This window comes from Schistocerca piceifrons, chromosome X (genome assembly GCF_021461385.2).
Source record: "Schistocerca piceifrons isolate TAMUIC-IGC-003096 chromosome X, iqSchPice1.1, whole genome shotgun sequence".
Classification (NCBI taxonomy): domain Eukaryota; kingdom Metazoa; phylum Arthropoda; class Insecta; order Orthoptera; family Acrididae; genus Schistocerca; species Schistocerca piceifrons.
Genome location: NC_060149.1, coordinates 255,370,870 through 255,474,542, shown reverse-complemented (window position 1 = coordinate 255,474,542; position 103,673 = coordinate 255,370,870). Strand labels below are relative to the sequence as shown.

Below are 103,673 nucleotides of genomic sequence, written 5' to 3'. Positions count from 1 at the left end.
AGCAGGCCTCAAGTGATGCAAAGACAAGTGTTCTTTTTTCCAGCTGGAAATAGAATATCTGGGATATGTCATTAATGTGCAGAGTATTCACTCCATACAGACTCATTTGTGAGCTATCAGAGATTTTCCGGCTCTCAAAAATTTGAAGGAGCTGCAAGCAGTGTTAGACAAACTGATACTACTTCAAATTCAATCCCCATGTCTCTCAGATTGCAGCTCCCCTTAACAGGTACACTGTAAGGATGTTCTGTTTCCATGGACCAGGGAATGTCAGTTGGCTTTAGATCAATTGAAACATATGCTACTTAGTAAAATGCGCGACATACAGTTTGCTCTAGCTAAACCAGTGGTGTTAGTGGTTGATGATGATGATTCTTCTGTTGGCCTAGGCACCATTCTGTCACATTATGTCAGATCAACAGATCATCCAATAGCATTGGCCTCCAAACTTTTGGCTAGGACTCAGGCAAATTACAGTCAGATTGGAAAAGAAGCATTGGCAACCAGTTATGGTGTATCCAAGTTTCATCATTACTTCTACGGAAGGAAGTTCTACTTGGTCATGGATCATAAGCCACTCACTTCAGTCTTTCACCCAAACACCTGTCCCACTGCACATGGTGCAGAAATTTCAATGATGCACTTTATGGTTGTCGAACTACAACTACAAAATCTTGTACAACCCTATGGCTCAAGATTCCAATGCCGACATGATGTTGAGGTTACCAGTGGAGAAGGATGATCAGTTCAATTCTTCTGATGCATTGTGTTGTCAGATAGGTGCTCTGGATGCTTCCACAGTTCACAATTTTCCCATGGACTTTTGTTGCATTGCACAGAAGACAGTTGCAGATGCACTGTACTGAATTACATGCACACAGGGTGGCCAAGGAGAGTGAAAGACATTGTTTGGCGGGAAGCACGTCAATACTTCGCTCACCATCTAGCCTTGTCAGTACAGCACAGTGTTTCACTGTTACACACTCAGAATGACCAGACCTGAGTCATCATCCCATGCACCCTTCAGCAGGATGTTTTTAGGTTGTTTCATCAGGGATGCTAGGGTATTGTGAGGGCAAAGCAGCTTGCTTGACGCCATTGTTCTTGGGCAGGGACAGATGCCCAGATTGAATACATGATGTCCTGCTGCACCACTTGCATGGAGCAAATGTGGTTCCGATAAACTCTAAAATGTCGCCCACTACTATCAGAACACTTATTTCAGTTTTTTGCATTGATGGCTTACCAGAAGTGTTAGTGTCTGACAATGGACCACAGTTAAAACTGACAGGAATTTGCATGGCCAACGGTACTGAACATGCGACTACAAAGCCATTCCATCTGCTATCAAATGGTGAAGCTGAACATTTTGTGTGAACAGTCAAGGTACAGATGAGTAAATTCCATGGAACTCACTCATGGGAGCAGGCCTAGCAACTGTTCATGTCCATCTACCACGCAATGCCTCAAGGTGGACCTTACCCAGTGAAACTCCTACACAGCTGCTGGCATCATATCCTACTTCATCGGCTGCACCCACCAATGAGGAATACTGCTCAGTATAAAGACCCTCATTTTCAGATCCAGGACACAGTACTCTTCAGGACCTTCTGGCCTGGACAGCTGTGGCAAGAGGGGACCATTCTGTGTGTCCTTGGAGAAGACATGTTCTTGGTTTCTTGTCCTACACAATTGCTGCTCAAAAGACACTGGAACTGGCTTCACCCTCTGAGACTCTATGATCCTGCCACTGCATTTTGTTTTACAGATTCAGCATGCAGCCATGAGCCAGGGTTGTGGCCATGTGCCATGGGCCAGATGACATCTCAGCCTGAGGTGCTTCCCATGGAAGTAGATGCAATCTCATCCCCGATGCCATCACCATACCAGTCCATGCCTCTGTGCACTGCCACTACCACTCCGCAGGGGTTCTTGAGCATTCATAATTCTGACCATGGATGTAGGCGTGCACCCTCCCTGCAGTTTTCCAGGCATTCCCCTGGGGGGCTCAGGCAAATGCTGAGACGCGGATGGTCGCCAGCTTCAGTCCTGGTTCACGTCCCATCTGCTGTACCTGCACCCAGACCTCCCCTCACTGTCAGTTGACACCACAACCATATACAACCATCACCAGGAGATTGTTGAGGAGGGCAGGAGGGGAGGGGGGGGAGGCAAGTGTGGTGTCATAAGCATAGCACGCACCACCAGGCAGCATCACAGGTGTTGACAAGTCGACAACCCACTCCAGAGATGGTGTATAGCACAGAGATTGCCATACCAAGAAGTTGCAGCAGTAGTGCTGCCAGAGAAGTGATATGTGCTGGCACCACAGCAGAGGGGCACTTCAAAGTCAGCTTGCCTGCTGAGAAGATCGCCTTCCACTTGTGTACTTCACACGGCATTGTATGCTTCTAGCAAGTCCATACCAGACTGTCTTCAGTGCACATCGTAGTGGGACAAGAACTGTTTACTATCCACTCTTAGCTTCCGGAATAGTAGTCAAACTGCAGGATCTGCTGCCCAAGCCGATTTGTACAAAGTTGAGTATTTTTCAGTAAATGTGTGCGTTCTTGTCAGTAATCATTATCAGCATTTCAGTGTTCTCCTCTTTCTCCTCAGCGCACTATAAATAGCTGAGGATGGTTACGAGTAAAATCCCCTTCTATAGTTGTATCAAGAGTATAATACATCACCCGGTATGTTCTCCTCAATGGCAAGTGTTCATCAGAGAGAACAGTATCATCAGGAGTGCCCCAGGGAAGTATGACAGGATCACTATTATTTTTTATGTACAGAAATGGTTTGGTAGGCAGGATGGGCAGCAATCTGTAGTTGTTGCCTGATGATGCTGTGTGAGTTGGTATGGCTTGCTATTTAAATTTTTGTTTGTTTTTGAAATCATCCGTCTTCTCAGTACTCAATGCGATGTCAATATCGAGATTGGATTGGAGTCTCTAGTAGCCGCATATCTTTGGCGAGTTGGCTTCCCACATGCTGTGAGATGTCAGAACGAGGAAGAAGGGGGTTGCTGTGAGTTAGCTCTGGACAGTGTGTGAGGAGCAACATTGGTGTCAGAGGGCAAGACCGTTTGTCAGTGGGCCCCATGGAAGCAGTTGGTTGGGGACGGAATGCCGTGGGCTCGAAGATCCTAGTGTGGAGATCCAGTATCATCCCGATGGTGGTCGTCATGTGGTCATTCAAGGGCTAGGAAGTGATTTCTTAGTTTTGCCCTTTGTTTCTGACAAAGAATTATGGCAAGTTTGGTGTATGAGCTGAACATAAGAACTCTATAAAGGTGCACATTGGATGCACAGATATGATTTGTGAGTGGTGTAAGCTTTGCTTCGGTACTGCAGTCTCCAGTTAGAGCACTGCTTGGGAGGAGTGTATTGATATCGGCATTGTCATCTATTTAGCTACTTTAAAGTAAATGACTTTTTTGGATCGAAGGTGGGTCCTAGTGAGGGACCGAATCATTACTTGTCTTATTAAGAAACCTAAGTTGGCCCCCAGCATGTTAAACCCTGTTATCTACAGTTATAATCAGTAATTTAACAGTCTGGTAGTGTCCACAAGTGAACTGTGGCGGTACTGTTAAGTGTTTTGTAGTAATGGAAAGATTGACTGTGGAACTTTTCAGTCAGACGCTTATTAATCGTGTTAATTGCAGTTCACTTATCATGATATTTTACGGTTCTACTTCTCGTGGCGAAATTGTCAATAGTATTTTCATAATTTGGCTTGGGACATCATTCTGTGGTTTGGTGTGGCACTCCCAAGAGTTTAAGGCCCCAAATATTTTCTTACTGCCTTTCCTGAGGTTTGTCCCTTGTCTATCCCACCATACTGCTGTTTGGTGCAGTGCGGTATAGTCGAAGTGTTCTGTAATACTGCATCTACTCCCTCACCCGTTTTAAGATTTGCGAGTCGCATCCATATCGACGTATAATCCCACTACACAATTTGTGTAAGTTGGTTGCGCCCTGTTAACATTTTGTACACAGTGGAAAATTTTTCCCATGCTGCATGTGATCCTGAAGGACAGCATCGTGCACAACAGAGCATGACCACAACGAAATCAAAAGATATTTATTTTACATTACTTTTCAATGGATATAACCACTGAGCTTAAGAGTTCATTTGTGTATTTTTTTAATTTATTTTGAAAGGAAAAGATTTACATACCTGGTTAATTACAACATCTATGCTTATTTGTGTGTCATAATTCATTGGGTGTTGTATGTATCACATGTAGGTAGGCTTATGGTGTAAAGTGTTTAAAAGGAAGGAAAATGTTTTGTGATATGGTGCACATCATAGAGGCTATGGGGTTTGAGTGTACGTTAATAGTAATCAGATTTTATTGCATTTAAGTTGTTGTTTTAATTAAAATTTTGTGATCAATATCTTATTGCCTTTAGAGATCACAGGTGATATCTAGGAAAATTTTGGTGTTGCCATGTGGTGTTAGAATCTTTTATTTAATCTTGCATTATGCAATTTGTATTTTTTTTTTCTTTGCTTGAAAAGGGATTTTGAGTTTTAAGCATTGTAAATTGATTCTGAGGTCTGTTATTATTCAAGAGACTGTTGGTTAAATAACACTTCAGGAACTTTCATTAAGGAACTATATTGAGGATCTTGCTGTTCACGATAACAAATGTTCACTTACTATTTTAAAATCAAATTAATAAGGTTTTAAAATTTTAAAGGTAAAAAAAAAAAACTTTTATTAGAGAAATGGTGCCTGCCCATACTCCCCACAACTTCCACGTATTTAAGGTATTGGCCTTCGAGTGTTGTCTGATGTTTTCCCTGGTATCTATCCCAGTTAATGCCTCCAGGGTCATGTCACTGTGGTGTATGGGGGGGGGGGGGGGGGTGCTGAAGTTCAGTGGCTATAGGATTGATGTGATGAAGGGTAGCTAGCTCTAAATATAGAAGAATGTAATTCAATGTGGATGAGTAGGAAAAACAAACCCATAAAGTTTGGATGCATTGTTTAAATATCTGAGCATAATATTGGAATGAGGATATGTGTATTATGATAGGGAAGGCCAACTTTGGTTAAATCAGAGATTGGGAAGGAGACTGTATATAGGAGGCTAGTGCAACCTGTTCTTGAATACTGCTCCAGTGTTTGGGATGTGCACCAGGTCAGAAAAAGGAAGATATTGAAGCAGTTCAGAGGTGGGCTGCTAGATTTGTTACCAGTAGGTTTGAACAACATGGAAGTATTATGGAGATGCTTCAGGGACTCAGATGGGAATCCCTGCAGAGAAAGCGACATTCATTTTGAGGAACACTATAGAGAAAATTTAGAGAACTGGCATGTGCATAAGGACCATGAAGATAAGAGATGAGAAATTAGAGCTGATACAGAGGCATATGGACGGTCTTGTTCCCCTCAGTCTATGGGTGAGTGGAACAAGAAAGGCAATGACTAGTAATGGTAAAGGGTACCCTCCACCAAACACCATACAGGGGCTTGTGGAGTATCTTTGTAGATGTAGATGAGAAAACTTCTCACATCACAAATGTGCTGAGGCGATGGAAAATCTGTGACTCTGCTCAAGATTTTTATTTATTGGGCAACGGAGAGGAACTTTTTGGATTCAGGCAGAGACCTCCAGTTTGAAAAAGAAGGGTGTCCACCATGCATTCAAAGGCAGCTAGTGTGTTACATAGTCCAAACTGCAAAACTTTAAACACACAAAAGCCTGGCCGGCATTATGAATGCAGTATTCTCCCAATAAGCCTCATCAACCTTGATCTGCCAGTAGGCCAACCTTATGTCCATAGTTTAGAAATACATTACTCCTTTCAAGCAGTCCAGGATGTCATCATCACGTGGAAATGGATAGACATTTTTATTTGTGATTTTCTTCAGTCATTGGTAGTTGATGCAGAAGTGCCATCTGCCATCCTTCTTCACAAGAAGAACTGGAAAGAATCATCGACTTTCTCAGGGTTCAGTGATGTCATCTTGCAGGATTTTCTCCACTTCCTCCTGGGTTATCCATCATTCAGCTGAAAATACTCTATATGAGCACTAGCTAATTGGTGTTTGGTCCCCTGTATTGATACAGTGTTTTGTCATGGGCTGCTTGGTCTATCTTTTCTCCAATCTGGATTGGGATGCATAAAAAAACTGATACAGAATGGCTATTACTCACTGAAACTGTTCATCAGTCAGGCCATGTCCTATTGGCAGTTCAATAGCAGCTTCCTCCCATGCACTGTTTGCGGTGATGGCAGAGCACATTTCTTTGTCAATGACACTAGCCTGCCCTTCCTTGACTGGTTCAGCTGTCCCTACACACACATACCTTTAGAGACGAGTTGTAGCTGCTCGTGACAATTTGTAAACCAAAGTTCTTCTTGACCAACCACAATGTTTATGATGCTACAGGATCGGTAATAATTGACCTAGCTTCAGCAGAAATAAAACAAACTCATTTCCAAAGATACCAAAGAAAAATGACTGTAGAATCAGCTTGGGTGAAAGCGATGAATCTATGCATCACTACTGTCAGTAAAGACTTACACCTCTTGGCAAGAACAATGAAGGACATCAATCATACAATGTGAGAGAGAGAGAGAGAGAGAGAGAGAGAGAGAGAGAGAGAGAGAGAGAGAGATGGAGTGTGTGTGTGTGTGTTGAATACAGAAAAGTCATTGGGGTAATTACTTGAGATAACTCAAAGCTTCAACAGTGAGGCCCAATGGGTAAACAAAGAACAAATGTGCAGCAAATAATTTAAAAAACTGAACTGGGAATCCCCTGCAATTGATAAAATACGAGTTTTTGGATTAAAAAACGACACATTGCATCTACATTTAACTATGGCAGTGTATCGTGTCTTGAACAAGGACAAAGACCCTCTTAAGTGCCTGACCTCTGGTGTGAGACACTTACTTCACAAAAGTGATGACAGCAGATTATGTAATGACAACAGATATGAAACTTATCCACCAGTGTTGTACAATGTGACCACAGTGGCCAAGAAGCAAAATTTACAAGCATGTGCTCCAATATGATCTTCTACCAGTCGAACAGAAAGGCTGTCATGAGGAATCATATGGGTGCAAAGGGATGGCAATCATGTATAAAATAATACTTCTGAATGCCAAGTAACATGGGTAAAATCAAGTGTGACATAGTAAGATTAGGGAAAGGCATATGGTAATGTACCAAATGACTGGATACTGAAATGTCTTAAACTCTATAATGTACATCCACAAATGTTATGGTTCTGAAGAATAGCACGGAAAGATGGAACACCAGGCTGTAAATAGATAGCGAACAAAAATGTTTACACTCATAAATAAATGCAGATAACAATGAAATATTTTGCAGCATTTTTTTTTTTTTCTATTTACATTTGCCTGATTTCACTCTTCATACGGCTAAATACACACACTTTTAGTTACAAGCTGCATCACAAGATATTATTTAGTCTTTTTTTTTTTAAATGAATGACTACCAACTATTTGTAGAAATGACATGACCCTAAATGAAACGCTAAGTATTATTAAAACATTTAATGACAACATTTTTATGCAGTCTGGAACTGACAAATGAGAGAAACTATGCACAGTTAGAGGCAATCTGTGATGGCAGAGTTCTCTTGGATGAAGATACGAGCATTAGAAATTTCGAACCTGCAGAGGATTACAAGTAACTTTGTACAGAGGAAACTAACGAAAGTCCAAAAGAAGCAGTGAAAAAAGAGTTTTTCAAGAATACTATAAGAGAATAAAACTGGTGCATAAAAACAGAATTCAACCGAGGACAAAACTACAGCAAGAGGACCACTAGCAGGTCATGTAACTGGTCTAATAGACCTCATGTGGTGTAGTGCATGTCAGATCTAAGAGCAAAGGACTACATGTAGCACATACGAAATGGCAACAAAGTCTTAGACAAATAGAGGCGGTATGTTATAAAGTCATGGACGGATTTGGCAGTTAAATGACCCATCAAATGAATGACCCACCAATGCATCAAATAATAAAGACTGAGATGCAAATAGAAACAGAAGAATTATTTTCCAAGCTCAGAAAGTTGCATGAAAGATCTCATTTGAGTGCAGAAGGTACTGTTACTAATTACTTCTGCAAAGAAATATCAAAATGGAAACTTGGAATAAGCTAAAACAAACCTAGAGAGAGAAATCTCTGTAGGATCAGTACCCAAACCACCCGTAGAACTTGAATATCGAGGAAGCAACTCTTATAGTGGATGCACAGGATAAGGCCCTGCAGACAGAACTATGGCAAAGTTATAAAGGAAACTACTCAAGACAATAGATGTTGACTTGGTTTGCACTGTGAGGTGGCCCTGTCTCGACAAAATACCTCAAGAGACGCAATGAAGTATGCTCTTGCCAAGTTTTAGGAGTACAAGATTTCTCCGACAAATGGTACAAACACATCCTAAGTAATCCTGACAGCTGTATGTAATATTATCCTGTATGATGAACAAATATGTAATGATTGAACAGTTGGAACTAAAAAGCCCAGTGTTCTTATATGTCAACCAGATGAAAGAGCATACCTCTTTTACTCAATGTCTCACTGTCACGTGATAGAAGCATCAATGAGAAGACAGCTCAGGAGGGGGATTAATAATAATAATAATAATAATAATAATAATAATAATAATAATAATAATATAATAATAATTATTATTATTACTAGGATCTGAGCATCAAGTCAGTAGAAGGTGCAATGGTGCAATGTTGAAACCAATGTCATCATTGGTGCCCTTGGAACAATACCACATAACCTGAACAGTGCTCTGTCTAGTAACAGAATATAGTAAAGACAGTAAAATATGATAACTAGTACAGTTTGCAACTGCCCTTGCCTGTCATAATGTATTATAAAACCACTTACTGATTGCTCCTTAGGAAGCTGAAAGTAACCTATTATTATCATCATCATCATCTTCTTCATCATCACCACAACCATGACATGTCCAGGTCATAAAAATGTCCAGACTGGAAGTCTTGCAAGTACTTAAAGGGCTGCTGCCATCTTCAGGTGTCATTATATCAGGAAGGGTGTTAAGAGGTGGAGTGTGGAATGTTAGAACTGTTAATTATGCAGGCAGGTTAGAAAACTTCAGAAGAAAATGGACATGATGAAGTTAGATATATTGGTATTTAATTAAGTGCGCTGATAGGAAGTCACTGGGTTACCACTGCAAAATTAAATAGGGGTAATGCACAGATGGATCTAATAATGAACAATAAAACAGAAATGCAGGCAACCCCACAGTAGTAAAAGTATACGCATCTATGACCTCTACAGATAAGGAATAAATAGAAAAAATGTATGATGATATGTAAGAACTATTCAATGCAAAATGCCAAAATTTAATTGTGATGGGGGGCCAAAACATGGTACTAATAAAAGAAAGAAAAATGGTAATAGTACATGGACTGGGTGAAAAGAGCGAAAGGGGAGGCCATCTGATATAATTTTTTACAGTACAATTTTATCATTGGAAACGTTTTGCTTAAGTTTCATCAAAGAAGGCCATGTATGTGGAAAAGTCCTGGAGATATCAGAATGCTTCTGATAGATAATATAAAGGGGAGGTAAATTTGGATATCAGATTTTAAATTATGAAAAGATTTTATAGGCTGATGTTTCCTACAGCCATAATTTATTGCAATGCAATACAAACTATCGCTGAAAACTGCACAAAAAGATAAGAAATAAGAGGTTGGAATAAGATGAAACAACCAGAGACTGTCGAGAGTCTCAAGGAGAGTGATGGGAAACAACCAGCAGAAACAGAGGAATCAAAATTTGGCTTAGGTTGCTTTAATCCATGAAGTAGTGGAGCCAACTGAAGAAAATCTATGCAAAAGACTAGTCTACCAGTAACCCTAATATAAGTCCGAAGATATTGAATTTGACTGATGAAAAGAGAAAATACAAAAATGCAGCAAATGAAAAGACAACATAGAATATAGGCATCTAAAAAATGAGACTGACAGGAAGTGCTATGTGGCAAAGCAGCCACACAAGGCTGTGGAGACATGCAACACCTGTAAGAAATTAAAGAAACCTTCAGAGAAAAAAGAAGAAGCTGTACGGACATCAAGAACTGAGATGGGAAGCCAATACTAAGCACAGACAAAAAGGCAGGAAGACTATATATAAGGTCTGCACAAAAGATACAAATTTTTAAAAAAATATTATGGAAAGAGGGGAAGAAGTAATGAAGATCAGTTGGAAGATATGATACCACAAGGAGAATTTTCCAGAGAAGTGAATCAACAAAGTCAAAACCATGAACTTGGAATAGACTATGTTACTACGTATTATAAACCTAAAAACCCTTTGCTGCATTTTTCTTTATGTATGTGAAAGCTAATGCCAGGAACTACTATAGGGCTCTTGATACTTTTTTCACTAATAGACCGATTGATTCACAAGGAATGTTTGTGTACATAATTTATTACCATTATGCTGTCCACCTGTAGATACTTCGTGCTACCTGTATGATGCTGGGGTGGGTCAATAATTCCCTAATAATTATTAAGATCCTTGGGAGAACTAACCATGAGAAAACTGTTCCACCTGGTATGCAATATTCAACAGACAGGCAAAATACTATCAGACTTCAAGGAGTATTTATAATTCCATGGCATATGCTGACATTTGTTCGTATTACCAATACATCAGTTTTATAACTAATGGTTGCAAAATACTAACACAAGTTATTTGAAGAATAACAGAAAGAATTATAGAAGCCAACCTGAGGAAAGACCATTTTGGTTTCAACACGAATGCAGACACACATATGAGATACTGACCCTAAGTTTTACCTTCGAAGATAGACTGAAAAAATGAAAAAGCTTTTTATACTGTTGAGTGGAATACACGTTTCAAAATTCTGAAGTTATAAAGCATAAAATACATGATAAAGGGGTTATCTACAAGTGGTCAGAAACCAGAATGAGTTGAAGAACATAAAATGGTGGCATTAACTGAGAAGGGAGTGAGACAGTTCAAATGGCTCTGAGCACTATGGGACTTAACTTCTAAGGTCATCAGTCCCCTAGAACTTAGAACTACTTAAACCTAACTAACCTAAGGACATCACAGACATCCATGCCCGAGGCACGATTCAAACCTGCGACCGTAGCGGTTGCGCGGTTCCAGACTGTAGCGCCTAGAACCACTTGGCCACTCCGGCCGGCAGAGAGTGAGACAGCATTGTAGCCTGTCCTGCATCTTATTCAGTTTTTAAATGGAACAAAAATTTTAAAAAAGTAAGAGAAATCTGGAAAAGGAAGAAATAAATAAAAAAGGTTTGCTGATGATATCATAATTCTGTCAGAGACAACATCTAACTTAGAAGAACATTTGAATAGAATAGACAGTCTTACAAAGATAATAAGATAAAAATCAACAAAAATTAATTCAAAGCATGCAGAAGGAATTAGATTATGAAATGTGGCACTAAAAGTAGATACGAGTTTTTAAATTTGTGTACACAAATAACTGATGATAGAGACTTACAGCAGAAAGAAATTACTTTTTGAATAAAAGAAATTTGTAAACACCTAATATAAATTTAAGTGCCTGTAAGACAATTCTGAAGGTAATTGTTTACAGAGTAGCCTTATTTGGAAGTGAAACAGTTGATAATGAGTGCAATATAAGAGAATATAAGTTTTTGAAATGTGGTGCTAAAGAGGAATGATGAAGATTAGAGGCTTAGACCCAATAACTAATATCGAGATACTGAAGCAGATTGAGGAGTGTAGAGGCATATGGTACAACTTGACTGAAAGATGGGACTGGTTGAGAAAACACATCTTAAGACACCAAGAAGTAGTTAATTTGTTACTGGGAAGAATTGTGTGTGTGTGTGTGTGTGTGTGTGTGTGTGTGTGTGTGTGTGTGTGTAAAAATGATTGAGATCGAGGCTTGAATACAGTAACATGTTCAAACAGATGAAGAGCACAGTAGTTATCAAGGTACGAAAAGACTTCTGCAAGACACACTTGGAGTTCAGAGCTGCAACAAAGCACTCTTTTAACTGATGTGCACAACAAACTTAATAGAGAGTCATTAAGTTACAAATTAGTATGAGGTACCATGCGTTTGAATAAAGATCAATGATTGTCACCATACATGACAGTATAAGCACAGTGGCAATTTATTGTACCTGACAATAGCAAACAGATTTTTACAAATGTGAGAAAGCAGTGGGAGGTGGCAGTTACACTGAATGAGTGTGCAACAGTTTATCAGCACTACGTTGCTGATCTTTATACGCAAAAAGCATGCACTATACAAGTATTCATAAGGAATGTCTTCCATATATGAAGAAATGGACTAGTTAGATCAAGCTGTTTACAACCAACAGTTATCTAAAGGGAAGCCTTGAGGAGGAACATCCTGTTGGATGATCAACAGAGACTGCATAGATGTGAATCTCTAATAGGCTGAGAACTTAATAAAAACAGGCAGGATGATCACTAAAGACAGTGAAGTTACTGCTATGGTCTTCCCACTGAATGCTCACTTCATAACGCACATCTCTGCTGTCATTGCATTGTACGTTCTGAACCATAACAAAACACATAATGGGACTGGTGTCACAGCATTTCAGTTGCTATCATGAAGGCATATTACCCATTTTATTTCTTTGAAGTGGCCATGTTCCTTTACCAAACTCCTGTTCCTCTTGAATGACAATTCACGAATACCTACTGCGAATAAATGAAACAATGCTATAAATTATCAAACAGCATCTTCTATGCAGCCTTGACTTATAACAGTACTCTATTTATTTGGTCATGTTAAATCATCATCTTTCTGGTGAACATACTCAGCATGCAACTTTAGGAAGAGAAGATATTATCTAATGCAGGTGATACTGCAAAGAATTTAATGCCAATGGTATCATGGACATGGAAAACACTGCAGCAATTGTCTCACTGTATGACAACATTACACTGAGAAGTGAAAGTATGATCTGAAACATATCTTGTTTGTTTTAGTTATACATACATTTTATAACTTATCTTTATTACTAAATGACACAGTCCCAGTTCCAGGTTACCTATCACACACCTTCCATGGGCAGCAAAAAATTTGGTTTCCAGTATTTCATGTAATTATCGAGCAAATTGAAAATTTGGAATGCTGTCATGATCTACTCATTAAGTTAAAGGTTTAACACAGTAAGCCAAGTATTAGTTAAAAACTGTGTGTGTCTTGAGGTAGCATAATTCGTGGTGTGCACATTACCCAGACTACATTTATCCAGTATTTGAGAATGAGCAGAGTCACTTCCAACAAACTTTACAAATAATTTGAACCCGGAAACTTTTTCTCACTTACCCATCACACAAAAAAACGAAAGGAAAATAAAAGTTTATCGGTTACTACATTTTTGCTGTTCATACTATTAAAAATTTCACCATCAGGTATGATGATTCAATTTATTACTCACTCTATATGCAACACATTTTCAGCCAGTATGCACATATACTACTGAATGAGCGTGCAACGTTATATCATTGTACTACACACAGTTCAGGAGATGTAACATACAAACATTGAGATGGACGAAAAACTAAATATTGCTTAAAATGGAACTCAAATCACCAAGATTATACCCATCCAGTGTTTGACAATGAAAGCCCTTAGTGACTTCCAGCAACTTTAAACATAACTTCACATCTTTTCTAAACTACTACTCATTTACAAGCTTAATGTCAAATATTTAACACATAAAATAATTTGTAACATAATCAGATGTCTGAATCTACTTTGTATATGCAAATTTGATTCTTTAGGTAATCTTTAGATTTCTTAACTCACATCTCTCTTCTGTTTGTGTACATCAGAATCAAACATATAATTACATTAACTTTACTACATTTTTTTAGTTACAAAATGCAATTTAATCTGCTCTGAAAAACCTTCCAAACTGTGATTTATATTTGAAACAAAAGTAATGTGTAGACCTAAATCATTTAAATAATTCAAGTTGTTGGGCAACAGGGGGCCTTCATTAGGAAATGAAATTCAAGTAGACAAAGTATGGATGTAAAGCAAATGCTACAGTGACTTTTTAATAACGTAAGGATATTCTCCTGCTCTAGGACTTTTAAAACTTACACACAGTGAATTATACGTGTGCACATTACATCTTCCATATAAGATGTATGATGCCTTCATTTGCATTCTACTAGTATCCTGAAATCATGAATATTAATTCGAACAAAACATATGCCATTTCTGCAAATCTCTCAACTGAAAGCACAGATTCCAACTTCAAAGGCCACATGGCCTATCCTCTGTTCAGTGCAACTTGCCTTTCCTATTATTGGTGTCAATAATTATCTCCTCTGTGGGAGTGTTAGATTTCATAATGTGAATACTAAATATGAAATGTAGCAAAAGCAGTTGATACAATTACAGCTAGTAATGTCAGAAAATGTGCCTTAAAGTAAATTCAAACAGGAAATATCTCAAGTGTTAGTGTCTTATTGTTTTTCTTCTTGTATCTCCTCTTTTCCAACACGAATAATTCTGTTTTGCAATTATGCTATTATTCAATGCACTGTTTGACAGATGTAAAGAAAGTATTAGACAAAACAGCCCTGATACTCACATGATATAATCACCTGAAATAGTGTATTTGATGAGGAATATAGAGAATTGGGGATGTAGAAAATTATTGTGTATTTTTACCTTTTGCCATTATCTGTAATACTTTCCAAAATGTAATCTTTCTCTTGCATCATTTAGCTCCTAACAAAGGAACAGACAATTACCAAAGTTCAACCTTCATTTTATCTTAAATCTTAGAGATCCATAGTCCATAATACAGCTGTCCTAATTTTTAGATATGGTAATACAGTTTTCACATGTGTTTATAATGTAGATAAGAGTATATATTATCTGTCTTTTGCAACTGACGAACAATATGCTTTCTCATCTACAGGATAAACATAACTGAAGTAGCAACTCAGAAAGAATGGCTGCAAACATTAGCAATATTTGTAGTTTTCAATCATTCGTTTCACTTTAGAAATGGTTTCTACATCAAGGACACACAGAGAGCTGTTAATAGGCCTTCATTGTGTGCACGATTGACATTATTCAATCTAGTTAACATGATTATAGGTATTACTACTGCAGGAGACGTAGGGAATGAACTTCGGAGAAAGTCCAAAATTTAGAAGATTGGTTTGGTAATACAGACTAGTCTGTATTTAGCTGTGGTATGAACATGAACACTGGCAGTCAGAGGATTAATATTATGTTTTGCATATACAGTTATTTTAATTATGACATGCCAACATCCCTTGTCTTCCACAATCCTCATACATACATTTGTGATGTGACACAATACAAAGAGCAGATGGTGCAGTTTGTACAAATCGTAAAGTTGAAGATTGTAATATTGTCTTTGTAAAACTGGTCATCTGATAAATACTTTACAAGCAATCATCACTGTTTGGATTTTACTCCAGAGTTCATCATACTACAGATCGCCCCCCCCCCCCCCCCCATTCTCGCAATGTCTGGAATACATACATGTGGGGATGATAAACAGAAAGTCATTTAGATTAGACTCATGATGAGTAGGAAGGGAAACAGCAGCATCTTGTAAAGTCTACTGTCTGGAGAAAAAAAGAAAGAGACATGTAGAGGGGGGGGGGGGGGGGGGGGGGAGAGAGAGAGAGAGAGAGAGAGAGAGAGAGAGAGAGAGAGAGAGAGAGAGGTGGGGGGGGGGAGGGGGGGGGGGAGAGAGAGAGAGAAACCTTTCTTGTGCTACACCAAGGAAAATTAATAAAATTAAACGCTATTTGGTCTCTCTCTCTCTCTCTCTCTCTCTCTCTCTCTCTCTCTCTCTCTCTCACACACACACACACACACACACACACACACACAAATGTAAAGCTAAATTCAATGTATAGAGCATATTTTCAAACATGGTCTTTGAACAAAAAAATGGTTCAAATGGCTCTGAGCACTATGGGACTGAACATCTGAGGTCATCAGTTCCCTAGAACTTAGAACCACTTAAACCTAACTAACCTAAGGACATCATACACATCCATGCCCGAGGCAGGATTCGAACCTGCAACCGTAGTAGTCGCGCGGTCCCAGACTGCAGCACCTAGAACCGCTTGGCCACACCGGCCGGCGGTCTTTGAACATCTGAAAACAAGTATGTAAAATTACCTTCAGAAAGATGTACTCAGTAAATGTCAAAATTCAAACTTTAATTCAAGAGTATAAAAAAGGATCTTTACTTTAGCAGGGTGTTATTTATGCGGTGTTCAGACAATGCCTGGAAAAGGGCCACAGTCACTAGACTAGCTACTGTGATCATCACGACATAAAAATTCAAAACTCAACATTATTTTTAGATAACAACTTAATTGTAATTTGAAGTTTTCAGACTCTCAATATTGGGCTCCTGTGACAGTTTCTTCTTAACTGCAATGAAAATGAAGTTGATACTGTGCAGGTTTGAAAGCACTGAGGAAAAGGAGGGGGAGGGGGGGGGGGAAGAGTACAGTACTGCAGAAGCTGAATTTAAACCATTTTCAGCATGTGTGTGCTTTCTTTTCTTTTTTGTTTACATTATCAAACTGTGAGACTGTTGCAGACTCTCAGTGGGAATGCAGAAGTAAAAAATTTCAAATGTAATGGAAACAATTTAGGAACTCTCAGAATTACACCTCTGAAACAGATTCACCACTGTATATAACATTACAGACTTTTTGCATACCACAATGTTCACAGTTATAATAAACAGCACAACTACTGCAAGATTCTTTATGTTTGAGAAGAGTGTAATTCCAGTCAGCTTGTACAATAAATGATCCACAGAAATGAACTTACACTGTGCATTTTGTCTTTCTATATTTTATACGCACAATTGTGAGTGTGCGTACATTGTGCAAAACCCGAAACCCCCAGCAGCTATGCACATGCGAGAGAGAGAGAGAGAGAGAGAGAGAGAGAGAGAGAGAGAGAGAGAGAGCACTAGCTTTCTGACATGACACAGCACTGAAGGGAAAGTTCCACATTTCTGCTGCATGACTAGATTCTCCAACTTTCCATACAATTCTTTCCTTACTAAAATTACAAATGCAAGCATGTCTTATGCGATGAAAACTATAATTATATGGTTATAATAGAGGGAAACATTCCACGTAGGAAAAATATATCTAAAAACAAAGATGATGTGACTTACCAAATGAAAGTGCTGGCAGGTCGACAGACACACAAACAAACACAAACATACACACAAAATTCAAGCTTTCGCAGCAAACTGTTGCCTCATCAGGAAGAAGGAAGGAGAGGGAAAGACGAAAGGATGTGGGTTTTAAGGGAGAGGGTAAGGAGTCATTCCAATCCTGGGAGCGGAAAGACTTACCTTAGGAGGAAAAAAGGACGGGTATACACTCGCACACACACACACATATCCATCCACACATATACAGACACAAGCAGACATATTTGAAGACCATATTTAAAGGTCTTTAAATATGTCTGCTTGTGTCTGTATATGTGTGGATGGATATATGTGTGTGTGTGTGTGTGTGTGTGTGTGTGTGTGTGTGTGTGTGTGTGTGTGTGTATACCTGTCCTTTTTTCCCCCTAAGGTAAGTCTTTCCGCTCCCGGGATTGGAATGACTCCTTACCCTCTTCCTTAAAACCCACATCTTTTCGTCTTTCCCTCTCCTTCCTTCTTTCCTGATGAGGCAACAGTTTGTTGCGAAAGCTTGAATTTTGTGTGTATGTTTGTGTGTCTGTCGACCTGCCAGCACTTTCATTTGGTAAGTCACATCATCTTTGTTTTTAGAAAACTATAATTAATTACATAAATATAATACATTAGAACAACAGTTGCTGAGGACACAATTTTATTGCAGATAACCAATATTTATGCCATGAAATACTTTTGAGATAAATATCTTGTAATAAATCATACTGTTGAGATTCTGAGCAAAAACGTCATTCATGTAAAACATTATGAATACATGTTCTAACATCAACAAAATTTCTAAGTTGTATATAAGGTGTGTTTAAGTGAATGAGACTGAGCTTTTAATTTACAAGACTCTAAATACTGTTGAATTGCCCCTTTGGCAGCACCAGCAGCTTGTGGCAGAGAAATATTTTATCCAGTACGCAATTACAGGTAAGTGTATTTCATGTAATTATGATGAAACACTTCACAGCATTATGAAATGGAACTCTGAACCATACTTCATAGCAATACTGTGAAAATATCCAATAGAGTGTAGTGGGATTATGAATCTTGAGTTCTACCTGGGCATGGTCAAAAGCATATAACAGAAAGCAAGACACTTGACTACTCAAGGTTTGGCACATGTTTGTAACACAAAAATAGCTTCAGTGATTGGGAAATTGCTGTTAGCTCCATCTTTGAGTCAGGAAACCACTAAGAAAGTAACAACCATCAATGCATTTCACTGCTATTAGTGCAAAATTCTTTGCAAGGATCTTGGAAGAAGCGCCCAAGATTTTATTTATGAAGCTACAATGACTAGCAAAAATATTGATGGAAAATTGCATTTTTCAAATCTCATACAAGGTTTTGATAGGGTTCCTGGAGCAAAATTCCATGCATTTCAGTGTGAATATAATTAATGGAAGGAGTAAAGGTAATAACTCTCTCTCTCTCTCTTTCTCTCTCTAGTTGAGGCACTGAGTGGCCAATAGGCACATACACAAGATTGAAAATGTTATGAGCTTTTGGACCATGTCCCCCTTTAAAGCTAACCAGTGCACAACATTCCTACACACACACACACACACACACACGCACGCACGCACGCACGCACGCACAGTGAGTGAGCAAGTGTGTTTTCTGTACTAGTGGCAACTAGCCCAAAAGCTTCACAAATTTTCAGTCTTGTTTATGTTCCTGTTAACAATGCAATGTTTGTGTTATCAGGTGAGTTGTTACCTTCACTCCTTCCATCACTTGTATACCACCAAGGATTTTCCATTATCACACTTATATCAACGGGATATGATTTCAGTCAAGCTTTGTGTCTTTCCATTAGCAGTCTATAAAGGAAACACAGGAATTATGTGGGAACAGGATACTACTAGCATACTGAGCATATTGCAAAGCAAGGAGTCAGTCATGACTAATTTCAATCTACTGGTCCCTCTCTCTCTCTCTCTCTCTCTCTCTCTCTCTCTCTCTCTCTCTCACTCACTCACTCACTCACTCGAGAATTTATAAAGCAATGTCATGGTAGAGTAAAGAAACAAATTACTCCAACTATCTATGTGGCTGGACAGCCTCATATTTGTGGCTGGTCATATGATAAAAGCTCTCAATGAATAGAATCGACAAATTTATATCAATATGTGTGTAGAAGATTGACACAGAAAGTAACAGAGATGTCAACAAAGGCCATATAATTAGAGGGGTTTGTGAAGAATGAAATGGGGACAAGCACGGAAAAAGCGAAACCATAATATTTAGAAAAGCTGACAAATAAAAGAATGAATGTGACTAACAAAAACAAAAAAAAATCACACTAATTAGAGGAGTTACTCATGAAAGAAATTGGGATGAAACTGCAAAAACAAAGACCATGATAATTAGCAAGAGCGCGGAATGGAACAATATTACAGTGAATGGTTATCCACTAGAAGAAATCACAAAATTCATGTTATGTTGTGTTATTCATGTGAAGGAGGATGATAAGATCGTGGAAATAATAAGAACAACAGGTCTTCTATTTAATGCGCCCAGTAGAACTTCTTGAACCAAACCAAAGATACTGTAAAATTTACATTCACACTTTAAATAGTATGATACGATGGCCTGAATGCTGAAGAGAGGAGAACAAGAGGATTCAGAAAGTATAAATCAGATAAAGAGGAAAAGTAAAAATAATAAAAAAACTGGACATATTCAGCAATAGATAAATCTGAAGATGGTCAGTGTTTAACATCCCGTCGACAACGAGGTCATTAGAGACGGAGCACAAGCTCGGGTTAGGGAAGGATTGGGAAGGAAATCGGCCGTGCCCTTTCAAAGGAACCATCCCGGCATTTGCCTGAAACGATTTAAGGAAATCACGGAAAACCTAAATCAGGATGGCTGGAGACGGGAGATAAATCTGAAGAACTGTGGGTATGGAGCCACTAGAGTAAACTATCCACAAACACTATCTAAATGAGGTGCAAACATACACTTGATGCCAAATAAATATTTATAGATTAAAGGTATGAGTGTAGAACAGGAAAGGATAAACTAACTAAGAAACTCATTACTTCAGTTGCTATACTAGAAAGTATATATAAAAAAAGTGTTTCAAGCAATAGTTTGCACTTCAATATGAGCTAGCATCATATTTAAAGCAAAGGCAGCTCATATAATGATAAATTTTGGCAGGAAGGTTACAGTTTCAATTCTGCATGATAGCCAATTCCCACCTATGAGCCAAAACAATAGCTTCGTGCCTCTAACTAAACTAAAAACAACCCAATTAGCAAATGCCTTGTAACTAAGGACATTTGAAGGGCTGAAAAGTAAATAACTGAGAAGCCTATTTCCAACATTCTTACAGGGAGCTGAAGCCGTGAGAGTAGAAGTACACTGAGATTCAATGGAACTGTTTTTGCTAATATTTTGTGGTCTGTTAACAACAATGTCATTATATAGAGGCAAACATTTCTACACAAAAATGTTAATTTGTAGCGTAGGTATTTCTAGGAAATCAGTCCCATTACATTTTAGGCACACCTCATACTTACAGTGTTCAAGTTTCTATGAACTCTAAAAACAAAATCACAATATAAAATTCTTTATTAAAAAAACTGTACATTATTCTTCATTTGATGAGAAGAAGTCAAGTATTAAAGCTGCAAATCAGGTCTTCTTCAGACAATAATTCTCACAAATTACAATATTCTCACTCTGCATAGTGGTGCTTTAATGAATATACAGATAATATATTTTAATTCTTTTCTTCCATATGAGTGATTCAATGTTGCTAAAACTCCTGAGGAATCAGAGGCACTCCAGTGTATCCTTTTATAATACAAAACTTTGTCATAAATATTTTGAGGAATGAAATGTATCACAAAAATTGATGTTTCTGTATCAATCGACTGTTCACTACACTTAAAATAAATGAAATTTTTATATCTATCACTCAGTTCTCCAAAATCACTACACTTCTCAAATGTTCTACAAAAGTCACACTCACAAGCACATCACTCCGAGAACAATGTTATCACTAGCTAAACTTTATACATTATATATATTTCCACAACATATAATTACAAAAAAATATTTAAATTTTGTTAAAGCTGTTCAGTTTGCTGCAGTCTTTGAGTGCTGCACACCTAAATTAATTCAAAATTCAAAACTGAGTACTAGTTACAGCATTCTGAAGTGAGGCGATAAGAGTGTACAGTTCATATAGGAAGCATGTAAACAAATATTATTTGTTAATTTTGTTTTGTGCTTTTATTATTCTGCATTTCCAACATTTGCCAGAAATTGCACATTAAACACCTATTTCAAGTAATAACAAAAACAGAAAATAGGTGAAAGCCCTAGGCGGCACACTTTCACTTGAAGTTTGTTGGAACTGCACTAAAACTAACTTTGTGCCTATAGTTCTGCAAAACACTGTTCTGCATAGTACTCCAATAACACCTGCGCAAAACAGACCATCAGTTTAATAAATCAAAACTACTAACTAATGCTAATCAGTACAAATACACATTCTATGTGAATGTGCACTGCAATTTAAGAATAAAATGCAAGAAACTTTTAAATCAGTTTTGCTTAAAATATGCTTTACATTACTCACATAACGCAGACTGAACAGGCTCACAAAACTTATTCTGAGCAGTACAATGTCTTACTGGTTTTCAGTATCAAAACCCAATATGTGCTATATGAATTGGATAAAGTTTACTTTAGAATCACGTTTGTCAACAAAGAAAAATCTTTCATCCTTGTTTTTCTCAAAATGTACAAATCATAAACACCGTAATTACTAAACATATAGGTTACATGCTGTCATTTATCCACAAATAATGTGTCAATTATTTCAGTCATGAGGAACCCTTTAAAATGACAACAGCAGTCCAAAAGTTTTCAGGTTTATGGTATAAGCTGGCTGTTGTTAAGCGATGCACTATACATGAAGCACAGTATGTTTATATATTACATTACAAAAAAATTTTATATAAAAAGTCTGAATAGCAAAGAGTAAAGGCAACATTTATTTTAATATGAAGTAATACATACAAAAGTAAAAAAAGTAATACTGTCAATCCTTATATTACACTGATGTTTCTGAATTTAGACGAAGCACAAATTTATTCGATTTTGGGTCCACAACTTCTTCAGTTATATTGAAATGTGGTAATGTTTTCACATTACAGAGAAGAGAAACATCATTCTGACGCAGCTGGAAGCACGTGCCATCAGTAATGGATCGTGACAGCAACTCGTCACAAATCAAAGCCCATGTCTGAACTGACTTTTGTTCTTTTTCGTTCTGAAAAAGATAATGCATCAGCCAACATTAACTTTGTGATTTTCCTGTTTGAGTGGGTGATCAAAGAAAGAATACACAAACAAGTCCACTACATTTTCACTGTACTATTTAAACTACATCATTTTGCTTTTCATTCATTTTTTTCACACACAATTTCTTGAACAAAGGACCGAAAAATACATTTTTAACACTTAATCATAAAATTTTAAACAATTATAAAGTGCATACACAAATGCAGGTTTTAAATAGCATTATGATTTGGGCAACAGCTGCAATTTCAGCTTTCATCATTAATAAAACCATCCATAAATGGTTAACCTGCAATGCAATGAATATACTGTGATCAACAGAAATCTGAGCCAAGCTAGAACCCAAATTGGGATCTCCTACTTATCACACATGGAAGTTACTAGCACCCACGGTGTGGCACTAGGAGCACTATGTTATAAACATTCAAACATTTGTGGATGGTTATAGAGGGTGCGAGAGAGAGTTCTGGAAATTGTTCAGGTCCGTAACATCACATGGTGGATTGGATCTTCCATCTACCGCTTGACTCACATTGCATGTGCAGATTTGACCCATCTTGGGAAAGTTCAAGATTTTGTTTCTTAATGCGTATAAAAATAATACCTTGCCATTTCTCACAGTCCATAGTTTTAAAACATGACAATGATGGCAGTAACAGCTGCTAAAAAATTGAGAATTTTAACTCGGCTGATGTGGCTTGCAAACTAAGAGGGTTTTATTCGCTCACCACCAATGGCATTATATTTAGAGACCATAAGGAGACTTTCAAGAGAGAGTTTTGGTGCTACCATCATAGACCCCCAGTCTTGTGTTATTACATATATATTAACTGCTAGTGACCAGATGTTGGTGCACAATTACATTCATGGGATAATGAATCTGTGGCTGACAGACCCTATGGTACACTTATAAAACCCCAAAAAGGAAACAAATAACGCTGTCTCAAAAGAGAATTATCATCCAGAAGATTTTTTTTCCATCTAATACATTATTACAGACATGAGTATACTATAAATGGGTACATAAACGATGAGTGTTGCCATGATCTGCGATGACTACAGCAGAGAATAAGACACAATGTTGTTGATAAAGTGTATGGTTGCATGTTACATGGCTGATTCCACAACAGAAGAGTCTGTATCCGATGCCTCAATTAAGGGTGCCTGTCTAGTGCCCGACGGGCATCTCTTTGTTGAAATGACAACACTCTTAGAACTGGGTTAGGTTGTGCTAATAATTTCGAAGCTTACATAACAATGAAGTTACTCGCATTACCATGTTTCTGTACACTAAGGTCAATCCTGTTTGCCTCCTAAAAAGGGAGGTGGAGTGACAGTAAAAATGGGAGATCTATCAAAACAATTTCAAATACTCAGTTCATCATTAGGCCATGGTGCAACACTCCAATGTTTATCTTTATCATGCATTCCAACTGACTCAAATATTGATTCTGAATCTACAGATGCACTTTGCTTGAAGCTGGACCTAAATTTACAGGAGTCACAGGGTAATTTTACTGTGAAATCCTGAAAAATGGCAGTTGCCAGTACAAAGGATCCACTGCTACAATAAGCATTCACTTACATCCTGCAGGTGTGGTCATGTCATCTTTCTACACACATACACCAAAAAAAGTTTTGCATCACCTCAGTTCCAGAACCTGTACAGAAAATTGGAAGAAAGATCAACACAAACATGATTTCCACCCTTTTCATTGCTCAAAAAACCACACATTGCATGTTGTACCATCATACAGTGAGACATTCGGAGGTGGTGGTCCAGAATGCCGTACACACCGGTACCTCTAATACCCAGTAGCATGTCCTCTTGCACAGATGCATGCCTGTATTTGTCAGGGCATACTATACACAAGTTCATCAAGGCATTGTTGGTCCGGACTGTCCCACTCCTCAACGGCAATTTGGCATAGATCCCTCAGAGTGGTTGATGGGTCACGTCGTCCACAAACAGCCCTTTTCAATCTATCCCAGTTTAGATAGGGTTCATTTCTGAAAAACATGCTGGCCACTCTAGTCAAGTGATGTCATTATCCTGAAGGAAGTCATTCATAAGATGTTCATGATGGGGGCGTGAACTGTCGTCCATGAAGACTAATGCCTCGCCAATATGCTGCCGATATGGTTGCACTATCAATCGGACGATGGCATTCATGTATGCAACAGCCGTTACGGTGCCTTCCACGACCACCAGCAGCGTACGTCGGCCTCACATAGTGCCACCCCAAAACAGCAGGGAACCTCCACCTAGCTGCACTCGCTGAACAGTGTGTCTAAGGCGTTCACCCTGGCTGAGTTGCCTCCAAACACATCTCCGACAATATGCTGCACTCATCAGTGAAGAGAACGTGATGCCAATCCTGAGTGGTCCATTCAGCATGTTGTTGGGCCCATCTGTACTGCGCTGCATAGTATCGTGGTTGCAAAGATGGACCTCGCCATGGACGTTGGGAGTGAAGTTGCACATCATGCAACCTATTGCACACAGTTTGAGTCTTAACAAGATGTCCTGTGGCTGCACGAAAAGCATTATTCAACATGGTGGCATTGCTGTCAGGGTTCTTCTGAGCCATAATCCATAGGTAGCAGTCATCCACTGCAATAGTAGCCCTTGGGTTGCCTCAGCGAGGCATGTCATTGACAGTTCCTGTCTCTCTGTATCTCCTCCACGTCTGAACAACATTGCTTTGGTTCACTCAGAGACACCTGGCCACTTTCCTTGTTGAGAGCCCTTCCTGGCACAAAATAAGAATGTGGTCATTATCTAACCACAGTACTGACCGCCTACACATGGTTGAACTACAGACAACATGAGCCGTGTACCTCCTTCCTGGTGGAATGACTGGAACTGATCGGCTGTCGAACCTTCTCCATCTAATAGGTGCTGCTCATGCATGGTTGCTTCTTTGGGTGGGTTTAGTGACATCTCTGAACAGTCAAAGGGATTGTGTCTGTGATACAATATCCACAGTCCACGTCTATCTTCAGGAGTTCTGGGAAACCGAGTGATGCAAAATTTTTTTTGATGTGTGTATGTTCCACCCTCTCTATGAACTATTACTACATGCACTATCACCTTAACACACCGTACAGTGTCATCCTGCTGCCTACTGAAATGGTAGGCTACAGAACCACTCTGCCAAGTCTATGAATGGATAGCCTGTGCACGTAACCGACCATCATTGCATGCTGCCGTTTACTACGAATAGCCCTATAGTAATCATGGGAGTGCATCAACATTATTTATGCAGGGCCCTTCTTGGGCTACATGTGGCTCCTCGTGGTGGACATCTTGTCCAATTTGCAAGTTGTGGCCTGCATGGTATCCACAACAACTGTAGGGACCATGAAAGCTATGGTAACTATTTTCACCAGAAAGGGTACCACTAACACCACATGTCAGCTTATCGTCAAAAATTTACCTCTTTCTGCTGCAGGAATGGAATTCAGTGGCTCTCAACCACTCATTTTCATCCCGTATCCAACTCGAAGGCTGAGCAATTTGTGAGGCATTCAAGTTCCAAATGTAAAAGGGACTACTGGTAACAACAAAGATGAAGCATTGACAGTATTCTTGCCTACCTACAGGTGTTATGCATATTAACCATCAAAGGGTTAAGTCCAGTCAAGATTACTTACAGCCACCACAATTGATCCCTGCTGGACCCTCCAGTGACACACACCAAGAAGTCATTTTTCCAAGCTGAGGTACCTATTTGGAATTGAAAATCTGGACAAATCCCTACAAGGATACTGGCATGATCATTGTTTATAAAGGCCAAATACATGTTCTCCATCATGGTCCAAGGTGAAACCCTTGTGTGTGATTAGAACCAGCTGAGGCTGCAACCATGAGAGAATGCCTCCAAACAACGTCCAACACCCCATCAGGATCCCAGGCAGCCCACATGCCATATGGTGGTGTTGGTGGCCTAACCACACCACCAAAAAAACCTGCAAGGTCGGTGAGGCTGCTCACCACTGTTACCTCCTCAGCAAACTCCTTGGGACCATGATGACCTATCACTGTAGGTATGGACACATATGGAGGCCTCCGATCCTATCAGCATTGCCAATGTCCTTGATGTTTCTTGCAGTGGACTCTTTAAACTGCCAGCAGCACTACTTTTGGTGAAAACTTCCACACAGGAATCTCTGGCAGAGATCTCAGCAGCTGTTCCTGGAGCTCATGCATTTTCATGCATTTCACATCTTCATCAGACAGTGAGATGGAGCTTGTAACTAGTCACGCACCACCAAGAGCACTACAACTGTGAGACTCTAGATGCTGCTTCAAGTACCAATCTTACTGCTCCTTGAAATCTCCCTGGCAGATTAAAACTGTGTGCTAGACCAGGACTCAAATCTGGAACATTTGCCTTTTGAGGGAAAGTGCTCTACCAACTGAGCTATCCATGCAAGACTCATGAACCACCCATCTTACTGCATCTTATGTACAACACCTCTGTGATGATATGTGGTAAAGGGCCAGTGTCCAGCCATTATTGTGTTTACAATAAATGCAGTCTATACCTTCTACTTTCGCCAGTTATTGAACCATTGACTGCAATTCCAATATTTACTTTCAACTCTAGAACTGGGTCTTGTGCTACAAACTGGTTTTGCTTTGAATGTACCTACACCATATTTCTATTTAGCCTACGATGGCTGTGCTGATATAGGATTATCACTGTTGTTGCCTTTATTCACTCCTCTGGAGGATATACAGTGTGGTTGTAGTACAATGTCGTTAGTGCAGCCACAAAAATAAACGTTCTTTTTCACAAAGAGCAAAGAACTATAGAGCACATGATACCCATTAATTTTAACTTATGTTGTGAATTCACATAATAATAATACGAGAGATTAAAAAGCTGAAAGCAGAAGATGCCTTTTATGTTTGTGGTACTCACCTGCAGAACTGGAGAAGGCACCAAATAAGGTTCAAGGAATGCCCTGGGTGTGAAATCATGACTTAAACACTTTGCTAAGTGAGCTAAAATAGATTCAACTGAATGCCGTGGTTGTTGCCGGGTGATGCGCAAGTATTTCTGTAATGCCCGTGCCATTGATGGAAAAACAGCCTGGGCTGCTTCATGTGGATCCATTGGAATTGCTGGAACTAAAGACACAATATGCTGTATTAATGAAATAAACAAGATGAAAAAAAACATTTTCTCAAATTTAGCATACAGAACTATGCAGACCGCAAGGATACACTGATGAGCCAAAACATTATGACCACTTGCTGTATAGCTTGTTCGTCCACCTTTGGAACAAAATACATCATTGAGTATGCCTGTCAGGTATCTGACAGCTTGTTGGTAGGTTCATGGAGGTATGTGGCACCAGATGTCTACACACAGGTCATGTAATTCATACAAATAACGGGCTGCTGATCAGCGTATGTGGTGATGGTGCCCAATAGTGACACAGATGGGTTCCATATGATTTACATCAGGTGAAAATCTGGTTGCTGAGACAAACATGAGTTCACTATAATGCTCCTCAAACCACTGTAGCACATTTCTGACTCAGAGAAATGGACAATTATACTGCTGAAAAATGATATCACCATTGGGGAAGACATCAAGCATGAGAGGATGCAGGTGGTTCGCAGCTGTCAGTATGTCTTCGATTATTACCATAGGTCTCATGCAAGTGCAGGAGAATGTCTCCCACAGCATAATACTACTACTACCAGAATGCGTCCGGGGCATGCTGCACATTTAGATCTGCGGTTCACCTCAATGATGGCATCTGTGAAGACAATCATTGACCTAGTGCAGAAAATGTGATTCACCCAAAGAGCCAACACATTTCAATTGATCAACGGTCGAATCCCGATGGTCCCCTGCTAATTGAAATCTTAATTGACAATGTTGTCGGGTCAACATATGACTATGTAAGTTTGGTCTTCCGCAGAGCTCCATGTTCAATAATGTATGATGAACGGTGCACTCCAAAACACTTGTGCGTGCACCAGCATTGTGCTCTTTCAGCAGAGATGCCACAGTCACCATCTATCCTACTTTACTGAGCAGACAAGCCTCGAAACCCCACATTCTACGACGAGTCATGGACGTCCAACTATTTAGCGCCTAGTGGTATTTTCACTGTCCTCCTACCTCTTTCTGTAGATGCTCAAGACAGTAGCATGGGAACATTCGACCAGCTTCACCATTTTCGAGATACTCATTCACAGAGCCTTCGCAATAATAATCTGCCCTTTGTTATCTCAATGGATTTCTCAATTTGCAGCATGTATCTCTGCTGGGGTGATCCCCCATTTATGTCTGCTTTACTTGTACACTTTTGTAACCGTGTCACATGCCCACAACAACATCAGGCGGCAACCAATGTCGCAGTGGGCAGAGGCCATAATGTTTTGGCTTATCAGTGTATAGAGCTTCTGGGGTCCCGTTGCAATGACAGGATGCATTATATAATAAGAATAGTTTAGATGGCTCATCAGAAACTTTTCGTTCCTTCTAAACGATAAGGACTTAAGATTACAGGGCAGGTTACTTCCCTCACTGCCATTTATTAAGCCTCCCACTCATGTATCACTTTTCACATCACCAGTGAGGTAATGATGTGGTAAAGAACGGTCTTAAACTCTTCGTTAAAGGCGTATGTGGTAATCTGTTCAGCTACCACACTGTCCTGGACTTCCATGAGCCTTAGAAGTGAGGATATTAAAACCTGTTTCCTTTACATTTGCTGGAGAATATGATGATGCCCTGTTAATCAGTGATTTAATATTTGTCTGATTAAGCCCTATCAGCTTAAGTGTGTCGCACAGGTTTGGAGTCTACACATGTACCACTGTCAATTTGTTTGTTAAAGTTAAGTCCTTGAATAACCACTTGTTTGCAAATATTAATGCATGCCACAGTGATATAACAAATTATGGTTCAGATATTGCAAAATCAGAAATTAAAATCTAGTCTAGATGCAGTATTTTGACAGTCATACACCAGTAAACTTGGTAAGGCAAAATCTTTGTATAGTTACCCCATGAAAAGTCTTTGCTGGATAACAAATGTAGGCTCACAGTTTCAGAGATGGGGAGCAGGTGTGGAACTGGCTCTAAAGGGGAGCTTAAATGATTTTTTAAAAACTGAAAACCGTTCCCTTGGCCAGAATACTAACATGTTAAAAAGAAGCATGAATAATCAGAGGAAAAAATCATTTGTTAACTCAAATGCATAGTGCTCTGTCAAATCTTCTGTTGACTAGATAATTAGTTGTCTATGTCAAGATGCAAAGCAGAAGGAAGAGCTGTAATACACAAACCAATTAAGTATCTTCTCAGCAATTAAAATAAATAAATAAAAGATTATAATAGTATGTCTTCTGATTAGTTTCCTTGGAGTTTAATTTTCTGCACTGAATATTGTCCTCATGAGGAATGGAATGCTATTAATTTCCAGACTCTCAGAGAAAATCACATTTATGTGACACACCCTTGGAGAAACTGACATTTCAAATGACTTTCTCCATGACCCTGTAGTGTCAGTGTAAGGCAATAAAAACTAGTGAATTAATTACCCTGTTTATCTCATGTAATAATGTATTCTTTGTGTGTATGAGAGGGAGGGAGGGAGGCAGGGCGGGGGGGGGGGGGGGGGGGGGGGGGATTGTAAGTGCTTAAAAGTATTAGTAATTTATTCATCCAAGGTTATTAGTGTCCTGTACTTGGTATAGTGCAAGGAAAACTGACATCTGTCAATGTTGTTACCAGCTTTCAACTGTGAAATGCAAAAGGCTATTGGCGGTACTGAAGCTGAGACCTACAGTCATCTGTAGAACTGTGAGGTGCAACACTGAAGCATTGCCTTACAGAAGTACACAAAATCATGTTACATGATCGACTGTGATAGATGAATGGAGCAGATTGGGGATTTGAAAAGAATCTTCAGATTTGTACCATATTCATTTAATTTGCCGGCTGCGCAGAACAGATTTCACCTTTGGCCTTTTGTCTGAGAGGGAAGAAAAATATTTTATACACACTATCATGTAAAATAAAGTGGATTATAATTCATACACACCAAGCATTGCACACTGGATGGTCCCCTTTCTGGGGCATAAAACCATGTCTTAGTGAACTGCACCCTATCTAAATCGGAGTTAAAAATACCTCATCTAGCCAGAGTAGTTGCGTAGAGGTATGCTCCAGACAAATGGTCGACTTTAACAGTTGCAGCTTTTTGTATGTTACTTCTAGGCAATATTCTTGCAAACATCACATGGCTGAGGTGACTGCATCTCAAGGAATGGGACTAAATCACAAGACATTTTGTAAATTTCCCCTGGATACCGCAACATCTTAGTTTGTTTCCTTGATGAATTCTCTGGTAAGAGTTACACAGTAGCTCTTCTGTTGCATTTTTTACAGTTTACGTACGACATATATAAATAACCACATAGAGGAAGCATTGAGTTTCAGACAGGCATAATGGAAAAAGACCACAAAAATATAAAAGCTTTCAAAGTTTCTGCAGTAGAAAACACACACAGTCACACAAGCACATATGTGTGAGAGTTGTGCTTGTGTTAATGAGTGTGTTTTCTACTGCAGAAGGAGGACTTTGTCCAAAAGCTTCGATATTTTAGGAATCTTTTTCAGTGTGCCTATCTACGACTCAATGCCTCCTCACATGGCAAGTAGCAATCTATCCTTTCCATATTGTTGTTATTTCACCTTGGAGTTTCCATTGTTTGATATATGTAAATAATAACACCAAAATTCTCAGCAGAAATTTGTTTATTATCTAAAACAGCTTACTTGAATTTAACAAACCAAACCTAGGTCTCAGGCTACAAAACTGATAAGTCTGTCATAACAACCGAGATACGTTGGGGGAGGGGGAGGGGAGAGGGGGATGACAATCACAAGCTTCCTCATTAATTTGTTAATACTTGACAGTCAGGACTTCACCAACTTGATACCAAAATAAGTGTTGTGATACGAAGGATTGAATGAATACAGGCAGACAACCACATAAGTCTCACTGATGGAGCTACCCGAGATTATTATGCCTCCAGGTAGTGCTATATAGCAGTCCTCAGCTGGGTAAAGTTGTCAACTTCTCATTGATCCCGCCTTACCAACACAGACAGCAGTTAGTAAGGGTCCATGTCACTAGTACCCAGACCATTTAATGGTTAACCATTGATTAGGGTTTTTTAACTGGACTGAACACAGAGATGGATGCATCAGTCAGTTGCTGTCACAGTGCTCAGATACAGTGAGTTGGCTGTACACATTCAGTTAAGCCAGCTAAGCATATATTTTGCAGCTTCCTTTAGGAAACTGCCTTATCTGTCCTGTATATGTATACAGATCAGTGAGCTGTCAATGGAGGGCATATCATTAATCGTATCCCAATGAACAATGCCAGCAAGGCAGGAGAGCATATTGAGAGATCCATGTTGGAGAACAAACACAATCTAGTGATGAAATTCTTCTGAACACTTTAAAGACCACTACAGTTCTGTCCCTGGGTTAGAAGGTTATGGAGCATTTAAGCCAAAACAGGGGCAGACCAGTCTGAAGTTTTGTGCTGCGAGTTCTATGAAAGCCTGTTCATCTGCTGTGGAGTTAGAAGCAGGTACTGGAAATAGAGTTATGGCATGACAACCATTACGGTACCTATACGCAAGGAGGTAGTAAGGGGAAGATATGAGGTGTGAAAAATTTTATTAATAAAGGTGGTTAAACCAGTTTTAGCCCTCTAATGTCAAAGGTCTACTTTCTATGTATACTTTCTCTTTGAACATTCCAGTACCTCTGAACTGTCTCTTTTACACACTGGGATATTGTCCTTTCAGCTCCTTCCCATGTGCCCTGAACTGATTTATGTTTCACTGTAATATGACAACCAGCAGCAAGGTTTTCTAAATCCGTTCCTTCGCCTTGTTGCCAAGTGTGGTGATGGATCCATGTACGCTGCCACTGTGACTGCAGAATTCACATTCAGCACCACCAGTGGGAAGTTGAAAGAAGAGCGCCCACTTCTCTCGCTGTCACTGCCACCACCAGCAAAGTAGTGCAGGTGGCAAGTTCCCAGCATGGCCTTACTCTCTCTAGCCTCAATTGTTCTCAATGAAGGTTCCACTCACTGACTAGGACTATTTTCTATCATTTTGTATGGGAAACAGTGCATGTTATTAGAACTGGCCTGGAATGCTATTCTTTTGTTACTGTTCTCACATGTCATTCTGGTGCTTTGTCACTGCCATTGTGCTTCTTGTAATTAGTAGTTGTAATAAAGACCTGTAGGTCCTACAGTTTTTAGCGACAAGGTTGTTCCATTTCAGCACTTATTCTGCGAGTATAATGGATTCGGTGTTGGTTCAGTTGTTACAGTGGCAGCAGCAGTTTCAAGAAAAAGTTAGACTCGCTTCAACAGCTGATTACCACTTCACATCTTGTCATTAGACCTTCGCAACTGCCTCCTGCATGCCCACCCGCTGCCACAGTGTTTTCATCGTTTCACCAAGATTTTAACTGTATGGCAGCTAATGATTCAGAGGGACTGGTGAGTTCCCTCTGGTACACCTTGTATTCCATCACCTTGGTGGATGGGCTCTCTTTAGTCTCATCAATCATCGCTCAAATGCCGTATCGTCTGTTGGTTATTGACCCACCTCATTACGTTTCTGATTGTGCACTTGGCAATTATCCTGCAGTGGTGATGTTGACGAGGATGAGAGTTTTGGCAGTCTACTTGAATTCTGTATGGTACTTAGTTTTGATATAGCTTGCAGTTTTGAAGGAAAGGAACAGCTGCCTTACAAAATTTCTTGGAAAAGCATGCATTAATTCTTACATAGTTGGTCAGGTTAACATATGATATATCAAATGTGGTAGTAGTAGTTGTAGTCGCAGTTGTAGTTGTTGTTGTTGTTGTTGTCGTCGTCTTCATTCTAGAGACTGGTTTGATGCAGCTCTCCATGCTACTCTATCCTGTGCAAGCTCCTTCATCTCCAAGTAACTACTGCAACCTACATACTTCTGAATCTGCTTAGTGTATTCATCTTTTGGTCTCCCTCTATGATTTTTACCCTCCACACTTCACTCCATCACTAAGTTGGTGATCCCTTGATGTCGCAGAACATGTCCTACTAACCGATCCCTTCTTCTAGTCAAGTTGTGCCACAAATTCCTCTTCTCCCCGATTCTATTCAGTACCTCCTCATTAGTTACATGATCTACCCATCTAATCTTCAGCATTATTCTGTAGCACCACATTTTGAAAGCTCCTATTCTCTTCTTGTCTAAACTATTTACCGTCCATGTTTCACATCCATAAATGGCTACACTCCATACAAATACTTTTAGAAAAGACTTCCTGACACTTAAATCTATACTCGATGTTAACAAATTTCTCTTCTTCAGAAACGCTTTCCTTGCCATTGCTAGTCTACATTTTATATCCTCTGTACTTCAACAATAATCAGTTATTTTGCTCCCCAAATAGCAGAACTCATCTACTAGTTTAAGTGTCTCATTTCCTAATCTAATTCCCTTAGCATCACCTGATTTAATTATACTACATTCCAGTATCCTCGTTTTGCTTTTGTTGATGTTCATCTTATATCCGCTTTTTAAGACATTGTCCATTCCGTTCCACTGCTCTTCCAGGTCCATTGCTGTCTCTGACAGAATTACCATTTCATCGGAAAACCTCAAAGTTTTTATTTCTTCTCCGTGGATTTTAATTCCTACTCCAAATTTTTTTTGTTTCCTTTACTGCTTGCTCAATATACAGATTGAATAACATCGGGGATAGGCTATCACCCTGTCTCACTCCCTTCCCAACCGCTGCTTCCCTTTCATGCCCCTCGACTCATAACTGTCATCTGGTTCTTGTACAAATTGTAAACAGCCTTTCGCTCCCTGTATTTGACCCCTGCCACCTTCAGAATTTGAAACAGAGTACTCCAGTCAATCTTGTCAAAAGCTTTCTCTACGTCAACAAATGCTAGAAACGTAGGTTTGCCTTTCCTTAACCTATCTTCTAAGGTAAGTCGTAGGGTCAGTATTGTCTCACGTGTTCCAACATTTCTACGGAATCCAAACTGATCTTCCGCAAGGTCAGGTTTTTCCATTCGTCTGAAAAGAATTCGTGTAAGTATTTTGCAGCTGTGACTTATTAAACTGATAGTTCGATAATTTTCACACCTGTCAACACCTGCTTTCTTTGGGATTAGAATTATTATATTCTTCTTGAAATCGGAGTGTATTTCGCCTGTCTCATGCATCTTGCTCACCAGATGGTAGAGTTTTGTCTGTCAAGGCTATCAGTAGTTCTAATGGAACATTGTCTAATGCCGGGGTCTTGTTTCCACTTAGGTCTTTCAGTGCTCTGTCAAATTCTTCACGCAGTATCACATCTCCCATTTCATCTTCACTTACGCCCTCTTCCATTTCCATAACATTGCCCTCGCCTTGCGTAGACCCTCTATATACTCCTTCCATCTTTCTGCTTTCCCTTCTTTGCTTAGAACTGGTTTTGCACCTGAGCTCTTGATATTCATACAAGTGGTTCTCTTTTCTCCAAAGGTCTCTCTAATTTTCCTGTAGGCAGTATCTATCTTACTCCTAGTGATATATGCCTCTACATCCTTACATTTGTCCTCTAGCCATCCCTGCTTAGCCATTTTGCACTTCCAGTCAATCCCATTTTTCAGACATTTGTATTCCTTTTTGCCTGCCTCATTTACTGCATTTTTATATTTTATCCTTTCATCAATTAAATTCAATATATCTTCTGTTACCAAGGATTTTTACTATCTTTCAGCTTTTTCCTACTTGATACTCTGCTGCCTTCACTATTTCATCTCTCAAAGCTACCCATTCTTCTTCTACTGAATTTCTTTCCCCTGTCCCTGTCAATCATTCACTAATGCTCTCTCTAAAACTCACTGTGGTAGTGGCATTCTTAAATACTGACATTTAATGATTTATGTATCTTCTTAGCCTAAGTATTAAGACATCATCGTCTCACTCCTTTTTTACATTGGCATTTTTGGCTCCATAAAGAATGATCAACAGAACAACTGACACAGAATTCACTGAATGAACATGTGAATTCAGCTTCATGGTATGCTTTAACAAATCTGCCACACATTCCGTGTGCATTACACTGAAATGTCTTGTGGCTATAGCAGTGACAACACTAACAGTAAAAGCTGTTTCATACGGATATATGAGCATTTCGTAAACAGAAATATGTCTTCATGTAGTCTGCAAAATTTGGTGATTCAGAAGGTAGAACATGGGCAGCACTCTTCTAAAGCTGACAACTGACTTATTTCATAATATTTCCTAAATTGTTACCCCTTCATCAGATCATTTCTTCAGAAAATTCTTTGTGGCAATATTCATGTCATGCTAAGAATCCACACCCTTTCTTAATTTACAGGAACTGTGTTTCTTCTGACACACTCTTATGTTCTCTAATGTTTTGCATTTGAGCAGCTGTTCAGATTGAATAAGCAGTGCCCCAATCCACAGAAAATTCACTATCTTTAGAGTCTCGGTCTCTTTATACAGAAAGGTGAGATATACACTGTTAAAAACCAAATTTTTAACATTAGCTGTTGACTGGTGTGGAGGATTCGTCTATCGAGCTCCCTTTGGTGGTTGGATGAAAGTTCCAACCAACGGTCCATTCAGTCCACTGTGAAGTTTTGAATTGTGAAAGTTATCGACATTCATGTTTAGCTGGGATATTGAAGGTCAGTCCAAACAAGGCCTTGCCTTATCTGGACAAGGAAGATACAACCGAGGTGCAAAAGGTGCCCTAGAAGTTGCCCACTAATTACTTTTCATCTCAAAATCCATCCACTATGTTGGCATGTAGAATGCTTTGAGGCTGATTTCTTTCTTTCTTTGAGATATTTGCATCATCATTCCAATCTCAGCAGTTAGAACAACATTCCAGCACCCTGTGACACACAAAGTTCCAGTACCTCACTACACAGTGAACAATGAAGCATGCCCATAGCTTGCAGTTACAGATAACTGGTGGTGCTCATCAGATCCTAGCTCTGGAAGCTTGGGATGATGAAATCCATAACCAGCCTAGACTGAATGAGTTCCCTGAGGGGTTTCTCATTTCATATGAGCCAAGTGGCTTTACTGAATGGCATGGATGTGGTGAACATTACCCCCAACCTTCCAAATTTTAGGCAGACACACCCAGTTTAATACAATAACTGCAGAGTACCTTGGCAATTGTATGAAAGCATTTACAGGAACTCATACATCTCTGAAAAATCTGTGGCTTGAGGATTTATTTCAAATTTTCTTATGGTCTTTTCATGTTTCCCTTTTAGGATAAAATGACTACTTGCCCTCATGGCATGAAATTCTATGAGGTTCTTGCAGCACCTACTCATCCTTAATTTGTGGGCAGATAATTATTGTACTATTGAGAGACTGGTTGCCAGCAAAGGTTTTTGAGATCACTGGTATCGAGATATCAGCAGCACAGTGACAATTCTGGATACTGAAATGTTCAAATGCATGTGAAAAGTACATGTTCAGGCCACTATTTACATGGCCTTTCCTCAGCATCTGCCTTGTCTGACAGGAGCATGAAGATAATGAAATGGTGACTGAAATGAATGACTAGACCAGCTTTATACTGAGCAGTGTGAGTAGGAAGCTGGTCATAAAGTAATTCTGGGGCTTCAATCACACAGCATTAACTGCAATGTGTCTAAGGCAGAAAATTCAGATACAAATTGTCTTCTGACAGAACTGGACTCTGAACAAGTGTACCGATGTGGATGGGAGGAAACTACTTCAATACAAAATTTTTTCACGGGTTCTGGAGAGGGAAGAACGAGGAGAAAGGTTGAGTAAGTTCTTAACAACAAAACTGTTTTAAGTTAATGTATCAACAAGTACACTGTGTACACTATCACATTATTGCAAAAATACATTTTTGCAGCAACTACTTACACTTCAGTGAGGTGGGACAATCCTAACCATAGCAAAAATTTTCAATCTTTTAAATTGAAATACATTTAAGATTCCAAAAGCACTTTCCATTTCATAAGAAGTGTATGATCTGTTCATATGGAGAACAGGTACCTCATGTACTTAGCACACCTAGATATGAATTTTATAGCATTTCGAGTTTGTATCAGCTTACGTCATATCGACGACAAGGCAGAGATGTGCCAAACTGTTTCATCTTAAATTACTTTACTCATTAAAGATATTTTTAATATGTTTTCACATTGTTGAACAGTGACCAGAGACTCATAAAATAAAGACCAACACATTTTCATAACTTATATTACAATATATTAAAAATGAGAATATCTGTGTTGTTCTTGTGGCCATTTGAGTGACATGACACCCAAAATTTATGGCACACCCCACGGAAACTTGCACTAGTAGGCAAGAGGTACACAATGCTTATGCCACTCAACAAAAATCATTGCCTTTAGTTTCTCAAGCAAATGATCATACTCCACCTTAATTCTGTTAAGCAAAAAAGCTATTAATATCTTACCTGTATTTGCCAGAACATGCCTATTTAACGCATCTCCCTGATCATTGTGCAGCCTCTTGATGTGTGTAAATGCTTCTTCGGCTGCTGTTATCAGCCGTGCTCTTCGTTTTTTCACCCTCCGCTCATAGTCATGTTCCTCATAGAAACGTTCATTGTGGCTAGAGTCTCTTCTCCTAGCATGTGCTGCCAGCACTGCCCGAGATTGACTCTGTAATTTAATCACAAGTCTTTGTTCAAATAAAACCTTTGTAATTGTTCAATTCTATAATTCTTTTATTTTTCCCACTTTTAACAATTTCCTTAATATTACACAACTGTAAAAACTAAATTCACATAATTATACTTCCTCAGTATAAGAAATAACCTGTATGTTTCCTTAGCTTCACACTTGAAGCACGCAAAGTAACTGATTTTAGAGATACAATAAACTGACTATCTCATAAGATGTACAGGCGTGGTGTATTGGTTCCAAAGACAGATGGAGAATGTCTGTGACATTGTGGACAATGATGTTGGTAGCAAGTTAGAAATAAGGCACAAGTTAATGAGAGAGTGGAAGGAAGCTTGAGATAGCAGCAGTACTGGAAGAGGGCTTGTCCACTTTATATCCAATAACAGGCCACAATCAATGGAAAGTGTCGACTATTTGAAGTAATTAGGGTACATGGGAGTTTGAAAAACCGATTTATTCAGATAATCCACCCATATACTTTTATTTAGCAGTTTACCAATAAAAGCTGCATGTACTTGTAACAAAATTGATATCTTTTATTATTACCAGGACAAGCACAGTAGAGATGTATGTAGTACAACCTAGTAAACAGAAAGTATGTACTACATTTGCATTGTGTATATACAGTACATATGTAAAGAAATAATAACTTAAAAAATCCTTAATTTTCATCTGTCTAACCAAGTCCGCCTGCTTACAAGGAGCTACATTACACACTTTTCTCAGGACAGATATTTTATATTTGTTACTTTCATCTTGAGATTCAAACCATTGCACAGCAGAATCTAAACATATAAATGCTTCAGAACAGGCTGGTGTACTTTCACCTTCATTTTATTGATCATTATTTGATGAGATGCTGGTGGCATCAGTGTTATCGATGGTGAGATTTATGATTTCACTATCATACATGATTTGATGCCTTGGATCTGCATCATCAACACTCATAAATTTTTAAATGTCTTGTTCATCACATTCATGACAATTGAGTTCTTTTAGCATATTGAGTATTTTGGATATATCAATCTGTTTGTCATTTTCTATTAGACTTTGAGAACTTTCTGCCATATCCAAAATTTTATTATAGATTTTTTTTCAAATTCTGTTCCTTTAGACAATCCCGTGCTGCTCCGACCAAGTACATCGCATATTTCAAATCAATATTTTTATGATTTCTTAACAGAGTTTATTCTCCTTTCCCTTCTCTTTCCAACAATACTTTATAAAACAATTCTATTCAGTAATACTGTTTGGAAGTCTCAATAAAGCCTTGCTCCATGGGCTGTATTAGGTAGGTTACATTAGGTGAGAGAAACATCCCTTTTATGAATGCATCCTTTCGTTTAAGGTATCACATGATGGAAGAGTTGGTTTGCATTCCAGGAGCAATAATGTTTTCTCCCTTTTCCCATTCTTTAACTGATGAGCTTTACAGAAGGCACAAAAACTTCCATAAGTCATTCTGTGAAAAATCTTGTTATCCATTCAGGCACTCTTTCGTGAGATGTAAACAATAGGCACCACAGACATTTTAATGCATTTGAAACAACACAGTTTATTACTTTTAGCAATGATGAGAATAGGCAATCAATGGCTACCGCCAGCATTAACACGAGCTAAAGCAATAATATGCTCATTGTTCATTTTAGGCCTAGGTGCCACTTATTCATGACGGGAAGCAAGAGTTTTTCTGCCAAAGCTTTCCAATCGAGTCCAGTGTCGTCAACACTGTAAGCTTTTATCAGAGCATAATATTCTTCCCCCAATATACCCCTTAGTTTTACTTTGAAAGAATCAGCAGTTTTTCTCCTCTTATTTGAAGCTCATGAATGCCATACATCGATTTAAAGAATTTTAACCAGCCTATGCTTGCTTTAAAATTCGAAGGCCCTCCCAGGTTTCCACTAAATTGAGTTGGTCTTTCACGTAGAATGGGACCAGGGATAGGCTCTTCTTGTGATTTTTTTCTGTGTAAACCACTTGCAAACAGCATCATCTATACCTGTGTTTATGGCAAACTTCAGTTTTACGAACTGTCGATCCATCAGAAGAATCAAGGTTAGATATAAAATTTGTGATGCTTGTAATTTTTTTAACATGTAACTGCTGACTTACTAACCTCATACTCATTAGATAACTTGGTTGCAGGTTCACCTTCCTCTAACCTTTTATTAATATCTTATTTATCTCTCATAGAAAGGACAGCACATTTAGGGATATTACACCATAATGTTACTTTACACAGCAAAGTTGACACAAATTATTGTAACAGAGTGCAAACAGTTGTTATTTTCAGCAATTTGGCATTGATACGGGGGGAGGAGTGGGAGAGGGCAAGACTGTAAGGGGAGGGGGGGGGGGGGGCAGCAAGGATGAGTGAGTAATAGTTCAGTTAAGTCGTCATTTGGTTGACCAACATTCGGATAGTCAATACTCTACTGTACCTGTAAAGGATTAAAAAATAAAACGGTGATATAAACGACCACGGACAGCTTGGATCGCTAGAGCATATCATGATTTCCAATGCACAGATATGTAACAGAAGAACGGGAAAGGTGCATGTCCACGGACAAAAGTATACGTGACAGTCAGGGAATGAGGTGTTAAACAGAGGAAAGAAGACAGGAACTGCCAAGAAGGGTGAAAGTACAGCTGAAGATCAAGCAAACTAGGATAGACCACATGAGATGACACAACAGCAACAACAACAACAACGACAACAACAGTGACTAATGACAGATTCTGTGGGTGAATATAGAATGCAGCACCAACAAAACAAAAGAAAGACTACTGTGATGTCCTATAAAAGTGGTTACCGATAGATAAACTGAACAGCATAAAAAGGACCAAGATGTTCAATTTGTTTATTGATGGACTGCTCTAACTGCAGAGGAATCAGTTCATGTAATAAGGCATACAAGATCCTTTCTAAAATTATTTTAGTAAAGCTAAAGCTATTTGCAGAAAATATGAGGTCTGTTCAAAAAATTCCAGAACATACATATTTTCTTGCCAATGGTGTGTTGGAGCGAAATGCAGTTGGCATCCCTGCACATGCCTGTGTTTAATGTGTAACTGTTGGAAGTTTCATTGTTTTATGTCTGTCAGTTCTTCTTCAGTGTTGTATTGAGTAGAACATTGTGTCAAACAGTTTGTGAATTTCGAGAAAGCAGAGTCAGAGGAGCAACGTGTCTGTGTTAAATTTTGCATAAAACTTGAGAAAACCTTTCCAGACACACAAACGGTGCAGGAAGCCTATGGTGGAGAGTGCTTAAGCCTTACTCAGCACTATGAACGGTTCACACGGTTCAAAAATGGTCAGACAGAAATTAAAGGTGACACTCGTTCATGATGCCCTTGGACATCTATCGATGACATTCATGTCAGAAGTGTCAATGAAATTGTGTGTGCCAACTGAACAGTGACTGTCTGAGAGATTGCAGAAGAATGTAACATTTCAGTTGGATCATGTCATGAAATCCTGACACAGCATCTTGGAATGCATTGTGTTGCTGCAAAGATTGTCCTATGATTCAAGAGTCAAGACCAGAAAGATCTTTGCCACGCAGTCTGTGAAGAGTCTTCGGATCTCGCAAATGAGAATGAGATGTTCCTTAAGAGAATCATAGCTGGTGATGAGATGTGGGTCTATGGTTATGACTTTGAGGCCAAGGTTCAACCTTCACAATGGGTCCAGAAAGGTTCTCCAAGATCAAAAAAAGCTCGTCAGGTCAGGTCAGACATCAAAGCCATGCTGTTAGTTTTCTTTAACTATGAAGGATTAGTTCATCATGAATTTGTGAAAACCGTTGATCAATGGTACTACTGGGATGTGTTCTGACACCTGTGAGAAAATGTGAGGTGCAAATGGCCTGAAATGTGGCAAGACAATTCACGGTAACACACCCACACATTCACCCGTTTGTGTGTGACTATTGCACAAAAAACGAAATCACTGTGCTGCCTCATTCTCTGTACTCTCCATACCTGGCCCCTGTGGACTTTTTTCTTCCAAAGTCAAAAACCTGTTGAAAGGACCAAGATTTGCAATGATGTATGAGGTAAAAGAAAATTTGTTAATGGCACCTAGCATGAACGAGCAAGAGGCATACCAAGACTGTTTCTGGAAGTGGTATCTGTGTTGGGAGCGGTGTATCAATTGAGGAGAAGAGTATTTTGAAGGAGACCATTCACAACAAATAAAAGGAAACTGTAGAAAAATTTTGCGGACAAAATTATAGAATTTTTTGAACAGACCTTGTATCATGGGAGAATATCACACTCCATCCAAACCATTCAACTACTGACAATAAGTTTGCTCTTAGGCAAATTCTTGAGATATATCAGGAAAGAGAAGAAAACCAGGTACTGTTCATAGATTTTCAAAGAGCTTATCACAGTATTAATTGAGATAGCCTCTATAAAACCTTGAAGGAGTTCCAAATCCCAAATAAATGCACTGAAATGTTTGTATGAGGGAATCTAGTTTTATAGTAACAACTGGGGGAGCATATTCACAGCCTTTCCCCATAAGAACTGGATTAAAACAGGGAGATGCACTGTCATGCATATTGTTTAATCTGAACCTGGAGAAAGTCATAAGCAAGAGCAATGTTAAAGAGTGTAAGAGGCTATGATTGGAAAGTGGCAGGTTTCAGATCTTTGCTTACACAGTCAACACAGAGTAAGTTTTGGCGAGAGTGGAACAAGATCTTAGGGAGATGTACAAAAGGATTGTCATAGTACAAACAAAAAACAGAACATATACAAGTAATCAGAACTAAGAACGCACAAGAGCACTTCACATCTGGGCAGAGATAAGATCAAGTCTTTTGATCAGTTCTGGTACCTGGGAATTTGGTACAATTACTATAATCAAATACCCACAGATGCACATGAAAGAATTTATGCTGCTTCCAGATGTCTATATGCCCTCAGAGATATGTTCAAGTCTAAAGTCATATTACATGCTGTAAAAATGATGATCTACAATGCCATTATATGCTCCATTGTCCCCTACAGTTCAGAAAGCTGGACACTAACAAAAAAGGAGATGCAAAACTTCTAACATATGAAAGACAAGTGATGAGAAGATTATGATGCCTGATGAGAGATGGAGATACTTCGAGAGAAAGAAAAAGTAATAAAATTTATGAGATCATGAACCAGCGCAAAGTTTAAGAATATCACAAGAGTAAACAACTTCAATGGGCACGTCAGATAATCCGTATGCCAGGGATGTGAATTCCTATTCAAGCTTTCATGACCCTAGTGTACGCCAAGAAACACATAGGAAGATGACATAAAGATGTGGAAGATTAGATTTTTAGATTAGATTTACTTCATTCCAATTGATCCGTAGTGAGGACGTTCTCCAGGATGTAGAACATGTCAGAAAAACAACAATACATGACAAATATTTACAACTCAAACAAATAAGGTAATGTACCATTTCACAGGTCCCAAGTGGAATGATCGTCATTTTTTAATGAACACTATATGAAAGAATCATTTTACAAATAATAATGCACTGAATTTAAAATAACAAGTTTTTTTGTTTGTTTATAAGATAATAAACGTGTAATACAACTACCATAATACTTATTTATAATGAACACATTACTGCACTGAAATGGTGCAGAAGTTAGATTGTACTTACACACACACACACACACACACACACACACACACATATTTATTTACAATGAACAGATTACTGCACTGAAATTGTGCAGAAGCTATATTGTACTTGCATATATGCACACACAAATCAGTTGGTTCTACTGAGAAATTCATCAATGGAGTAGAAGGAGTTGGCCACCAATAAATCCTTTAGGATTCTCTGAAACTGAATTTCATTGGTTGTGAAGCTTTTTATGGCTGCTGGCAAGTTATTGAAAATGTGTGTTCCTGAATAATGCACACCTTTTTGTACAAGATTAAGCGACTTTAAATCTTTGTGAAGATTATTCTTATTTCTAGTATTGATTCCATGAATTGAGCTGTTGGTTTGAAAAAGTGATATATTTTAATGACAAATCTCATTAAAGAATAAATATATTGGGAATCAGTAGTTAGTATCCCTAGTTCCCTAACCAGGCTTCTGCAGGATGTTCTTGAGTTCACACCACATATTACTCTTACTGCATGTTTTTGTGCCCAGAAAATTTTAGCTTGGCTTGATGAATTACCTCAAAAAATAATCCCATATGACATTATGGAATGAAAGTAAGCATAGTATGCCAGATTTTTCATTTTTATATCCCCTATGTCTGACAATTCGCACTGCAAATAGAGATTTGTTAAGACGCTTCAGCAGTTCTGTGGTGTGCTCCTCCCAGTTGAATTTATTATCAAGCTGTAATCCCAAGAATTTAACACTGTCCACTTCTATCTGCTTATCATCATATGTTAGGCATATACTTGTGGGATACCCCTTACAAGTTGTGAACTGCATGTAGTGTGTTTTTTTTCAAAGTTTAGTGACAAGGAATTGGCTAGGAACCAGTGATTAATGTCCACAAATATTTTATTAGATGATCTTTCTAAGACTACACTTTATTTGCTATTTATTGCAATGTTTGTATCATTGGCAAACAAAACAAACTTGGCATCTGGTAATGTTACTGATGAAAGGTCATTGATATACACAAGAAAAAGTAAGGGCCCTAAAATGGAACCTTGTGGGACCCCACATGTAATTAGTTCCCAGATGGATGATGCCTGATAGCTTGATACATGTCTCTTTCCTAATAACACTCTTTGTTTCTTGCCAGAGATATAAGATTTGAACAATTTTGCAGCATTTCCTGTTACACTATAATATTCTCATTTACTTAAAAGGATATTGTGATTTACACAGTCAAATGTCTTTGACAGATCACAAAATATACCAGTTGCCTGCAATTTTTTATCTAATGAATTAAGCACATTTTCACTGTAAGTGTAGATAGCCTTCTCAATATCAGGACCCTTTAGAAATCCGAACTATGACTTTGACAGTATGTTATTTGAGATAAGATGGTTATAAAGCCGATTGCACATTACTTTTTCTAAAATTTTTGAGAATGCTGGCGAAAGTGAAATTGAACGGAAATTTGATGCTATTTCTTTATCTCCCTTCTTAAACAGTGGCTTAACTTCAGCATATTTTAACCATTCAGGAAATATTCCACTGATAAATGACTTGTTACACAGATAGTTTAATATGTTACTTAACTCAGAATCACTTTCTGTAATTTCCTTTGTTGATATTTCATCATAACCACTAGATGTCTTTGATTCTAAAAATTTTATGATGGACATTATTTCTGCTGGGGTAGTGAGGGTCAAATTCATATTATGGAAGTTACTTGAAATGTCTGGTCTGAGGTATTCCATAGCAGCATCTACAGAACCAGACAACTCCATCTTTTCAGTAACAGTTATGAAATGTTTGTTAAAAAGTTCTGCAACACTATACACATCTGTCACCAATGTATCATTTACTCTTAATGCTATTTGTCCCTCTTCATGTCTGGTTCTACTGGTCTCCTCCTTCACTATATCCCATATAGTCTTTATTTGGTATCTGATATGACTATATTTTCCTTGTAATATATTTGCTTTGATGTCCGTATTACAGTCTTTAATATTTTGCAGTCTTTCTTGTAATGTGCTACAGCATCAACATCGGAACTGTTTCAGATTGACAGATAGAGTTTTCTTTTTGTTTTACAAGATACCCCTATTCCTTAAGTAATCCATGGCTTCTTTGTAGACTTTGCTCTAACCTTGGTGAATATTTTGGGAAAATATTGTTCGAATAAGGTAAGCACTTTATTAGCAAACGTGTTATATTTTTCATTCATGCCATGAGCACTGTAAACATCAGTCCAGTGAATGTCTCTGAGGAGTGTCCTAAAATAATCAATTTTTGGCTTATTGATTACCCTCTTGAGCTCAGATTTAACAGATTTTATAACCTGTTCAGTGTTAACATTTAACAGAAGGAAATGCATGTCATTATCTGAGAGGCCATTGACTATTGGTTTTGTAATATAATTTTGTTCATTGGACTTTTCTATAAAGATATTATCAATGGCTGTTTGTGAGCTATTGGCTACCCTAGTGGGGAGCTTTACAGTGGGAATTAAGTTGAATGATAGTGTTACTAACTCAAATAAGTATTTATTGGGAGAGTCTTTCAGGAAATCTACATTGAAATCACCAGCAACCACTATTTATTTGTTTTTGGTTGTTAAATGGGCCAGTACAGCTTCAAGGTGGTTTATAAACAGATTAGAGTTACCTGCAGGTGCTCGATATATACTTAATATTATGAAGGATCTTTTGTGAAATTCTATTTCTGTTGCACATGCTTCCATATACTGTTCTAGGCAAAATTTATAAATGTCTATTTTCTTAAATTTATGACAGTTCCTGGTGAATGTGGCAACTCCTCCTTTCTCCATTTCTGACCTACAAAAGTAGATACAAAGCTTTGAATGTAGTCAATTGGGAGTAAATAGCACCAGACAGAATGCAGTGGAGACTGAGTGTTGACACAGGGCACGGTCTACAGGACCATGACTACTGGATAGGTAGGTAGGTAAGTAAATCAGTATAAAAAGGATTGAAAGTACTCTAAGTTACTGAAAATCTCTAACAGTTAACAGAAATCTATTGAGGCATGTCAGTGATGCGGATAAGCAAAACGTGCTTCACTAGTTTGACACTTCATGCATAACCCAAGAAACTAACTGAAGCAACGATCTTTTCTTCCACAACTTGTTAAACCACCTGAAAAATTATTTTAGGTAACATGACATTGAAGAAGCAGCATATAGAGGATGTGGACATCGTTGTCTCTGTGCAGGGCTGCTCTCGGTTTACACATTTCTTTTTCTGATACCAAGATGTGATACTCGGATATATAATAGTTAATAAGAAATGTTTCTGCTTTTAACGATCGAGATACACAAGTAATATATGTTGCAGTACTAAATTTATAAATGGGATGAAAATGGACAGATCAGATTAAGAGACAAATTTTATGATTACTAGAAAGCAGGTATCAGGTGTCATTAGACATAGTACAGACAAGAATATTATTGTTCAAAAAGACATTATTGATGTAAGTGTGTTCAAAGAAATTTTGAACTCTCTTGCACAACTGCAGCCGGCCGGAGTGGCCGAGCGGTTAAAGGCGCTACAGTCTGGAACCGCACGACCGCTACGGTCGCAGGTTCGAATCCTGCCTCGGGCATGGATGTGTGTGATGTCCTTAGGTTAGTTAGGTTTAAGTAGTTCTAAGTTCTAGGGGACTTATGACCACAGCAGTTGAGTCCCATAGTGCTCAGAGCCATTTTTTTGCACAACTGCAGAAAAGTGTAAATGATATGATGTTCAAAATAGTGTGCAAGCAGAAGACATGCAATTAAAAACCCAAGAGAGCCAAATGAAAGAACAATTAAAAGAAGCTAAGAGTAGCATGTCTGGGGAGGGGGGGGGGGGGGGAGTATACAGTCTGTGGAGGAGAGATTAAATCAGGGGCTGTCAGAAATGGAAGGCAAGTTAAGATTACAAATACACAGAAATGAACATAAATGTGTCAGATTAAATGCTGAGGTAAGGGACAAAATTGTTAAGCTGGATGAAATATACACAGGTGAAAATTCCTAATTTGAAGAACAATTCAAAAGAAAATTGGAAAAGAGTCATAGTGGCATAATGGAAAAGGTTTGTGCAGCAGATAGTAAACAGACTACATTAAAAGTTGATGTCAGTACTACAATATAAAAACAAAAACTGAAGACTTAAGAGTCAAAGGTTACTATGATGGAACATGGAAATGTTAGTAATATTATTAATATGCTGCTCATAAAAAATGATCAGAATTTTAGATAGACGATGGAAAATATCACCCTGCTGATTTTGTTGCATATTGTGGGGATAGATTTGTGGATGGAATGGTTGATTTAAAACAGATTAAAAACACAAAAGGGGCAATGGGGGGGGGGGGAAACTTTGTCATGGACAAACCAAAATCAGAAGAATTTTGAGACATATGAAGACTCTGAGAAGGGAATGTCAAATAAATATTGGGGAGAGGTGAAACAATCTAGAATTCAACATGATTTTTAAGTGGTAATGTATATACACCAGGGAAGGGAAACATGAGAGATTTTTGTATTAAGTAAATTGAAAGAATGGCACATATGGACAAGCTAATGGGGCCATTAATTATCATATTCACTTCAAAGAGGAGATTGCCTAAACATGTAAAATGGGAGCTCATAAACGCTCCAGGAGATACTATAGAGTCATTCAATGTTTATGTAGGAAATATGGACACTATTTTACCACTTAGAAACAGAAAAAAATTCTAAAATGACAAATGATGATGAGTGGGACAGAAGGGATTACAGAGAAGACCACAGAAACATTCAGAGATTTCAGGAATGATGGTAGGAGAAATTGGAGACCAAATGATAGAACATATTACAGTAAGGGGGGGGGGGGGAGGGGGGGTGTCAGACAGACCTCACAACTGGGGAAACGAGCTGGTATCCCACCTGAGGTAAGGACTAAGATAAAGACTACACCAAAAGAGAAATGCTGACGAAGGAACCCATATGTAGGCAGTTTAATTCATTCTGTGTGGAGAGACTTTTGGGGGGAAGGTTAATTTTGGAAAGAAGTTTTTGAAACTGCTGGTATGAAAAGGGGAGAGAAAATTCAAAGAAAAGATTGTAAATGATACTGTGAGTGGACTGTTTCAGTGGGTTGAATCAAATGATGGATTTAATGGTGAAAATTCAAATGTGAATGATAATGGAAATGTTAGTTCAAAAATTTTGAGGTATGATAGTGTGTTTGTTCTTGTACTGCAGCTGCTGATAAAAATGTTGACAGAGTGCATATTGATACTAGTGAGCAGCATGAGACCATTTTAAGTGAAGTTACAGGCAACTGTGTTAATTTACATATTGATGTTGGGAGGGTGGGTCCTTAATACGCTAATATGTCTTGTGCTGATTCTGTATGTGATATTTCAAATGTTGTTGATGCTGACGTGAATTCTCAACCTTGTTTCAAGGAAGATGCAGCATATGCATATACTGTCACTGATGATATTAGTCTAGAGGTTGAAATAAATGGGATAGTGAAAGTGGATCCACATAATAGTAATGGTGTTAGTGTTATTACAGGAGGGCTTCCCAAAGTCGTTATTGGGAACAATGTTTCAGTAGTACAGCAGGGGCAGATATAAGTGTAACATACATTGAAGAGGCAAAGAAACTGGCACACCTACCTAATATCATGCAGGGCCTCTGCAAGCACACAGAAGTGCCGCAACGCAATGTGACACGGACTTGACTAAAATCTGAAGCAGTGCTGGAGGGAATTCACGTCAGGAATCCTACAGGGCTGTCCATAAATCCATAAGAGTACGAGGGGGTGGAGATCTCTTCTTAACAGCATGTTGCAAGGTATCCCAGGTATGCTCAATAACATTCATGTGTGGTGAGTTTGATGGCCAGCGGATGTGTTTAAACTCAGAAGAGTGTTCCTGGAGCTACTCTGTAGCAATTCTGGACATGTGGAGCATTGCATTGTCTTACTGGAATTGCCCAAGTCCATCAGAATGCACAATGTACATGAATGGAAACAAGTGATCAGACTGGATGTTTACGAACGTGTCACCAGTCAGAGCCGTATCTAGACATATCAGGGGTCCCCATATCACTCCAGCTGAACATGTCCCACTCCATTACAGAGCCTCCAACAGCTTGAACAGTCTGCTGCTGAAACGCTGGGTCTAGGGATTCATGAGGTTGTCTCCATACCCGTACACATCCATCTGCTCAATATAATTTAAAATGAGACTTGTCCAACCAGGCAACATGTTTCCAGTCATTAACAGTCCAGTGTCAGTGTTGACAGGCCCAGACAAGGCGTAAAGCTTCAAGTCGTGCAGGTATCAAGGGTACACGAATGGGCCTTCAGCTCCAAAAGCCAATATTGGTGATGTTTCATTGAATGGTTCACACGCTGATGCTTGCTGATGGCTCAGCATTGAAATCTGCAGCAATTTGCAGAAGGGTTGCACTCCTGTCACACTGAACAATTCTCTTCAGTCATCATCGGTCCAGTTCTTGCAGGATATTTTCTGGCTGCAGCAATGTCAGGTATTTGATGTTTTACTAGAACCCTGATATTCACAGCACACTCATGAAAGGGTCATATGGGAAAATACCCACTTCATTGCTGCCTCCGACATGTTGTGTCCCATCTCTCGTGCGCCGACTATAACACCACATTCAATCTCTCTTAAATCTTCATAACCTGCCATTGAAGCAGCAGTAACCAATCTACAAGGTGTACAACTTTGCTTCCGCCATTTTTTCCCCAACATTTGAGGCTTTAATGAAACAAATTGTTTACACATGTATCATTCAAAGTATTTTCCATTGCTGGCCACTAATTTCTCCCAACTGTCTGGCAGTGTATGAATCCTGCGTCAAAAAAATTGTTCATCTTCTGAAGCGATCCACGAATCAATCCAATTTGTGACTTCTCCATGAGATGGGAAGTGTTGGTCAGTCAGGCCATACGCCATTGATCTAAACAGATGATAGTCAGAGGGAGCAATGTCTGGAGAATACGGTGGGTGGGGTAGGATTTCCCATTTTAACGTTTCCAAGTACATTTTGACCTCTTTTGCAACGTCGGGGTCAAGCATTGTTGTGCTGCAAAATCACTTTATCGTGCCTCTTGCTGCATTGCGACCGTTTGTCTTTTAATGCTCTGCTCAAATGCTTTAATTGCATTTGATGAGCACCTGTGATTGTTTCACTTGGTCTCAACACCTCATAGTACACAATGCCGAGCTGGTCCCACCAAATGCAGAGCATGACCTAGGAGCCGTGAATATTCGATTTGGCCATCAACGTGGAAGCATGGCCGGGATAGCCCATGATTTTTTGCGTTTAGGGTTATCGTAATGAACCCATTTTTCATACCCGGTCACAATGCGATGCAGAAATCCCTTCCGTTTTTGCCTCTGAAGCAACTGTTCACAAACAGAAACGCCGTTCAACGTCTCTTGGTTTCAGCTCACAGGGGACCCAAGCTCCTTCTCTCTGAATCATGCCCATAGCCTTGAGACATTTTGAAATGGCTTGCTGTGTCACTCCACTAATCATGCCAATTCTTCTTGAGTTTGACGCGAGTCTTCACTCAGCAATGTCTCCAATTCTGCATCTTCAAAAACATTCTCTCTTCCACCACTATGCCGGTCTACGACATTAAAATCAACTTCTTGAAGCGTTGAAACCACTCATGACATGTTCTTTCACTAATAGCATCCTTACCATACATACTTGAGAGCATCTGATAAGACTCAGCTGTTTTCTTCATATTGAAACAGAACAGTAACACCTCCCACGAATGACGAGAATTAGGCTCGTAAACTGACATTTTCAGTCAGGAACAACTTTATGATGCAGACACAAATTGACTAATGTTTGAATCAGGTTATTTTGATCAAGGTCCAAGGTAACTGCCTGATGTCTGCGATCTGTTTCTTTCAACCGCTACTTACTGTTGTCGCCACCTATTGGCAAACGGCGGAAGCAGAGTTGTACACCTTGTAACAACTATGCCAAATACTTGTTGTCTTATATAGGTGTTGCCTACCACAGCACTGTATTCTGCCTGTTTGCATATCTCCGTAATTGAATATGCATGCCTATACCAATTTTTTTTGCACCACAGTGTAGATGTTACTGGTGTAACTATTTCTTTATGCACATAAGATGAAGTTTATTCTAGAGAGGAGGCACTAGCAGACATACCTAATGCAAATGACGATGTTAAGGCAGCAGTCAGTTAAGGACACGAGTGAAAATTGTAAACAAAATGGAATTTCATTTTCCTGGGTACCAAAGTCAGGACTAGATGAAATTAGTGGGGAATATGTAAACGTAGTCAGCAGTTTAGAGCCACAAGAAAAGAATTGGCAGTCAGAGATACTAAAACACAGTGGAGAAAAAAATTTATTGTGGTGAAGTGAAATAAATATAAATTATTGGCAACTACTGAGGAACATTTTGATGAAACTGATATGGTAGAGGGCAGCTTTGCAGTATGATGTCAATACAGCAGCGGATACAAGTTGTGGAGATGTACATGTCAGTGTAGAGTGTGTTTAATTAAAATGTAAAGTTACTTTTGGGAGTAGTAATAAAGCAATAAATCATACAGAGGGAGAATTCAACATTACAACCATGGAAGATGCTACAGATGAATTTGAAAGCACTGAGAAGGATCTGTTAGAAAAAAGAACCTTTTAGAAGTAACAGTGTGGTAATATTACAATCAAAAATTGAAGTGAGTGTTGGGGGTTTGAGACTGAAGCACTTCTGGATTCAGGTAGTGAGGTTAGTGGTCTCTCTGAGCTGTTTTATGAGTATCTATTACACAAGTTATGGAATTGCCATTCATTGGAATACAGATTAGATATGCAACCCATATCTTACGCAAATGCTGGGATGGTTCCTTTGGAAGAGCACACCCTTCCCTAATCCGATGGGACCAATGACCTCGCTGTTTGGCCATGTGACACCCCTCCCCCCCCCCCCCCCCCCCCCCAAAAAAAAAAAAAAAAAAACTACTTGTTAGGACACAAGTAATGCTGTGTTTTAAGATAGGTGATACAGAGTTTTGTTACAACTGTATGGTTATACCTGAAATCTGTAAAATGTTGTTATTGGAATGGATTAGATGAATGATGTAAGAGCTTTTGTACACTGCAACAGTAACCAGTTATGAACAGAAGGAAGTGGGACTAATTTGGTCATACAGTATAACGAGGGAAAATGATGACAGCATCCCTTGTAATGGATAAAAGGGCAAGAGAAAATGGTGAGCAGTGGGGGGACAGAACTAGAGAGCTTTTCTGATGTGCCAGGAAAGTTGGACGACTTTGAATGCATTATAAAAAGCCACATGAATAATTCCTGCAGAGATCATACCATATAGCTATTACTCTAAAGAAAGCAGCTGAAACTGAGTTGGAAAGTGTTGTAACGCCGACCAGAAAAGTCACGGGGTTGAAGTGATAGAAAGCATGGCGGGACCCGCAGAACAGTCCACGAACAACAACACAACGGGGGAGGACGGACATGACCAACGAAGGACAGAACGAACAACAACAAGATCGAAACAACGGAGTCACAAGAAAACCTAACAACCACGTCCACTCATACACAGAACAAGAAAGTAAATAATTTAGTGAACACAGCAACCTGGCTGTAAATAAGCTGTCTAAGGCGAGGCGATGTGTCCAGAGACGTACGCAAGGTTAGACTGACTGGCTGAGCGAGAGGCAGGCGCTTAAATAATCTATCGGGGGCGCCGCTATTGACCGCTGGAACCACATGTTCCACTGTGACGCCCTCACACTAAATGCGGGCCAGGAGGCGTGCACCACCAAAGCTTACGCTGCGATGGTGCAGAGACCTCTAGGGGTATTCGACACCTATGACGTCTGGCGGGGATTCAAATTCCGCAGCACGCGGTACCAGAGAAAGAATGCCGCAGACAGGGATAATGGAGAGAAGCAACAGTCAATATAACAATCCACTAGCTGTTAAGAGGAGGGAAAAATCAGTGAGACTAATGTTCGATGGCAGAAAGCTGAATGCCATAGTCTGTGAGGAAACAGACCATCTAGAAAATATGAATGATCTGCTCTATCAGTTCCACCGTGTCTAAATAAAGTCAGTGTTGATTTGACGTTGGTTTCTGGCAAATTCCCATACTCAAGAATAGTACGTAGTATACAGCTTTCGTGTGTAGGAGCAGATGCTACCAGTTTAAGGTAGTTCCCTTTGGTCTGAAAAATTGCTATGGCAGCTTTTATAAGAGCAGTCAATTGTTTGATGTAGAAAACTTATGAGCAAACTGATATATTGATGGCATCTGTTGACTGGGAAAGTCACTGCCATTAACTGAGGGAAGTGTTAAGTGGTCTTAGAAAGGCTGGCATGAAGCTAAAACTATGCAAGTGTGAGTTTTCAAGGAAGGAGACAGAATTCTTAGGATACATTGTCACACCCACTGGAAAGATGCCAAAGAAAGGCCGGATACAGGCTACAGTTACATGCCCCATTCCTAATAACAAGAACTAATTACAGTCCTTTTTAGGAATGTGTAGCTTCTACCAAAAGATAATCAGGAATCAAGGTCTGAACACACCAAATCTGACCAAGTACTGAAGAAACATCCATCTTGGATGTGGACACAGGACTGCACCCAATATTTTCAGCAAATAAAGGACAGCTTGAGTAACAGCGGATTGCTGTAACACCCAGATCCAACCTTTCCTTACTGCTTACACATTGACAGAAGTGGTTATGGTTTGGGAGTGTCACTGTCTGAGGAAAAAACAAAAAAAGGTAAGTGGATATAAAGCTAAGTGGACATAAAGCTTTGAGGAGTATAGCTTTTGCATCAAGGACACTTCCCAAACATGAGCAGTGCTATGGGACCACTGAAAAGTAGTTGGTAGCAGTTGTGAGGGCATTCGCCAAATTCTGGAACCATCCACTGGATCACAAAGTGATTGTTTTCACTGACTGAAGAGCGGCTATTTACGTAAATGTAAACTGTTTAACAGCAGACTAATGAGGTGGGATATGTTCCTGCAGCAATTTAATTACAGCATCCAGTACATAAAGGGTACTGATAATGTTGTGGCTGATGTTTTCTCATGATCACCAGTGGGAAACAGGGATATTTTATGAGAGGAATATGATGATGAAAAATAAAGAATTTAAAATGTTGTACATAAAGGATTTGCCAAGTGAGAAAAATATTGGGAGTATGTAGGGACCAGGATCTCAAGCTATAACAGATGAAGAGGAGCCTGGGAACTAGAGGGGAGGAAAATTTGGATAAACACCACAAAATACGTAAGGCAATTTTATTCAGAAGGGAAAACAAAAACAGTGATGAGTGGAAGTTATGTCTTCCAGAGGACTATGTCAATGATTTAATTCAGCATGTGCACTTGAGCTATGCACACTCTGTGGACTTAAAAATGCAATTAAATACAGAAAATGCCATGTTCAATAATATGGTCAAATGAGCACAAAAACAACTTGACATCTGTCAAAGAGTTGAAATTAGAAATACATGCAATTTAAATACCAGAGAAGTAATCTTGAAATTTATACTAAAGTTCGATTTCATAAAGGTCTATTAACTGTGAAATTTTCAGATTTTTATCTGGTCCCCAACAAATATACTGCAGGCCACAAAATGGAAAAATTAATAAAATCCATTTTTTAAAATAGTGTATTTTTTAAGTGTAAGCTGCTCACCATTGACATTCTATAAAAAGTAACTATACTATACAATGTAATAGCAGAAAAAATATTAAAGCTGAGAAATTAATCTTTCTTTGGAAAATTACTGTTAAAAAATTGAGTTTTTTTATTTGTGGCTGATAACTTTTAACCATTAAAAATATATTAAAGAATACATTCAGCTAAGTGATAATAATTGTAAAAAATGTAGATGCTTGCAAATACGAAAAAACACATGCGGCCTGGAACAAATATGGCCATCATTTCAAAATAATAAAGAATAAATTAAAAAAACAAAAATATTTTTGTGACTACTAAACATTGGGGAATTCACCCAGCAAATATAAAATTTTTCTGAGATGCTCAAGCAACCAGTGCTGGATCACTTGGTATGGACTGACCCATATGAGAGAATTGGGATGGCTCAGCAGGACATATTGTGGCAATAAACATAGCTCCTGGGTGCAATATCTAAAAGATTTTGAAACTTTAATGAGCTGTGTGAGGCACAGCTCAATGGAGTTATTACCATGGAAGGTGGAGTTCGACATAAAGCCACCAAACCTGATGTCTGAACATACTGATTTCTCCCCACATAAAGAGATGAAGAAAGGGGAGTTAGAAACATTTGTAAAGGAGAACATGGAGAGAAGAGCAACGCAAGAAAAGCAAAGACATGATAGAAGTGTGATAGAAAGGTGAAGGTGACAGAAATAAGAATTGGGGATCTATTGTTGCCAAGAACTAAGGAGAAGTCAAGTGAACACCACAAGGATACAAAGACAGAATATATTGAAGTAAGGGGGGGGGGGGGGAGAGGAGAGAGAGAGAGAGAGAGAGAGAGAGAGAGAGAGAGAGAGAGAGAGAGAGAGAGAGAGAGAGAGGGGGGGGAGGGGGAGGGGGAGGGGAGGGGGGGGTGTCATGGGCTCAACAAGTCATTGAAAGTCCCCTGAAGAAATATTAAGCCATGCTGCTTCTATAGCCATACATAACTGCGAGAGTGTTCCCAGTGCAGGATTTTTTGCACGAATTGACCTCTCGGTTATGTCCCATAAATGTTTGATGGGATTCATGTTGGATGATCTAGGTGGCCAAATCATTCACGCGAACTGTCCAGAATTTTCTGACATGGTGCATTGTCATCCATAAACATTCAGTCATCGTTTGAGAACATGATGACCATGAATGGCTGCAAATTGTCTCCAAGCAGCCGAACATAACCATTTGCAGTCAATGATTGGTTCAGTTGGACCACAGGATCCAGTCCATCCAATGCGAACACAGCCCACACCAATATGGAGCCACCACCTGCTTGCACAGTGCCTTGTTGAAGACTCAGATCCATGGCTTTGTGGGGCCTGTGCCACACTCAAACCCTACTGTCAGCTTTTATCAACTGAAATCCTCACTCATCTGACCAGGTCACAGTTTTTCAGTTGTCTAGGTTGTCTGGTCATGAGCCCAGGAGAGGTGCTGAAGGTGATGTGCTATTAGTAAAGGTACTTGCATCAGTTGTCTGCTGCCATTTCACGCCAAATTTAGCCTAATAGATACATTCATCATACGTCCCACATTGATTCCAGTTGTTATCTTGTGCAGTGTTGCTTGTCTGTTAGCACTGATAACTCTATGCAAATGCCACTGCTCTCAGTTGTTCAGTGAAAGCCAACAGCCAAGGCATTGTCCATCAGAGGTAATGCCTGAAATTTAGTATTCTTGGCACACTCTTAACACTAGATATCAGCACATTGAATTAACTAACAATTTCCAGAACAGAATGCCCACATGTCTAACACCAACAACCATTCCGTATTCAATACCTGTTAATTCCTGTCGTGTGACCATAATCATGTTGGAAACCTTTTCACAGGAATCATCTGAGTACATATGGCAGTACCAATGCACTGTCCTTTTATACCTTATGTCATGATGCTACTGCCATCTGTATATGTGCATACTGGTATCCCATGACTTTTGCCACCTCAGAGTAAACCATTTCAATACGCAGTTTGTATAAGAAGTACAACTGCACCATCTTGTGTGTACTATGAAATGCTCTTCCTGATCATCAAATTCTATGGCAAACACATCTTCCAGTATAAGAGTGCAGCTGTCTTTATGTCTCACTGTGTACACTGCCTCACCTATAATTACAGCCCTACAACACTTTTTATCTAGAGTTAAATTTATCAGGTTTGATATAAAATGAGCTAAATATCAGTTTCCAACATATTTAAAAACAAGGCACACAATTATCTATGAGAGAGAAACCAATACAACATGCACAGTGTGTGAATATACTGGAAAATTATAGTAATTACCTGCACTGAAGTGTTGTTGATTCCATCTACATCATAGAATTTAAAACTTGAGCCACTTTTGTGCGACTTTGAAACTGGTAACCGTTCCAGATATGGATTATATATAGGAAAATCAGTGTAGTAATGTTCTAACACCCAAACAGCTGCACGCTGAATGCTTAGCTGTCCAATAGCATAGGAACGGCTCTCACCATCAGGGCTTCGTACAATCTAGAAATGACATATGGGTGAACAATTAGAGACGCACTGAATTATCCAATGTACATCACAATTTATGACCAAATGCAACTTGGCTATGGGACACAAATTAAACAGCATGTTATACTAGCAGGATACTGATACAGACAAAAATACAGAAAGATAATAAATAGGTGCAAAATGCAGTCACAGATTAGGTCATACGAGAGTTCAAGTTTGTTACACCTTTACATTTGTGTACATTTCAGAACTTTATCATAGTCTCAGCCCACAAAAATTCTTACCAGCAGCTTCCATTAATTGATTTACATATACCCATTAGGTCAGTCATTTCTACTGCTATTACTGCCTGGCTTATGTTTCTGGTAGTCATAAGAATTTACTTCTAGGGAAAGGTATTCCAATATTCATTGTTTTTGCTATGAGAAATGTGAAGCACCACAATTACTATTATTTGACACAGAGAAATACAAACATGGTCACTGCAAACAATAACTTGGTCACATGACTAGGTACCACCACATTCCAGTTCAAAAGTAGTGCACATCATTAACTCAGAGTAAAATTTTGGGATTTGACTGCAGAAAATGTCTTCCCGCTCAGGTATAATGGATTGCTGTTAATGCCTTTAAATTTACTGACATTAAAAAGGAGAAAAATGTGACAGTACTGATGGAGAAGGAGGTGCAATTGCAAACAAAATGTTGATGCCGAGTACACTGACTGCTTACAAATTATGCGAGGAGGAACATGATACCAAGTACAATGATATTCAAGATTTACTCCATAGAAGAAGTGCACACAATAAACACTCATTTGTGGATAGAAATAAATGTGTCATTGGGCAGCAATTTCTGCAATATTATGAACACAAAAAATCCCAAATTTGTGAAAACTTCACAGCACTTGACTTCAAGATTAACAAGTGAACTATGATCGAAATTGTTCATTCTATTAAAATATTTCATTTTCAAAGTTGCCAAAATAAATGAATACTCATGTGCAAACAAGATATTTACAGAAAAAAATGGAGCATAATAACCAAAGCAGCAAGTGGTTTATTTAGAAGAAATGTGGATTCAAACCCACAACATTTCTTCAAATAAATATTTGCAAAGCGACAGTGTACAATTAGAATTGTCAAACACAATAGCCAGTCTGTTTTAATTGCTATGCACACAAGCGGTTACATGGATTACTTTGATAATGCTCCATATCACAACAAGCAAGAGAGTAAACCATCTTCCTATAGTTCACTAGAAAGTGAAATGCAGTCCTGGCTGGCCAAGCATCCCATATATCTTGAGCCAGATATAAAAAAGTTGAACTTAGTTAAGGAGCAAAAACCTTCTCATGTTTATTCCAGACACAAAATTTTGCAAGGAAACAGCTTTGTTCACCTCCAATTGCTATCATACCATCCAGACGTAAATCCCACAGCACTGACGTGGAATCTTTCAAAGAACAGAATCTCCAATCAAAACAGCCAAGCATCTGCAGCTCTTGGAGCTGAAATACTAACAGTTGATGCTTTTGTTACTGTGACTACAGAAAACAGCGCGAGCACTGATGGATTAGGCAGCTGAAAATAATAATCTAACAATTTTTAACATGTTGCAGCCCTGTCAGCAACTGTGATAAATTGATATGTCAAAAATCCGCCTCAGTTGCGAAATGTTACTGGTCTTTACCCAGGTTTCAGCTAGAGTAATCTAGCCTTCTTCAGATGCAAAAAAATAAACTAATACATGCCAGAATAAGGCACGGTCAAACATAAAAAGCTGAAGTACCATGGTACCATGTCAAGCTATGTTACTTAGCTGAGGAACAGCCCCACTCCCACTTCGTGGAAAGCAGTCGGTCAGACGCCGACACTACGTTAGAACTGACTGTGGCGCGCAGGTGAGTTTTATTCCACGTCACCCTTGTGACTACAAGTTTTTACAGGTTTCCTAAACACAACGTTGACCATATGTGCATAAAGTCATAAGTGATGCTCTAAGCTTTACACACCCAGTCAATCATAAATACGTAGTAATGTAGTGCCATAACATAACGTTAGTCAAATTTCGCATTAACAAACTGACATATTACTCCATGTATAATGGAAATTATTTTATTTCTGCCTTCTCCTAACCCTGAGAAGTTCTCGCATTAAGGACACACAACCTTGTTCATCCCCCGCATGAACTCGTGCAGAACCATACAACATAACGGTGATCATACGTGGTTTTAATCTAATAGCTTAACGTCTAAGTAAATTTCTCATCAGTTAATAAAGTATCGGTTTACAGTTAATGCTTATCGAGATTCTACCTACTTAGTGCCTTGTTCTCTCACAAATTCACGGAGAGAAGGGAACACACACAAACCGCAATCGTTAGCCCCGATCTGGGTCACTGATGCGGGAGATGGACTGCTGCGGGCGCAAAAAGGAGACAGTAATTCCGATGCTCAGGGGAACTATGAATGTGTGCTACGTAACTGGCAGCAGTTGTGCATGTCTGATCTGCAGTGGAGGGACACCAGCCTCCACCAGTAAGTTGATCACCAGACTCGTCCTAAAAGCTCCTGTCGCTAGTCAAACCCCACAGTGGTGCACAGGGTCGAGTAAATGCAATGCTGAAGGCGCTGCCGAACCATAAGCCACACTTGCATAGTCAATTCAGGATTGGACAAGGACTCTGTAGAGCTGCACCAGCGTACAGCGATCTGCACCCCAATTGGTGTTGCTGGGGCAATGGAGGGCATTGAGGTGCTGCCAGCACTTCTGCTTAAGCTGACAAAGATGAGGGAGCCAAGTCAATAGAGCATCGAAAACCGGTCCTAGGAACTGATATGTCTCCCCTGCAGTGAGTGGATCATCATTAAGGTAAAGTGTGGGCTCCGGATGAACGGTACGACGCTGACAGAAGTGCATGACACACGACTTTGCGGCTGAAAACTGGAAGCCGTGGGCTAGAGCCCATGACTGCGCATTGTGGATGGCTCCCTGGAGGCGCTGCAAAGCAACAACAGTACTGGAGCAGCAGTACGAAATGCAGAAGTCGTCTGCATACAGAGAAGGTGAGACGGAGGGCCCGACAGCTGCTGCTAGACCGTTAATGGCCACTAAAAATAGAGAGAGACCCAATACAGAGCCCTGCGGGACTCCATTCTTCTGGATACGGATGGAACTATGGGAGTCACCAACTTGGACACGAAGTACGGATCAACAGGAAGCTTTGGATAAAAATCGGAAGTGGTCCCCAGAGACCCCACTCATACAATGTGGCAAGGATACGATGTCGCCAAGTCGTTTCATATGCTTTACGTAAGTCAAAAAAGACGGCACTCAGGTGTTGCTGTCCGGAAAAGACTGTTCGGATGGCAGACTCGATGGACACAAGATTATCAGTGGTAGAGAGACCCTGGGACCCTGGCAGAAGCTGTCCTGACATGGAGCCAGCAAGCCACGTGACTCCAGGACCCAACCCAACCACCGACATACCATATATTCCAGCAGCTTACAAAGAACGTTGGTGAGACTCATGGGCCGAGAGCTATCCACATCAAGTGGGTTTTTACTGGGTTTGAGCACCGGAATGATGGTGCTCTCTCGCCATTGCGATGGAAAGATGCCATTGCACCAGAGCCGGTTGAAGGTGATGAGAAGGTGTCCCTTGTAGTCAGACAAGAGATGTATAATCATCTGGCTGTGGATGTGATTAGGCCCAGGAGCTGTGTCGGGGCAATGTGCAAGGGCACTGAGGAGCTCCCACTCTGGAAATGGGGCAATATAGGATTCACTGCAACATGTAGTCAATGAAAGGATGTTCCCTTCCAGGCGCCGTTTGAGTGTGCAAAATACTGTGAGCTGTCATGTATGTAATTTAATGACCTGGAATTGGTCTGGTGTTCCTCTAACCAATCAAGGAAAAGCTATTCAAATAATGTTTAGCCTCACCAGACTGAAGGAATTAATGCAGCTCTGGTGCATAGATGAATTAACAATTAGTGAATAATCATCACAACTATGTTATGAAATTCTAATGAGACTTATTTTACTTAACAAAAGATACTTGCCTTAATGTAATACATAGGCTGCAAGTGTCGAAGTTCTACTAATACGACAGCCAAATAGTGAATGAACAACAGTGTGTCCGTCAAACTTCCAGCATAAGATACAAGACCTCTGTATTCTACTGCCTCTCCACCTGTCAGTCCACCCTCTGTGACCTGGAAGTAATTTTAAAAAAGCATTACCATTATTACATGATAATTATGATATTGTATAGTGCAACAATTGATCAAAATAAGTAAATTTACTGAAAGTAACATAATTCACTGTACAGCCTTAATGCAGAACAAGGTGTGTCAATATCTTCTTAATAAAATTAAAACCAATTCACTCTGCATTAAAATTTACGAGTTTACACTTAGGGCTACTGATTATGAAGAAACAAGATTGTGCACTGGTGATAACATTACTACCACATCTGCATCAATACCCTGCAAGTGACCTTAGGATATGGGGCAGAGGGTACTTTGTGAACCACTGGCACTTTGTCCTTTTCCAGTTCAGTCGCAAATGATTCATGGGAAAACAATTGTCGGTAAGCCTGTGTGTGAGCTCAAGTCTTTCAGATTTTACTTTTGTGGCCTTTACATGAAATATATTGGCTGACTCTTCTAGGAATGTATGCTCTTGCAACTTTAACAGTAAACCACACAGTGATGGAGAATGACTCTCTTGCAGCATCTGTCACTGGAGGTGGCTGAATATCTCTGTGATGCTTTCACGGTTACTAAATGGACCTATAATAAAACATGCTGCTCTTCTTTGGATTTTATCTATTTCCTCTTATTACATATGACAGTCGCGTAAAGTTATATGGCTGGAAAAAACTAATAGGTAATATTTCTCCTGACTTATCCAACACTTGAGAAAAGAAATATAGTGTTCTTCTATGCTAAGATTCCATGCAATTTACTGTCCTCTAGGAAACTTGTCATACTCAAACTATAAATGGAGAGCTGGATGAAACCTGAAGTAGAATGCTCTAAAACATTTAATGAGGCATGAAACATGTATCGAAAAGATGGATTAGACACTATAGAAGGGTGGGTGTTCATTGCAGTCAACAAAAATATTTTGTCTATTGAGTTCAACATTGAGTCTAACTGCCAAGTTTTCTGGATTTGTGTAATCTACCTAGGTAAACTCAACTTAATCATCAAACATTTTTACTGTGATTATAAGGTGCTCTCATGACTAGTGCATGTAGCTATTCATTTTTTTTTACTGAGAGAATTTATTCTTGAAAGAGCAGGTGAGTAGTTGTCAGAATCCTACTTACACAAGGAATGAACATCATTTAGTTCCGATATGATGGAAATGAAGGAATAATGGGCAAAGTTTAAACTGACTGTAGATCGTGCTCTTAAGGAACGTGTGCCAAATAAGTGGATTGAAAATGGAAAAGACCCACTGGGAGTTAGTAACAAAATTCAGTAGTAACAAAATTCAGAAAACACTGTGGAAACAGAGATTGTTGGACACACTGTTCAAAAAAGAATGTGGAAATGATAACAGACAAAAGTTACAAGTTCATGCAGCTACAAAAATATCAATGCAAGAAGCATACAACAATTTCCATGGCCATACCTTAGAGAAAGATCTTGCTGGGAAACTTAGAAAATTCTGGTCCTATGTAAAAGCACTAGGCTGGCTGAAGGCTTCTATCCAGTGACTTATTGACCAGTCTCTGTGGCAATAAAGGACAGCAAAAAGAAAGCTGAGGTTTTAAATTTCGCTCATAAGAAATCATTCACACAGGAGGATCATACAGACATATCATTGTTTGACAGCCACACAGATTCCGACACAGAAGGCAGAGTAATAGGCATTCCTGGCACTGAGAAGCAACTGAAAGAATTGTAAACAAGTAAGTTGCCAGGTATGGATGGAATCCCAATTCAGTTTTACAGAGATTGCTCTTTGACATCAGCTCATTATTTAGCTTGCCTTGATCACGACTCTCTTGACCACTGAATTGTCCCAAGAGACTGGAAAAATGAGAACATGATTCATGTATACCGGGTACCTCACAAAAGGGTTTACACTGTTTGAACTTTAATGTCTGAGGAAGTATTAATGATAACTTGATCCAACTGTGATTATATGGTGCTCTCATGACTAGTGCGTGTAGCCATTCATTTGTTTTTCTTTTGTTCATTTTCAGTTGCCAGTGATTACTTATAACAACAAAATTGCCCACAGAGCAAAGAAAATTTATTTTGAAGTGTTATTAGAATTTTAAAAATATAAAAGTAGTACAAAGACGATGGCTGGCAGAGTTTGATACTGCACCACCATCACATGTGACAGTAATGAAACTACAAGACAAGTTTGTGAGAGAAGGAAGTGTGTGTGACCTGAAGATGGGACAATGTGGCAGGAAGAAATCAGAAGTGGACGAAAAAGTGGTGGACGCTACGGTACATGCTTTCACAAGATCCTCAAAGAAGCCCATACGGCAAGCTGTGTGTGAACCAGGTTTAAGCAAATCAAGTGTTCACCACATTTTAAAACAAGTATAGTTTAAATCCAACATTCCCAGGTTGCTTCACATGATGAATGAGGACAATCTGGATAGATGTCATGAATTTTGTGACTGGATCTGCAATAATGTCATTGTTTGGTCTGATGACGTAACATTTAAATTGGATGGAACAATCAATCACCACAACTGTGTGTACTGGGCAAGACATAATCCCCAATTTATGGAAAAATGAGGTGTTAATCTTCCTGGGTTATCAGTACAGCGTGCTATGTCCGTCAGAGGACCTGTAGGCCATTCTTTTTTGAAGGAACAGTGACAGGTGTAAAGTAGCTTTCCATGTTGCGGAAACAAATTGTATCAGCTGTTCACCACTGGTACCAAGGTGAAGACTGTTGCTTTTCAAGAAGATGGTGCACTGTCACATTATCACCATGCTGTGTGGCAATTCCTGGGTGAAACATTTGTTGAGACGATGAAGAGGGGTTGTGTTTCCATTCAGCTCTGCCAATCTCATACTGATACGTTTCTTACTGTGAGGAGCTCTGAATAACACCGTCAACAGCACAAAGCCACATATGCTGGATGACATGAGAGAGGTGATTGTGACTGCCTGTGAATCCATTCCATAACACTTGTGTCAATCCCATAACACTTGTGTCAATCTGTTCTGCAGCACTGTAGATGCCGTACTGCTGCTGATGGGGACATTTTGACATATTCAACTGTAAAACATCCTCAGTAATGACGTGACCATCCACGTGACTTAAAAATTCACAGTTTTTGTTATTTTGTTTGAGTTATTAAAGTTCAAACAGTGTAAACTTCTTTGTGGGGCACCATGATCAAGAAGTGTAAAAGAAAGGACATGCAAAATTACAGATCAGTATCCTTAACATTGATTTGTTGCAGAATTATTGAGCATATTCTAAGTTCGAATATAACACATTTCCTTGGGACAGAAAAGTTTCTGTTCACAAATCAGCTCAGATTCAGAATGCACCCCTCATGCAAAACTTAACTTGCCTGATATCCAGCAAACTATGGATGAAGGACAACAGGCAGGTTCCATATTCCTGGATTTCTGGAAAACATTTGACATGGTGCCATGCTGGAGACTTATAGTTCTGCGCGTATGTTTCCAGATATGTAAGTGACTAAGACTACTTCAGTAACAGAACCCAATATGTTGTCCTTGAAGGCAAGTGTTTATGTAAGTTAATGCATATGAATAGGAAAAATGTTCCCTTTAACACAGTATTAGTGGTGTGCTACTTGATGCAGTCACATTGATTAAATATCTAGACATAACACTGCAATGTGATATGAAATGGAAGGAGCAGACAAATTCGGTATTGGGGAAGACGAATAGTTCGCTTCAGTTTATTGGGAGGATTTTAGGAAAGTGTAGCTCATCTATATGAGAGACCGCACATAGAATGCTAGTGCGACCCATTTGTGAGTACTGCTCAAGTTTTTGGGATCCCCACCAGGTCAAATTATAGCAAGATACTGAAGCAGTTTGGAGGCATAATGCTAGATTGTTACCGATAGGTTCGATCAGCATGCAATTATTATGGAGACGCTTCGTTGGCATTTGCAGCTGACTGCAAAATGATTCTACTGGCACCAACATACATTTTGTGTAAGGACCACAAAGACAAGATAAGATAAATTAGGGTTTGTATAGAGGAATATAGACAGTCTTTTTGCTTCACTCTATTTAAAGGAAACGACTTGTAGTGATACAAGGTACCCTCCATCATGCACCATATGGTGGCTTGTGGAATATTCTGTGTGTGTGTGTGTGTGTGTGTGTGTGTGTGTGTGTGTGTGTGTAGACAAATATTTTTCAGTTATACTGCCTGAAGTAGGGAAATACATGCCAGAGTATGACCAGTTTGTTTGACCTTTATACAGAGACCAAACATTCCTTTGGCACTAAATTTCATGAAGGCTATCTTACAGATGATATAACAGTATCAGAATCATTTTCAAGCAGTTACTAACATGAATACACAACCAGAAAACCTAACTAACATAATCTAGATGTGGCCAGTACTGGGTTATGTTACTCTTTCTGTAACAGTCTTGGTTACTATTGGACATTTTCAAGTTTTGTCCTCTTATTGAGTCTGTAGTATTATTTCATTTAGTTACCACAGTTATTTACCATTTACTCTCATGTATAACTAGAGTCATCTACCTGCAAACAGTACTCAATGACATGTGCGCAGTAGTGTTTACTGATACAAAGGCATCATGTTTCTGTATAATACCCAAAAGTGGCGTTTATGCTCCTGTAAACATCTGTGACTAACAATGAACCTAACAACACACAGCATTTGCCAATGGAAGATTGTTGTGAGTGATAACCAAGAAAAAAGATTAAAGCTTAATGCCTTGAAGCAAAGGAGTCATTAGAGACTCTGCACAAAGCTAAGACGGGACAAAGATAGGGTGGGGAAACAGCCATGGCCTTTCACAAAAAAACTATTTCAGTATTTTATTAAAGTGATGTAGGGAAATTATGGAAACTGAGGTCAGTATGGCCAGATAGGGATTTGAGCCCCATCCCAAACACATGTATACTGTGAAATTTAAAACTTTAATGGAATACAGATGGTTCCATAAAATTTTGGGCGAACTGCCAGATGTCTGCAACTTGCTGCCATGATATTTTGGCACAGAGTCTTCTGTCATTATTTACCTGAAAGTAAATAATGACAAAAATGCACTGAGATCACAAACTTAAGACCCCACCAGAACATGCATCGTGTATTCACCTGAAGATAGCCAGAAGACTCTGCGCCGAAATATCACGCTGCCAAGTTACACACGTCCAGCAGTTCATCCAAAATTTTACGGAACATGTATAGTGTCTTGACCATTGGGTCATGTTGCATGCTAAGGCTAAAATCATTCCCCTATCAACTGTCCAATTCAGCAACATCTAGCAATTTACAATTTGCTAATACTATTTCAATAGCATTTTAATGTCATTACTGACAGCACATCTCCAGTAATCAAATCTGAAAGGCTAATCATCAGCTGAAAAATATCTCGCATTATGTTCAGATGCAGGAATCAAATATAACAATTACACTATAATCGGAAAAAAAATCTTGTATAAATCATTCTCTGAAACAAGATTATGGAACCCGAAACAAGATTACGGAATATAGCATGATGGTTTGGTTTATGTTACATGTTGCACTGATCATATTTATAACAAATATTCTTATTTGGAACATCCCAATTTTAGCATTTAGTGGTAAGTAACTTAAAAGGTAAAGTGTTTTACATAAGTTGCAGATTGCTAAGAATAGATACATACCACTTGCAAAAAGGAAAGAGTAGTATCCCAACAATTAACTACTGAAGGCAACAGCAATATATCAATTCAAAGAACAGTAATACAATAATTATTTTGATGTCTTTTTCCAGTTTTGGAGTTATTTACCTGCACAACATAAAACAGCCAGTAAGCAAACGTGCAAATTAACACTAGTCCATTGACTGCTGCCCGCAGCAGGAATATTCTAGGCATAGTAGCTCTGGGTGGTCGCCTGAGGAAGAGTGCCCATGCACCGACAGCCAGTATCACTAACTTGAAAGCAAGAGCTAGAAGCAAACCCTTGCATTCAGTGCCACATGCCAGTGTTGACTGCTGGTGACTAGGCAGAAGTGGCATCGGTAACAGCCCTGGCAGTCGTGGTAATACCTAAAGCCACAAAGAACAGAGGCATTTACAAAGCAGCTTTGTTATAAAATAGAACAATGGAATAGTTTTCTGCCTTTTGTATACCTGCATACCTTCTCTGTCAGATATAGTCTATGTCTGATTCTCATTTAATAGGTTTTTTTTAATGATTTGTAAATGCATTGTGATATTAATAGTTTGGCATCTGAATAATTTCCAAATACTGCTAACCATTAAAAAAAAATTTTTTTTTTTTACACAAGCTATTGCACATTTATTCCCAAAATAGCACTACATTTCCTAAGCAACAAGTTACATCAACATTTGGAGTTCACACACAAACAGAGGGGAGATATATATATATAAGCATTGCCAACTTCTTTTTTATAATCTACTTGTGGACAGAATGTGGAAATTGAAGAATCTCCCCCACCCCCACCCCTTTTTCCCCTATTTATTACACTTGTTTATGCATAATGTCTTACATTTTATTTAGAGATACAAGTAATAATAATGGCCCTATCATAATATCTTTGGTTAAAACTAACACTAATTACACTTCCAACAATGTTTCTCCACTGTGAATGATCTACTGATTCTATTTGGATATTATGTGTTTATGAATTGGCAATGGGGAATTTTATCAAAGAGTACACAGCAGCCAAGAAATATAACACAAACTGAACACTGTTACCTACAGCATTTTGGGTCTAGAAACAGCTGTGCTGTGCAGGAATGTTGCCAGTGAAAACTGTACTGGTCCCTACAGTGGAACTGTTCAGTCACCAAAAAGGTGAACTAAATACTTTCCATAGTTCTATAACAAATTGACATTAATATAGTTCACTGAGTTTTTGTTTCACTCCTGTGACCCTCACGAAAACTGAAATGACCTGTGCCTCGTCATGAGAGGCAATCCATTGCTTAAATTACCTCCAAATTAACAGCTGCTAGGAAAAGAGACCATTCTGTTGTGTAACCTGTAATCTGCATATTTACAACATGCATTCAGTCACATTCAGTTACCATTAAATATATTTTTCCATATTTCTCACCTGTGTCCATACAGTGAGCAAAAGAATGGGCTATGGTAGAGTTCTCCTTTATGAAACAATTCATAATTTTTGCCTTCACTTTATTTCACAGTACCAGTATTCTCAGTGGGTAATCAGGGAGATTATTTCAACAAGTTAACTGACTCTCAAACGGCTGAAACTTATTCAGATCTTTGACATTTTGAGAGATATGACTGTTTTGAGAAACATTCCCTCCCATCTCCTCTCTGTGTGTTTGTTATAACTAAATTCAGCATTTATTTCTCAGTGGTGGTAGCAATTTTCTTGAATCAGTGATTCAGCTTTTAATAACTCCTTACTACAGTTATTAAACCAAGGCTGATCTTTCCCCTTCCAAAGTATTATTTATTTAATTTATTCATCGATTTGGTGGGTAGAGTAAATCAACTTTGACAATGCTTCTTCGTGTTTTGATTTCTTTGTTCCCAGATTTCCTTAATCCTTTGAGAGTGTCATTCCTATGTTACCTGTGTCCACTTAATACCATTTACCGATCTCTCTCTTTCCTGTTGTGTTGTTTCTCTAGAAAATGTTCTGTTATTTAATATGATCATTCTAACTCCAGAGTTTTTCATATTTTTGGCAGTTTCAGTTAATCATGTGGTTTTTTATTTCCAGCTGCTTAATAAGTTGAAGACCTGCTTGGTTAGTCTGCTACTAGCCATTCGGCATTTGTGTGTCCATAAAACTAGTTTTCTTTTTCTCATTACATTAGTGAAAGTTTACATTTTCAAATAGAGCCTTTTCTTTCATCACAATTTGTATTCAGCATTACTACTACTTTTAGTTCCCAGTATTTTCCTTAGAATTCTTCTTTCCAATTTTTCAAGATCCTCATATCTTGCTGGTTTAAGCGTTTCTGATGCATATACTGTTTTGTACCTTACCACTGTTTGATAGCGTTTTGACTGTGTGTTCCACGACAAAGATTTTTTGTTATACATGTTTGTCACATGTAATGCTCTTCCCATGGATGCACTATATTTTGTATTGCTCATTATATCTATTGTCCTACATATTTAAAATAATTTATTTCTATATATTGTGCCATTACAAATTTCAAGATTTTACAAACATCACTGACATTTGTCATGAACTATGTTTTTTAAAATCATATTTTAGTCCTATTTCAGCTGTTTATTTCCATAGCTCTGTAATTTGTTCTTTGGCACAACCCAGCAAGTCAGTAACTGCAAAAAGCTGGATAAACTATTTTTTATTATTTTTTTATTTCTGCCTAGTTGTTCATCCTTAATATTGATGGATTACCTACCTCCATTCTTTAAATACCTTATCAAACACACAGCTGAAACGTAGGGGGTGACACACCATCTGTTTGTCTTACAACTATTTCAGTATGTTTTTATAGTACCCCCACAAACTTTACTTTTGGCGTTGTGTTTGTTAAAGTTCCTTTAATTATTTCTGTGGTTTTATTATTGATCCCAAATTCTTTTACAATGTTTAGTGCATTTCTGTATGATTTACAGGCATTTTTAAAATCTGCAAAATTTATATTTCAAGTTTCTGATTTTTCTCATCTCTGTATTTTTTTAAATTTAATATTTGTTTTGTGCAAGACCCTGCCTTCCAAAATTCTGCTTGATATTCTTCTAGTTCAGAGTTAAGTATCCTTTCAGCTCTCCTTGAAAGTGCAATGGACGAGATTTATTTATTCCGTAGGACCGAATTGAGGAGCAAATCTCCAAGGTCATGGGACGTGTCAGTACATCAAATTACAACATAAAAGTAATAACAGACAAAAATAAATGTTTATGAACCCCAAAAAAGCCAGTCCACAAGTTTAAGTGAACGTAATCAACAATACAATAAGATTATAAAAAATGCAGCAACCAGTCACAGAAACATAATTCACCCATCCCGCTGCAAACCGACCTCAACCAACACCAGACACCATCAGCGCATCCCCCCAACTGACACATGCCACAAGTAGAAGCACTGGTCTTGGCAGATGTCTATCATGATAGAAATCTGCCAAGGACAGCACACCCACCCACGGCATGCACCGGCTAGAAAAATGCACCGATGACAACCGATACCAGTCAAAACCGACCTGCAACAACACAAACAAATCATGGTTCCGTGGCTGGCTGCCACATTCCTTATAATTTTATATTTTATATTCCATGGTTGCTGCACAGAAAGGGAACCTTATGGAGCCCAACATTCAAAATACAATAAGAATCAGCTTAATTTTTGAAGGAACTCCTCGACAGAATAGAAGGAGTGACCCATGAGGAAATTCTTCAGTTTGGATTTGAAAGTGCATGGATTACCACTAAGATTTTTGAATTTGAGTGGTAGCTTATTGAAAATGGATGCAGCAGTATACTGCACACCTTTCTGCACAAGAGTTAAGGAAGTCCGATCCAAATGTAGGTTTGATTTCTGCCAAGTATTAACCAAGTGAAAGCGGCTTATTCTTGAGAATAAGCTAATGTTGTTAACAAGAAATGACAGTAAGGAATATATATATTGAGAGGTCAATGTCAAAATACCCAGACTAAAAAACGGGGGACTAAAAAAGGTTCGTGAACTTACACCACTTCTAGCCTGAACCACAACTTTCTGAGCCAAAAATATCCTTAAAGCTTTCTATCTATCTGAACAGCGAGGAATTTGAACTGTTCAGTTTCACTAATCATATGCCCATTCTGTGAAATTAAAACGTCAGGTTTTGTTGAATTCTGTGTTAGAAACTGTAAAAACTGAGTCTTACTGTGATTTAGCATTAGTTTATTTTCTACAAGCCATGAACTTCTATCATGAACTGCACTATTTGAAACAGAGCCAATGTTGCACACAACATTCCTTACTACCAAGCTAGTGTCATCAGCAAACAGAAATATTTTAGAGCTACCCGTAATACTAGAGGGCATATCATTTATATAAATAAGGAACAAAGGTGGCCCCAACACTGATCCCTGGGGCACCACCCACTTGACAGTACCCCACTCAGACCCCACATCACAGCTGTTATCAACATTGTGAATAATGACTTTTGCTGCCTGTTTCTGAAGTAAGATCCAAATGTGATCTACTCCCTGTATTCCGCAATGGTCCAACTTCTGGAGCAATATTTTGTGATCAACACAATCAAATGCCTTAGTTCAATCAAAAAATATGCCTAGCATTCGAAACCTTTTGTTGAGACCATCCAGTATCTCACAGAGAAAAGAGAATATAGCATTTTCAGTTGTTGTCCCAACTGTTCATTTGATGGCAAATCGTGTGATATAAAATGATCAATTATCATTATATACCAGCCTTTTCAATAACTTTTGCAAACACTGATGGCATAGAAATCGGTATAAAATTATCTACATTATCCCTTTTTATAAAGTGGCTTTACTACTGAGTACTCAATCGCTCAGGAAACAGACCATTCCTAAAGGAAAAATTACAAATATGGCTAAATACAGGGTTAACATGTGCAGCACAGTACTTTAATATTCTGCTAGACACTCCATCATATCCATGAGAGTCCTTAGTCTTCAGCGATTTAATTATTGACACAATCTCCCTCTTGTCTGTATTGTAGAGGAATATTTCAGACATCAATCTCAGAAAGGCATTTGCCAAGAAAGTTATACGAATTCCTGTAGAAACTAAATTTTTATTTAATTCACCAGCAACACTCAGAAAATGATTGTTAGATACTGTACATATACCTGATTTATCAGTAACAGAAATATTTTTACTGTGGACTGACTTTATATCATCAGCCTTGTGCTGCTGACCAGACACTTCCTTCACAACAGACTATACGGTTTTAATTTTATCCTATGAATTACTATTCTATTTGCATACCACATACTCTTTGCCTTCCTAATAACATTTTTAAGCACCTTACAATACTGTTTGTAATTGGCTACTGTAGCTTGATTGTGACTACTTCTAACATTTTGATATAATTCCCGCATTGTTCTACAAGATATCCTTATCCCACTGGTCAGCCACCCGGGCTAGTACCCCATTTAGAATGTTCTAATGGAAAGCAACTCTCAAAGAGCATGAGAAATGTGTTAATGAAAGCATTATATTTGTCTTCTATGTTATCAGCACTATAAACTTCCTGCCATTCTTGTTCCTTGGCAAGCTTTAAAAAACTCTCTATTGCTGTTGTATTAACTTTCCTACATAGTTTGTAATTAAATATGACACCGGTTTGAGTACAAAAGCCTTTGAGCGTTTAAATTTGTGCATCATGGTCTGAAAGGCCATTCACGCTTTTACTAACAGAATACCCATCTAGTAATGAAGAATGAATAACAATATTGTCACATCACTGGAAAGAGGGAGATTCCCCTACAATTGTTAGGATTTGTTTTCTTTTCCTTTTTGTGAGTGGATGTATTAATGCAAAGGTCCATTCCGCTTGAATGCTGTTTGCTCTCCAGATTTCAATAATGATTTCTAGTTGTCTTCAGTCCAGAGATTGGTTTGGTGCAGCTCTCCATGCTACTCTATCCTGTGCAAGATTCTTTGTCTGCAAGTACCTACTGTAACCTACATCCTTCTGAATCTGTTTAGTGTATTCATCTCTTGGTCTCCCTCTATGATTTTTACCCTCCACACTGCCCTCCAATACTAAATTGGTGATCCCCCGATGCCTCAGAATATGCCTACCAACCAATCCCTTCTTCTAGTCAAGTTGTGCCACAAATTTCTCTTCTCTCCAATTCTATTCAATACCTCCTCATTAGTTATGTGATCTACCCATCTAATCTTCAGCATTCTTCTGTAGCACCACATTTCGAAAGCTTCTATTCTCATCTTGTCTAAACTATTTATCGTCCACGTTTCACTTCCATACATGGCTACACTCCATACAAATACTTTCAGAAAAGACTTCCTGACACTTAAATCAATTCTCGATGTTAACAAATTTCTCTTCTTCAGAAATGCTTTCCTTGCCATTGCCAGTCTACATTTTATATCCTCACTACTTCGACTATCATCAGTTATTTTGCTCCCCAAATAGCGAAACTCCTTTACTACTTTAAGTGTCTCATTTCCTAATCTAATTCCTGCTGCATCACCCGATTTAATTTGACTACATTCCATTATTCTCATTTTGCTTTTGTTGATGTTCATATTACACCCTCCTTTCAAGACCCTGTCCGTTCCGTTCAGCTGATCTTCCAAGTCCTTTGCTGTCTCTGACAGAATTACAATGTCATCGGCAAACCTCAAAGTTTTTATTTCTTCTCCATGGATTTTAATTCCTACTACAAATTTTTCTTTTGTTTCCTTTACTGCTTGCTCAATATACGGATTGAATAACATCGGGGAGAGGCTACAACCCTGTCTCACTCCCTTCCCAACCACTGCTTCCCTTTCATGCCCCTCGACTCTTATAACTGCCATCTGGTTTCTGTACAGCCTTTCGCTCCCTGTATTTTACCCCTGCCACCTTCAGAATTTGAAAGAGAGTATTCCAGTCAATATTGTCAAAAGCTAAGTTTATAAATGCTAGAAACATAGGTTTGCCTTTCCTTAATCTATTTTCTAAGTTAAGTCGTAGGGTCAGTATTGCCTCACGTGTTCAAACATTTCTACAGAAGCCAAACTGGTCTTCCCCAAGGTCGGCTTCGACCAGTTTTTCCATTCATCTGTAAAGAATTCGTGTTAGTATTTTGTAGCAGTGGCTTATTAAACTGATAGTTCGGTAATTTTCACATCTGTCAACACCTGCTTTCTTTGGGATTGGAGTTGTTATATTATTCTTGAAGTGTGAGGGTATTTCGCCTGTCTAGAGTTTTGTTAGGCCTGGCCCTCCCAAGGCTGTCAGTAGTTCTAATGGAATGTTGTCTACTCCCGGGGCCTTGTTTCGACTTAGGTCTTTCAGTGCTCTGTCAAACTCTTCACGTAGTATCATATCTCCTATTTCATCTTCATCTACATTCTCTTCCATTTCTATAATATTGTCCTCAAGAACATCGCCCTTGTATAGGCCCACTATATACTCCTTCCATCTTTCTGCTTTCCCTTCTTTGCTTAGAATTGGGTTTCCATCTGAGCTCTTGGAATTCATGCAAGTGGTTCTCTTTTCTCCAAAGATCTCTTTAATTTTCCTGTAGGCAGTATCTATCTTACCCCTAGTGATATGTGCCTCTACATCCTTACATTTGTCCTCTAGCCATCCCTGTTTAGCTATTTTGCACTTCCTGTCAATCTCATTTTTCAGACATTTGTATTCCTCTTTGCCTGCTGTATTTTCTGCATTTTTATATTTTCTCCTTTTATCAATTAAATTCAATATCTCTTCTGTTACCCAAGGATTTCTACTAGCCCTAGTCTTTTTACCTACTTGATCCTCCGCTACCTTCACTATTTCGTCTCTCAAAGCTAACCATTCTTCTTCTACTGTATTTCTTTCCCCCATTCTTGTCAATCGTTCCCTAATGCTCTTCCTGAAGCTCTCTACAACCTCTGGCTCTTTCAGTTTATCCAGGTCCCATCTCCTCAATTTCCCACTTTTTTTTGCAGTTTCTTCAGTTTTAATCTACAGTTCATAACCAATAGATTGTGGTCAGAGTCCACATCTGCCCGTGGAAATGTCTTACAATTTAAAACCTGGTTCCTAAATCTCTGTCTTACCATTATATAATCTATCTGACACCTTACAGTATCTCCAGGCTTCTTCCATGTATACAACCTTCTTTTATGATTCTTGAACCAAGTGTTTGCTATGATTAAGGTATGCTCTGTGCAAAATTCTACCAGGCAGCTTCCTCTTTCATTTCTTCCTCCCAATCCATATTCACCTACTACATTTCCTTCTCTCCCTTTTCCTATATTGAATTCCAGTCACCCATGACTATTAAATTTTCGTCTCCCTTCGCTATCTGAATAATTTCTTTTATCTCATCATACATTTCATCACTCTCTTCGTCATCTGCAGAGCTAGTTGGCATATAAACTTTTACCACTGTGGTAGGCATGGGCTTCGTATCTATCTTGGCCACAATAATGCATTCACTAGGCTGTTTGTAGTAGCTTACCCACATTCCTATTTTCCTATTCATTATTATACCTACTCCTGCATTACCCCTATTTGATTTTGTGTTTATAACCCTGTATTCACCTGACCATAAGTCTTGTTCCTCCTGCCACCGAACTTCACTAATTTCCACTATATCTAACTTTAACCTACCTGTCCGATTAAGGGATCTGACATTCCATGCTCCGATCTGTAGAATGCCAGTTTTCTTTCTCCTGATAACGACGTCCTCCTGAGTAGTCCCCGCCTGGAAATCCGAATGGGGGACTATTTTACCTCCGGAATATTTTACTCAAGAGGACGCCATCATCATTTAACCATAGAGTAAAGCTGCATGCCCTCGGGAAAAATTACGGCTGTAATTTCCCCTTGCTTTCAGCCGTTCGCAGTACCAGCACAGCAAGGCCATTTTGGTTAGTGTTACAAGGCCAGATCCAGACTGTTGCCCCTGCAACTACTGAAAAGGCTGCTGCCCCTCTTCGGGAACCATACATTTGTCTGGTCTCTCAACAGATACCCCTCCGTTGTGGTTGCACCTACGGTACGGCTATCTGTATCGCTGAGGCACGCAAGCCTCCCCACCAACGGCAAGGTCCATGGGGTGGGGGATTTCTAGTTAAACACATAATAAAGTCGTCACTAGAGTGTTTCCATAATTCAACAACTATATTGTCTTCTCCAAATATTTTGTTATTTTTAAGTTGTTTTGTGATTTCTTTTGTTGTTTGTGGCTTCGGAACTAGTTGTATTTGGATTACATTATCAAAATTAAATTCTTCTTTGTTAGACCCCAGTTGTTGTTATATGTACTTTATGTACTTGTCTATATAGTATACATATCAAATTAGGCAATGAACTCTGGAATCACACACTTTCATTCATAAAGTTGGGTGTTGTTGCTAGGTATACAGGTAATTAGCAAACAAATTGGGTTTAGGAAAAGATATAGCACATTGGACATCTTACTAGTTGGGAATGAATTCATACAATGTAGTAACGAGTGTGAATTACTGTGGTGTCTGATATTTATAGATTTTGAGAAAGCTGTACACTCCTTGTCAACAAAACCCGAACTAACACCTTTAATATCCCTGTTAAACATTCAAATGAATGTAGAAGTTAATAAAGTTGTGAAGGCTCCACAAGAGCATAAAACATGACCACACCACTGGGGCTGCCAGCATCATGCCACACAGGAAGACTTACTGGTCACCAGACAGCATTTAAAGATCACTGTACACCTTGCAGTGCAAAGGCAGTGCTCCAGTTTTAATAAAAATAAATAAAAAACATAAAGAAGCAAAATCTTTGTTGTGACAGCTCATATCTTTGACTTTCAAGAACCGCAAAAGACATGTGGTGTGCTATGACACCATATGGTGAATTTGACAGTTGTGTTATGCAGTTAGTAGATTCTGTGTGGCTGGCTTAGACAAAACTTTGGTATGTTACTGGAGATATGTGGCACCAGATGTCTATGTACAGGTCACACAATTAGTGTAAGTGATAGGCCAGTGGTTTGTGGGTGCAGAGCTGTCACCCGATAGTGTTCCAGACGTATTTCATCGGGTCCAGATCACGCAAATCTGGTGGTCGAGACATCAACATGAGTTCACAATCGTGCTCCTCAGTCCTCCGTAGCTTAATTCTGACCATGTGACATCCAGTTATTCTGCTGGAAAATGCCATTCAAGCAGCTGTTCACCTGGATTATGGTGTATCCAGATACGGCCATCGACTTGGTGTAACAAGAGATTCATACAACCAGGATACAAGTTTTCATTGATTTATGCTCCAATCTCCATGATCATACGTCCACTGGACTTACAACTGATGATGTCATTCGGTCAGCACAGGAACATGTAGGTAGTCATCTGCTGCAGTGCCCCATATTCAACAATGGGTACTCAACACAGCACTCTTGAAACACTTGTGCATGTAGCAGCATTGTACTCTTGTCAGATCTGCCACAGACTGCCTGATGCCTATCCTGCTTTACAGTATGAGCAAGCTTGTGACCGCCATGTCCTGTAATGAGGAATCGACATCCAACACCTTGTCATCCTCCAACTGTTTTCTATTGATGCTCACAACAGTGGCATGCGAACAGTCATTTCCGAGGTGCTCAATGCCAGGCACCAGGCCATAACAATCTACCTCTGGTCAAAGTCACTTACATCAGTGCATTTCCCCATTTGAGGTAGTATCATCAATATACTAATTCTCATTCATCTCTGCTCTGCTTATACATACTTCTTTACTGCATCATGTGCCTGTAGCACCATTAACATTACACAGCATTCAACGCAACAGTGTATTGTCTCATCTGTGTAGGTCTTCCTGATAAAAAAAAAAAGATTTATCATTATCTAACCTAATAATACGAACCAAGTGTAACAGTAGGTACATTACACCACAAAGACATCAGTAGTAAAGGTAAAAAGAGTAGTAGTAGTAGTAGTAGTAGTAGTAGTAGTGGTGGTGGTGGTGGTGGTGGTAGTAATAGGGTAGCGGTAGTGGTAGTGGTAGTAGTAGTAGTAGTAGTAGTAGTAGTACAGTTAACAATATGCCAAATCATTGCTGGGATAGTTACTCTGTCTCACAGTAAAAATGAATACATACCACCATTGCAGGGGGACTGAGGAAGAGCTGCAACACACACAAATCCAGTAAGGGCAGATCCCAGATACCGATGACACATGAAACTAAAGCCTGTGTCAGGTTCTCCATTCCACTGGCTCACAGCCATTTCCTCTGCATCTGACTGCTCAGAAGTGTTGCCTGTCAAGGCAGTAGTGTTTTCGCCCCAGTTGTCATCCTATATGAAAATACATAATTTAAAAATGTAGTGTGATCACAATATTTCTAGTGCAGTCACAATTAATTCTTAGGCCTATGCACAATGTAGCACCACATCATACACTCACATTACAATAAGTAAAAAAGAACAATGACTATGTTCAGTAAAACCACCACCACCAATATGTGCCACTCTCAGACAGCATTAATAACATTGTTACAAACCAGAGAATAATTGATTGTATGTAGCATTTGTATGACAAACTACGAGAAACACACAGCACGAAGAACAGAAGAATGACAAAATTGTGTTGATGTTGAAAGGTGGCTAGTAGTGGTTCTATAGCCCCTACATATCATCAAAAAAAGGAATGAGAATGAATATCTCATTCTGCAACTGAGTCTACAGTCTTGTCGAACTGGCAGATTAAAATTGTGTGCTGCAACGACCTGAATGTGGGCCCTCGCCTTTTGAGAAAGTATCTAAGAAATTTCCATGTGACTAGGAGACACCCTGCCATTTCCTTTCAAGTGTATGTGTTTCTGTCACATCCTTTCTCAAAGTATATGGATCATTTTATTTGTAGAGAGAATTGTTACTGCTGTGCACCTAGGCATGCTATGAGACTGGCTTACATTCTAATTATTTGAAGATAGTGATGACTTCATGTTGCAACATGACGACACTTCAACTGACTTTCATACATATGGTTGTAGTCATCTTAAATATTAATTTCCAGAATTTTTGATTGGCCATGCATATAAACATGCTGTCATCTTACTCAAAGTTCTCCACAATCATTTGACCTAGCTTTACGTGATTTTTCTTTTTTTATGATATTATGTCAGAGGCTGTTGTCATGACTTCACGATATACAATAGCTGTGGTGAAGGATTGTGAATAAGCTGCTAAGAATGCCAACATTTTGGGGTGAGTAATTTTTTGTCATTTCTTAGTGCTTATCCAATGCTCAGTGCCTTGTCTATTTGACAATATTTTTGGCACATTTATCAGTCTCTTATGCTTCTCGAGGAAAACTGTTTGACTGCCCAGTCTTCTGGAAATGAAATTGTCAATATTAATTATCTTGATGATGAAGATTAGCAAAGAGTCCGCAAAGAACTCAGCAACATTCTCTTTACAAACTATGTTTCCATTGAAACTTCCTGGCAGATTAAAACTGTGCGCCCAATCGAGACTCGAACTCGGGGCCTTTGCCTTTCGCGGGCAAGTGCTCTACCATCTGAGCTACCGAAGCACGACTCACGCCCGGTCCTCACAGCTTTACTTCTGCCAGTATCTCGTCTCCTACCTTCCAAACTTTACAGAAGCTCTCCTGCGAGGTTCGCAGGTTGTGAATCAGCTTGGTTTTAGAAAGCATCACTCATGCAAAATTCAGGTTGCCATTTTCTCACATTATATTCTATGAACCATGGATGAAGGGAAACAGGCAGATTCCATATTTCTAGATTACCGTAAAGTGTCCGACACAGTGCCCCGTTGCTGGCTATTAAAGAATGTACAAGCACATGTAGTAGATTCACAGGTATGTGAGTGGCTGGAAGACTACTTAAGTTATAGAACACAGTATGTTGTCCTCTACAGCAAGTGTTCTTGAGAGACAATGTTATTGTCAGAAGAGTCTCAGGGAAGTGTGATAGGAGTGCTATTATTCTCCATATATGTAAATGGTCTGGTGGACAGGGGGGGGGGGGGGGGGGGGGCAGCAATTTGTGGTTGTTTGCTGATGATGGTGGTGTGTGGTAAGGTGTCGAAACTGAGTGACTGTAGGAGGATACAAGATGACTTTAACAAAAATTTCTAGTTGGTGAGATGAATAGGATCAAAACCAATGTTTCCATATGCAGTGCACAAAATCAAGGTCATTTGTCTCCTATCTTCTCTTGAATATTTTCTCAAGCAAGATTTGCAGTCGAGGTGTGTCAATTGGTGGAAAGTTACCCAGTTTCAATTAATCATAATAAATTATTTCTGAGCTGAAAATTTAATTTGACATGCTTTTTGATGCTGTCTCATTATTAGTTGGCATATAGCTACAGACAATAAACACATTTACTTTAGTCTTTGAAGTCCGAAGTTGTCCACACAGATTGCTACACTTGAGACACAATTAGCTGTTAATTATGTGCTTTCATACACTTTGTCCTTCTTCAGCTTAGCTCTCAGGTGTCATATCATTCAATATCTATCTTCTTTACTAATTTTTATAAACATGTGTTGTTTCTGAATCATAAGGTTATAAATACACTCCCTAAAAATATTTCCAGAACTAATGGATAACAAGCATTTCAGAAATAGCAGGAACTATTTCTAGTCTTTCCTCACTGATAATATTCCCATTCGTTGTTATTCTTATGCTAGTAACGAAGTTTCACACTCTGTTTCTTTGGTGTAATTTTATTTCTCATTTTGGTATATGATTCTCACACGCATCCTTTCACTCCAGATGGAGGCCTTAGTTTTCTTGATGGTAGTCTGTACTTTCTGCATATGGCCATAATCACCACCATCAGTCATTTGATACCCACTGCTAGATAAAGGCTTCGAGACTTTCCACGCATTATGGTCTTCAGTTACATAAAAGACATTATCCGCATCACTTCAGGCGCAGGGTGGGGGTGGGGGGGGTTACCTTCATTGTCTTGGATGTTATCGAATTTAGCATACGTTAAAATTCAGGAGTAAGTAAGAAACACATATTTTTTTGTTTTCTCCCAAAAAATTCCTGCCCCGAGATACAGGCCTCCAAAGATGACACTGTGAACACCATTCTGAAGATGCGAATTTCTCTGTAACAGTTCTAGATATTTTGTTAGCTTTTTTTTATTATTTGAAAGAAAATGGCTTTATAATTACAATGGTATCCTCCGTTTGGACATATTTGTCAAAGTTCTTGTCGCCTTTTGAATTTTTTTTTATAATTTACAGAAAAAATGTTTTTTTTCCAAAAATGCCAATCCACAATAGTTAGATTTTTTTTCCCCATGTAGTACTATATTCACCGTAAAGGAGAGCTTCCACTTTTCAGTTGGACAGGTTTTATTTTAAAAAATCCTGGTTCCCCCCCCCCCCCCCCAAAGGTAATGTATGTCTTCACTGAAGTTGTTTCTTAGTAATTTCTGTGTTACAACGTTTATTTCTATTGTCTTTGTTGCAGTTATTTCTCTTCACTTTCATGTTGCAGTTATTTCTTTTTGTTGTAGTTTCTCGTCAGTTTCTCTGTCATGGTTGTTCATTGTAGGTTTCTGTATTGTAGTTGTTCAGTGCTAATTTGTTTACGGAAGAGGCTTCTAGGAAATCTGAGACTATCCAGTGAGTTCTGTTTTCATGAGGAATTTGCCAATTGACACAGTTGCAGTGCGTTTTGTGAAAAGGACTGTTTGAAATGTCTTTCGACTGGGGCCACAGGAGAGTAAAATGTGCCAACTATCTGCATATCCATAAAAGTGTGATATATAAGACAAACAAACAAAAACAGACTTTGTTCAGGTTCGGAATAAGTGTTCTCATTTGAAGACTCTGTTTCAAAGTGAAGATGTTTCCAGTGACGACTTTTTGTGTTTGAAATGTTTTGAAAGAATAAAAACTATAGTATCTGAAAACAGTGAAGACTCCCATGGTGCAGATGCTGCAAATTTTGCATCGATAGACGAAGAAATAAATACCCTGAATCAGTCAACTACAGGGTAGGTGCTAGTCCGGTTAAGAAACCGTGGTCAGTGATGTCGAGTCATAAGCTCTATGCATCAAGACAGCACAGAGGAAAATAATAAAGTTATGGATGAATATACTGTAACACAACTGACCACACTCTTCAAAGTAGAAATTCCATCTTCAGAAGAAAATGAACCAAAGCACTCTTGCACCTCTTGCCAGGAATTTTTCCACAAACATCAATTGAGGAGTTGAATGTTGTGCATCCTAAAGTGAAAATGTGCAAGTTTTAACTATTATTCCAGAGACATTTTCAAAGAAAACAATTTGGAACCATGTTCCATCAGTATCAACGTACGTGGTAGAAAAATCAAGTAATGCGATGTCTGTAAAAGGAGTCTTTGGAAGACCAGGTCCCTATTATGGTGATACTGTAGAAGCAGCTCACATTCAAATACTGTAGTCATTTTATCTGGAAGATGAATGGGACTGTACTCACCAGAGTGCCAACCTTTAACTGTTACAGTTACAATTTATTTTTTGACACTGCAACTGTAACTGTAACAGTTGAAGCTCAAAAAGTTGTGAAAGTGAAGAGGTACATGACTCGCAGAATTAAAGAAACTCTTGCAATTTATAGGAGCAACTATACAACTTCACATATTGTAAGATCAAAATTTTATGCACTACAACCCAAGTGGGTAGTTCCACATCCACCTAGAGATGTCTATATTTATGTGTGTATTGTGCAAATTTTGAACTTTCAAATGGCTCTGAGCACTATGGGACTTAACTACTGAGGTCATCAGTCCCCCTAGAACTTAGAACTACTTAAACCTAACTAACCTAAGGACATCACACACATCCATGCCCGAGGCAGGATTCGAACCTGCGACCGTAGCAGTCACGCGGTTCCAAACTGACGCGCTTAGAACCGCATGGCCACACCGGCCGGCTTTTGAACTTTGTGTGATAACTTTGGAGAAATTACTGGAGCACATGATATGTGACATCTTGGTTGGGCGTGTGAAGTCATCAGTAGTCTGTGACGTAAAGCGAGAGACTTGTTTGTATCAAGAATGTGGTGACTGCCCTGGACAGGGAGGACTGTCTTTACGGATAACTTGGCCTAGAAGATGCAGCAGAAAACTCTGCAGAAATTACATATGCAACATGGGAGGTAAATAAACTAATTAAGAAAACTGTTGCCTTTGACAGTTTCATTGATGAACTTGGCAAATGGTCAGTGAAAGCAGTAACACGCCAGCATCTGAAGGAATTGCAAGAACAAGACATTGCAGAAGTGGAAGGGTCTTTACAGGCTGAAGAATTACGCTTAGTGCTTCACTGTGATTTTTCTGAGAACCAGTCTGCAATTCTCCCACAAGAAGTGCAAGGGTATTGTTGGAGTAATGGCCAGGTTTCAATTTTTACAGCAGTGACATTTTCACGACAAAACTACAATTATTGCAGTTTCAACTGCAAACAAGGGCAGAAAAGAAGATCATTATTTCTGATGGTGCTCCTAGTCATTTTAAAAATCATTACCAGCTGTATGAATTGAGTAAGTCGCTTGTACCAACTGATTGGGTATAAAGTGCTACTGGTCACGGGAAGTGGCACTGTGATGGTGGAGGCGGCCTGCTGAAGCACCATGCTACAAAACAATCTTTCCAGACCAAATACAGCTGTGATTCAGAATGCTGAGGATTTTACAAGAGTTGTGAAATATTATACATCCACCCATCTCATTCTTGTGTCCAAAGAGGAAATCAAAGAGTTCCATGAGCACAAAAAAGAAGAATGGCCCAAAGAAACTACACCTGTGAAAGGAATTCAGAAGACACATTTTTGGACTCAACATGATGGGCAAACTCATACTGCACACACATTAAAGAGCAAGAAAGAAGAAATTTCGTTCATTCAGCCAACACCTCAGAAACAGCAGGATAATATTCAGATGTCTGCAGCTCGTGGTTTTGTGGTAGCATTCTCGCTTCTCACGCATGGGGTCCCAGGTTCGATTCCCAGCAGGGGCAAGGATTTTGCCTGCCTTGAGACGACTGGGTGTTGTGTGTCCATCATCATCATCATCATCATCATCGACTCACAAGTTGCCGAAGTGGCATCAACTAAAAAGGACTTGTAATACGGCGGCCAAACTCCCCTGCATGGAGCCTCCTGGCCAACAATGCCAAACGATCATTTCATATCAATATTTAGATTCACAATCTGAGAAGAGGTGTGTGTGTGTGTGTGTGTGTGTGTGTGTGTGTGTGAGACTGTGACTGGTGGATTGCGGAGATTACGGACACCAGTTACGAGTTAAATGAAACTGTAGTGAACTTTTATGCTCCCACATGGACCAGCTGCTGGATATAGGTTTCCAGCTGAAGGACAGCAACAACACCAACAGTGCTCACTTCCTGTTCAAAATGTTTTGAAGATTGTAAGTACTCCAGTCCCTATTGGTTCAATAGGAAGGCATCACTCTATATCAAAGGACCATATTGAAGCAGTGGAACACATTTTTAGTTCATTGACTGGCTAATTTCGGCACAAAACAGAGTGCACAGAAGTTGTATAAATTGATCTTTCACATACATTTTGGAATCATTCAAAATGCTTGAAAAATGAGTCTTACTCCTATTCCAAAACTAAAATTATGTTAAATAAGGCTAAGTTTTGATTTTTATGAATCTGTTATGTGATAATGTGGTAATAAAATAGGTTTTATGTATGGCAAAAATTTCAATTGTTTATAAAACCTGTTCAACCTCAAAGTGGAAGCTCTCCTTTTCTGGGAATGCAGAACTATATGGTACTAATCAACAGAAAAAAAAGTCAAAATTTTATGGACTGGTATTTAAAAAAAAATCCATAAATTATAAAGAAAGTTCAGAATGCTATAGTAAAAGAACTTTAACAGACAAGTCCAAATGGAGGATTTCTTTGTAATCGTAATGCAATTATCTTTCAAATAAAAAAATCTCAACAAAACAACTAGAACTGTTCCAGAGATAAAGCATTTAATTTTTTTTTCCAAAATTCGCATATTCAAAATGGTTTGCACAGTGTCATCTTTGGAGGGCTGTATCTCTGAGCAGAAACTTTTTGGAGAAAAAAAAAAAATACATGTTTCTTACTTAGTCCTTCATTTTAACATATGCTAAATTCAACAACATCTGAGACTATGAAGGTAAGATTTCTTCCTAGCCTGCCTGATTGATATGAACTATGCCAAAACCATGTCACTCCTGCACATTTTCAATCATCATCTACTCACATTCCCATATCTCTGCTACCACCTATTTACCTGGCTGAATGTCTTTCTTAATTTAATTTCAGTTGTAATTATGTCTTTTCCACAGCACATTTTCTTTCCCATCCCTCCCAATAATTTTAGACATGTCTCTGCAGCTCAATAAGCTATCCTGTTTTTCAATGGTTTTCACATTTCATGTCCATGTCATAAAGCAAAACTGGAAATGCACAATGACTGCTAAGTTTCATTTTTAGACACATTCAAAAGCTAAGCACAAAAACTGTGTAGTTTATCAACAGCACTCCAGGTCACTTCTAGTCTCCTGTTTACTTTTTTCCCTGTGCAACCAGCTGCTGTCTTCAGTTGCCCTAGTTAAAAAACTAATCATACAGTTAAAAAGACTTCATTGTTAAGTGATGGCCTGCTATATTTTTTTCAGTGTATTTCTTGTGGATTATTTATGTCTTATTATAACAGATTTTCAGGCAATTTTCAACTTAGCTGTATTAAATGACTCCATCCACTGTTGAACTTTCTCTGCACTAGATGCAAACCACACAAGTTGTCAACAGATATTTTCCATTAATATTTAGTCCGCCTCAGTTTTCCAAGTTTAGGAATCTGGAAACATCCACTAGGGCTGCTGAGAATAGTTCTGGTAAATGTAAATGTCGTGTGACTAGGGCCTACCATTGGGTAGAATGTTCACCGGGTGCAAGTCTTTCGATTTGACGCCACTTCAGCGACTTGCGCATCGAGGGGATGAAATGATGATGATTAGGACAACACAACACCCAGTCCCTGAGCGGAAAAAATCTCCGACACAGCCGGGAATCCAACCCAGGCCCTTAGGATTGACATTCTGTCACGCTGACCACTCAGCTACCGGGGGTGGACAATAGTTCTGGTGGTATGGACACTCCCTGCCTGACTACTATCTCAGTAATGAACTTCTCACTCTCCTAATGAACAACTGGCAGCTGCAATGCTGACACTATATTCTATATTATTATATGCTGAAAAATGCCTTTTTTCTTCAGAAAATAGAAAATCATTCTCAAAACCACTGACTCCCAGTAAAGTACAGTATTTTATTCCTCTCTTGTCAGTCACCTTCCTTATGAAGTTGAACAATTAGCATGCTCCTCCACTTTGGGAGAATTGACTTACTCTGCAGTTGTTCTGTAATAACCCCTTGAAAGGAGAAACATATTGCTTTGCCTACAGCTTTGGCCACTTCTATGGAAACACCACTATCGCCAGTGCTCTTTCTTTTATTCATACCGAAAATTGCATTATACATCTCATCTAGTATTATTGACACTATTGTGGTCTTCCGTCTGATGACTGGTTTGACACACACACACACACACACACACACACACACACACACACACACACTCTCTCTCTCTCTCTCTCTCTCTCTCTCTCTCTCCCCCCCCCCCCCTTCCATTACCAAATCGACAATTCCTTGATGCCTCACGTGACCTGCCAAGTGATCCCTTCCTTTAGTCAAGTTGGTCAAGTTGTACCATGAATACCTTTTCTTCCCAACTGGACTGGGTAACACCTCATTATTCCATAATCCTCAGTGTGCATCCAGGATAGTATTATTTCTGCTTCAGATACTTCATCTGATAACCTTACAATCATCTTCAAGGTGAGTGACTGGCAGCATTTAAACCACGTGACAATACTGTGGAGTAACTGTGCATGTGTTAGAGATAATGTCAGCATCAAGAGCATCAGTTATAGATAAAACTTTATGGGCCAAAGAGTAAAACAAAGCAAGCACAGGGTCAGTAACTCTACAGTGCTTACAAATTATGTGGTTGATTACTAAAATGGATGGCATGTGTTGGAATGGCAGCCAGTGAGGACTCATAATAATAATTCCTCTGAGACTGCAGAAATGAAATGAGTGGTTTCCATGATTTGTCACATTGGATACCTTCGTCTCTGTTGACAAGGTTATCTGCTGACTGTATTTCCACAGCTTCTTTGAGACTGAATCCCAATAGGATGTTGTTGCAGCAAGTAGCTTGAGTTTTTCATAATCCACAGAAAGGTCGCAGGAAATATAATGTTAAGCCATTTCAGACTTGCTGAGCTGTAAAAAGCAGGTGTGCTGCTGGTGTTCAATACATATTCTTGTACAGTCCATATTGTTAGTACTACATATCTTTTACCATGCCGACATAGGATTTGATGAATACCTGCCTTTCATAAAAGCAAATCGTCTTTCACAGATGCCAGACGAGCTGCTTAATCCTATCATGATTCAGTGGTCCAGGAAGCTGTGAAAATATACTTCGCATAACTTGCTCAGCCAGTATGGGGGCTTCCAGCTCAAAAAAATCATCAAAATAAAAAAAAAAAAGAATCGCATCACACTGATGCATACAGGTGTGTAACTAGACAAGGCCTTGGCTTCATAGCCAGCCCAGAATCTGCTTAACATTATTTATGAAAAACATCAATCAGGATGGCCTAACAGAGCATAATCCCCCATCCTCCCAAATCTGAGAGACCAGTGTCTTAAATACATTAGCTCATTTGGTTTTTACCAAATTAAGATGCTCTATCACTTACAATTGCATACATATACTTGGAAAATGATATCTCCCTAAGATGCAATTCATTTGAGTGCTTCCAAGGTAACGAGCCTAGAATCAACACAACCAGTTCCTTTCCTGATGGCATGCCAGTAGAAAAAGTAAATCTGTAATCAATATCATTACTTGGCAGTTGGTCAGACTTTGTGTAACCTATAATACATTTAGTAGCTGTAGCAGAAGCCAATGAGCAGCCCATTCAAGTTTGGGCCAACTGAATGTACCAACAACAGATGCTGGCTCTATCCTGTGATGCAATGATGATTTGTGTGCGATATCAAATATATGCCAATAAGAAGAGAACAGAACACTGACTTTCTTTCTCCACCTATTTTTTCAGATATAGGTTGTGGCCACTGGTAGGTAGAAAGCTGATAATTTGGTAGAGAGTAGGCAAAGAGGTATCGAAGGCCTTAATTAATCCCGTTTAGGACACTGAGTATATTTCTCTCTTAAAGTCACTGCAGCTAAGTTGTTATTGCCCACTAAAACTGATCCAATAATTCTTCAAACTTTCAAGAAATAAACCTAACAAATTAGGAATTTCTGACAAAAAGTCATAGGCAACTGCATATCACAACACGCAGCCCTGAAAGGGGAAGAATTCTCTTCAAGTCACAAGACACAAAATTTTTATAAGGTAAGATTGCCAAAACCGCATTAGAAGCTTTAATTTTTCTAAATTTTTCACTCTAAAATTACTAAAACAAAACATCTTGGTAAGGCAATAATCCGAGAACAATGCTTTGGAGCAGAACTCATATCTACACAGAAAGGAAGGTAATTCATAGAACATTTCATGGATTTGACTGCAGTAATTACATACAAAATCAACTGCATAATAGATCATCATCATGGCGCCGTATTGGACCACCTCCCACACCCCAAAAAGTTTTTGGTTGTGATGACAGAGTGATCAGTAGTGCAGCCTGAGGTATAGGTCGGACTGGAAGGTGACAAATTGGATCTGAGCTGGTGAAGACAACGAAAGTTAACACAGAAAATCTAGCTCTATTAATAAACTGACTGGCAGCAAAGCCTAATATTTACGTCTGAGCCATACTGGAAAATGCAGAGGGGGGAGGGGGGGAGAGGCGGGGAGACAATGTGCCAATTTTACACAGATCAACCAAGGTAAGTGAAATAAAGCTTGGGAAACACATATCCTTGTCAAAGACTCGCAAAGAAGGTGTAGTGTTCATTACTAAAAATCTATATTTCAAACATTTGGCAAAAAGATTTAACAACAAAAAGCTACACCACACAAATTCTACAAGCACTTAAGAAGGAAAGTTAAATTTTAAACATCTCACAAACAATAATGCCACCGGAACACTGGCTCAGCAGCAGAAGCAAAGGTCTCGGTCAGTATATGGGGGTCTAGTGCAGCAGGGGATACAACCCGTCGGCTTTGGACAATGACGTCACAAGTCGCCAGAGAGCAGTTTACCATTTTTGCTTTTGCTGTTATGTTTCAGTTTCGTTTTTTTACTGATTGCTTAATAAAGTGGATCTGTTTATTCTATCTCGTGAGATTTTTTTTTTAAAAAGCCAAAAAACACTTATCAGCCACTGAAGGGAGCTACAACACTAAGAAGAATCGCTTCTCGATTGGCCACTTGTGACGTCATTGTCCAAAGCCGACGGGTTGTATCCCCTGCTACACTAGTCCCGTATATGGTACCATACCAGCAGTCACTTTATGAGCTTATGGGCACCGACAGACAACCTAAACTGGAATTTGAACCTCACTGCTCTGAAATACAAAAAGAGAAGGAAGGAAGATTGTAGTTAATAATCTAACTGACATCATAAGATAGGAAGAATATTCTCAGTTGTACAAAAATACAGTAGGAAACAGCTGAGAATGCTGCCCTCCTCAAGCAACATAGAAAATCCATAGTAGGCCTAAATGAGGATCTGAAAATTATTCCTCTTGAATGCGAATCAAGACTGTACGTTCATATATAAGACAGGGCACAAGAGGCCACAACTCTGAACTTGAGTTCAGAAGAATCTAGCTATCAGGCCAATAAATGTTTTGCAAACAAAACAAACACCATGGTTCAATAACTGGGACAGCAAACTTCATTTTCGGTTTTGTTGCCGCAGTGATATGACTCAACTAATTCTTGGAAAGCACCACATTGATTTCTCTAATGACTTGCAAATACAGAGTTAGTTTCAATAGAAATAAGATGATGATATGTGTGACAACTTAAAGTGGTACACCAGCACAAAAATTCTGCATTTCACATTGTAATCACACAATGCTCTGGACCATCAGCATATTATTATTAAGTTGTTGCTCTCATCCTCCTAGACACCCCCAGCATCAGGTTATTCACTCAGATAATAATCCACTTTGGCAGAAACATACTATGTACGGCTGTAGCAAGCTCTAACATGTGACTCAACTAAGTATTATCAAAAAGTAACTTTTGTTATTGATTTTCTGCAAACAAGCCTCATGCATGTTATAATGCACCAAGAACGAATTGGACAAGGGTGCCAAATAGCGCACTTATGGTCCAAGTTGTAAAACTCTATTTGCAGTCCTACCTGCGGAAGAATCTGGACTTCAATCACCTCCTGACCACCCCGATTTTCATCTCTAAGAGTGACAGACGTCTGGAAGGGTGCCATAGAATCCTCTGCTTTCCTGTTACTTCGGCTGCTCCTAGCAAAATGTCTCTAAGTGAACAAAAACGAAATAAATTGCCAACATAAAACTTAATAGGATTTACACTTCCTCTTACCTTAAGCTATGATTATTATGTAGTCTGTGGTTGTTCCTGTGAGTATGACTTCGCGATCTCCTGGATCTGGTACTCTGTTCGCTCACAGCCGACTTCACAGACTCCGTCTCCATTACTAGCTACATTAAAGAAATTAAACAGCTCCGGAAAGCAGTAAATTGTTCATCACGTCTGTTCTGACCTGTATGCACTCATAGTAGTTTTATTTTAGCACCAACTTCAATACACCGTATAAGACTCAGTGATCCCATATACGCTAATCGCACGTCCCAATAATCAGACCTGAGTACGCGACTGCATCGTTTGCTGTCAAACAATGCCTTATTTCGTGAAACTATACTGCTTCTGAACCAACATGTCAAATACACTACAAGTGTAGCACAATGGGAATAACCTGGAGCTTTTCCCTCCAGCTTCGTCAACACGCGCAACATTTATAACTTCCTCTCTTATTCGGCTACATCAACACATCACATACAAAACAGCGTTGTCTTGAAAGTCTATGAACTTTGCGTACGTATCGATCCTATGACAGAAATAGTTCGATTTCATACATCGATAGTACGACATTGCGGTGAGGTCGAAAACTTGGTCGTTATCGAAAAAAGTCAAATTTTGGTAGCCGCTAGATTCACCACGGCAAACTTCTCCGTGACGTCACTATCACGTGTACTTGCCAAGTTCCGACCATCGGGAACGTTTATCGACTTTCCCGATCCTATTGTGTCTGGGCGCTGCGAGTTTCTCGTGAAACTGTCATCCAATTTGTTCTTAATCTACTTCCACACATTAGTGCCAACGTTGGCAAATATTTGTGGGACAGCGCCCAAACATTTGAGCCAACATTCAGTTGAATTCGTATAAAACCAAGATAAATTTGTCTGAGTTGCAGGTAGCGGGTGGTGCTTTTGTGATTTAGAGTGTAAACAATATAGCTCTACTGTTCCTGAGATTTTCGAAAAACTCAACTTAGAAATGATTACAAAGATGACGACGAAATAACAAACCAACGGTTTCGAAATGACAAAGACATAGAACTCAATGAAAGTGCCAATGTGTGGTCCGCGTAGCGGTATTAGTCAAATGTTCTTTGATGTTCCATTGAAATACCGACAAGCAATGGAGTCGTACCAACATTGGAGCCAACGTTGGTTCCAATGCTGTTTCATTGATCCACGCACTGGACGAACACTATTAGCACCAACGTTGGCCCCAATGTGTGGCCCCTGGACGAATAGGTATCATGATTTTGGAATGAAATTTCCACTCTGCAGCTGAGTGTGCACTGATATAAAACTTCGTGGCAGACTGAAACTGTGTGCCGGACCTAGACTCGACTTCGGGACCTGAGTTCGAGTCTCTGTCTGGCACACACTTTTAATCTGCCAGGAAGTTTCATCATGATTTCGGTTGGGAGTGGGACTTGCACCCATCGTCATGTTGATGCATGCCACCAGCTAGGGAACATTTTTTTTAGTAGTTTACCTATCTGAAGTAATGTGACTGGTTGCTGTTGTCAATATCTAATTATTTACAAGCTTGAAAGTAATGTGTGGATAACAAAGTTATGTTATTCTCAGGAATGGTCAGCAAATAGCCAATCGTTGTGTGTGCCCCATTAGTATTAAAAAATTGAAACGGATTTACTGGCTGTGTATCGGTGATTTGTTTATCGAGTTTGTTTTAGTTGAATTGTTCGTTCATTTGAGGACCACATACATAATGTAATTTTATCTAGTTATACATACAAAATCATGCATGCTTTGAACACCAGGCTAATAAATGTAGTATTACTGTAACACTCTTCCGAAATCGTAAAAGTATTGTATGTATGGAGTACTGTGACTGTGGTAGCCATTCTTGCTCACGAACTAAAGCAGCAATTCATATCTTCAATTGGTACATTCATTTTAATTTTGAAAACTATTCTTGCCTTTTCTTTGAAAGTGTGAACCTGCCAACTTCGTACTGGCTATTTCTAAACCATAATTATGTATTATGATAAATACTTGAGGTTAAGTTTTCCCAATGATAAAAGAGTGATGGCTGTGTTAAATATTTTGTAATATATGCGAAAAATTACAATTCACTGCGAGAAAACTTACCTACCTTTACACTTTTGAAAGTAACAGAAATAACAAGAAAAAATGAGTTGCAATTACATTCCTGCTCTAATATCAGAATAAATTACATCTGTATAGTATTAGGATGTTCTTGTTTGGAAAACGTTTCCTTAAGTAACTAGCGATTGAATTTTTATTTTTAGGAGGCTGGGAAAAGTTACGTTTTAATGCTTTTTCAAATATATGTCTTTTCTATGCTTTTTACTTTGAGTGGTAATTACTTTGTTTTACTAGATCATCAACGTATTTCGAACATTTACTGGCATTTGCGTGTTCCATGCTTAATTTGAGAATTATTGAGAAATACAATTAACTCCTGGGAGAGAGCGCTCTTTTCTGTACATAATATCAAACATTACAGAACACACTTTCTTCAGTTAATAAGGTCCCTGAATTTTTTTTTTTAGAAAAGACAAAAAAAAATCACTTTTAGATGTAGCACAATGCGAACCGACGTATTAGCTAGACTTCTTTTATATTACCACGCACTTGAATCACTACGCCACTATAGAGCCTTACAACATCCAACTCGGCTTTAAATTTAAACACCGTGAAGACTTCATCTGTCGTTATGTTATTACCTTATATTTAATTATAACAAATCTTAGCCGGCCAGAGTGGCCGTGTGGTTCTATGCGCTACAGTCTGGAGCCGAGTGACCGCTAAGGTCGCAGGTTCAAATCCTGCTTCAGGCATGGATGTGTGTGATGTCCTTAGGTTAGTTAGGTTTAATTAGTTCTAAGTTCTAGGCGACTGATGACCTCAGAAGTTGAGTCGCATAGTGCTTAGAGCCATTCGAACCGTTTTATTACAAATCTTATCAACAGCGACGCGTTTTCGAGAGATCTTCAATATTTGAAGCAGCCTATATCCATAGGACATACATAGTAGTTTCAAACCTGAAAAATATAATCGTATAATCGTGTCTAGGGACAGAAAATCTTGGCACCGATCGGGTGTGCTCGGCTAGCCTTGGGTCAGCAGCTCAGAGCAGGAAAACATATAGTTGTAATTTGTGCACTGCAAGATATGGCAGTATTAAAGGCTTACATCGCCAGATTGTCGAAGATCGAGGAATGATAGCCAAAATTTTCGTAAAAATTAATGATGAAGATTTAGGAGAGTAAAAATTAGCAGAGAAACTAAGGTATAGAGGTTTCCGTTTAACCTGCAAATTCTTACAACAGATTACATTTCTAGATCATTCGCCTTAATTTTTAATCTTGAATGCCATAAACCTTGCTATACCAGAACATTAGGGAAAGAACGCTGTTGCCACGATGTTCTTCTAACCTCATACTAAATATTGGACTTCTCATATGTGTAATTTATACCAAATTTCATCAAAATCGAAACTAACGACATAAAAAATTAGTTTATTTCAACAATCTGATATACACTGAGACGCCAAAGAAATTGGTATACAATACAGAGATATGTAAACAGCCAGAATACGACGCTGCGGTCGGCAACGCCTACATAAGACAACAATTGTCCGCCGCAGTTGTAATATTGGTTACTGCAGCTACAATGGCAGGTTATCAAGATTTAGGAGAGTCTGAACTTGATGTTATAGTCGGCGCATGAGCGATGGGATACAACAATTCCGAGGTAGCAATTAAATGGGGATTTCCCATGAGTTTATCGTGACAATCAGAAATCTGGTAAAATGGAAACGTCGTGTGGCTAGGGCCTCCCGTCGGGTAGACCGTTCGCCTTGTGCAGGTCTCTCAATTTGACGCCACTTCGGCGACCTGCGCGTCGCTGGGGATGAAATGATGATGATTGGGACAACACAACACCCAGTCCCTGAGCGGAGAAAATCTCTGACCCAGCCGGGAATCGAACCCGTGCCCTTAGGATTGACAGTCTGTCACGCTGACCACTCAGCTACCGGGGCGGACAGAAATCTGGTGAAACATCAAATCTCCGACATTGCTGTGACCGGAAAAATATCCTGCAAGAATGGGACCAACGACGACTGAAAAGAATCGTTCAACGTGACAGAAGTGCAACCCTTCTGCAAGTTGCTGCAGATTTCCATGCTGGGCCATCAACAAGTGTCAGTATGCGAAACATCATCAATATGAGCCTAAGGCCCACTCGTGTACCCTTGATGACTGCACAACACAAAGATTTACACCTCACCTTGGCCTGTCAACACTGACACTGGACTGATGATGACTAGAAACATGTTGCCTGGTTGGCCAAGTCTTGTTTCAAATTGCATGGAGTGGATGGACGTGTACAGGTATGGAGACAACCTCATGAATCCATGGACCCTGCATGTCAGCAGGGGAATGTTCAAGGTGGTGGAGGCTCTGTGATGGTGTGCAGTTGGAATGACATGGGATACCTGATACGTCTACATACGAGTCTGACAGGTGACGCGTACGTAAGCATCCCGTCTGATCATTTCCGTTCATGTCCGTTGTTCATTCCGACGAACTTGGACAATTCTAGCAGGACAATGCGATACCCCACACGTCCAGAATTGCTACAGAGTGGGTCCAGGGACACTATTCTGAGTTCAAACACGTCTACTGACTGCCAGACTCCCCAGACATAAACATTATTGAGCATATCTGGGATGCCTTGGAACGTGCTGTTCAGAAGAGATCTCCACTCCCTCGTACTCTCACGGATTTATGGACAGCCACGCAAAATTCATGGTCTCAATTCCCTCCACCACGCTTTCAGACATTAATCAAGTTCATGGAACGTCATGTTGCACCACTTCTGCTTGCTCGAGGGGGCCCTACATGATATTAGAAGATGGACCAGTTTCTTTGGCACTTCAGTGTAGAATGTCTCATTTTCTGTATTTGCAATTTAAATACCTCATTTCTGACGCGTTTGTAAGTTTACATCTCGCATCAAAAAAACAAACTATCACCTACTTTGTCATGGTTCTGACCATTAAAAACGTGCTTTGGCATTTTGCTTTACTTTTCTCATTTTCATTAACAGTGACAATTTTCATTTGCTTTTTATTTATCAGCAAAAACACTAATGAAAAGCACACAAGCAGCTTTTATTTTCAATTCACACTGTTGTACGATACTAAAGTAAGTTTAACAATCAATAATCTTGAATTACTGCAACACATTTTGCATCTTACTGGCAAACTTCTTCATCTGAAAGATCTTTAGCAAGAAAAATTCCTATATCAGTATGCGTTTGAAAACAGTTCGCCGAATTTTTAAAATACGGTATTTAATACACTGACAGAAAATACATACAGTTTAGATCGTGCTCTAATAATAGGATCATTACGCTAACTAGCTGACATTACAAAATCTGTCAACTTTTTCTGATTCTCTACGCCTGTGCAATACATTAATAACTACTCCTGCACCTCCAGGAGTGTGCAACATATTTACTAGTGTTTGTGTTACTGGCAAATTCAATTCGCTGAAAGGAATGCTACATAAAAATACATAGCTGCTCGTAAACTGTTGTAGTTTGATCCAAACTTTTCGAGATAACTAAACAACATCCTCAGGATCAAATTAAGCTTTTGGTTAATGAAGGGAACCAATGTCAGGCGATTGTGCAACCTTTGGCGATAAACACGGGATGCAGATCAACCTATCCGTGTAGACCACTGCAGTCAGAAACGTGTAGTATTAGTCAGTTAAGATAACAAGAACTGGAATATTTTTCTTGTGAAAAATTACTCGTAGTTTACGGACAAGTTAGCTATGTTTTTAGTTGTGGGATATATATTCGAGGAATTTTTTGTAAAGTGCTTCATTACCGTAAACTATAGGTCCTAAAAACCGCATGAGCGGCTTAGGCACTTCGAAACATTGTGATGTGATGCCTGTAACAATGTACATGAGATTAAAAACGTCAGTAATTAACGTACAGTTTTGAATTTCGCGCGGAACGAATCAAATACCTCCTTGTCCATGTTAGACTGTGCTTGTCCTAAAGCCCGGTCCACATGCAACGATCTGTCTGCGCAGACATTGGCGCAGATGTCTGTACATGCAAATGATCGCTGCAAATGTGGTGTGTTCACACGACACAAACCCCAATCTACTACTCGCCCGTCATCAGTGGCAAGCGACTACGCTCCCCGTAAACGTCAAAAACTTAATTCAGTTATTTTGAAATATAGAAATGGAGGAAGTTCTGTTGTGGTCTGTGTTCGCAACTTCTGTTGCAAAAAACATTCTGACCAACCGCAGGAAGCAGAGAAGGCGGTCAAAATGGTGTAGACAGTGGCTGCTAAAGCGAAAGCAGTTTTCTCACGTACATTTACTGCGACAGTTGCAGGGTGAACCTTTTTTGTTTTACATTACCTCGTGTTCCATTTCCTGGCACATTGACACTCCAATTTCATCTTCAACTGTACTCCTGCTTGGTCTTGGCGTTTCCTGATCACTAAGAAAGCCAAGCAGATCAAAATACCATAACGTTCGCTGGTATACTTGATCTATTACACCAGATCTTCTAGATTTCTGAACTTTTGATAACTCTTTTCGGTAAACATTTCGCTGACAGACTTAATTTACTTGCCTTCCTGAACTCATCCTTCAGGACAGCGTAAATAGCTTCACATGTGTTGGGTATTATTTTACTCAACGCTTGTTTCGATATTGCAGTTAAAAATTCCAAATCCTTGTAGCTCCTTCATGTTGCTAGGAATCTTAATGTTAGCCAGCCGTTTATGAGGAGAAATTGCCCTTCTTTATACAAGTATTTTTTTCTCATAATATGAGGGGTTACAAGCTTTAAGAGATAATTATAAGTTCCGACATCCATCTGCAAATAATTTCGCCAGTTCGCAACGAATTTATTTATTTTATTACCGTTTCTCTGTTTGCCGAGGCGTCAACTGCCAGCAATTTTTCAATTAGAGCATTGTATGCTGCTGTCTTTTTGTCTCGGGTCACTATATTATTTACTTTTAATCTTCCACAAACATGGGTGGTTTCTATATATTTCAATGAATTCACTTACAAACTCTCGAGAACACTGACGAGTATCAGTCATTTTAATGCCCTGTGCGCACAAATACAAACACTAGACTGAGCAAACAGCTTTTCGCGCCAGATTTGCGGCGATCTCCTGTCCACACGCTCCAACCTGTCTGCGCAGATGTGGTTTGAACCCACAGATTTGAGAGGTTTCGCTCAAACCTCCAACCCCAACTTCCAGGTTTGCACACACCTCAGGTTGGTGCAAATCTTCTGTCCACACGCAACGATCTGTCTGCGCAGATGTGATGTGCGCCTTACGTGTTAATTTAGCTTGGACGGGTAGTACAAGGAAAGTTACTAAGGAATTCGAGCGACTATGGAAATAACTGTCAGAGCCGGTATTCTCCTCTGGCGGTTATCGTTATTGGCTCGTAGTTCTAGTTCTCTGGTAGTTATCGGGCTACCACCACAGATAACCTGGAAGCTGGTAACGGAATAACTGTGTGTCTAGACGTTCCTGACACGGTGACTCCAGTTAAAGGTCGTAGTTCCAGGTGATATTTCCAGAAAGGATAGTAACTGGAGCGAACAAATATTTTCGTACTGCTACGGAAATAGCCGCTGCCCATCGCGAATGACAAATAACATGTCAGAAAGTATAACATAATACAGTGGAATATAATAATTATTATCCTCATCATTTGTCAGGAGATTGTCAAAATACGTGAATATATCACAGTAACTGCTAATATTTACAGAATTGGTACACTGACAGAATAAAACACAGTTCCGTACTTTTAATAAATTTATCGTACACAGAATACCCGATCTTGACTGTTGCAACCAAGTGCTGTCAAAACTGAAATATAGCAGAATTTTTACCTAAGCTGGTCTATGAGTCTCTGTTACGATATTCATCTACAGAGTAGAAGGAGGGGTCACTGGAAGCGTCTGATTCCACCCGCCTGCTTCGACGTAAAGGTGTTGTGGTGTGTGAATGTCATTACGGCACGGTGTTTATGAGTTAGTTTTTGTTTTTGTTTGTGTGTGTGGGGGGGGGGGGGGCTGTCGATCTAGGTTGCAGTGCCGGAATTTGCTGGTGGTAATTAATTTTTTTTTTCTAGCTGTGATGTTTTGTGTATTTATGAAGTATTGAATGTGATTTAATTTATGTAGGGATGATTGATTTGTGGACTTTTGGGATTGTGGTTTTATTTTTCGCAGTTGTAGGTGTTGGTTTTTTGGCATCAGTAGCTGTGGTGGACCTATATAGGTCACCGGATAATGACCGATTCCCATTTTCATAATTGTGTGTGTTGATGTTTTAGTATCGTCATCTGAGGTTGACCTATGTAGGTCAAGGGAAATGTTTGATTCCAATTTTCGTACTTTTAGTTGTGGGTATTGGTGTTTTGGTATGGTCACCTACAGTTGACCTATATTGTTCAAGGGAAGTGTCCGATTCCTGCAGATTTTTGTTGGTGTAGCAAAATGCTGTATTTTTTTTCTTTTTGTTCTTCATTTTGTGTTTTGGGATCATGGTGTGTTTTTTTTACTAGCTTGTCCTCACCTTAAAACCCCCAACTTCCCGCAGTTGTCCCATTGGTTTGATTGTATTTTTGGTGGGAAATGTTATTGTATTATTTATATGTATCTTCATGTTTGTTGCCATGTGTATGTAGTGACGTCATAGACACACTTAAAATAGACATTTCCGGCATATTGATGATGGGTGGAATCAGACACTTATGTATCAAATAGTCATTCAAACACACTGTAAACCGTGCCTTATCTGAAACTAAGTTTTTAATGGTTGCTGACTTGCTGGCAGCTTATTGAAAATGCATGTTCCTGAATATTGGACCCCTTTTGGACCAAGGTAAGTAATTTTAGGTCTTCATGTAGATTGCTGTTCCCATTTCTAGTACTGATATTATGTATTAAGCTATTGGTTGGAAATACTTGTAACAAATTTCATTAAGGAATAAATATACTAGGAAGCAGTGGTTAGAATACAAAGTTCCTTGAACAGGTTCCTACATGATGTTCTTGAATTGATACCACAAACGATTTTTATTACACGCTTTTACATGCGAAAAACTTTTGCTACGTTTGATGAGTTACCACAGAATATGTTCCCTTATGAAATAATAGAATGAAAAAATGTGGTATGCCCTTCCCAACTGAATTTATTATCGAGTTGTAGTCCCAGAAATGTAACACTGTCAACCTTTTCGATCTGTATGTCTTCATATGTTATAAACATGCTGTCGCTGGAGAAATCGAGCAGTTTGCAAATCTGACATAAAACTTGGATTAGCGTACTCACACTTTCCCCAATAGGACTAGCTTTTACAGCACAGGAGTAAATGAATCTGTCACATTACGTATATTTTTTGTTGTATTACAAGGCTGTACACTTTATTCTATTATGTGAGCAGCACAAGAAATTAAGCTTCGAATTTAACCTACAGTACTCAGTTTACATATTACTTCATACTTAAAAACGCACGTTGTTAACATTTTACTTAAACAGTGCTTTGGCGAAGTTCCGCGTACTTTCTGTCGCAGCTGCGAAGATAATATTTCTAATAGCGACCGATAACCTACAAACATATAATCTGAAACACTAATAATCGTTCTAACTTCAACTAAAATGTACCCGGAGTTAATAAGCTGAGGTTATGACACGATTCATACGATATTCCTGCTATTTCACACTACTCGCAGTTATACTGATAACTAAACTGATGGATTCCAACTATGTCGTTATTTAACTGTCGGAGTTATCGGTATTCGCTAGCGAAAAATAACTTGGCAGTTATTAATAACCGTTAACGATAACGGTTATCAAAGAATAACTGGAACTGTGATAACGGTTACTCCAGAATAACCGTTTGGCCCACCTCTACTGTCCCTAAAGTGCGCGTCATATATCTTGGCGTCCGAGTTTAGGTTCGTTCTGCGCATCTGACGTCACAAAACACAGTCAGCCAATGAACAGAGAACGACGTTGCCAGATCTCGACAGCAGTGCAGAGCATCGGACGAGTGTCTTCAGTTTTAGAAACGTTCAGTCATAAATAAAGTAATAGACCAAAAGCAATGTCTTGATAGCAGACTTTCTTTTACAGAAAGTTTGGAAAAAGCATTCTTTATACCAATTGCTTCATATTCTATTAATTAATTAAACCAAACAAGCAATAAGACTCCTAATTCAGGCGATAGCAAGGAAAGGTGTTTGTTTCAATGTCACGAACTGCTTTTTCGCAATAAAGAACAGCGGTAATTGTTTATTTCCTATTGTACTTCGACGAAGCGTGAGTAATTCATAATCACACCAACAGTGTTTATAAGTAGTTGCGTGAGCTGTTAGAGCCCTTATGGAGTTACATTATTCGATGAGCTGAGGTAGCGGAACGGAAAAGGTGATGGGCTGCCACGTGAAAGTTTATGAGTTCAAACCTTGTGCGGTGCTTAATATTTTCTTTATTTAAAAACAATATTGGAGTGCCTTACTTCACGAATTTTATTCGTTTGAATGAAATTTCTAGTGCTTTGCCTCTTCATTAACTTTTTCGCTGCTGCAGACACGTGCTCCCCGCATTCCGCGCTGTGCGCAATTTTGTTATCACTGCACTTCTCGCCTGTGCAGACACATGGTGTTCCCACTGCTTTGACACACTTATCATTCGATTTCACAAAAACTATTTGGCCAAAAAATTTGATTTTTACACATCTTCTTGCCTGATACCTGCCCCCCATAAATGACTTAATTTTGTTTTGATGTGCAGCATTAAATGTAGTAAACCATTGCACGAAATTTTGAAGAGTTTGCAGAGGTAAAAGTCCATAGCGTATACTTTCCGTATGGTCGATTTTAGTTGCCACAATGTTGAGAATGAAATGTGGACAAGATACCTAAATTTCATATAATATTTACTGTATAACAATATCTCATTTAATTTAAGTACCACATAGGTGTCGTATGAAATATTGAGAAATATTCCGTCTTTCGCGACTGTAATAAAAGTTTTATATACACACGGCGCGTTTGGCTTTATTTTAAAGCTCTTCCAACGGTGAAAGGTATGGCACATACACAATGGTATTCATGTTCTATTTCTTGTTTTTGTTCCACAGTCGCAGTTTTACCAATGGTATTGAAATATATCCCTCTTCTGCAACTGTAATAAGCGACTTATTTAGACCAGACGCGTTTCTCTCTTTTGAAGCATCATAAGAGGACTGTATTTTGTGTCCTCCATTGCCAAGTCACGTTTCGTAGTTTTGTGCTGCGATAGCACAATATTCAACGTTTGTGTTGGCTCATCAGTGTTTTAGCAAATAAATGCTGTTTGTGTGTGCCACACACAAAATTATATTTGACATAGCTCTGAGCACTTCACTGACAGACGGTATATTCAAGTCCTAATGTTTTTGTAAGTCCACAGTTTTGTTTAATGTATTTTGTCTACTTCCTTTTGATTGATTGAAGTGCTTTAAAATAAAGCCAAACGTGCCCAGTGTAAGTAAAACTTTTGTTACAGTCGCGAAAGGTGGAATATTTCTCAATATTACATACGACACTTATGTGGTACTTAAATTAAATGAAATATATAGGTATCTTGTCCACATTTCATTCTCAACATTGTGGCAACTAAAATCGACCATACGGAAAGTATTCTCTATGGACTTTTACCTCTGCAAACTCTTCAAAATTTCGTGCAAAGGTTTACTATATTTAATGCTGCATAATAACTGCGTTGAACATCGAAACAAAATTAAGTCATTTATGGGGGGAAGGTATCAGTCAAGAAGATAGATAAAAATCTAATTTTTGAGCCAAATAGTTTTTGTGGAATCGAATGATAAAGAGTGTCA

General features: G+C 39.0%; 1 protein-coding gene across 1 annotated transcript; it reads right to left on the bottom strand.

The window, feature by feature from the left end:
- Positions 1–20,966: 20,966 nt before the first annotated feature.
- On the bottom strand, positions 20,967–92,228 carry LOC124721649 (vang-like protein 2-B). The gene is given in 10 exon segments (XM_047246713.1): positions 20,967–22,574; positions 27,535–27,743; positions 38,167–38,374; positions 58,077–58,286; positions 62,340–62,492; positions 68,280–68,540; positions 79,245–79,268; positions 79,270–79,440; positions 91,540–91,657; positions 91,737–92,228. Coding segments are annotated over 10 exon segments (1,686 nt in total). The 5' UTR covers positions 91,850–92,228; the 3' UTR covers positions 20,967–22,355.
- Between the last annotated feature and the right edge of the window lie 11,445 nt (positions 92,229–103,673).